The 140,524-nt window shown below is 32.2% G+C and overlaps 10 protein-coding genes and 2 non-coding genes across 14 annotated transcripts; 7 read left to right on the top strand and 5 right to left on the bottom strand.

Moving 5' to 3' along the window:
* Window positions 1-1,314: 1,314 nt before the first annotated feature.
* Window positions 1,315-3,254, top strand: LOC102612201 (NAC domain-containing protein 72). Its single transcript, XM_006464645.4, has 3 exons — window positions 1,315-1,619; window positions 1,740-2,008; window positions 2,106-3,254. The coding sequence occupies exons 1-3, from the start codon at window positions 1,439-1,441 to the stop codon at window positions 2,697-2,699; spliced, it is 1,044 nt and encodes a 347-aa protein (XP_006464708.1). The 5' UTR covers window positions 1,315-1,438; the 3' UTR covers window positions 2,700-3,254.
* A 29,059-nt stretch (window positions 3,255-32,313) lies between these two features.
* On the top strand, window positions 32,314-32,417 carry LOC127900132 (small nucleolar RNA R71). Its single transcript, XR_008052153.1, has one exon. It is a non-coding gene; the product is annotated as a small nucleolar RNA R71 (small nucleolar RNA).
* A 9,562-nt stretch (window positions 32,418-41,979) lies between these two features.
* LOC102611907 (NAC transcription factor 56) lies at window positions 41,980-43,977 on the top strand. The gene is made up of 3 exons (XM_006464644.4): window positions 41,980-42,332; window positions 42,414-42,721; window positions 42,802-43,977. Exons 1-3 carry the CDS (start codon window positions 42,146-42,148, stop codon window positions 43,453-43,455), a joined length of 1,149 nt encoding a protein of 382 aa, XP_006464707.1. The 5' UTR covers window positions 41,980-42,145; the 3' UTR covers window positions 43,456-43,977.
* Window positions 43,978-48,705: 4,728 nt separating this feature from the next.
* Window positions 48,706-52,368, bottom strand: LOC102611604 (hypothetical protein). The gene is made up of 7 exons (XM_006464643.4): window positions 51,811-52,368; window positions 51,173-51,313; window positions 50,962-51,075; window positions 50,692-50,865; window positions 50,014-50,129; window positions 49,512-49,596; window positions 48,706-49,408 (listed from the first exon to the last, which is right to left on the bottom strand). Exons 1-7 carry the CDS (start codon window positions 52,270-52,272, stop codon window positions 49,403-49,405), a joined length of 1,098 nt encoding a protein of 365 aa, XP_006464706.1. The 5' UTR covers window positions 52,273-52,368; the 3' UTR covers window positions 48,706-49,402.
* A 13,663-nt stretch (window positions 52,369-66,031) lies between these two features.
* On the top strand, window positions 66,032-74,032 carry LOC102623669 (probable disease resistance protein At4g27220). Its single transcript, XM_025093498.2, has 4 exons — window positions 66,032-66,190; window positions 66,288-66,366; window positions 70,673-73,626; window positions 73,791-74,032. The coding sequence occupies exon 3, from the start codon at window positions 70,677-70,679 to the stop codon at window positions 73,614-73,616; it is 2,940 nt and encodes a 979-aa protein (XP_024949266.1). The 5' UTR covers window positions 66,032-66,190; window positions 66,288-66,366; window positions 70,673-70,676; the 3' UTR covers window positions 73,617-73,626; window positions 73,791-74,032.
* A 210-nt stretch (window positions 74,033-74,242) lies between these two features.
* On the bottom strand, window positions 74,243-79,064 carry LOC102610807 (peptidyl-prolyl cis-trans isomerase CYP37, chloroplastic). The gene is made up of 12 exons (XM_006464640.4): window positions 78,722-79,064; window positions 77,264-77,524; window positions 77,104-77,193; window positions 76,748-76,843; window positions 76,222-76,329; window positions 76,004-76,053; window positions 75,670-75,772; window positions 75,373-75,426; window positions 74,981-75,139; window positions 74,750-74,872; window positions 74,560-74,609; window positions 74,243-74,445 (listed from the first exon to the last, which is right to left on the bottom strand). The coding sequence occupies exons 1-12, from the start codon at window positions 78,896-78,898 to the stop codon at window positions 74,334-74,336; spliced, it is 1,383 nt and encodes a 460-aa protein (XP_006464703.1). The 5' UTR covers window positions 78,899-79,064; the 3' UTR covers window positions 74,243-74,333.
* Window positions 79,065-79,422: 358 nt separating this feature from the next.
* LOC102610505 (hypothetical protein) lies at window positions 79,423-91,585 on the top strand. The gene is made up of 21 exons (XM_006464639.4): window positions 79,423-79,878; window positions 80,306-80,535; window positions 80,651-80,832; window positions 81,612-81,795; window positions 82,181-82,271; window positions 82,879-83,039; window positions 83,619-83,708; window positions 83,881-84,042; window positions 84,284-84,345; window positions 84,549-84,639; window positions 85,409-85,551; window positions 85,681-85,891; window positions 86,986-87,531; window positions 87,641-87,853; window positions 88,093-88,474; window positions 88,590-88,680; window positions 88,815-88,899; window positions 89,280-89,469; window positions 89,643-89,941; window positions 90,818-90,908; window positions 91,036-91,585. Exons 1-21 carry the CDS (start codon window positions 79,815-79,817, stop codon window positions 91,209-91,211), a joined length of 3,744 nt encoding a protein of 1,247 aa, XP_006464702.1. The 5' UTR covers window positions 79,423-79,814; the 3' UTR covers window positions 91,212-91,585.
* A 404-nt stretch (window positions 91,586-91,989) lies between these two features.
* TRNAQ-CUG (transfer RNA glutamine (anticodon CUG)) lies at window positions 91,990-92,061 on the bottom strand. The gene has a single exon. It is a non-coding gene; the product is annotated as a tRNA-Gln (tRNA).
* Window positions 92,062-96,169: 4,108 nt separating this feature from the next.
* Window positions 96,170-99,120, top strand: LOC107175980 (uncharacterized). 3 transcript variants are annotated; one of them, XR_008051978.1, is made up of 3 exons: window positions 96,170-96,318; window positions 96,429-98,020; window positions 98,146-99,120. XR_008051978.1 is itself a non-coding variant. In XM_052434337.1 (3 exons), the coding sequence occupies exons 2-3, from the start codon at window positions 97,031-97,033 to the stop codon at window positions 97,864-97,866; spliced, it is 567 nt and encodes a 188-aa protein (XP_052290297.1). In that variant the 5' UTR covers window positions 96,171-96,318; window positions 96,429-97,030; the 3' UTR covers window positions 97,867-99,120. The 3 variants fall into 3 exon arrangements, 1 of the variants encoding a protein (XP_052290297.1); XR_008051977.1 differs by having other exon boundaries at window positions 96,171-96,318; window positions 98,917-99,120; XM_052434337.1 differs by having other exon boundaries at window positions 96,171-96,318; window positions 96,429-97,586; window positions 97,856-99,120.
* A 2,105-nt stretch (window positions 99,121-101,225) lies between these two features.
* On the bottom strand, window positions 101,226-103,481 carry LOC102608656 (hypothetical protein). The gene is made up of 2 exons (XM_006464638.4): window positions 102,493-103,481; window positions 101,226-101,921 (listed from the first exon to the last, which is right to left on the bottom strand). The coding sequence occupies exons 1-2, from the start codon at window positions 102,989-102,991 to the stop codon at window positions 101,539-101,541; spliced, it is 882 nt and encodes a 293-aa protein (XP_006464701.1). The 5' UTR covers window positions 102,992-103,481; the 3' UTR covers window positions 101,226-101,538.
* Window positions 103,482-114,267: 10,786 nt separating this feature from the next.
* LOC102608155 (PAP-specific phosphatase HAL2-like) lies at window positions 114,268-118,705 on the bottom strand. The gene is made up of 4 exons (XM_006464636.4): window positions 118,253-118,705; window positions 116,448-117,132; window positions 115,346-115,706; window positions 114,268-114,584 (listed from the first exon to the last, which is right to left on the bottom strand). The coding sequence occupies exons 1-3, from the start codon at window positions 118,407-118,409 to the stop codon at window positions 115,403-115,405; spliced, it is 1,146 nt and encodes a 381-aa protein (XP_006464699.1). The 5' UTR covers window positions 118,410-118,705; the 3' UTR covers window positions 114,268-114,584; window positions 115,346-115,402.
* A 14,899-nt stretch (window positions 118,706-133,604) lies between these two features.
* Window positions 133,605-134,255, top strand: LOC102607862 (uncharacterized). The gene has a single exon (XM_006464635.4). The coding sequence runs from the start codon at window positions 133,732-133,734 to the stop codon at window positions 133,936-133,938; it is 207 nt and encodes a 68-aa protein (XP_006464698.1). The 5' UTR covers window positions 133,605-133,731; the 3' UTR covers window positions 133,939-134,255.
* Window positions 134,256-140,524: the final 6,269 nt, after the last annotated feature.

The raw sequence follows: 140,524 nt of genomic DNA on the forward strand, positions 1-140,524 counted from the left end.
ATAAAGACCACATGTCACGTAGTGTATGTAAAACCATATACAACATCTCTACGTGCCCTTTTGACCAACCCAGAAACTTAAATAATCGAAATTATTTATTGTTAATGTATATACCTGCCCATGACTTACATCTGTCTCACTTATCTGTCCCTCTCCCTTTACGAGAATTCTTCACCATCACAAAATTCTAAAACAAAAATAAAACCCAACCATAAATTATGGAAATAATGTAGCTTTTATATGCAACCGTCTCAACCTTTGACCCACCCAATTACCCAATCATGCCCTCATCGGCCCTATATATTAGTGAATAATATTCTTTTGATTATAATCTATATACTATTCGTTAATCAAAGTCTTTAACTAGAATCTAAACGTTTGAAATTGATACTATATTAACCTAGACCTAGTACAAAACTGCAATAAGTAACTTAAAACGTAATTTACGTGAGAAAATTAGTACTTGTCTTCTAATATAAATACAATTTATTCGAATTTCAAATGTGACATTACTAGTTTAATAAAATTGATTCAATTATAGTGATTAGTATCCAACCTGTAGGATACAATATTTCTTATGAGATTAATGAATTACAAAATTACGTAAATGAAATATCATTGGTTGTCACTAATTTGAAGTTATAGTCTTATAGATAACAATATTCTAACATTTTTCTTCTCTGAAAAAATAAGAAAGCCAAAAGTCCATGAATTGAATTAAAACTTGTAAGCTAGCACAGATGTTCTTGAGTGAAAGAAACCCTAATCTCAAAATAAAAATAGAGAAAAAATAATAATGCTAACGTGTTAATATATTATGCAACCGTTACACAACTTTTTTCTCTCTTTCCCTATCATCCTCCATTCTATTGACAAAATTCCAGCCTAACTTAGGGACACGTGTCCACGTGCCAGCACGTGTCCGACACCCCGAGCAGACGTGGCTCACCTCACGCGTGGAAAACGCAATTCATCGCTTTTTATTTTTTATTTTTTCTGCCAAAAGATTTGGCACGGTGTTTTAAATTCTTTCTAGAAGAATTGTCAAAGGGCCAAATGGGGAGACACGTGTCCACTCCGCCGGTGGTGACTCACTTTTGTTTTTCCTGATGGTTCATGCACCCGAGAGAATACTCTTCACCTAGCATACACTCCCCGGATAAGGTCGGCCGCTTGATGAGGGCACGTGTCCAATTCTAAACGGTGATAAACTGCTGTGGGGCCCATCGAGCCAACAATAAGACAAGGACGACCGTACTTATCCCCCCAATATTTTTCTCTCTATAAATAGCCCCACATCACCAAACTGTTAAAAAAAAAACTAATAATAATATTTCATATTTTCCAATTTCCATTTCTCCCTCTGCTTGTCCCCATAGCTTTAGCTCAGCATCTTCATCTATATCTTTTATTCGCAATTCATTTGAAAGCTTGAAAAATGGGCGTACCGGAGACGGACCCGCTCTCACAATTGAACTTACCTCCGGGTTTTCGGTTTTACCCGACTGATGAGGAACTTCTAGTTCAATATCTCTGTCGCAAAGTTGCAGGGCAACATTTTTCGCTGCAAATTATCGGTGAAATAGATTTGTACAAGTTTGACCCATGGGTTCTACCAAGTGAGTAATCAAATTCAGTAAACGTTTTTTTATTATTTTTTTTCTCTTCCAAATTTTGTATTATGAAGATTTCATCAACTGACTTCTTCGAAATATGGGATTGTTGTGGTGTTGTTGCAGGCAAGGCAATTTTTGGTGAGAAAGAATGGTACTTTTTCAGCCCCAGGGATAGAAAATATCCAAACGGGTCCCGACCCAACAGAGTAGCCGGGTCCGGGTATTGGAAGGCCACAGGCACCGACAAGATTATCACAACTGAAGGTCGTAAGGTTGGTATCAAAAAGGCTCTTGTTTTTTACGTAGGCAAAGCTCCAAAAGGCACCAAAACCAATTGGATCATGCACGAATATCGACTCTTTGAACCTTCTCGCAAAAATGGCAGCTCCAAGGTAAATACAAAATTACCCGTATGCCCTGCTCTTCATATTATTAACTAGCTTAATCACCCTCTTTAACAAGTTAATTGGGTTTTGTTTATTTTTGCAGTTAGATGATTGGGTTCTGTGCAGAATCTATAAGAAGCATTCAGGTTCCCAAAAACCAGTGTCAGCAACAAGTGTTTCTTCAAGCAAAGAACACAGTAATGGTTCTTGTTCATCTTCATCTTCTCATCTTGATGATGTGCTCGAGTCTTTACCTGAAATTGATGACCGATTTTTCGCTTTGCCACGCATGAACTCACTCAAGACTTTACAGCAAGAAGACAACAAGGTTAACAATTTGCAGCATCTGGGGTCGGGTAATTTTGACTGGGCGAGTCTTGCGGGTCTTCATTCGGTCCCCGAATTCGTCTCCGCTGCACAGACACAGACGACGACTCAGAGTCATGGGGTGGCCTGTTATGCGAACAATGACTTTTATGTCCCCTCGATGCCCCAAATGTGCCACGTAAATTCCGGAAGGGTGGGCAACTCGGTGGAAGAGGAGGTTCAGAGTGGGCTTAGGAATCAACGGGTTGATAACTCGGGGCTCTTTCAGCATAATTCGGCCGTATTGACCCAACCGAACTTCTGTAGCCTGGTTGACCCGTATGGATTAAGGCACCCGACCCAATCAAGCGGGTTTGGGTTTAGACATTGAAATATGGGTAAAATGCCCGCGCATTTGAAATGATGCATGATATTATGAAGAAAGGATAAGTGATTGACGAATTGTAAACTCTAGAGGTCTCGCGTTCGAATCTCCTCGAGCATCGAAATGTTGACAAAAGTGTGATCTTGAGTCGGGAGGGATTTTTAACAAAAAATGGAAGTATTGGGGCAGTTGTCTAAATATTGGAATTCTTTGGGCTGACTTTTTGGCTTCAGGTTCCAAAATATGGAAAGTTAGGTGGGGTTTTGTAGTACCGAATGGGCAAAATTGGATTGCTCTTTTTTTGCTGGTTAGGTGCCCAAAAAAAAAAAATTAAGAAAATAATGTAGAAGCACGAATTATTGTACAATTAGATCTCACATTTCAATTAGGATGCAACGTCAAGTAAATTAGGTTTGTGGGGATTTCCACACATTTCATGTTATTATTTACAGTCTCAATTATCGTTGTAGTGCTTCCATTTTTACCTTCTGTAAACAGCAATTTATGTTTGTACTTTGATGTATACAAGGTTGAACATCTCATTGTGGTGATGTAGCATAATACCAATTGTGAGCTAAATAACTGTTTAAAAAAATCAGTTGCTTGAAAATCTTTCCATCAATACGTCAATTGAACACCACTAAAAGTAGAAATAAATATTGTTGAGATAAATATATATATATATATATATATATATAATTGAGTGTAATAATATATTGAAAATAAAGTAGTCTCTTAATTTTTATAATCCTAAGTGAGGTGGCATATTCAATAGAATGAAGTGACAAATAAGTTTGTAAGTTATGAAATTGATTATCCAATAAATAAGTTTGGGACAAAAGTACTGAAATATTAAATGGGAGGTGTGGTATTTTTATTGAAATATATATTTGTGTTATGGTGAAAATTGTCAACATGTGATTGAAAGGGTATATAATATGTAAATTTACTATATCTGTATCTAAATAGTAAAGTGATTATTGTAATGTCGTATATAATAAAAATATGAAAATTTTCTCTTAAGTTATTGGTGGACATTTCATTGTTTTATTCATGAAGATAAGATATGTTCAAATCTGTTGATGCGCCTTATAAATGTTAATTTTCTTTCAAATATTTAAAAGTACCAATTCGAATAATGTTGATTCATATATTTGGATTGCACGTGAAAATGATTATTTAGAATTAGATACAGTTATAAAACCTAGAAGTGGTACACAGTAACTTCAGAAAAATTGACAACTGAAACTGTACTTAATTTTTTAATATGATTTCATATTAATATAATTTATACCATATGTAACTTGACTCGTTCCAATTTGGGTGTGGCTACATGATGAACTTAAAGAAAATTCAAATGGGGTGCGCTTATAATTTTAACCTATAGAAGCGATCTCTAGACTTCAGCCTCGATAATTTTAAAAGCATGATCTCTGGTTCCCCCATGTCTCCTAAATAATTCTATGTAAACTTTGGACAATCAAACTTTAATAGCCTTGCATTTTGACCCCTTTGTTCAACGAGGAAAAGGGGAGCCGTATCTTATCCTTGTTCTCACAGCTTAGTAAACGGAGGGCAATAAACAGAGAACGTGTCCCATAAACAGGCCATTATTGGGAAGATAAGTACGAGGTTTCATTTTCATTCAGATATTAGATTGTACTTTGGGATAATTCCGAGATGCCAAATCAGTGGATTTGTCTACAGAGTTCAAGATATGCATTGACCGTTGATGATTAATGATACGTGTAGTCAACCTGGCTGCTATGCCAAAATCTCTTTGACCAATCATTAATAATCACTACGCGCCCTCTTACCTTACAAGTAAGTGGATGCCACCACGTTTACTTGTGTACAAAAAATACTAATACGTGATGTGCAGGGAGTATAATTCTGTGATATTCATGTGGTATTGTATACCCTATGGTTTGGATACTGTTAAATGAATAAATTATTAATATAAGACAATAAAATCTGATCATTTGATGATGTTCAGGGAATGAGGAGTGGCATAAGTACAATTAGTAATATAATCGAATTTAACAGATTGAAATATTGTTTTGTACTTGAAAAGGAGAAAAATGTGTTCAATTTATTAGAATTATTCTTGAAAAGAATTCTTTTATTTTAATTTTTAATTTCAGAATATTCGATCTTTACTAAAAGACTATGAATTGTCATTTGTCAACAGGGTCTAGGTTCATTGCAATGATAAAAGGGGAATTAAAGGTATTAGGAAAGACTGGAAAGTATTTATTCTTGTGAACAGGACCTTTTTTTTTCTTTGGGAAAAATAAAAAGCCTAAAAATTAAAAAATAAATAAAATAAATAATACCCAAAAGGAAAAGAATAAAGAACCGCCAATCATTAATGTCAAAACTATACTTATGTACATTGCCAGCCTCTTGTGGTCCACATGGAATAAAGTTTCTAGTCCCAATAAACTAGCAAAAATTAGACACTTTGCTTTGATTTTGTATTTATTAGGCGCTGTTCGAGTTTTTCGAATTTTGATTTGGTTCATTCTAAATTATTCTCATAGAAATTCTAGTGCAAATGATGTTATTATGTATGCTTTATTGAGTTTTTTTTTTTAACTTTTTAATTACATGGGAATAACATATTGTCATTTTTAATTCGCTAGTTTTGTGCATGAAACTATCTTTAATTTGAATTATTAGGATATAGGAATTGTGGGCATACATTGTTATCAAGAGAAAGATATTAACATTGTAATTATTCTAATAAGATGAATCTTTTGAAAATAGTTTTATGGAATCACTTATTCAAATTAAATTACTTACTAAAAATAATTATGAATGTGACAAAATGATTTAAGCAACATTCAATTATTCCATATACCATTATTGTTATAAGTTCGTCAATTTTAATACTAAATATAGTCTCTCCTTGTGACCTAAAGTTTCCTCCTCCTTTTTTACTGTAATAATAAGATTTGTTTTTTTTTTACTTTTTGGTGAGATAAAGAAATTTTGGGCGATTAGCAAAACATTTAACACGAATCTCAAAACTTTTCAGCCGCAATTTATCAAACTTTGACTGATTCCCACTTCTCACGCATGCACTTGCGTCATCGGAAATATTAACAAAATATCTGTTGAAAGAAACAGCGAACAAAATACACTTTTGTTTTGGCTGCCGTTTTATTAGATCAAGTTGTTGATCAAATTTTTCTCTTCTTTATTGGATTAACTCGTGGCCACCTCAGCTCATAAGAAGCCATGCATCACACGTGCTTCGTAAATTAAATTTTGCGGATTTATTGTCGTTACGCATAGCTTAAACGTGTATGTTCACTCAAGCTGTTCTCTTCTACCATAACTTATCTATGAGTTTCATATAAGTTAACCACCAAGTTAATGTCATTTATTACCTCTGTTTGAACATCCCAGATGTTTTCATCACATTATGCACTTACTGGGCTAGGATTATGTGCTCTATTAAGTACTCCGAATCAACAATAAAGATATTCTTAACCTGCGTTTTACGTGAATTCTAATAGACTCGTAATCGTTAGTTTAGTGCTCAACTAATCGAACATCAATTCCTTATCTACACACACACACACACACACACATATATATAAATATAAAGTTGGAACTTGAGAAGGTGATGTGGTGTCACCATTTCTCATCTTTATATATTCTCTATTATATAATAAATAAAGAAATTTTCTTTTAGATTTGGCTTTTCATCTTATCATAATTAATTTGATTGTTATTACACAATAACAATTATATAAAGGTTTTAATGAGACATATTCTTTGTAATGAACATCCAAGGGGGAATGTTATAAATTTATTAAAATAAATGTAGATGTTCATAACATATATATCTTAGTCTCACCACTATCTCCCATTAGCAACCTTTAGCTTTCCTATAACTCCCACTATCTCACAAGAAATTATGATCCATAATTTCTTATTAATTTCATGGAGTGATTATATAATTATAAAATGAGAGTTCATCTTTTTATTTTGTACACACATAATTGGAATGAATAAAATCACTCTATAATATATTCTCTTATTTTATTCTTTATCTTGCGTTGCTTCTTTATTTGTATTGCTGGCTAATAGCTTTTTTATTTTTTATAAGGCTGCCTCATCTTAAAAAAAAAAAATCAATTCATATTTTTTTATCAGTTTCATTAAGTGTAAAGTAAGAAAAAATGATAATACTAAATTTTTTTTTCAAAGCCACGTGAAGCTCGATTTTATTTTCTAATTATGAATATATGTAGTACTAGCTATCAATATTTATTATTTAATATTTCTTGTTATATGGTGAAAGGTCAATAAGTTTGTATAAGTTATTTATTGTCTACAATAATATAAGATAATTTTTTATATTTAATTATAAAACTCGTTAGTTATTTTTTTTTAAAAAAAATCAATTGCCTATAATATATATACTCTGAAAAGGACTTGTGTGGGTCTGTCTTACTAGCTTAGCTGAGCTTGTGGGATATCTCAATGGTGCTCTGCCAAGTGATAGAGTAATGAGTGCCACAACAGAATCAATAGCAGAATTTATTAAATTTAATATTAAAAAGTAATAAATATCACTGCTCTGTCATGTGACATAACATCATTGGATTGAACATGTGGGAAGGCCCTTTTTTTCGTCCACATACTCTTAATTGTGAATCACCCATTTACATTAGTTTATTATCTAATCATGGTAATGGAAAGTAATCATTTAAAATTTGAAATGAATGCTAACATAAAAAGAGAACAGAAAAAAATAAAAATCAAAGTAACTTGAATATCCAGTCAAATTCACGGGTATATCAAAGAAGTCATAAAAGTTTTTGCCATTAACGATCCTGATAATTTGCATCATAACAATCCACTCAATGCTTATCTTTCACACGAGAATTGGAGCTCATTCACGTCATAATCCTGAAAAAAAAAATTAAAAAGGAAGAAAAACAACATGTTTGGTTTTACATTGCTTTTCAAATTTTCTTCTCTTTTACCAAAGACGTTAATCAAGTATTTGACTTTCATGGTTCGCATAATTTATTATTTGAAACGGTTATAGTGGATAAGTAGGTGACTATTGATAAGATATTGGTAAAACTTATCTTTAGGTTATATTTCGTGCAGCAATATTATTATTATTATTATTATTATTATTTTAAACTGATTAATTATCATATTACTGCATTATACAGATATTTACAACAACTGCTTATTGTAGCAGAGATATTACACTGATATTTACAATTAGATATACATGATTGGGACTTACATTATTACAATGAATTCTATGAAGTACATGCCCAATACAAATAACCCCTCACAGGAGAGGATGTCCATACTCCACTTGCATTTCGCAAGGGAGAATGATTTTTTAAATATAAAGAACATTTAGCCCCCACAATGCTTTTGTGGGGGCCCTCACAACTTGTGAGGGCAGCAGCCCACCACTTCGGCCAAGGCTGAAGTGGCATTATTATTATTATTATTATATTGATGTAGGACGTTAATTTAAGTTAATTCAGGATTTTAAAATTTTTATTATTTTAGGGTTTTCTATTTTAATTAGAGTCCATTATGGCATGTGATTTAGTATTTTATTTCTATTATAATTGTGATTTTGTGATTTAGTTTCCCTTTTTAAGTTAACTTAGTAAAGTAAGTTTCCTCTATTATAAATATAAAGGTCTTATTATTATAATTTCAGCGTCAGTTATTCAATAAAACTCCCTTTTATAATTTCCTCTAAGATTATCTATCAAAATCTATTTTGTAGAGTTGTTTAAATTAGAACGTCATTTAATCTCGCTTTAAGTGTTACTCAAAATCTTATTGAGTCGTCTGCATTAGAATGTGATCTATTACTCGATTAGAGCATGACCTAATTGCGTTGACTTGGTCCAATGCTAGAACAATATCTAGTGTTTTTTACCCAATCAATTCCACTTTCGCTACGCCCGCTCCATTATCCGGAAATTGATGAAATATGGATTCTTCAAAGTTTCGAGAAAGATTGAAGAGAAAGATGTTGTGCAAATTTTATTGAACTCGTAAGTGCACGAATCTATTGTAGAATATATTAATGGTGACGAGTGTCGATCTCACGAGTATGTGGATTTTAATTATGTGTAGAATTAATATTTCTAAATTGGTGGTTGGATTTGTGGTGAAAGTAACTTAGATTAGCCTAAAATTTGAATTAAAATGACGAGAATAAATTGAAGCGAATTCTATTGAAATGCGACACTTGGGTATCTGGATCCGTATCAACATGCACCTGGGCTAAATATTCCTTATTAATGCCAATTAAATCATGAGGGGGGAATCCACACCTCATGAACCACACTCTAATCAATATGGTGCTAAGGGCTTATCGTGCCAAATAATAATAATCTTATACTAGGGAGCCGGTGAAACCAGGGCGGTATCTAGACAAGATTATTACTATTTATCAACGAAAAGTCAAAACATCCACAAAAACTAGAGGGAAAGAGAAAATAAATTTACCAAATAAAGCCCATGACACATGTTGAGACTTCACCTTCAACCCAAGCTTGAAAGAAAATTAGCTACTCATAATTGAACTATGGGCAAAATAAGAATTTATTAAAATACATAGAAAATACAATATGGAGAAGGAATTACAGAAAATAGAGCCCAAAAATGGATTCAGAAATGCTAAATTAAGGGGGAAGGCCCCTTTTTTATAGATACATTAAGTAAATCATGACCATCGGATTAAAAACAGTTTGGACGCTCAGGATTGCGCCACGTCATCAATCAACAGTACGCGGTTTGAACAGTGACATGGTTTGACCACGCAGTTTGAACAGTCAATTGGCTTGAACAGTAACGCAGTTTGGTTGAAAATAATTATGTGTATATGCATGTACCGTACGTGTAATTTTTGGTCCACTAATATGCTGCCACGTCACCGATCAACAGTGTATATAAATTTTGTCCAATAGAATCGTGACACCTCATCAGTCAATGCCACATCATCGGTCAATGTCACGTCATCATTCCGTATGTGTGAACAGTGGCATGAACCGTATCATGGACAATATCGTACATGTAAATAGTGTCGTACATGTGAACAATGACATTTTTCTTTTTATACTCCTCTTAAGGTTTTCGACTATCCTGAGTTCAAAAGTGATGTCTGTTTTGCCATCTGATTTCTCGTTCATTGTGAAATGACTATGATGCTCCTAAAATACATAAAATACTTAATTAAAATAAAACACACGTAATTAAATCACAAGAAGCTTAAATACATAAAAGTAAGAGTGTTAGTAAGACTTGAAATGTAAAATGATGATTTTCTCCTTTATAAATATACATTTTCTAACACTCAACAAAAGACCACAAGTTCAAATTACAAGATGATTTTGTCTTACACTATAAGTTTCACCCTCCAGACTGTATTAAAACTCAATGACGAGTTTCTTTTAAAAGGAGGGAATAATGTAGGACGTTAATTTAATTCAGGATTTTAGAATTTTTATTATTCTAGGGATTTCTATTTTAATTGGAGATTGTTATGGTGTATGATTTAGTATTTATTTTTATTATAATTGTGATTTAGTTTTTCTTTTTAAGTTATCTTAGGGAAGGAAGTTTCTTCTATTATAAATGGAGAGGTCTTATTATCGTAACTTTAGTGTCAACTATTCAATAAAACCCCTTTTATAATTCCCTCTAGGGTTATCTAACAAAATCTCTCTTGTAGAGTCGTTTAGATTAGAATGTCATCTAATCTCACTTTAAGTCTTATTAAAAATCTCATTGAGTCGTTTGGATTAGAACGAGATCTAATCACCCTTCGATTAGAGGTAATATAATCACGTTGGCTTAGTCCAGTGTTAAAACGATATTTAGTGTCTCTTACCCAATCAATTTCGCTTCCACTACGCTTGCTCCAATAATAATAATAATAATAATAATGTGACATATCAAGTAGCATTTTTATAAATTTTTATGCTTGAAGTGATTAGTTATTATTTTAATGACACATGATAAATTATACAAAGGTCATGCGTACGCCATTTTTATTGGGATACAAAGTTATAAGTGTAGCATATTATTACACAAAAAAAAGAGAATAGAATAGTGTGAAAGATAGATTCAGTTCAATATTGATATGATTTTTATATTGATTTTTGAAAAATTGTGAGTAATATTTATTGGACAAGAAAATATCTAAAGTTAAATATTAATCGTATATTAATTGTTATGACTTATGAGTACACATATGACATAAGATATTTAAAAAATTAGTTTAGACTAACACTGAATCTAAATTCTTGAGATACTACTTTCAACTTTAAAAGGCCAAAACAAGAAGGAAAAAAAAAATGAAAATGATGGTCCTTTGAAACTCCTTGGTGATTTGTGGTGGAAGCATACCTAACATTCTTGGCCATCACCAAATCTTGTTTTATACTTATTTTCAAGTTTGATCTGAAGGGGGGGAAGAATCACACACTTCTTGGTGATTTGTGTTAGGGAACTATTTGATTGACTTGAAATTGAACGTGCTGATAATCCGAGATAAATTATACGTTATTCATCATTCAGAGAAGAAATTAAAAATTAGATTATTAGATCACACGTGTTGCAACAAATGTTAAGTTCAAAGTACAGCAAAGGGGAGCCCAACATTAATTTGGGCTGGTGATGTGCTGTCTAGTGTATGTCTTATTGGATTTGCGATTATTAACCCCCTCCGTGTATCTCATCATCCCCCACTCGTCAATTAAATACTTATAATTACCAAAATTATCCTTACTTTTTAATAATGATAATTAATATTTTTATTTTTTTCCCTCCCGTCAGCTCTCTCTCAACCATCACCATCATCCTCACCACTTTTTTTCATGACCATCAATGCTTCACCACTTACTTTTTAATAAGGATAATCAATCACATTGTAGAATATAATGAGATTTTGTTTTGGATTTATAAACAAGTGATGAATATTATTGTTATTAATTGTATGGATTTTGGTATGTAATGAATAAATTAAAAAAAATATCATATTACTAGTCTATGTTATTTCTTACCTCTTGAAACTCATGATCGTCATAAAAGACAAAAAATACAATTATGGAAATCCATTTTTTACTTAATTTTTATTTTTCTTGTTTTTATTTTTATATTTTATATTTCCTCGAATTTGAATTTCAAAATTGTTGATCATGATACCATAAATATTAGGTTTGGTTCATTAAAGAAGCAAAATAGGTTATTCCAAAAATTAAAAGAAAAAAAATAATAACAGTGCAAACGAGAGGAAATTTTTGATTTTTAATAAGCATTATTTCAGAAATACATTGAATTAATTTAGAAGTGGTGGTTGCTAAGACATACAATGGGGTTGTTGGGATAAATTAAGGGGACATTTTTTTTTTTTGACAAATATTATCACTCATCTTATTGCTTGATCTTGGGCCCAATGTTTGCGAGTGAGACTAGCCCATATTAGCCCAAGAAACAGCAAACCTGGCTCCAATCCTGGACAGTAGCTGGGCTTCTCACTCTTCTAAGAAAAGTGATTAAATTAAGGAAGAATGACACTTGCGTCCTTATTAAAGAAAAGTTTAGTACCAAATCGCCTGTAGATATTTAATAATTCGTTTCGTCCCAAGTTTTAATTAATCATAAGTGGAAAAAAGTAAACTGTTAAAAAGTTAATGTCACGTTTTAATAAATAAATTGATTATCTAATATGTGCATAAATTAAAACTAGCCAATTTTTATATCACATTTACTTTTTCAGTCAATAAAGGAGAAAAAGAAGTATGAATAACTTATAAGAGACTCAAGTGATAAGACAATTTCTATAAGGGTCTGGCTACGATGGAGATTCTCCACCATAGAACACTCCTTTAAAATCACATTATCAAAGTTATAGCATATTTTTTTAGTGTTTATGACTTTTATTGCGTGGTTATGACGGAATATTCCATATTTGATCATCTCCAATATAGCCATTACCTTTTTTGTAAGAGTCTGAATTAAGAGTCATTCACTCTTAAAATTAAATCATAATCACATAATACAGTTCCTTTTCAATGTGTAACAGTTTCTAAGGACATTACAATGTACAATTCCTTTTCATTATATGTGTGAATAAATTTTACTCAATGTTACAACTTTGGTAATGTAGAAAATGCTCAAATCACGAGAAAATCTTAAATCGTATGAGAATGAATTAATACGTAAGCAAATGCCTCAGCATTATTTATATGTCATCTCCTATTCTCCCAACACGATGGATGATTGTGAGTTTTGAGCCGAAGGGCGTTGAATATCAAGCAATATTGAAACTAGGGCTAGATAGAATTGCACAGGATAACATTTGATTTATCATTGAATTTGGTGATGTTATTTTATCTTTTCCAGTTGCTTAGGTAATAAGATAAAGAATTAATTGTTTTGTCATCAAATACAGAAATAGTAACATGTAACTTCGATCGCTCAAATCAGCTAAAAACAATTGCTAGTGATAGAAACACTTCAATCACAATATTGTAATTAATATTCTCCATCAACCAAAGCAAGGCCTGGCCACTTGTTCTATCTTTGTTAAACCATTACACCGTCTATACTTTTTGTTCATGAGTAGTTGTCCTCCATGACAGTGAAATTTTACTGTTATTGCTAGAGTTAAAAGAATGATACTGGCTCCCTCGCTGGTCAGTTTTCAAGATAATGAAAGTAATAGATTAAGTGGAAGGTAATAAAGAGCAGATCCAATTAATCGAATTGGCTTCGGAACTGTCAATTTATTGGAGCTAATACTTAATGTGACATATCTCTTGTGTGAAATGTCAACCTAAAATTTCATATTTAAGTATTCAATTATTCATTGAGGATATATATTGTGCTCAGCACTGAATTAACAGTTGGATTTCAGTGCTCAGGATGTGAATGCTCAGAACTTAAATTCTGATTGTTAATTTAGCATAAAACAATAATAAACAAGAATAACGAGATCATACTAAAGGGCCATTCGTATCCAAATATTTTGAACTTATATATACAAATAAGATTTGTATGATGACGTATACGTAACATGTAAGTATCAATCTGTGGCCTTAATGTTCTTATGAACAACGTGCGTAAAATCCCAGCTATGCTTTTCAGTGTGAATGATGACGACGATGATGATCACATAAGAAACAAATCCCTGATCTCCTCATCATCTAGGGTTTGCAGGTGTGGTGTTCGGCCGCATATATCACACACAAAGACCAAATATCTTTACATCTTTGAATTAAAAACTACCAATTATCTAATTGGAAATATGTGTGTGACGAGCAATCGACAAAGACATATTCATGCACATTGAAGAATGTTTAAGTGACTAACAGCCGCGTGGTCAAAAGAGATTCCATGACGCCATATATTGGATTTTTGCAACTGGGCCAGCTAGCTAGCTATATATGCAGATGCACAGAATCTTGTTTTTATAGATTTAGTTTCACGATCACCAGCTGATGATCGTATAAATATCATATTGTCATCTTAGAAACGCAACCCTAATGGCCGTAAAAGCAGAACTTGAGATGATACAAGAAACTCTTATTACAAGTCTAGGGTTCTTCACACGTGGATTTTCGACTTTTTAAGTACTCACGCTCCCACACACATGCCCGAATTTTGATTAAAGATCGATTCATTTTCACATTTTCACTGTAGTGTTGTTGATGGTTCCGTGAAACATACGTGATAATGATGCATGCCAACTACCTAAAGGAGTCTCAATCACATGTAAAAGAGTCATGCAATTGAGACTTTCTCTAAGCTGTTGGAGGAGGAATGAATTAGGCCTTCTTTCTGGCGTAATCCTGGGGCTTTGTCTTGTAAACTTCACTCATGGCAAGAAAACAGCTGTGGAGAAAGAAAAAAAAAGGTTATGCCAAAAATAATGATCGAAATAATGTAAGAATTCAAATTGGGAAATATAGTGTGTTAGAATTCTAAAATGGCAAAAAGAAAAAAAAATCGTCAGAGATGTCATTGTTCAGTTGTAAATAAGCTATCATGAGAAGACTTAGGGCAAGATAACTTCATCCAATTAGAAGCTAAAAACAGATAAAAAAGTCAACAACTTCGATGCAATCGACACCAACGTATCAGTTTCAGTTCCATTCTCTGAGTTGGGAACATAGTTTGAGCTAATATATTTCTACAGCGGGCTTACGTTGCCGGCACCGACTTACCAAAAATTTTAGAATACAACAAAGATACTACATCAACCATACAATAAATAAATGATGTTATGCAATGCGTTTATTTATTTAGAAAATTAGTATCAAGTGGTAGTTATATTAAATTCAACTACACAATCACACATACAATAGTTGATTGCAAAACCTAGATTTGTACTATGAACATTTTTCTTCGCTGGTGTTGAAAAATGTCTATAGTACAAATCCACACGTTATAAAGTTACGTGCACATAACTTGATAATAATTAAATGTTACTAATAAAAAGTTTTAATTATTTTGAAGCGGCGCAAAATAATTTCAAGATAATATTCTAACTTCTAAGAAGAGTAAAAGGGTGGTTTCACTTTTATTATAAGTTTTTATTCGTAACCATTAATGATTTGATGGCAGATGAATTTGGGAGCCAGACATGAAGCAAGTACACTGTTCACATGCTTCTTAATACAGCTTGGTGCTCAAGGAAAAAAGGATAAAGGACAAGTTAGGCTTACCAAGAGATGGAGAGCTAGAGCTTGACTCATAACAAAATTTGGTAAATTGAATATACATTTGTGGATATAAATTAACTCGAGGCTTATAAGCAACTGATCACATGGAATCATGGATTATACTGAAGAACCACTACCCACGTTCCAAATGCTACCATATCTAATTACATTCTTAAGATAAAAATTATAGTAATCAATATAATTATAACAAACGTAGACTCTCCAAAGAGATAACGACATTAATTACTTGTCAATTGCGACAAGTTTTATTGGTAATCAATGTATGGTAAGTGGTAAAACAGATTTGGATATACAATTTTGTAGCTAATTATACAAATTTTAAGTTGTCCCATTACTAGGTCGAGTTGTTTTCAAATAGTTTTATTTAATTGACCTCTTGAATTTGAATCTTGAACATGTAAGAGATAAAAAAGTTATTTGGATTTTGTCCACTCCTCTACTTCAATATATATATATATATATATATATATATATATATATATATATATATATTGTAGAATCTATAATGAGCAAAGACATGAAAATGTTTTTGTGATCGTCTATAGATTAGAAGCATCAAATATTTTATCTCTTTATATGATCAAATTATATATATTTAATGTGCATACTCATCGGCTTATCCATATTGTAAATTATATATATATTAATATCGAGTGATTAATTATACAATAACGATAGGTCTACAAACTCTTGTACAAGATAATAATGATAAAGTTACAAATTATTTTATAAATTTATTTTCTATAAATTGATCATGCGGCATCAATATATTAGTTGGATGAAATATCTTTTAGTCTACATAATTTATTTTTATTATTTTATATTTTCATCTAACCCGTATAAATATTTATACCATAATAATTTGTACAAAATAAATTTATTCAAAAATTTATAGCTCTGCCATAAATCTTAATTATGCCATAGCTATACATAGGAAGGGGATGCTATGCCAAAGCTCACAGCCATCATGAATCTTAATTATCTATGGCTGTGGGATCCACACATAAGCAAAGAAATAAAGAGGCAATATATAGGAAGGGGTGCTAGAAATCTTATACATATGGGACCTTTGCTAAGCCGCGAGCTTCGAACTATTTGGTGTTATGTTTCAAGTACCGACACGAGTTTTTAAATTTGTTAGTAGAATTTTGTGACAAACAATAGGGACAGAGATATGATGGCTGTGAGGAAATGATTCCACCTATGGAACCCATGCTTCAACATACGAAAAAAAAAATTATGGACCATTCATAAAGCAACAGATTTGGAGTTTTGTAAACTAGTCATGAAAACATGTGACGATCGCTTCATTTCACTCGTTTTCCTTTTTCTTTTTTCTCTTTTTCTTGATCCTACACAACGTTAATTACTCAGATACCACCTAAATTAAGAAATAAGAAGTATAAAAAGCAAAAAAAAAAAAACGAAAATAAGCATTAGCCATGACATGCTTTTGGAGTCCTATCTAGTCTTGAATATAAACAAACACAATAAAATTACTTTTATTTAATAAATGTGGCTCAAATATCTATTATTATTATTTATTCATAATATAATGGTCTTGATTGTTTCTATTTGTGTAAGTCATCGCGATCTTGATATTTGTTATCTGTATATATCATCATGCTTACGGTCCTTATCATGCACCACGTATGGTTTTGATCTTTGTGAGAATGACTTGATTGTGAAGATCCCCTTGTGATTCCTATTAACTAGTTAGGTTCATTTTATAGCTTATGGAAAGAATATACTTAATTAATTATATATGATTTAAAGTACCGTGGCCAGATTTGATAATCTCACATCCGTTAAGTTAATTAGAATATATATATATGTGTGTGTGTGTGTGTGTGTGTATTTATATGTATATGTATATAGTGCTTACCATATTTGAGATTAAAATCTAGGATGGATTATGGTGTCATAAATCAATTTATAACAATACAAAAATAATTTTATAATGTCATAAATCCATCCTAGACTTCAACGCTAGATTGAAAATTTTCACTATGTTCCAAACTTTAATTCTGGATTGAATTATATATGGCTAACACTAAGTTACGTGTAAAGTAACATACATTCAAAAAGAGAACATATCTATTGACACCCCTAAACTTTATGGAAACTACATTAATAGAATTAAAAGAAATACTTTTAAATCTCAAAGAAGAAATAAAGGATATAAAACAAGAAATGAGAAAAATAAAGATAGAAATATCTATAATACAGATGAGTCAAAAGAAAAATAAAAAAGTAGAAAAATTTGAAATATTAAAATCAGGAGTGATTGGAACAAGTTTTAAGAAACCCATACAAAAACCACAAACAGAAAGTTATGATGACTGGTTTACAAAAACTCAATACCCGAGAATATTAGAAAAAACAGAAAAGATAAAAGCAGAATTAAAAAATAAAGAAAAAGGGAAAGAAAAATTGGAGATAAAAGAAGCAACTCCCAGTGATTCAGATTAATGGAAGATACATTAGAAGAATTAACTGAAAAATTTAGTGATATAAACCTTAGTGATCTAGAAGACTTTGAAAAAGAATATTGCATAAAAATGAATACTGCTGGAGGTCCAGAAATGAAACCTAATGTTGGAGAACCAAGTCATAGATATGAAACAAATAAAAAAAAAGACCATTTTTTGAATATTATCCACCCATTAAAAATACTCCTTGGAAAAATGAATATCAACCTAATAATGATAAGCTAACACCAATAAGCAATGCAGGAACATTTTTAGATTTAGACTGCAAAATGGATCCCCGAAAAGCTTTAGTAGAATGGGGAATGCAAATGAAGTTATTTTTTATATTTAATGGTTCTAAAGATTATTGGAATGTAAAATCTGAAGAAGAAAAAATAAATATATTTGCTGATATTTTAATAGCAAGTTTCACAGGGAATGTATTCAACTGGTGGAAAGGACTACGTGAAGATATACAAAAATTAATAAAAGATTCAACTAAAATAGCATTAAGCAGAGATAGAGTATTAGGAATTGAAAGAATAATTGAATATATTGCTAGTGAATTCTTAGGAGAAGATTGGTTACAAAACTCAGAAAATGAAGCAAAAAATGACAAATTAGAAGTGAGGATGAAATTAATAAATCTAACAATCTGTAACATGTGTTTTGTAAAAGAATATACTTGTGAATTTAATAAATATTATTATACTCAATTCATGAGTCATGAAGATCAAAATATTTATAAAAATTTATATTATTCCAAACTACCATATCCCTGGAATGGATATTTTATTAATGAATATGAAAAATACAGTACTATTAAAATAGACTCCCATATACGTTAGGATCTAGAATAAGATTTTTAAATACAAGACTAAGTGAAATATGTATTCAAAGAACTTTAATGAAGAAGAGTAAAAATATAGGAAAAATATGTTGTGAGAAAACAGAAATGCCGACCCAATGGGGTTGTTATACACCTTACAAACGAAAAAGAAAGTTATATAAAAAAGATAAAAGATATAAAAAATACAATAACTTTAAAAGAAAATACAGAAAAACCAGAAAGGAAGTATTATAAAAAAAAGTATAAAAACCAAAGAAAAATATTAGATAAATCCAAATGTAAATGTTGGAATTGTGGAGAAATGGGACATATTAGCACAGATTGTACAAAAAAGAAAATTAGACTCCTAGAAGAAAATTTTGAAAATATAAAAAATGACTTAGAAGAAATAAGTGATTTATCAAATTATGAAGGAAAAGAAGTTTATATGGCAATAGAGTTAGGAGATGAGTCAGAATAAAGAAGACAAAATTATAGAGGTAGAAGATAAAGAAGAAATTGATGAAATAGAAAGAGAAGAAAATAAAAGTGGATACAGTCTTGTTGCCACTTTTAACAAAGAAAAATATAATAAACTTTTGAAAATAAATATGGAAAAACCAGAATATGGAATAATACATCGACTTAGAGATATATTCAAAAGAAAATGAATAGTGTTGCATGAATATTATGAACAAGAAAAAGCTGTAACAATTACACAAGCTGAAGGAAATATTAGATTTAGTTTAATAAATAAAAGGTCTATAGATTTAGCATTAAGGAAAATAAAAAATGAATCAACAAAAGAAAAGATTCAATATATATATCTAGCAGAAATCCAAATCTTAATAAAATCCATTTTCATCCTAGATATTGTGTGCACATAAAGAAGAATTTTTATGAACAATAGAAGGAAATTTATGTTATACCAAATTATTATTTACTTGTCATCCTAGATATTGTGTGCACATAAAAGATAAGAACATAGATGAGACGCTAAGTTTACACTTTAAACTATTAAAAAAGAACCTAATGAAAGAAGGAAATATATTAATGACAATACATTATTCTACATTATATAGTTTTTGTAACTCGAATTACGGAGAAATATATGGAAATAAACCTTATATAGAAATAAATAAAGAATGTGAAGACATAGCACCGTTTATAGAACCTACAATCCAAGACTACAAAATTCCTATAAATTATGAACTAAGTATAGATGATAGAAAACAATTTTTGGATAATAATAACGAAAACTCCATCATCCCTATAAGCTTTGCAGGAAGAACATTAGTTAGAGGAAGTTCATCTAGAAGATTAAGTACTGATAAACAAATAGTTAGATCCATAACAACTAATAATATAATAAAAATACTTGGACAATACTTTAATGGAATAGATTATACAACAAAAATACCTATATTAGTAGACACTGGTACAAGTCATAATTATATGAATCACACTAAAAATAAAGGACTCTTGGTAAAAGAAAAAGAAATTCCATATGAATATACTGATTTCAATGGTAATAAGCATATTTGTAAACAAGAAGTTAAAGTTCCTATAATTATAGAAGGATTTAGAATAATAATATCTTGTTACATAGATTCTTTCATGACCACAGACCCAGAAAAACATATAGTATTAGGAAATAGTTTTTTAAATGATTTAGAATATTACAAAATTGAAAAGCATAAAATAACCCTACAAATAGAAGGTCAAAAAATAGTATGTGAAACATGTTAAAGCAAGCTTATATAAAATACCTTATGTCCGTCTATATACAAATAAATATAACAGAAAAAGATATAGATACGTGTGCCTTAATAGATACCGGTAGTGAGATAACAATTATGAAAACCTTTTTATCAAACCAATGGAAATCAAATGGAAAATTAAAAATTATTGGAATCACAGGAGATAAACAACAAGTAAATCAATCCTTACTAAATTTTGAAATACTTTTAGGAAGTAAAATAGTAAGTATTAATCAAATATTTCAATATGACCAAATGGATTGCGATATACTCCTAGGAAATGATTTTAAACAACAATTCCAATATTATCAACAAACTCCCTATATGATAACCTTGAAAACCCCTTGTAATCATATCCTTCGTATCCCTCGCGAATTTAAACCTTACAGAGTTCAGCCAGCTCCACGTGGTGATAAGTTTATATATGAAAAACATTATTTAATCCAAAAAGGACAGAGTTATAATATACAACTAGAAACAATAAAGTCGCAACTTGAACAAGTTTATAAAGATAACCCATTAGCATTATGGAAACCAGACCACCCTAGATCAAAAATAGAATTGATTGAAAATAGGATAATAAGACTTAAACCTATAATGTACACGGAAGAAGACAGAGAAGAATTTAAAATCCAAATAAAAGAGTTATTAAATATAAACCTAATTAGAACTAGCAACCGTCCACACAATAGCCCAGTCTTTATGGTCAGGAAAAGAGCAGAACAAGTAAGAGGAAAAGTAAGAATGGTAATAAATTATAAGGAACTAAACAAATACACAAAATTTGATGGGTATTTTCTTCCAAATAAAGAAGTATTAATAAATCTTGTAAAAAATAAAACATACTACTCAAAATTTGATTGTAAATCAGGATTTTGGCAAATAAAAATGGAAGAACACAGTATTCCATATACAGCCTTTAGCACCCCACAAGCACATTATGAATGGTTAGTAATGCCCTTTGGACTAAAAAACGCCCCTCAAATCTTTCAAAACCGAATGGATAAAATATTTAGGGATTATAAATATATCATAGTTTATGTTGATGATATATTAATTGCATCAGAAACATTAGAAGACCATAGAAACCATTTAAAAGAATTTGTTAATGTATGTATTAGAGAAGGAATAGTGCTATCAGAAAGAAAAACAGTCATAGAACACAAGAAAATAGAATTTTTAGGAATGATTCTTGATAAAAAAGGAATAAGACTTCAAAGTCATATAGGCAGAAAGATTATAGAATTCCCAAATAAATTGAAAAATAAACAACAAATACAAAATTTTTTAGGATGTTTAAACTATGCAGAAGGATTTATAAGAGACTTAGCAAAAAAGAGAAATATACTTCAAAAGTTATTAAGGAAAAACAATACTAGAGGATAGAGTAAAGAACATACGGAAACTGTAAAAAATCTAAAAGAAGAATGTAAAAACCTTCCAGCATTAAGATTACTAGAAGAAAATGATAGGTTAATAATACAAACTGATGAATCTAATTTATATTGGGGAGCAATACTTAAAACTGATATAAATGAAATCTGCCGATATGCTAGTGGAACATTTAATCAAGCCCAAATTAATTACCCAGTTCATGAAAAAGAACTCTTTGCGATATACAAAGGAATAAAAAAGTTCTTGTTGTGCAAATTTTAATGTACTCGCAAGCGCACGAATCTATTGTAGTATAGATCAATGGTGTTGAGTGTCGATCCCACGAGGAGGTGGATTTTAATTGTGTATCGAATTAATTTTGTAAATGAGTGGTTGGATTTATGGTGGAAATGATTTGGAATATGTTAAGACTTAAATTAAAATGGCGAGAATAAATTCTAAAATTGGAATTGCAATGGAGAGAATAAATTGAAGAGAATTATATTGAAATGACGTACTTGGGTATCTGGATCCGTATCAACATGCATCATGGGCTAAATAATCCGTATTAATGCCAATTAAATCATGAGGGGGGAATCCACACCTCATGAACCACGCTCTAATCAATATGGTGCTAAGGGCTTATCGTGCCAAATAATAATAACCTTGTACTAGGGGGCCGGTGAAACCAAGGCGGTACTAGACAAGAATATTATTATTTGTCGACGAGAAGTCAAAACATCCACAAAAACTAGAGGGGAAGAGAAAATAAATTTACCAAATTAAGCCCATGACACATGTTGAGACTTCACCTTCAACCCAAGCTCGAACGGAAATTAGCTACTCATAATTGAACTAGGGGCAAAATGGAAATTTATTAAAATACGAAGAAAATACAAGATGGAGAGGGAATTACAGAAAATGGATCCCAAAAATGGATTCAGAGATATCAAATTAGGGGGGGGAGGCCCCCTTTTTATAGATACATGGAGTAAATCATGGCCATCGGATTAAAAACAGTTTGGACGCTCAGGATTGCGCCACGTCATCAGTCAACAGTCCACGGTTTGACCACGCGGATGAACAGTAACACGGTTTGACCCGACTTTGAACAGTAACGCGGTTTGACCCGGATGAACAGTAACGCGGTTTGGTTGAAAATAATCCTGTGTGATGCATGCACCGTACACGAGATTTTTCGTCCACTGATATGCTGCCACGTCACCATCAACAGTACATAAGAATTTTAGCCCAACAGGATCGTGACACCTCATCAGTCAATGCCACATCATCGGTCAATGCCACGTCATCATCCGTCTATGTGAACAGTGTCGTGAACAGTAACGTATACAGTACCGTACACGTGAATAGTACCGTACATGTGAATAGTGCCATTTTTCCTTTTATGCTCCTCCTAAGGTTTTCGACCGTCCTGAGTTCAAAAGTGATGTCCGTTTTGCCGTCTGATCTCTCCTTTATTGTGAAATGACTATAATGCCCCTAAAATACATAAAATACTTAATTAAAATAAAACACATGTAATTAAATCACAAGAAGGTTAAATATATAAAAGTAAGGGTTGTTAGTAAGACTTAAAATGTAAAATGACGGTTTTCTCCTTTATAAATATGCATTTTCTAACACTCAACACACCCCCCAACCAGCTTATTGCTAGTCCCTAGCAAATAAAGCGAAAACAAAATTCAAATTCAAAATAATTTTTTTTTGTTTTAATAGAAACACTCGTATTTATTCCATCAGATTAATGATAGCAATCAAATAAAAGTATAAGCATTATCTCCAGTCTAAAGCAACATCACACCCACATCAACCATCCACATGAATTAGCCCAGTAGACTTTGTTTTAGCTACTCTCAAGAATGACATGTCAAACCCCAAAATCTCACTGGAAGTAGTGACACTCTCACAAATAAATTAATCCCAATAAAAATAGTCACTCCAATGAATGGTAATTGAGAGAGAAAATAATAAAGAAGTGATATCACATGCTCTCACCAAGATGAAATAAATATGCCCTCAGCTTAGAAATAATACGATCTCAAATCAAATAAAATGTTAGTCAACCCACTTTATTTATCTTTTTTTTTTTTTAATTATGCATCACTACATCTTTTTAGCCCATATAACTAGCTTCTACTTCAAACTATAGTTCCCTAAAATCAAGAAGGACTTTTATTAGGACGAAACGTAGGCTAGGGACATGGCTAACAAAGAAGGAAAATAAAGAAAACAAAGTGTATGTTTGAGAAAAATGCAGAGAATTTTTTTTTTTTGGAAGTTGCAAGGTGGATTTCACCTATTTTTATTCTTTTGAAACAACAACTTTTGTTTTTGTTTTTGTTTTTTTTTTGTTTTTTTTTGCTTTTATTTGGCATAACTTCACTGAACAAAATAATTATTTACATTTTCTCAAACATAAATAGGTGATGGAACTTATAAGATATCGGGTAATACTCCAAATCGGAGTGGGTCAAGATGATAAGTTGACAAAGAAAAGGTTTTTTTTTTTTTTTAAAGGCTCAAAAGGGTTAACTATGGATATTAAATAAAAGGGATGGCTTGAAAGGCTCAAACGGATCAAAGATGGCCTCTCCATCGTCTTTTAGGGCTCTAAATAATCTTCCATATCTACTAGTTAGATGGGCCTCCAAATGTAGCAACACACTCTTTTTTCTTTTTTTTTTCTCTTTTTTTTTATTTTACAATTTTTTTTTAAGGGTTAACTCAAAAGTAATTTAGAGATCGTGTATAAAATAATAAACTGCTAAGCTGTATAAAGAGTGGGCAAAAGGGTTATTCTCCAAGAAAAATAATAGGCTCAAAAACTCACTTGGTACTTATTATGACATGTTCATTCCTTCAAGCAACTCACATTTGTCTCCGACATCAACATGTAAAGTAGCAAACATAGCGTAACATCACTTAAGACCAAAGATAATACAAATACTAAAATTTGAAATTAATCATGTCATCCAATGTTAAAACAAATCACACATTTTTTTTTTTTAAACATCATTCTACCCCCCAACTTATTCTAAACATGAAAGGAAAATATGCATGCAGAAATGTGAAAATGATGTATAAAAACTAATTAGAAAAGTTACACGTAAAATGATAGAAAACGAAAATGATTTTTTTTTTTTTAAAAGAAGATGCGTTTCTAGAGGAACTACACTCCATATTCAGCCATCTTCGACTCAAAAGTTGGAAAATGTATATTTATAGAGGAGAAATTAAAGAAGAAAAATAAACATAAACACATAATAAAGAAAAAGAAAATGTCTGAATTTTTTTTTTTTTGAATTTTTTTTTTCAAACAATGAAGATGCGTTTCTAGAGTAACTACACTCCATATTCAGCCATCTTCAACACAAAAAGTTAGCAACAGTTAGTTTCTACAACAAAAAATTAGTAAAAACTTAACCAAAATTTCACAATTGTCGACTATTCCCTCCCCCCAACCAGAACGAAACATTGTCCTCAATGTTTGAAATGAAAGAAGTAGAGTTTAGAAGACATCACCTGGGTGGTGCAACACAGAAGAAAATATTTACAGGCGGAGAGTTAAATCTAATTTGTACTTCTTACTGCGGCTACTGTTACCATCATTATTTGGACGCTCCAACACAAAGGTCCAGGGGTCTGGCTCCGGTTTATACGCTTGTAACAGATCAAGTAGCTCATTAGCAGTGTGAGCACAAATAAAGAGTTTTTTCACATTAGCGGGAATGAAATAGTTTTTTTATTGCATGGTTAAGAAATGCGATAAAGCCATCATAAAAGTTATTGACATTTAACAAACCGATGGGTTTTTGGTGGATGTGCAGATGGGCCCAAGATGCTAGCGTGATAAGTGCCTCTAGTGTTGCAAGATCTCCTGGAAGGAAAATAAAAGCATCAGCATGATTAAGCATTTCAGTTATTCTTTCTTGCATACCTGAGACGACTAACTCTTCTCCAGTTGATGAGTCAGACGAACTGCCCAATGGTTTTAAGACTCTTGGGATGATGCCTAACACTTGACTTCCTCTGATAAAAGCTGCTTCTGAGACCATTTTTGATAACCCTCGATTACCTCCTCCATACACCAAGTGTAATTTTCTCGCTGCTATGCTTCGACCAAGATCTATGGCTGCCTCAACGAACTCTTTATGTTTGCCATAGGTAAATCCAGAAAGCACACAAATGTTCTTGAATTGTCTATTGGGAGTAGCTGCCATTGTGATACTTCTCGAAAACAATTTGTGAGTGCTTGACAAAAAAGAAATCACATTTAAGAGTCTTGGTGATAGTGGGTCATGGTTGTGTATGAGGTAATATGTCAGTGTCAAATAACGCGTAAAGCACGTGGCTCGCAAGTCAAAAAGAAAACAGTAAAAAGGAAAAAGCAAACAGTAATAAAATTATTAAAGACAATAATGCAAACAATAAGACAATAGTGAAATAAAATAACAATAAAGTAAAAGGATATTTACAGGTAGTTGCGACTGTGGCTCACATCTTCCTCTGGTTTTACGTCCAGAAACGGCTTGAACGCCCTCTATGGGTCGAGGATAGGCTTCCTATCCAGTTTTCTTATAAACTGGCAAACAGGGTCGTTTATAGTCAGATTCCCGAGACTATATCGTGCATGCTCTTTCTGGAATAACGGCCATAACTGGAGAATCGCTCCTTGCACATATCCACTGGGATGCGTTTCAAGAGACAAAAGGATATCATCCAATGACTCCTTATTCAAGCCATCCCTAATGAATTGAATCTTATCTTCCCTGTTATCAGACACCATTCCTAAAGAACATGGGTTTTTATTGCAACTCATTCTGGCACACTTATGACAAGCAACAGAAATTCTTCGAGCTCGTCGTTTTCTTGCATAATTTCCTTTACCACAACCAGGCATGTATGCAATAAATTTTGGAGGTAACTCACCTGCCGATCGTACTTTAGCCTCGATTAACCAACGGATGTCAGCAGGTATGTTATTCCTCATGAGTAATCGCATGCGTTCGGACCGAGCTTTATAGATCGTAAGGAGGGCATTCTGAGGAAGTGAAGGGAATCGCTTGTGAAGCTTCGCTAGAATCTCGTTTCTGTCCATACCTTCGCCTCAGAATATCAGTTATTATGGGAAACTGAAGTAACCGACTTGATTGTCACGGAGTACCGTTATCCGCCATTTCACCGGGGTAACAAACTAAAGCACACAAACAGAAAAACAAATTAAAACACACAAAGAAAATTAAAATCGTCCTCTTATTGAATTTACCTCAAGCTCCAACTGGATGTCGTAAACACTTCTCTCAATGTCTCTGAGTTGGCTTTCTAAACCCTCAACATAGGCTACTAACTCTGGTGGTTGTAGAGCCCAAATGCGTTGTGTTTTACAAAATTGAATCTGCCTTTTGAGATGAGTTTTGACACGTTGAAGTGGTTTAAGAATGTTCAGGAGGAACGGTCTAAGTATGAGACTCATGATTAACAATGATAAGAGAAAACTTAATAGTAAAATAAACACACTTATGCAAAAACAATTTCAATTAGCAAAAGAATAATATAAAGAACGAAAACAAAATCAAATCAACGAAAAGAAAGAAAAAAAATCAATTCAAATCTGGTGGGTCACTCAAATTTATTTCGGTGTCTTCTCCACGTGGTTGGTATTCTAGATATGGCTTTAATCTTTGACCATTAACTTTAAACGTGACACCGTTCTTTGGGTCCTTAATTTCAATTGCCCCATGTGGAAAAACAGTATGAACAATAAAGGGACCAGACCAACGAGAGCGTAACTTACCTGGGAATAGGTGCAAGCGAGAATTGAATAAAAGCACTTTCTGACCTGGAGTGAACGATTTTCTCATAACGTGCTTGTCATGGAAGACTTTCATTCGTTGCTTGTAAATCTTGGCATTTTCGTATGCATCATTGCGAATTTCTTCAAGTTCTGCCAGTTGTAATCTTCTTTCTGAGTTGGCTTGCTGCATGTCAAAATTGAATTTCTTGATGGCCCAATACGCACGATTCTCGAGTTCCACAGGTAGGTGGCAAGCTTTTCCATACACTAGCCTGTAGGGTGACATCCCAATCGGGGTCTTGAAAGCCGTTCTATATGCCCATAATGCATCATCAAGTCTTAATGACCAATCTTTCCTGTCTGGCCTCACCGTTTTTTCTAATATGTGCTTTATTTCTCGATTGGATATCTCAACTTGGCCACTGGTTTGCGGATGATACGGGGTCGCCACTTTGTGTGTGATTGAATACTTTGTCAAAAGAGCTTTGAATGCTTTGTTACAAAAGTGGGCACCACCATCACTGATTATCGCTCGAGGGAATCCAAAGCGCGAGACAATGTTGCTTTTCAAAAATCCTATCACCACCTTGTGATCATTGGTCCTACATGGAATAGCTTCTACCCATTTTGATACATAGTCAACAGCAACCAATATGTATTGATGACCAAAAGACGGGGGAAAAGGTCCCATGAAGTCGATACCCCATACGTCAAAAATCTCAACCACTAAAATTGGATTTAGTGGCATCATGTTCCTTCGCGTAATGCTCCCCATTCGTTGACACCTATCACATGAAGAACAAAAAGTGTAAGCGTCTCGAAATAGTGTTGGCCAATAGAAACCACATTGTAAAACTTTAGTCGCTGTTTTCTTAGCACTGAAATGGCCTCCACAAGCTTGTTCATGGCAGAATGAAAGGATATTCTGAATTTCATTTTCTGGGACACATCGTCTAACAATTTGGTCTGCACAATACTTGAACAAATACGGGTCATCCCAAAAGAAATTCTTTATTTCCGCAAAGAATTTGATCTTGTCTTGCTTGGTCCAATGCTCTGGAAGTTTACCTGTAACAAGATAATTAACTATATCAGCATACCAAGGTAATACTTCCACACTCATTAATTGTTCATCTGGAAATGACTCATTTAATGGTAATTGTTCTATTATTGTGTCAAAATGGAGACGAGAGAGATGGTCCGCCACAACATTTTCTGACCCTTTCTTATCTTTGAATTCCAAGTCAAATTCCTGCAAAAGTAACACCCAACGAATTAGTCTAGCTTTTGCATCTTTCTTTGTGAGAAGATATTTAAGAGCAGCATGATCTGTGAACACAATTATTTTACAACCAATGAGATAAGATCGAAATTTTTCTAATGCAAACACTACTGCTAGCATTTCTTTTTCAGTAGTTGAATAGTTCAACTGTGCATCATTTAATGTCATACTAGCATAGTAAATAACATGGGGAATTCGATCAACTCTTTGTCCTAATACTGCTCCTACTGCATAATCAGATGCATCACACATGAGCTCAAATGGTAATTTCCAGTTCGGGGCCTGAATGATGGGTGATGATGTCAACAACTGTTTTAATTTTTCAAACGCCATAAGACATGAATCATTAAAGATAAAAGGTACATCCTTAGCAAGTAAATTGCATAAGGGTCTAGAAACTTTGCTAAAATCTTTAATGAAACGTCTATAGAAACCAGCATGCCCAAGGAAAGATCTTACTTCTCTGACTGTTTTGGGTGGAGGAAGATTAGAAATGAGATCCACCTTGGCTTTGTCAACCTCAATACCTTTACTCGAAATGATGTGACCGAGAACAATACTTTGTTTTACCATAAAATGGCATTTCTCCCAATTTAAGACCAAGTTCTTCTCGATACATCTCTGCAGAACTAGTGTTAGATGATGTAAACATTGATCAAATGAATCACCAAAGACAGAAAAGTCATCCATAAAGACTTCAAGAAATCGTTCAACCATATCAGAAAAAATGCTTAGCATGCATCGTTGAAATGTAGCAGGTGCATTACATAATCCAAATGGCATTCTCCTATATGCAAATGTGCCAAAAGGGCAAGTGAAAGTAGTTTTCTCTTGATCTTTTGGTGCTATGGGAATCTGATTATATCCTGAGTAGCCATCTAGAAAGCAATAAAATTCATGGCCTGCTAATCTATCAAGCATTTGATCAATAAATGGTAAAGGAAAATGGTCTTTACGTGTGACAGAATTCAACTTTCTATAATCAATGCATACACGCCATCCTGTAGTTACTCTAGTGGGTATCAATTCATTATCAGCATTCGTAACTACTGTGACTCCTGACTTTTTGGGGACAACTTGTACAGGACTGACCCATGAACTATCAGAAATTGGATAAATGATACCTGCATCTAATAGCTTAAGGACTTCAGTTCTAACAACTTCTTTCATGTTAGGATTTAACCGACGTTGCATCTCCCTAGTAGTTTTAGCATTTTCATCAAGGTGAATGTAATGCATGCAGTCTACTGGGTTTATACCTTTAATGTCTGCTATGGTCCATCCTAATGCCCCTTTGTGCTCTTTCAAAACATCCAACAACTTACCTTTTTGTTCGTCATTGAGGGATGCTGAGATGATTACCGGTAGAGTACTTTCTTCTCCCAAAAACGCATATTCCAAAGTGTTGGGCAATGGTTTGAGCTCGAGTTTCGGTGGTGATTCTGATGATGGAATGAGTTGCTTCTCTGATGGTGCTAGTTGCTCAACTCTTGATTTCCATTTATTAGTGTCCATGGATGGTGTTGAGTCAAGCAGGGCGTTGACCTCATCGACTGATCTGTCAATATCAAAATCCAAACCAAAGTGAGTTAAACATGTTTGTAAAGGATCATCACTAAGGTTTGAAAGAAAAGTGTCATCAACTAATGCTTCGATTAAATCCACATCAACAATTCCATCATCTGCACTGTGAGGTTGTTTGGCAATGTTGAAGATGTTCAGCTCCATAGTCATGTTGCCGAAGGACAACTGCATATTTCCAGTTCTACATTGAATGTGAGCATCCGCAGTTGCCAAGAAAGGTCGGCCTAGAATAATGGGGATGTGCTTCCTTGAATCCTGTATTGGTTGAGTGTCAATTACAATGAAGTCAACAGGAAAATAAAATTTGTCTACCTGGATAAGCACGTCCTCCACAATACCACGAGGTATTTTTGTGGACCGATCTGCAAGTTGTAACACCACTGGAGTTGGGTGTAATTCTCCCAGTCCAAGTTTCACAAACACTGAATAAGGTAACAGATTTACACTAGCTCCTAAATCCAACAAAGCATTCTCAATTGTGTGGTTCCCTATACTACATGAGATAGTGGGGGAGCCTGGGTCTTTGCATTTTAAAGGAATTTTATGTTGGAGTATAGAACTAACGTTTTCTGTTAAAAATGCCTTCTTTTGAACATGCATATTTCTCTTTTTAGTACAAAGGTCTTTAAGAAACTTGGCATAAGATGGAACTTGTTTAATAGCATCAAGCAAAGGGATGTTAACACTTACCTGTTTGAAGATTTCAAGAATCTCACCTGTGGATTTTCCCTTTTTTCCTTTAGCTAACCTCTGAGGAAATGGAGCTTTCGGAACATATTCTCGTGGGTTAGTTTCTTCTTTCTCCTCCGGTGATGAGTCCTCAACATTCACAGGTACAATTTGATTTTCTTTTGTCACCGGCATCTCCACTTTGTTGTCGACTTCCTTTCCTTTTCGCAAGGTCATTACTGCTTTGACCTCTCCATGTTGCTGTGGTGAACTAGTACTTGCTTCATGTACTCCTTTAGGATTAGGCACTGGTTGACTTGGAAATTTACCTTTCTCAACAGTCATTGCCAAGGTCTGAACTGAAGAAGCAAGTTGTCCTACCATCTTCTCGAGGCTTGAAACTGATTGGGCTTGTGAGTTGAAGCCCGCTCTCAACTCATTTCGTAGTCCATCAATGGTGCGATTCTGTTGCTCAATCGTAGAGTGAGTAAGATTCTTGAAATTCTGGAATGAATCCTCCCATGGTCTGGGTTGAGAGTAATTCTGATTCTGATTGTATGGTCTGAATGGTGGCTGAGAGGCTTGAGGATTTTGTGGAATTGGTTGCATTGGTGGAGCTGGAGCTGCTGGTCCATTCTGTTGGAATCCTTGAGACCATGAAAAATTAGGGTGGTCTCTCCATCCAGGGTTATATGTGTTGGAGTATGGGTTGTAATTTGATGGCTTTCTCATTACACCTATGGCATTGGCTTGATCTGAGTATGAGTCATGGTCATGTGGTTCTGTTGATTTAGCAATCGATAATGATGCTATTTGTCGAGCAAGACCTTCAACCATCTCCTTGACTTCTTTGATTCCCGAAGTTGACTCGCCAATGTGAACCTCATTCACTCCTTTAATCCTTCTAGTATTCCTGAGTGATCGACTTCGTTGTTGGGAATTATCCGCTTGTCGCTGGAAGAATTCCCAAATTTCTGATGCACTTTTTGACATTAGCTCTCCTCCACTTGTTGCCATTAGCCATTCTTGCACATTTGGTAGTAATCCCTCCAAAAAGTATTGACATTGGTGCCATTTTTCGTACCCATGATGTGGACACTTCAAGAGTAGCCCATTAAATCGCTCCCATGTTTCAAAAAATTGCTCGTCCTCTCTCTGGGTAAACTCCGAGATTTCCCTGCGAATAGCATTGGTTTTATGCACTGGAAAATATTTATTTAAAAATTTTGTAACCATTTGTTCCCATGATGAAATGCTATTGGCAGGTAAAGTATTTAACCATGAACGAGCTCTATCCTTTAAAGAAAATGGGAATAATCTGAGTTTAACATCATCGTCTGAAAAATTTTCATATTTAAAAGTTTGACAAATGGCATGAAAATCATTCAGATGATTATATGGATCCTCATTTTCTAAGCCATAAAATGTGGGGAGACAATTTAGCACACTAGGTTTTAATTCAAAACTCCTAGCAGCTACATTTGGGTATCTTATGCATGATGTGCTCAAATTAGCTAAGGGACTAAAATAGTCCTTAAATGGCCTCTCCTGTGGTGCTTGTAAATCCATTTTATTTTTAACGTGTTTGTGTGTGCGAAGTGTTTTTTCTAATTCAAGGTCTATAGGTTCAAGATTAGGTAATAATGACCTACGACCATGCATACAAAACAAATAAAATAAAAATAAAGATGCAAACAAAACAAAAAATAAAGATGGGAACAAAACAAATAAAAATAAAGAAGAGGGAGAAATTACGATACTAACCTTATTGCGCTATTACAACCTTTCTATAAAAATACACAAAAATAAATACGTGAAAGAAATTAACTAAAAATTAAATTAATAAGATAAACAAAAAAAAAATTACAAAGAAAAATAAATGGAAAATTAAATTACAAAATTTTAAAGAAGAGAAAAAGAAAAGAAATACTAACCTTTAAATGTATATTCACTTTTTTTTTCTTTTTTTTAATAATAATAAAAAAAATACAAGAAAACAAATAAAAGAAATTATTCACAAAAATTAATTCTATGAATTAAAATTACTTACCTCCCCGGCAACGGCGCCAAAAACTTGTTGTGCAAATTTTAATGTACTCGCAAGCGCACGAATCTATTGTAGTATAGATCAATGGTGTTGAGTGTCGATCCCACGAGGAGGTGGATTTTAATTGTGTATCGAATTAATTTTGTAAATGAGTGGTTGGATTTATGGTGGAAATGATTTGGAATATGTTAAGACTTAAATTAAAATGGCGAGAATAAATTCTAAAATTGGAATTGCAATGGAGAGAATAAATTGAAGAGAATTATATTGAAATGACGTACTTGGGTATCTGGATCCGTATCAACATGCATCATGGGCTAAATAATCCGTATTAATGCCAATTAAATCATGAGGGGGGAATCCACACCTCATGAACCACGCTCTAATCAATATGGTGCTAAGGGCTTATCGTGCCAAATAATAATAACCTTGTACTAGGGGGCCGGTGAAACCAAGGCGGTACTAGACAAGAATATTATTATTTGTCGACGAGAAGTCAAAACATCCACAAAAACTAGAGGGGAAGAGAAAATAAATTTACCAAATTAAGCCCATGACACATGTTGAGACTTCACCTTCAACCCAAGCTCGAACGGAAATTAGCTACTCATAATTGAACTAGGGGCAAAATGGAAATTTATTAAAATACGAAGAAAATACAAGATGGAGAGGGAATTACAGAAAATGGATCCCAAAAATGGATTCAGAGATATCAAATTAGGGGGGGGGGAGGCCCCCTTTTTATAGATACATGGAGTAAATCATGGCCATCGGATTAAAAACAGTTTGGACGCTCAGGATTGCGCCACGTCATCAGTCAACAGTCCACGGTTTGACCACGCGGATGAACAGTAACACGGTTTGACCCGACTTTGAACAGTAACGCGGTTTGACCCGGATGAACAGTAACGCGGTTTGGTTGAAAATAATCCTGTGTGATGCATGCACCGTACACGAGATTTTTCGTCCACTGATATGCTGCCACGTCACCATCAACAGTACATAAGAATTTTAGTCCAACAGGATCGTGACACCTCATCAGTCAATGCCACATCATCGGTCAATGCCACGTCATCATCCGTCTATGTGAACAGTGTCGTGAACAGTAACGTATACAGTACCGTACACGTGAATAGTACCGTACATGTGAATAGTGCCATTTTTCCTTTTATGCTCCTCCTAAGGTTTTCGACCGTCCTGAGTTCAAAAGTGATGTCCGTTTTGCCGTCTGATCTCTCCTTTATTGTGAAATGACTATAATGCCCCTAAAATACATAAAATACTTAATTAAAATAAAACACATGTAATTAAATCACAAGAAGGTTAAATATATAAAAGTAAGGGTTGTTAGTAAGACTTAAAATGTAAAATGACGGTTTTCTCCTTTATAAATATGCATTTTCTAACACTCAACAGTTCTCATTATTCTTACTTCAGAAACAATTTATCGTAGAAACAGACAATTCTCAAGTAAGTTCACTTATTAGCAGAATTTTGCCAAATGAACCCCAATACAGAAGACTACATAGATGGCAAGCTTATTTATCCTATTATAATTTTAAAATTATACATATAAAAGGAACTAATAATTTCCTTGCAGATTTCTTAAGCAGGAACATAGAATTCGGAGCATGAATGCAGAAGTAAATAAAACCATGTCTGTGATAAACACAGAAATACAAAGGCTCAAAGCCGAGGCATCTGACATGCTCGATGCCATAAATTACATGAAAGAAGCCGCAGAGGCTCATGAGAAGGGAATACATTTGTTAGAGTCATACATAAACGACCTAACAAAAGGGCTTTCAATAGACACTAGCCCAATAAAAATAGGAAGCAGTAGTGGACCACTCCCATAACAGGAACCAATCTCTGACCCATCTTCCAGCCAAACCATATCCATAGAAATTGAATCACCAAAAGCAACTTCTTCAAAAAAAGTTTATCAAAATAAACAATACTCCCTCAGAAGAAGAAGCGAAACCTTCTCCTCTAAATCCAAAAGAAGAATAATATAAACAGTTTTCTACGTGGGTATATTCTACTTGTTCCCACAACAATACCATTTTTAAAGCCTCAGGAAAAAATATATACCCCAGAATGATAGTCATAAAAGGAGCAGATCCTCTCCTTGTTGGGAAAATAGCAAAATACAGATATCTAGATTTAATATATCGAGGCACAGACTTAAGAGAAATAGCCAGTTTAGATGAGCTATTAGTCAAAGAAGTCTCTAAATTTGCCCAAAAAATGTCCATATACCTAAAATTCTACACCATTAACCTAGAATACCATCAGAATATTGAATACCAAGCATTTTATATGATTTCAGTAGGACAGATCACAAAAAATTTTCAATTGGAAGTAGGAACTGAATACACAAATGTTCCTTAAATAACCAGAGCATGGATCAGAACCCGTAGGGCTCGGGGAATAAAAGCAATATGGAGCATTGCCAAAGACCTTTATAAAAGAAATTATAAAACAATTATATGTTTTCAAAATTACATCCTTGTAACTTCAGAAGATAGTCATACACCCTCAAACATCCTTTTAGAATTTATCAACGAAATAAGCACCATGAGATTCCCAAGCAGCAGTGAAACCCTACAACAATCTTGTCAGCTTATGAAAATAAAGATGCCCGATAGATAAAGGCTCGTGGCAAACAAGATAAGAAGAAAGATGCTCGACAGATAAAGGCTCGTGGAAAACAAGATAAAAAGGAGATGCCCGACAGATAAAAGCTCGTGGCAGACAAAAAGAAGGGACGCATGGCTGGCAACAGAGAAAAGAGAACCGGTATTAAACACTTTGAAATTATGAAAATGATGTAAGCAATAACGTTAATGTAGTAAATTATGTAAGCAATGACGTCATAGACCAATAATGTAAACCTTTTCTCATATAAATAAGAAAAAGAAAAAGAAAGAGAGGCAGAGCTCGCAGATGTTCCACATAATTCTCAAAACCTCTCAATGAAGAATCACTAAACACTTCTTTGCTCAAAATCCTAAATCAAAACATCATCGATCTAAAACAAAACCATCATAGAAAAAGAAGAGGAACCTAAAACTATCTAACACTTCTTTAACAAAACGATCGAAATCCACACAGTAAAGCCATCTGAGTCCACAGATCCCGCTGAGGCAGGAGACCGTTAAGGGAACAGGACAACTAGGCTGCAGGTCACTGGAAGGAGATCGGGAGGGAAAGAAGAAAAGATAATTTAGGTAATAATACTCAACTTTTATCTCTTGGTGGAAGTTGTTGATGGAGAGATTTATGGAGAAAGAGCAAACACTCAATCAGAAACAAATCTTTAATTACTTTTTATAACATGAATCACAGATTTTATTTAGGAGAATCTAAAGAATACATGATAAATCCAACTACAAAAATAACATATAATGAATACATGATGATAATAGATTTTAATTTAGGATCATTTAAACAGAGCTCGTATCTGTTCAGTAAACGGGAGCTTGTTAGAACAGAAGATTTATTAGCAGTAGACTCACTTAAATTACCCCAAGAAATAAAAAGCAAAATTATAAACGACATCGAAATAGATAACCTAAAACATAATATAATTATGTTAACAATAGAAGAAGGATTAGATATAGCAAAAGCCTATTTAGAACAAAAAATTTATAAAGCTGAACCTTCATATATCTATGATTCTGATAACGAAGAATTTGAAATATAACTTGAATATAAAAAGTATATAGGCTGGAAACCTCTTCGGGTTGCGGGCTACTGGTCCAAAGTGCTATCTTAATAGCTGTAGCTAGAGGTATAACAACGCCACGTACTTTTTATCCTTAATAAAAGACTGAAGATGATAAATAATTCTCTATGTGTGTAGACATACATTAATCTGTTAATTTATGTATATTTAACAATAAAATCAGTATATATTTAATCATATTTTCTTAATCAATTGGTGTTATGTAATTTTCGATTTATTTTTTTAATTTCATTATAAGTTATGATTTATTTTATCATAATTCTGTTTTAATCTGCTTTTATTTCTTATTTTTTTTTGTTTTTTTTTTGTAATTTGTTTTAATCTGTTTTATAAAGCAAAGGCAAAAAGTGCTGTCAGAGCCATAACCATGGATCCTATAGAGGGAATAGTTAATAGTTAATATATACTAAAGGTATATAATAAAGAAGAAATAAAAAATTTAATAAAAGCGTTAAAGCCTGATAAAAATAACATAAGAAATATAGAGCTTGAATTAACCGAGGAACTCAGAGAAAGATTTATAGACACAACAGGTGGTGAAATTTTAATAGAAAAGAAAATGAAATTTATAGACAAACTTATAAACTTTCTAATATATTGGTATAAAACAGAGACATTATGAATCAGCAGGCTGTTAATACAATACAAGGATTAATAAGCTATACTGATCATTTACTTTTAGGATGGAAAAATACAGTAAATGCATATATAAATTTGATAAACCAGAAAATAGATTTGTTAGAAGATGAAAGGATATGATTGATAAATTTAGGACCAAATATCTATTCTGAATTTATGGATTTATATGAATTTGATAATCATTTATTGTTACTTAAGGAAATAAATAAAACTCTAGAAAGAATAAAAAATAGATGTATAAGAGATGGAAGAAGACAAATGCATCCATAACTAAAAAATTTAGAAATAGAAGAAATTAAAAGGATCTATATGAAATTAGCCAAGAATAATAAAGCAAAAGCCGTAAGATACATGTAACTTAGGCGTTCCCATTATATATATATGCCAAACATCTCGCTCCCAACACAAAAGATTTTACCATCTTAACTAGATGGTACCTACTTCTAGCTTATCAACTTTATTTAGCCTATCAACTTTAACTAGTCCTAAAGCGTGATGTAATTGTATTATATGGTTAGCGTATTTTAGATTGTTAAGATTTTTTTAATATTATTACTGGGTTCTTACCTTTAGTTAAGTTTTGAGTTCAATTTTTCATCTAACACGATATTATATGCAATATCTGATCAAGTTTCATCTCTTATACATGCAAACCCTTTTTCAAGTTTTATTTATGTCTTCACTTTTCTTATCTTATATATTGAGTACGTCTCAAGTTTTAGTGCACATTTCACGTGAAATCTATAAAAACTTATTTTTAATAGTATTAGTAAATTCTTACCTATCAACCCAAGTTTTTAGATCAAATGACTCTAAAATGTTCCTTAAAAAAATATTTTGGCGCATAGTCTTAATCATTTCAGCCACTAGAATCATTCATCTGATGATTCAATGCATGAACAATATCAAACTTAATTGATTCCTCCCAATTCTTTCAAACAATTCGTCCAGAAAGAGACATCCTAGCTAGTTAATTTAATTATCTCTCACTGTCTACATAAGGTCAGACCAACCTTGTTGGAGATTAGTTTGAAATGATGTCAACGCATTAGTATAGTCATTTCATGCCATATGGATTCAATGGAGCGATTGGCTTAGTCTTGTGTAATAGTAGGAGCCTCTCTTTTCCCATTTATGCCTCTGAAGAGAGAGAGAGAGAGAGGAAAAAAATATATTTATATCAAAGGTCAAGTACATGATGATGATGGGGATGAGTAGATCTGCTTCAACTGAATCATTCCGTAAATTGAAAGCCACAGTCTCAACAAGGTCATTCTTATTTGCTAAATTTTCTCTTTCATTATTACAGTTGCTTGATTTTTATTCGAATACGTACGTACATCCCTCCAACCCAAAATTTTCTCATTGATTAATTGGATCAGTTCTTTTACGTCAAAGTCCAATTCGGTGGTTGAGATCAATCAAAGATGTACTACAAACAAAGATCAGGTGAGCCATTCATGCCCAATTAAAACTATTAAGAAAAAATAGAAATTGAAAGAAAAAAAAAATTAATTAAAGGGAGGCTGAGGAGTTGAGGTTGAGATATATATATTGGTGACATGATATGGATGTGTGGGGCATGAACATGATGATAAGAAAATGGACTAACGAGAAGTGACAAAAATTGGGACCCTTCGGTCGATGATGCAAGAAGCATCAAGACCCCACAAAGCATAGGTCTCTCCATCAACATTTTGGCCACGTCCAACGGTTGTTTGTTGGGTCATTTGATCAATTTGAATGATCATTCTCTTCTATGACCATCTATCACTACTCAAAGCACCTTGAGACTTGGTGGTCATTAAAAGGCAAACCCACTTGAGACTTGAGCCCTTCGTTCACCCAACAAAGCATCCCAACACCAATTATTTGTTTTGCTATGCAAATTGCCTTTAATATCTCGCTCCGTGCAGAAATTTTAGAATACATTAAAATTATTATATTATTTATATAACAAGTAAATTATATTATGATATGTGCATATTTATTTTGGAAAACCACCATAAAATAGTAGTTATATTAAATTCAATTACACATGACATACATAAATTAGTTGATTGTATTTAGTTGATTGTATTACCTTCAATGTATTTTTAAATTTCTTATATATGGTCAACTGAGGGAGCATTTCAAAATCTTTTGTGACGGTTAAAATTCTTTCATTAATTATATAATTGTTTTCTTTTTTTTTTAATACATATGAAGATATTAAGAAAAAAAAGTTTCAAATAAGTTTAACTAATGTTTAAAATAAAAAAAGAAAAAAGTGTAATATTTGCACATGAAATTTCACATATAATTGGAAAAAACAAATAAAATAGGCGGATAAGAAAAGTCAAAATTAATCAAGTAAATGAGTTTGACTTGCAGTGATTCTTTTTTTTCTTTTTTCTGTGTGTATCTTTAGCGAATTTGTGCAATTTTATTTGAAATTTTTTGTGTAAATATAATTACAAAATGCAACCTAATTTTGGATGCGCTTCTTTTAGATAAATTTTATGGCTTTGACTACTATACTGTAGGGGTACCATACTCCAAAGTCTATACACATCAAACGATTAGATTTTGTTGATTTTTTTACCATCTAACTTGAGATGAAATCCTGAAGTATCATAGTCACATCTAAATTTTAGGAAATGTAAAATCTCCCTTTCCATTGTGAAGAATATAATAGTTCTATTAAAAATGATTTCTACATAGTAATGTTGAATAGGGCTTTTAAGTAACTAAATTTCATTAATTATATTAATAAACAAGGTCCAGCTAACATGCACCTGCTGCATGGTACCCCTAATTTTGTCCATATATGAGTTGCCCATTAGATTTAACTCAAAAATTATTTCAACGGCATGGATTTATTCTCTTTGGTTTTTAGCATTCACATCCTTATTGTTTTTCAAAAAAGCAAAATAGTCAAAGGTTTGATATATAATTTTGGATTATTCTTAAATTTTATATTTTGATCAATTGATTTAATTTACTATTAAAATTAATGACAGTATAAGGGCAATAACTTGAAAAAATTTTAACATAAAATCTTTTTTTATTTTTTGAAAATAATATAATATCAATTTAATCTATAATAAATAATTTAAATATATAATAAATTTATCAATAATTATCAACATAATAGATTTTATATTGTTTCTAAAAATATATTAATTTATCAATAATATTAAATAATTTTTAGAAACAATATAAAATTTATTTAATCAATAATAAATAATATAAATATATAATTAAATTTTAATTTATCAATAATAATATGATCAAATGACAATGTTAAAAAATTTCATAATAATCAACTATGGTTTAGCATTCAAATATAAATAATAGAAATATACTCTTAAGTGTAAATGGTAGAAATCTATTGGACTTATATGTTCAAATTTCAAAACTTCTAATTGCTTCACTTTTCTGCAAACAAGAGGGACTGCAAAGTAATTTACCAAAAACAAGGGTATCGTGTACTCGGGGCACCGTAGCTTCGTCCTAATAAACAAATCAATTTGAATTACAGAATAAGATCCATCTGAACTGTACTGAGTTTTTAAAGATCTATTGCCATGTGTCTTTTAGTGGTAGTGTATGAGTAATATTTAACTTCTTTTATTTTTTTATTTATTAACTACTAATCAATAATTAAATTATTTATTCAGGACATGATCAGATCAAAAGAGAATCTTGATCCCTGAATTACACTATTAATTAGACATACATTAAGGAGAATTTATATGCAATAGAAAGTTAGAAGTTAAGATTTGATAGTGAGATGCTACGCAACAAAAGCAAGACAAGCCAAGAGCACTTCTAGTCTATCACTGGTTGATCGATTTTCGGTCTCCAAAATGACCTTTTTTTTTCTTTTTTTAAATGATGGTTGGCTTTTTGGATCGGTGGGATTTGCATAACAAAAGCATGACATCTGATAGCGTAAAGCTTGTTCCCACCCCACACTTATCCTTCTGATAATATCTTTTTGTAACCTTGTGTGCTTTGTGGTGCCCACCACTGTCCCCACTGACGTGTCACCCTCTCATTTCTTTCGGAATTACACGTGTCGTCTTCTAAACGGCACCACGGGCCGTCAAAGCTCCCCTCACCTCCATTTCACTCGTTCCTTATGCTAAACACTGCATGAATTTGTCAAGCTTTGCATGGGGATACAACATTTTTAATTACTAATTAACCCTTATTTCCATTACGTGTCGACACAACATTGGTCAATAAACAAAACAGACCTTTTACATTATCGCACTAAATTCCACCCTGCCACCACATATCCTATAAGCCTTTTAATTTATTCTCTTTTCTCATTTTAAAAGAATGGCCATGGCTCCTATATGCAATCTTTGAACAAACCTCTATTAAAAAAAAAATATCAATAGATTCTTCTATTACTGAAGATATATTTTGATTATAAAACCCTCACTAAGATCTTGGGTTAATTGCAGCTAGCTAGCATTAATATATATGGAGAGTGCAGACTCATCGACGGGCGGCTCACCTCAGCCGAACCTGCCCCCGGGGTTCCGGTTCCATCCCACAGATGAAGAGCTGGTGGTTCACTACCTCAAGAAGAAAGCAAGCTCAGCTCCTCTCCCAGTTTCAATTATTGCGGAAGTTGATTTGTACAAGTTTGATCCATGGGAGCTTCCAGGTAATTAACCTATTTATATGCTGTTACTAATTAGTAGTAATAAATAAAATAATCATGGGTTTCAATTAATATTATATTCAGCTAAGGCAACATTTGGAGAGCAAGAATGGTACTTCTTTAGCCCTAGGGACAGGAAGTATCCGAACGGGGCGAGGCCAAACAGAGCAGCAACTTCAGGATATTGGAAGGCTACCGGAACAGATAAGCCAGTGATGAGTTCAGGGAGTAATCAAAAAGTTGGTGTGAAAAAAGCACTTGTATTCTATGGAGGCAAGCCTCCTAAAGGTATCAAGACCAATTGGATCATGCATGAATATCGCCTTACCGATAACAAAGTCAGTAACAAGCCCCCTGGTTGTGATTTGGGCAACAAAAAGAACTCCCTGAGGGTAAATTTTTATTCCTATTACATGTATGTTTAATATTATGGAAAATTGGTTAAAGGGTTTTTTGATTTCTGTTATGGTAGCTTGATGACTGGGTGCTATGTCGAATATACAAAAAAAACAACTTGCATAGGCCATTAATGGATCATGATAAAGATGATTCGATGGATGATATGCTTGGAGTACACATACCGCCTTCGCTGATGATTAGTAGCCAGCAACAGAATACAAATTTGAAGCTGCATATGCCGACAAGGGGAGCAAATTTAAATAGTTTTGGAGCTTTGTTAGTTAATGAACCAAATTTTTTTGAAGGGTTAACGAGTCATGATGGTATTAACAACAACAGCAGCAACAACAACAATGGATCCATTTCATCTCATCATCATCATCAGTTTGCTGCCTCAAGCTCATCAAAACTACAGGTTCAAGCAATGGATTCTCTTAAGAGAACACTGCCATCTAGTAGTTGGACTGATCATGAGGATGTGCCAAGTGGCGGCGCATTGGTGAACAAGAGATTTCATGGGGAAAATAATGTTAATGATGATCAAAGCATCGAGGGGAGAACTGACCATCATGGAAATGGTTCATCATCAATTGCCACTCTGCTTAGCCAGCTTCCACAGACGCCGCCACCTCCTTCAATACACCAACAAGCAATATTGGGGTCTCTTGGAGATGGGATTTTTCGGCAGCCTTATCATCAACTTCCGGGAATGAATTGGTACTCTTAGTTGGTCAATTTCTAGAAGTTGATATCTTATATATACATAATTTTTTTTTCATGAGTAAACAAAAAATCAAAAAAAAAAAAAAGAAAAAGAAAAAGAAAAAAAATATATATACATGTTGATTCATACATTAAAGGCAATTAGCTTGTTTGGATATGGAGCGTATTGAGATTTTGGTTGATATAAGCGAAGATAAACTATTAGGGACTCATTAGATTAATCATTGCCTCAAGTTCCAATAAGTGTAACAAGATAGAGCCGGTTTTAAATGAGGTCATGTATAATATATAAAAATTTTAGATAATCAAGTTATATATATTTGCAATTTGCTTATGTAGAGATATGTAAACATGTATAATCATGATATATAAGAGAGGTATATGGTCTTATTTGGCATTAGGATACCAGTCTAAAGACATTTTATAGCAATTAAATCTCCGCTGTAGAGAAGTACTTTTTTATTATTGATACTGTAACACATTTTTAAGAATAAATGTTGCTAATATATAGTTTGCTTTTCACGTCTGTTAATTTGAGCAGCTATTTGAAGTTTCTGTTTTAGTATTTGTAGATCACCTGGACTTATTTTTTATTAGCCCTTTATATGATGGTGAGAATTAAAAGATTTTATTGCTTTTAAATTCGATATATAAACCTGAAATGAGGCAGTGATATTTACGAATCAAACACAAAAAACAACAAAGCAAAAAAAAAATTATTTTGCATGTTTCGAAAGTGAAATGATTAAACTGGAAGGAAATGATTGGAAATTTTTGAATTCATCATCTTTTACTTGGACTAAATGTATCTTGATGATTTTAAGGTTGAATGTTGTTTTCAATTTGATGGTTATCTTTCAATAACATGATATATAGTTTGTTGACATTTGCATATTTGGATGATGTGATATGATTAATATTTCTTACACCATTTAGCATAGATAGGAGTGATCTTTCAAATTCACTAACATCCGTGTACCAATTTCGGGCCATTACTATCCATGAAATCCCCTTATTAATTAGTGTAAAAACTATTATAATTATTGTTGGATAGTAGCAAAAATATATAGATAAAGCGACTTTATTTAATACATGATCAGAGCTTAATTTTCAGTTGTCGATCTGCAAATATGAAAAATATGATAATTTTAGATTTTTGTTTTGTTTTTTTCACTTTTGGCAACTTTTATTCGATTAAAAAAAATGGTCGCATTTCAACCATTCAATGAACTGGAGCTTTTTAGCGTTCAAGTCTCCCAACAAAGAAAATAAAGTTTCGACTTTCTTTTACAAACCTTTTCAGAAGATAACTATTTGGAATTACATTGCAAATAATGACTTACAGGCTAAGATTTTAAAATGGGAGAATATTGACACTTTTTCGCTTACAGTTCTTTTGGGTTTTTATCACTTTTTGTTTTTTAATAATTTGTATAATATCTCGTCACTTTTTTTTTTCCTTTACAGTTTTCATACATAATACCTCATTACCATCTTGACGTAAAAAATAATGTAATAAAAAAAAATGGTTGTTTTATAGCTGGAGTAAATTTTTCTGTTACAATTTTGCTATCAAAGAATAATGAAATATTATGAAAATTATAAAAGAGTAAGTGTGAAAATTATAGGGAGAAAGTCTCATTTTTTTCTTTTTCAAATTCAAAAAATTGAGAATTGAGAGAGAAAGAGAGAGCTCAATGTATAAATTTCAAAGTAGTAACCAATTGCCTAGGGGTATATACGTCTGCCATGAAAAGATACCCACATGCTGATCTCTTAAGACTTCTCCAAAAGCATTTCTTTGGTAAGTTAGAAGAGGGCTTGAAGAAGAGATATTATACATGCTTCTAGAATAAGCACTTGTGGAGTTTTAAGCTGAAAGATGATTTTCCTTTTATCCATTTCACACACAACCACCTTGAATAAAAACTGATTTAGTCACAAAAATATTATTGGTTTAATCACCAAAATCAGGCAGGCATTTGAGTTTGGGTGTCATTTTCTTTCAAAGGATGAGAAGACATAGGTCAGCATATTCCATGAGCTAAGGTCACATAAATTGACAACAAGAGGCTACCTCACAAATGGCTTTTCTCTTTGCTGACTAAGGGACCATTTCACTTTCATCAAAAGGAATCATTATCTTAAACCACACAAAATTAAAAACTCTTTAATCACATTCCTTTTCAAGGAAAGTGTACAAAACAACTTTTATAAAATTTCGCATTATTAGTGCTCAATTTTGGAACACAATTGAATGGTGAAATGAGATATTATCCTAATCTCCTTTGTGGACTATGCTTGCACATGGGTCTAGAAATCTCTACCCTCAATATCATTTTTTTTTATGTGTTGTTTCATTATCACATTTAAGTGTATTCACATGCTTACTTAGTTAATTACCTATTTGTGCATGTATGTATCAATAAAAAATAATGAAAAAAATCCACCTAAAGTAAGATCGATATATATCCTAGAATTGTTTCATACTTAGAATTATTTAAATTTAGATATCACTCAAATTTGGATGATAAATCACTTTTCTCCTCATAAAGGATTCGAATTCTCATGTGAATTGTGAAGAGATTTTCTTTTAATTATTTAGCTATTAATCAAGTTCACTTTAGGTTTAAACATTTAGATTGAACCATAACAAAATTCTCTTAGAGAGAGTATTATAAAATAAAAAATAACAATAGCTTATAACATAAGAGTAATATTCAAAAAGAAAAATTGCCATGATTTTACTAAATCTAAGATCGATAAAATAAACCTTAGCCACTTAGGCTAATGTAGTCCACGGCCTCATTGACAATCCAACTTATCCTTGTGAAACAAACGATATATAATTATAAATAAGTGAGCTTAATTATTAATCATGAGCTGAAGGGATTATGCATGGTTGTTGCATATTAATAATTGGGTGACAACATTTTCAAAGGCTTCTTCTATCTGCCATAAGATGATCCTGTTTGCCAATAAAGGGTCTGAAAAAAATAATGGGATTTCCATTTTCATCGATGAAGGTGATAGAAAAAAGAAACTGGGTTGTATAATTTATTGAAGAAGCTGCATTCAGCACCGGCCACCCACCTAAATTCTTTGCCAAATCTAGGCCCATTATTGACCTGGAAAGCAAGTAGGCATTTAATCTTCAAATTTGTTCACTGACCCACAACAAATTGACAGATGATTCCTGAGCTGTTCCACCCCCCCAAAAAAAAGAAAAAGAACAACAGCCTGGACCATTGAGGATAAGCCCAAGATTGCCAAATAGTCCATTTTTATGGCATAAAAATTTTGTAAATTGTTACGATGCTTGAAAATTAAGCAAAACCGTTTGTGATATTACAGCTGCCTGTAAGCAAGTTGGCAATGAGACGGGCATTGTACAGTGTAGCTGGACTTTATTATTATCAGCCAACTGACTTGAACTGAACTGACAACCCATTCGTTAGTATAAACTAATAAAAGTAATTTTCATATTTTGTTCTTAAAAGCACCTAAAATAACTATAATAAGTTCAACAAAATCAAGTCCTCGCTGATTTATATTAATTAGCCTCAGTGATTCATTAACTTTTTTTATTGAAAAGGAAAGTTGAAGAAATGGAGGAGGACACAACTCAAATCTCCACACTTTCTCCAACCAACTATATATAGGGTCTGTTTCCGAAAACTTGCCAATTTTGTTTTATCATTGTAAGCTGGTGGTGCCAACTTAGCTTCAGTTGTTTCCAGTTCTCTCTGTTTTAACACATTAGATTTAAAGATTATGCTCATCATCAGAGCAGATTTACCATTACCCTTTCGTGTATTCTAGAAAAAAATTCACGACCCCACGAAAATTTCTAAGGTATTCAATTTTTAAAATTCATAGCTATATTTCTTCTTCTTCATAGACCACATCAAGTTCAAATACAACATTTAATTTCCTTGCAGGAAAACTTAAGACTCAAGTCTCCAATTAGGACAACGCCGACCGCCAGCAATATCTCATTCTTAAGAAACACGTTAAAAATGGAGGCAATGAGCTTGTGAATTGTGATCATGCGCGGCTTTGAACAGTAAGGAACCCATAGAAAATTTAGGCAAGCATAGTCAAAATTTACGGCTCATTCCCACGAACATTCCACTTAAATCTTATAGGAATATTAAATGCGTACCGAGTCTTGGTCAAAGTCTCCAATTCCAAGTCCAACGTGTTGGAAACTAAACCAAGTCAACAAGTCGAACACAGAAGGGGGCCTACGTATATATATCTAAAAAAATCAAAGCCAAGCTCAATGACCATCTCCATTCATCTCAAAAACAAAGCAAGATCAAGAATTCAAAGCATCCCACAAAGAGAAACCAGACGGAGGCTTCAAATTCCTGCAACAAGACCTTCTATGGCTGCCAGAGACACCGTGGCCAGCGTAGCGAGGAGTCGTAGAAGCAGTTGTAGCTCTGTAGCATCATCATCTCCTAGGCCCTGGCCAGCTGGATGCACATGCTCAAACCATCCTGGTTCAACAAGGTGCAGCCGCCACGGTTACTTAGTGCCTAAGGAAAGATCAAAGAATGGAAACAAAGAGATTATAAGGAGGGCATTAGCGCCGACGAATCGCAGGTTAAGCCTTAGGTGGTGGAATTTCCGGCCAACGCCTAGCAGGCTTTCTAACATGTCAAAGGCTTAAGTCGTTTAGCTTCCTTTTTTTCAGTTTGGCTAAGCAGCTGCAGAACAGATTGTGTTATTCATAGAGTATGTAAAGCAAAGGTGTTAATCATTTTGTTTTGCGTCTAAAATTTTGAACCATATGTAATTAATTTCAAAGAGTATGTAAACAAAATAGGTTTTCGATTATCATGTTTCCTTTCGTAGCAAGCAATAACAAGAATTGCAGTATATTCCCTTTCCTAGATCTGATTCCATATCATATGCAGCTTTATGTATATTTTTAGCTCTGTGCTTACCAAATTGGGTCATTAATTTTGAGTTCTTGAATTAAAGGGTGACAAGGCCACTGTGTCTATTAAATCTGCCCCCGGCAACTCTTTCTTTTAAGCCTTTTACGTACTTCACCTTGCACCCGAACCATTTCCAAAATAAATCCAGGTGCCTAGCATACAACAAAAGCATCACAGAACAATTCTTTAGTTCTTGTTTCCCAGAACTTCTTTTTTCCGTTGAATCTTCTACATTACTTGCCAACAACTAATCTTGAAGATGGTGATCATTTTGCACTGACTCTATATAATGTACACGTGTACAATGTTTTCAATTTTTTTTACCCTGAATGTTAATTTATTTAATTCTGTGGCACTAAAGTAACGTAAGTCACAACATATTTGGCAAGAATGTTTTATCATATGGTTCTGCAAACCAACCATGCTTAGGCAATGCTGCTGCCGTCCCAAGTGATCAGCTGCTCCAACCTCGCTACTGAAGCTGGTTCCTAGGTAAGAAACCATTGTCCCTCGAGTTTGGCTCGTGCTCAAACGTCAACATTCCATGAGAAGCTGTTTCTACTCATCATAGAATTCCTGCCCCATATAACGCTAAGCAAAAATTTGATAAGCTCCATAGGCATATATGCTGTGGCTAATTCAGCTATCTCATCGAGAATTTGGAAAATTCTTGCTGGGGGAAACCCACATAAATATCTCTCGCATCTTGCCGCTAATGAGGCCAGGCCGATCTTTGGAAACTTTTGAATGGGAATTTCTATATTCCATCGATAATTTTCAGAACTACCATGTCCGTTATTTTACAGTTAGCAGTGCACTGTATCAAGAATATAGATATTTTTATACGTACATGCATACACATGCAACCGGCCAAGATTTGCAAAGTGTATATGATAATCATCCTCTGCACCCAAATTCCCCATTACTGTATTCCATACGATAATCAGCCTCCGCACTCAACTGTTTCTCTCCTCCCTCTGCTTCTGATTTCTTTCTATTTACTCACTCCTGTCAAGGAATTAATGGGAAAAAATAAAATCAAAGAAATTATAAGTATATTGTGCAAATCTTAATTCCATAGAGACCAGTGTAAATCAATTACATGAATTACCTCGGGAGGACTTATATCAGGCAAACAGGGTTTTACTTCTGCTGGTGCCTCAGCAATCCTTGCTTCTGATTTCTCATTCGAATATCTAGAAATGAGAGAACGATATAAATGTCAAAGACAGAACTAGGCAGAACATGACTAAGTTATGTCGAAGCAAACATAAACTTAAGATGTTTTAGGCTAACGAGCATAAAATAGATTTTTTGCCTTCTACAAGGTGCAGACGCAGAAAGTTTTGAGTGTTGTAAAAACCCTCCCCAACATTTCTTTAACCTCTTGGTCCCACCCCACAAGTACTTTAAAAAAAAAAAATCATTATCAAATTTACAAAAGAAAGGACAAATGAACCAAAAGAAGGGGACAGAAGGAGAAGAAACAATCTTTATGACAAAGTTCATAAGCCTTGACCTCCTAATATATGAATATTCAGATTAATCCATACTTCATCACCCTTAAGCTCTCATTATATAAATATTCAGTATAGCCCATGCTAGATACTTACGTTGAAAGTATTGTCACCCAAATAAGTTCTACACAGTCCACCCAAAGAAGCCTTTGTTCTACTGGGACCAGACCATAGGTAACAAGATGAGCAAATGGCCAAAGCTTCCACCCTGCCTGTAATTAAACCATACAATTAGTCAATAATGCAGTTAAATGCAAGGCAAACTGCAACAATATATCAACTTGAACAAAAAGTTAATAGAGAGAAAATTACTATAACTAGATGAAATTGTCTTGAGAAGAAACAAGAGAAAGCGTAAAATTTATATAAAACTTTCAAATTTTATGTAATCAAGGCCAGAAATGTACTTCACCTCCAATAAAAGCATAAACAAGTGAAACAGCTGTAAACATACTCCATTAACCACATTAAGGTTTGAGACCTTATTTAAGAAACAAATTAATGGATATATGGAGGTGAAAATAATCTTACAAATAGAACATGCACTTGAGAAGTTTTTTATTGAAAAAAACTTAGTTTGAAACATGGAAACATATTGAAATTGCAAAACTGGAAACGGGTGAAAGTACAGACATATAATTATCTTTCAGTTTCCAATTTTTATATAATCCAGAGTATCTCAACTCCACTGGGATAAAAGCCTAGTAAGAGCAGTCAGTTAGGCTCAAAGATTTGGCTCTCAACATTCTGAGAATAAGGAAAGGGTTCACTTACTGTCAGCATTGGCCAGAATGTTGCCTTCAACTCACTAAAAATACTGAATGGAGATTCAAGTCGCAATAATCCCAAAACCATATAATAGATACTGTTCCAAGCTGCTGCCCAAGCAGTTTGGTCAAAGGCTACTTTGGCAGGAACCACCCACCAATCTTGAAAAGGAAATAATTCCTGCAAAACAAGAACAAGTGTTTGAGCAAAACACAGATAAGTAAAATATTTGGTGAGACTAACTTGCTAAATACATATTTAAAGCACAATGATCACCTCACAAAACTGGTAATAGTAATGAGAAAGGGAACCATGCAGAGTGAAACCCACAAGGCCTGATCTAAACATTCGAGTACGGTCAAACTCAAATAAAGGTTTTCCTTGGAAGCACTGCAAATCACATGACATAAATGAAACAAAGTATCAAATAAAAATCTTACAGCTGAAAACAGGTTTCAAATATTTCTATTTTGCATAATTCACTGACCTGCGCAATCCAGTCTCCTAGAGAATAGACCACGCCACTGATCACCATTTTCGCTAAAACCGGGTTCGTCTTCAGGGCTTCCTCATAAGCAGTCCAGTTGTGTAGAGGTGCATATCTTACTATTTCAAAAATTGTCCAACCCTAAAAGGAAAAATAAAAATGAACATTAGAAGATCAAAATGGTTAATGACTATTAATTATGCAACCAATAAAGATATACAAACGGCTGTTATGCTAATCAAAATAGTAAGCTGAAATTACCAAGACACCATCTCTTAAATTTGAAATACAAAGCAAGAAGGTTTCAGGAGACAAAAATTATGTGTGCTAATCAAAATAGTGAGCTGAAATTAACCAGACACCACCTCTTAGATTTGAAATACAAAGCAAGAAGGTTTCACGAAACAAAAATTATGTTACCACATACAAATTATAAACTACAGTGAATTTCTCTAAAATCCTTCATGCCAGAGGTTGCAAATGCAGTTTACTAACTTAATCTCCTTAACCCCTGGGCTTTTTCTCATCAGCACAAAGAAATAAAAAAATCAAAAGAAGAGAATAGCAAGCCAAATTCCAAAAGAGCATAAAACATAAAAACAAATAAAATAAAATAAAAATTGTTAAAGAAGACTTACATGCCAGTAATCTTGATCAATAGTGAGCAACTTGGTGATTGCAAAAGTTCCAACAGCAAGCACAATAGTAGCATTAATAGTTCTATCAATCAATCTCTCCATTTCTTCATTCCCTCTTCTTTCATCAGCAGAAGCAGAAGAGAATCCGTCAAACGACAACGTTCCATCACTGAACCCGCTAACTTGACTCACCTGACTCGCCAACTCGCCATCCTCCTCTCGCCCCACCACTACACCCTCTTGCATGTCCGTAAGGTCCTGGCTCTGTACCGGAAGCACGTCAAGCTCTTCATTTACCACCGAGTTTACCACCCAGCTGTTCAACTTTCTCTGTTTGTTTCTAGAGAAATTGGGGTTCTGGGAAAGTTTTGAGAGGAGGCAAGCGTGGCTTGGCAGCTGTTTTGAGTTGGGTTTGTTTGGTTTTGAGATAGAGAGGAGTGTCTGAGGAGAAAGAGAGGCCATGGCTGAGTTTTGGGAGGAACTGAGTTCAGTTGACCGACTTAACTCACCGAATCGATCCTGAAACTAAACCGTCTCTGTTTCTCCGACTTGGAAATGTCAGAGGATTAGGCTTATATAGGGTGATAATTTGGCTATAATCCAGTATTTTATAGTGTATGATAGAGTTTTATTTTTTGATCCAAATCACGAAATGGACGGTTAAGATGATGTTTTAGATTCTCTCATTTGACGTTGACTTAGATGTTGAATGAGTACCGTATATTGGTTGTGGATTATTATTTTGCGTATGAAACATGAGATCATTGTCTCTGTGGTATTCGATGATGATTTCAGATAACAAATGCAGTCCGCATAAGGAAAGCCAATGACTTGCTTCATAAAACAAAATTCTTTTATTAAATCACGTGCCGGGGGACACGACGCCGGTTCGGTAACTTTCTCAAGTTTTATTTATTTGATTTTATACAATTTTTTTAATATTACATTTAATTTTATATAATTGAAAGAAAAGAAGTGAGAGAAATTTATTCGGAATATTACAAATTGTGATTTTTATATTTCAAATTTTCCTACTAATAATACTGTTTATATTAATAATCATATATATCCTTGAATGACGGTAAAAGGTTTAAAAAGCTTATATTCATTTTTTATTTAATTTTTAATACAGACGAAAAGGTAAACAACTTAATCAATTATAACTTAATTGCATGTTTAATAACTACTTTTAAAAAGACAATAATTTTGTGTGTAAGAAGAAAAACTATCATTGGTGCAAATATGCGAATACATTTCATATTATATAACAAAATATTTAAGCACACATTATGCTTATTATCAACCGAATTATTGGTAGCTCAATTGGTTTTATTCTAAAGAACTAATATGATTAAAAAAATGAGATTAATTTATTTAAATATAAATTTGAAATTCTTAAAATAATTAAAAATAGTAAATATTTGTTACTCGCTAGATATACTTACAATTATGTCTAATGAATTAAATTATTAATGTAGAATTTACCCAAATATATAATTTAGACCATTTATTTATTTATGGTTGAAAGTATGAAAGAAAATAAAAAAAATAATTAAAAAAATCGTGTCAATGATTCATTGTCTGAAATTGGAATGCCCATCAGGCTCTTCAGTGGAGAGAACAAGCCCACCTCATCGGCTACCGGGTTCCACTTATTCAAGAATTGGACATTTCTAGCCCATAGAGCGAGTCCACATGTTTAATGCTTGTGGGGCCCATCGTGGCCCACAAACTGTGGGCAAGAAACCTACATTTCTAAAATATCTCCTTATTGGTCAATTAAAAGATAATCTAGTAACTTGTAGATGTGAATGTGAGAGCTGACTCAAAATTTTGTAAACCACTCAAAATTTCATGGCCGTGCTTGAAAATGCAGATCACAGAGTTCCTATTTTTGTTTGCTTATGGAAATATTGTACGTGAAATTTATTTTGGATTTTCTTTGAATTTTGTGGCTAATGTAAAAGAAAACTGTCTTTCTTATAATAATCTTATTATTGTCTATTATCTCATGGCGGTGCGACTTGTGGAAAATTTTTATTAACTTTGGATAAAACTTACTTATAAGTTATTATAATTGTCTATTTTCAATTTTCCAACTTTCAATACCGGCAAAAATTAAGAAAAAGAACTTGAAAATGATTCTTGCCTTCAGGGTTTTGATTTTGATCGGTGAAAATTGGGTATAAAAATATTATTATAGAATACTTTGATGCTCAAGTTAAGAAATACTCTTAATTTGTAGAGTCTTGATTGTAACATTTCATCGAACTCAAAATAGTATCCTTCACTCAATTTTGTCTATCAGTATCAGAGTTCAAAATCTATTTTTAGGACACATGACATGCTAGAGGATTTTAATGTCAAACCTCTAGACAGATTAATGTTATTAGACAAACATAATTATCTCAAAATCCTTCTGTATAATAGCTTCGATAGAACTCATGGACATGCATGAGCCATTACGTACACAAGTCATTGGTTTTAAAAATTCTATATTATATGTCATTGATTTTAAAGATTTTATACTAAATGAATTAGTCTCTAATGCGAAAGTCAGCAAAGCTTTGAAATGTGGATTCAATATTTTATGATTACATAAAAAGTTATGTGTCAGCATAAAGCTGTTTTAATTAAAAATTTTATTTAATAAAATTTTTGCTAACTTTTTTTTTTCTTTTATGTTTATCTTTAATTATATTTATTAGTCGAGAAAGTTTGATTGTTTTTTAATAGTATTCATAAGTTCAAATTTAAGAAAGGTAAAGGGGCGAAAAATATTTTAGACTCCACCTATCTTTAATTTTGGAAAAAAAAAAGACCTATCATTACATCAAAATATAATATCTTTTGGTTTTGAGAAATTATCTCCTAATTACCTAAGAAGATTGAAAGTGTAAGTAACTGCCACAGAATTTTTGATAATATTTTAAAACCACCTCCGGTTTTAATTTTATTTCAACTAACTAATTTTTTGTTAATTTCATTAACCACCATTAAAGAATATAAGAGAAAATCTTATTTTACTCTTAAACTCATTTATAAAGGTATAACAATGTTTTTGAGCGACAATTCATTTCCACGCTAGCCAAAAAGGCACCAGCGGGGAACGGCAGAAACGCCCGAAGCCCGATCATGTTTCCATTATTCCATATTCCATGATGGGCAAGGGGTTACAATTTTTCAGGTAACCAGTACATTAACTTTGGAGTCCCTAGTCTTTTCTAATTTCACAAGTAATAGCATGATTATGCATTTGTTTCAAATAGCCGCGTAACCGCACCGGAAATTTAATCGAGCAAGAGCACCCGTTCCTGACATTGCATGCAGCGTAGGGTATCTGTATAATTCTTAACTTCCATACACGCGGAGGTATTTTCTTTACGGATTCTTAACTTGACCATGCACCTGCCTCGGATTATACCCTTCTCATTATATAAGATTAGCATTCCCTTCAATAAAATTGTGATAAAGAATTTGTAATATAGTATTACATTTCTCTGTTTCTCAATTATAAGTTCAAGTTTTTTTTTTTAAATTAATAGACATGTTTTGAAATGCAAAGTCCAATAACAAAATAAATTTGTCTTAGATTAACTTATGTACTTAAAATTAACAAGATTGACTTGGTCATTAGATACATGGTGATATATGACCAAAATCTTTTAATTAACCCCATAAATCCGACTAAAGTGATATTCATCAATTGAATAATAAAATAGAATAATAATAAATTTTACGAGTTATGAAACTTATTGAATTTTGTGTGAATTAAACACATAAAATTATATAAAAGAAGTACGTGGACTTTTTGTTTTGAACATTTCATGCAGTGTAGGGTATCCATATAATTAGTTCTTTGCTTCATTCTTAGCCGACATGACAATACACTTGGTTTGAATTCAATACCCAAATGCAAGATTAGCCTTTTCTTCAACAAAACCTATGAAGAGATTTGAGAATTTGCATTCTGATATTACAATTCTCTGTAGTTCTCATCTTTGGTTTCTCACTTCATCCAAGAAAGGTAAAAAAGGAATTAGCCAGCCCTGCCCGGTTACTCCAGCAAATTGAAGTAATTTTGGTGTAATATTTAGTATCTGCTCTCTCTCTGCTCATTGTTTTAATTAATTTATTAACAACATTATCTGTGTAATCTCTTTGTCAGAATCATTGATCAAAAAGCCTAAGACATGGAGGCCATTTGGATTAATTCTCTTTAAAGTCGATCTAGAAATCAGCCCAGGTACCTTATATTATTATTATTATTATTATTTTCATGTTAGTTTTTTAGACTGAACGCATGTACACTAGTACAATAAAATTGCGAATTTTATGAATTTTTATATACAAAGCATGACTTAATATATATATATATATATATAGTAATTGGCATTCTATCTTGGACACAATTTAGTTAGTGTTTATATTTTAGATTGGAGTGGGAATCTTAGATTGGGAGTGTGAAGTGAGAGTAAAAGTATGTTGTTTACTTACACTAGAATTAGTTATGGAATCAAAATCACAATCCAATTTATATGTTTATTTTGTTTTGGATTGGGAGTAAATGATTTCAAATTATAATCTTACCCTTATTTAAATAATTATAATTTTTAATTACAGTATCAATAAAAAATATATTCAAAAAACAAAGTATTCATTTTATTATATTTTTAAATTAATAATAATTTTTTATATTCTTAATTATGTAAATCATTATTTTTTATTAATTTTAATTTTGTAAATTAAAAATTATTAATAAAAGCAACACAAATGAAACATTATTATTAATGATATAGTACAAAAAGTTTCTTGGAATAAACTATTTATTACTATTAATTACTAATATTAAATAAATATAATACTATTATTTTTAAATAAATATAGTAATATTATTTTTTAAATAAAAATTATATATAGTTATATTATTAATTCTTTATGAATATAATAATATTAGTTTTAATTAATTTTAACTTAGAACCAGTGTAAATTATTATTTTTAACTAATAATAGTAATAGTATATTTAAATAAGATTATTTTTTTAATAAATGTAATTTATTAAATAATAATATAATATTGTTGAAATAAATATTTATTTTATTTTATTAAATATAATTATATTAAATTTAATAAAATAAGAATGAAAAAAAGAAGAGGTGGGGTGGATTCTCACTCCCACCTCCCCCCATTCCCACTCCCTACTCCAAAAATAATTTATTAAAAAAATCTTATTTAAACAAAATTTTATTTTATTTTATTAAATTTAATAAAAATAAATATAATTATATTAAATTTAATAAAATAAGAATGAAAAAAAAGGGGTGGGGTGGATTCTCACTCCCACCTCCCCCATTCCCACTCCCTACTCCAAAAATGATTTATTAAAAAAATAATAATAATCTTATTTAAATAATTTTTTATTTTATTTTATTAAATATAATTAAAATGGGTGGGGTCAATGGAATGAGATTCTCACTTCTCCCTTAAAATATATAAATAAATGCTAAAGTAGGAGGAATCTACACTCCTCACTCCCAATCCAGTAAGTAAATATAGTATTAGTTCAGCCAACATTTTTCATAAGTTTTATAATTCCTGTTGCACATAAAAGTAATAACAAAAAAAATTGGTTTATATTAAAATAATTTTTCCCAAAAAAATGTGAAAAGATTTTTTTATTATTAAAAGAGATTGTCACTTCAATTAAAACATTTATCTCATGCTCAGATCTAACTATATAATATAGGGAAATGGAGCCAGGGACAGTCATCGAAATCATAAACTTTGTAAGAGGGTCCAATTTGAAAATACTCGAACTATCACGGAAAACTAGAGATGGCAAAAGTCCGGGTCGGGTCCGGGTTTGGGGCTGCCCGGGACCGACCCGGATGTCAAACGTAGCTACCCGGACCCGCACCGTGCCCGGAATTTTTCTATGCGGGCCAGGCACATGCCCGGCACTATCCGGGCACGGATTTTTTTCTGGGTTTTCTCTGCCCAAATTTGAGTGATGATGACAGAATCAGAAAAATTGTTTCAACTGTGACCCCAATGCCCCTTTCAATCAATCCCATGTCCCTTCACTCTCTAACCTCCCCTTTTTATTGTTATCATCACACTAGCTACATCCCTGTTACCTATGTAAAAGTAGATTCTGTTAACTAATTTATATTTGTTATATGTTTTTTTATTTGTTATATTTTGTTTTTTTTTTCAATTATGATATATAGATATCAGACCTGCGAAGCAGCATGCAAAAGAACTGGCCAACACTGGCTTGCCCAAGCGGGAATGGCATAACATTTTAGAATGCTTACATCACTCACCTCCACATAACAAATGTCGAACATTATTCATTAAAAAATTAAATTCAACGAATACCACCTGAAGAGCACGATCAAGAGCATCGGAGCCAACGGGATGAGGGCCCAGTTCAGTCAACGCTTTGACGTGCTTGATAGCCTCAAACTCGGAGAATCCTCTTTTGCCGGCCTGGTCAGCGGTGAGAGGAGGAGGCATATGCTCGTACTGATAGTAGTAAACGCCGTAAGTGGCGTAGACGAAGGCCGCAAACGCAACCGTCCATGCGAGCCCCGATCGCTTGGCGCTTCTCACGTCAACTGTCAATACTGCATCGCCATCGGTGAAGGATGGATGGTGGCTGTTGGTGGAGAGACGGAGGGAGGAGGTGCCGATTCTGAGACTTGTCGCGAATTCGCGATTTAGGGTTGGCCGGTTGGGTTTGGGGGAAATTGGGCAAAGGAAAATGTAATTTTTGTTTTTATATTTTCCTTTTTTTTTTTACTTAATAAAAAAGCGGGCACGGGTCCGGGTTCCGGGTTCTTGGTGTTGTGACCGGACCCGTGCCCAGAAACAGCCGGGTATTGAAAATCAATGCCCGGAACCGCTTTTTTTATGCATCCAGTCCAGGTCCGGTCCGGGCGGGCTTTTCTGCCATCTCTACGGAAAACTTAGGATATTTTTGGAAATTCTTAAAAGCAAGAATGAAAACCCAAATTGCCGTATGAAGATGTCAAGTTAAAATTTAGCGCTGAGTGTCATTCTGGGAAAACACCAAAGAAAAAAGTTGAAAAATGGTTTGATTAGATGGTCCCAGTAAATGCATATATGTATTTGTGCTTGTGTGGGGAAACTTATTGACGAGAAGATCAAGTGGTAGTGTCGTTAAGGTGCACCAAATTTAAAACCTTACCACTAATATAAATAATTAGTACAGAACGAGTAAGGATCGATCCCACAGAGACTATGCTAGTTATATTTATTATTAACTCCAAAGCAAGATTTAAAATAAAATAATAGTAATAGTAATAATAATATAAATTAGTCTAACTAAAGAAAATATCAATTAAAAATAAAAGAGGGGTTTATGAATTTTTAACTAAATAGTAAGAAATAGAGAAATTAAAATTACGAACAAGAATTTAATAAAAACTCTAATTAAAGGAGAAAGAAATAATAATGATGAAAACTTTGGTTAAAGGATCATTCGCCACCACCAAACATGCACATAATATATCAATTCTATTATCAATTTATATTGAAACTATCAACCATAGACAACAATAAGCTCTGTTAGTCTCAATCTTTCCTTAGTGTGTCGTTAGGTAAAACAAGCTCTTCACCTAATCTCTAACCATTAAATAATTTAAAATAAGCTCTTTAAATTTAAGATAATGGAAGCATTAAACAAATAAAGATATTAGGTTGATCTAGGCAATAAACACACAAGCTCGGATTATTTAACCTAGGTTATGTTCTCCAATTGAAATCATTAATTCCAACCTGCTACTAATGATTAAAATATCAAGACAATTACGGATCAAGAATTTTAATCTAGCAATAATATTTATTCAAGTCCTATCTAATTGGCCACTCAAATAAAACAAGAATAAACCATGAACATTAATTATAGAAGAACATAAACAATCTCAATTAAATAAATTAAATGATAGAATTTAAATTTAATTGCATAGCATGTTTAGGGTTTTGAATTCACCCTCAACCAAATAAAAATTTAGCCTAACATAATTAAATTGGGAATAAGAGAATTGACAAAACCAATCATGGAGATTAATTCAAGCGGTTGCCTTTTTCTTCAATTTAATTCCAGCTGCTGATTTTTCTCTTGCTACCCGAATTCTTCTTCTTGCTGAATTGGATCAGTTTTGCTCCAAACCTGCAACTGCTGCTCTTCTCTTCTCCTGATTCTCCTCTTTTGCTCTCTGGCAGCTCTCCTTTTATAATGCTCTAAATCCTCTCACGAAAAGGATTAAAAACAAAAGTAAAGCCGCCACTTTCCAAAACCAAAGTTTGGCTTTTATATTTAGTCTTCAAATGGGCCCCACCGACTTTTCCAACTCTTAAGCCAAAGGCCAAGCCTTTTAATTTGCTTTGGCTTCCCTCACGTGCACTCTTTAATTTGGCTAATATTTCTCATGTCCTTTAGCTAATAATTCAGCCAATCAATTTAATTGTTTCTTCTTCTCCTTTCGACTTTATCACCACGGCAGCGAGCATTAACAATCTTCAACTCTCTCTAGCTTTGATCCCTTTAAGCACAAATTATTCCCAAAATGCACCTAAAATAACAAATTATAAAAATTAACATAATAAAATATAATTTACTAAATTAAAAATTAACTAAAATATCTAGAATATTTAAGACCAAAACAAGAAAAAGATAGAGAAATTAATAGCAAAATATATGAAAAATATGCACTTATCATCAAGGAACTAATTGAAATTTACGATCAAGATAATTTTGCTACTAGTTTGGCAATTGATCCTTCTTCAAATGTTGGGTCAAATGTTGGGCAGCTGATCAAGAACTGGTAGGTGAAGCTACTATCAAAGAAAAAGTTTGGGGACACTCGACGGGTAATAGATGATTTAGTTGGATTTTAGGTAAGCCCAATTAAAATAATAAAGAGGGGGACAAATGTTAGAGGCTGCCTTGTTATGTTTGAAGTGTTCTCTTGCAAGATGGAGGATGTTAGCTGGGTGAGGTGAGTGTTTGATAAATAGGGGAAGGAGATGAGATGAAAATGAAGACGAAGGTCATTAAACTCAAGCTGAATGAGTCCTATAACAGAGAGTCAAAATTGGCATTAGAAGTGGAGCCGGCGGTGACCGGCGACTATACTTTAACACTTAAGTTAGATTTTAAGTGATAAGACGTGGCCTCAAAGTCAAATTGACTTTGAAGTTATCAATAATGGTGAATATATTATCAGAAAAAAAATCAATGAAAATTTTTTTGAGTGAGTGGAAGTTGGTAATAACTAGGAGAAAAATTCTGAAGCTTTTGTGGAATGTACCTGAGGTTTTTTTTTTTTTGTGGTAATTTTAGACACTTGGCGCTTAGTTAATGGTCGCCCTCCTTTAGATGAGGGTGTTTGTGTAATTTTCCATGTAGTCCCAAGACGGTAACATGCTCAGTTTTGGGAGGCAAAGAAACCACCAGCCACCCTTTTGCTTCTAATATTATGCACCTGCCAATGGCCAACCTCTCTAGTTTATGGTCCCGTTGCTTTTTGGGGCACTACATAGGGTAGCTGACCTAGCATTTTACCATTGCTCAACAAACTAATCTCTTTTGCCATTGACTTGTTACTTTTAGCAAAAAAGGAGATATTTTTTTATTTCTCTCGTGATAGCGTGCATTATTCATGTGTAGCCTCTAATCATTAAAATATTTAGGTTATAAGAGCATCACCAAAAGACTATTTAAATAAGATTTTATTGTTTATTTGAAGAGTCACATCAACATTTAAAGGAGATATTTTTTTATTTCTCTCGTGATAGCGTGCATTATTCATGTGTAGCCTCTAATCATTAAAAAATTTAGGTTATAAGAGCATCACCAAAAGACTATTTAAATAAGATTTTATTACTTATTTGAAGAGTCACATCAACATTTAAAGCTCAAAAGACACTCTAATTAAGATTTTTAAAATAAGAAATGATCCTCTTTTTTCAAATTTGGAGAATTACTTTCTCCCTCTTCAATTTATATTTTATTGCTTTTTATTGGAGAAAGAGAGAGAGGTACTTTAATTACTATTGACTTTTTCTTTAAAAAAATAATTATTTAATTAAAATAATATTAACTCATTTATATTTGAAGAGTTTTTTTTAGAATAATATATTTTTTTATTCTTTTATTTGCCACATAGGTAAATAAATAAATATTTATAAAGTAAAATTTATAAAGTCTTTTGGAGAATAATGCACTTTGATGTTGTGTGTTTTGACGAAATTACCCTTTCTATCGGGGAGCTCGTCTCCGAATCCCTACGAGCTACCCTAATGATCCGGTCAAACGAAATAATTTTACTTGGTTGACTCCTCTTGACACATGTCACTGTGTTATTAGTCCATGTTTGCACCTATATTTGCTCCCAAACAATAGAGTATTTATCGTTGTAATAAAAAGGATGCATGTCTTGCTTCCCCATCTTCTGAACGGCCAACCATTAAATCCCAGCTCCTTTACGATCAAAGCTGACTGGGAATGCTGGGCTGCACTGCAGTGGGGTGATCCCAACACTAAGAGCCTCCTCTCGCCCTTCTATAAAGAAAAGCTCTATTTCCTTATTGGATGAGTTATGAGCAACTCCAGTAAGTTCTTCCATACTTCATTTGTTTAAGAATTTCTTTGTTTTTTTTTTAATTTCTCCCTTTTTTATGTTACAGAAACAAAAAAATAAATAAATAAAGTAACGCTTCTTGCACTCTTGTTCATCTTGTTCTTATGATCAGCGAAATGTCGCCATGCCAAAGCAATTTGCAAAAGTTAGTTCATGGAAGGAACAACAATGCAGAAGCAAATGAAACGAATCGAGGTTTTGATTTCTAAAGTGAAGTTTGCATTAGGGAAGTGATTTGCTTTATAATGATTTGTATAATACTCTAAGCAAGCTAATTGCTTTCTGTTTCTTATTTCTCACAATAAAGCTGCATAGTAATTCGTTAATTATCTAGTTATTGTGTAATAATAATACATGTAAACTTCCTCTATACATTACACGGAAATATGTATAATCTTTTCAGCCACCGGTCACACTCTCTTACTCGCATAAATAAATGGTTTTTATGGCATCCATTTTTTTTTTTGCTGTAAATTGTGCCTTATTTGGCAAAACTAGTGGCTTTAAAATGTTAGTTCTTGACGGCATACAAAAACCATGAAACAGGCCTACGGCAATGGAAATGTTAAATGATATTTATTCTTTCAATATGTAACTGAGAAGGGGCAGAGTACTCCTCCGAGTGTTCACCACTTCACCTGTGTGTCACAGCAACAGATCCACGTACTGATAGAGGAGGAACCGGCAATATATGCAATTAATGAATCAGAATAGTTAAGATATTGTATTTTTTACTGCCTTCAATTTATGCAATATGCACCTGCTCCTTTAAGGCTGTTCTGTTCTGTACATTGGCTCAAAAATTGCCTTGATGGAGGAAGAATGACTGTTGAGACTTTTCATTTGTTTAAATAAAAGCCACTGCAGTCTTCTGTATGAAGCACTACCTGAAACTGGGAGTGATATTCAGTTAATGGTGCTGCTGAACATCCATCTGGAAAAACCTGAATCAATGGACTGAGAATTGGGATTAATAGAATCAATTAGCAGTCAAGTAGTAACAAACAATATTACAGTAACACAATGAGAAGAGTAGTAATTATGAAATCAGAGCAGCACCAGCACTATGTTAAATCCTTGTTTCAACTCCATAAAACCTACGACATCAATTCTTTTACAATAAGAATTGACAATTTGTGGATATAGAAAGATATCAAACGAACCACTAGGATGGTCTTAACATTAGAATAAAACATTTAAGCTCAAATAACTATTATTGTCAACCTAATCATTTGTCGCTCGAGTAATTCTATTCTTGTGTCCTAATTTGAGCACAAAAATTGAGATTAATTAAATTAAATTTAAATTTGAAATTATTAAATAATGACACGTCATTTTTTTAAATATAAATGCATTGTATTTTTTAGGTAGACTTGAAATCACATCGAACGAATTAGATTATTTATGTAAACTTTACCTCCAGTAAATAATTTAGAATAGGGGTGACAATCTGGGTTAGAATTCGTTTATTCGATTTGATTCAATGCAAATTAAATGGGTTTGCGTTTGAAAAAAAAAATTATTTGTTTTATAAATGGATGAATTCAATTCGATTTGCTAATTAAACAAATCAAATTTGAGTTTGAGGATATTGATTCATTTATTCGTTTAGGATTCATTTAATAAATAGGTCATAAACAAGTTGAATATGAACCATTCATTTAAATTTAGTTTAATTAAATTATTTATTTATATTAAATATGTATGAAAAAATTTTAAACTTTGAAGTTTAATATAGCAGTCATTATGTTTTGTAGGATGTTAAATTTACAATCTTTTTATATTTTATTTTGCTTATTTTTTGTTCATTATAAATAAATTGTAAATGGATCGAGATTTGATTTGATTCGTTTATTAATTTTACTAAACGAATTTTACGAATCAAATCGAATATTCATTTAATAAACGAATCGAATCCAAATCAACATAATTTTAAATCAATTTATTTATGGTTCGATTCAAATACGATTCATTTATTCATTCTGCTATTCCTAATTTAGAACATATTTTTAGCGAAATAGTATAATAACGATGGACTCCCTAATCTTTCATGATTTCACAAGTAAGGACATAACTATCTATTTGTCTCAAATATGCTCATTACCCATACAGAAATATAATTGAACTTGCTCTTTGTGTTCGTGACATATAATATAATTCTTTGCTTCATTCCCACGGATACCTTTTCTTTCGTGATTATTAGCTTCACAATGCACTTTGTTTGGATTCTATCCTTTTTTTTTTTTAATTCAAGATTAGCCTTCCCTTCAACAAAATTTTCATAGAGAATTTACATTTTGGTACTACACTTATTTATTGCTCTCATCTGACAAGTCTTGAGTTTTTCTAATTAAGCAAATGTGTTTGACTTGTGAAGTATCATAATAAAAGTACGATGAACAAAATTAACAACATTCATTTACTTGTTGAATATTTAATAATAATGATCGTGGACTACTCTCTTAAAGTAATATTATTAGCGGCCCTCTAAAAATCTCTTAAAACCTTTTATTTTTTTCACTATACTTACATACTTTAAAATAATATAAATATCTAATAACACCTCTTTTAATGATAAAAATAACCTTAAATACAATAACTTCAGATGAAACCCAAAATTTCAATTCTTCCTTGTTCAAACCCAATGTTTAAATTCAGTTTCCTATTTTTCAAATCCACAATTGAAATATTGTTCCTTGGGTTGTGGAATTTATTTAATGCTAGCCGTTGAGTCTGGTCTTCTCCCATTGTTAAATTCAATTTATGATTTTCAATTCCCAATTATTTTCAGCACATAAGCAGATCATTCAAAAATCTGTTTGTCGAGTATGCCATTAGTCGTTCTTAGCATTAATTACATTGATGACTGGACGTAGGCCATAGCCTCTATTCCATATTTGATCTAGAAAAAGAATCATAAGGCTTTCAATTATTATTATTTTTTGGTTTAAAAATTTTAAAAAAGGTTAGTTCAAGAGAAAAAAAGAAAAGAAAAAAAAAGGGTTTTTTTTTTTTAATAATAGAAGTGTTCAAAAAAATAAAAAAATTTTAAATAACATATAACACATATATATGACATGTGGGTGCATATAGTTTTTCAAAAAAGAAAATTAGTGGTGTTTAAATGTAGGTTTAATTATGTATATGTTTTGTCTTTTAATATAATTCAGTGAAGATTAAAGATGTAGATCATTAAAAAGGATTATCAAAGAATTTTATAATGGTGCAAATAGTTCAGCTCTTCATCTAAATATTGATTCGTGGGTTGATTTTTTAAACCCACAAACTCAGGTAATGTGAGATTAATTAATTGAATGGTAGAAGTGAGTAATAAATTATAAAATTTATTGATTTTTACGTGACCTAGACGCATAAATTATACAAAAAGGTAATTGGACATTTGGACTGGAACAAGTTATTCCTAACATTACATGCAGGGTAGGGTATCAATATAATTAATTCTTTGCTTCATTCTCATGTATACCTTTTCTTCACCGAATAATTCTTGGCTGACATTACAACACACTTGGTTTGGACTCAATCCCAGAATGAAAGATTAGCCTTTCCTTCTACAAAACTGTGACAGAGATTAGAGAATTTGCATTCTGGTTTAACGCAATTCTCTGCAGTTCTCATCTTTTAATTTGTCTTTTCAATTCACCCAAGAACACTTCGACAAGGAATTGGCCAATCCTGCCCATTTATTCAGGCAAGTGAAATAATTTTGGTGGAATTAATAAATGCTCTCTCCTCTCATTGTTTTAATTAATTTCTTAACAACATTATCCACACAATCTCTTTGTCAGAGTCATCGTTCAAGAAGCCTAAAACATGAAGGCCGTTTGGATTGCCTGCCTTTAAAGTAGAACTGGAAAGCAGCCCCAGGTACCTTTTATTATTATTGTTATTATTTATTTTCATGTTAGTTCTTGGACTGAACGTTTGTACAATGTAGAAAGCATGATACTCTATTATACACATTAGCATTCTATCTTGGAAACAATTTATTTAAGCCAACCTTCTTTATAAGTTTTTCTTTATATCTTATTGCACATTAAGGGCATGTTTTATATATTGCATCGAATTAGATTAGACTGAATTAGATTTCACTTGATTGAATATGATAGATATATTGGATTGGATTATATAGGATTACAGATCCGTTTTGATACTATAGTTGGACAGTTGTAACTTCTAAACAACAGCTCTAAAGTATTGACAAATACTTGTAGCTATAACTTAGAAGCTGAGGTGATTATCTCTCACTATATATGGTAAAATATTTATATTGTCCCAAAAAATTATCAAAAATATATTTACACCACCCATTTTTTAATATTTAATAAATATATAAATTTTATTTCCACCTTTAAAAAAAAACTAATGGTGGTCATAGTCATCCAAAGTTGCTAAAAAAACAAAATAAAATAAATGTTAATGTATATAATAGAGCAATTATTGCCCAAAGCCGTGGCTTCACATTGACCTGTCGTTTAATGCAGTGAGTCATAGTGCAACACCACCTTCACACACTAAAGCGTGTAACACTCTTTCAGACTATGATGGTGGTATGATGCCCAACCGCTAAAAGGCCGCTCACAGCGAAATCGCAGCTTTGGATGGTGATTTCACCGTCTCTAATGACTTTTTAAGTCTAGTAATTGCGCTGTTAAGCAGCTAGCAAAAAAGAAAGTCCAATAGTACCTAATTTTGGGGGTGGACACGAGTCGAATTGGTCGGGTGGAATATTAACCCAATCCAATCCGCATATAGAACGAGTTGAAAAAATTCAATCCCCAAAACTGCGGATTGGGTCGGCTTGGGTTGATTAGGTTGAGTTTTTAAAAAAGTCTATTTTTTAATTAACAATCAAATTATTAGTCCATAATTAATGAAAGTTGATTAGGTTGAGTTTTTAAAAAAGTCTATTTTTTAATTAACAATCAAATTATTAGTCCATAATTAATGAAAAAAATAAGTCTATAATTTAAAATTCTTATTTAATACCAAACACTAAATATCAAAATTTCTATAATAACACACATACATAAATGGGTTGACGGGTTGAGTTGGGTTAAGAATTTTCAACCCAACTTGCAAAAAATCATATGGATTAGGTCGGTTTCACGGGTTGGACGGGTTGGTGTCCACCCCTACCTAATTTATTGCACAACTTAAAAGTTTGCTAGTGACAAAGGATATTTTCAATATACATTATAATTACCGAATAGTTGATTTAATATAATTTAGATAATAACTATTTAAGTAATAGTATATTTGATTTAGTAATTATATAATTTATTAAGTTTTAAACTTTATTTTGGGTGGGGATATTTCCACCATATTATTGTAGTAAATCCACCCCACTTCTAAAAAATAATTATAGTGAGTTCACAATATTTTTTACAAATACAAATTAATAAAAGTATTGTATAGCCTATCAATTAAATTCTTCTAATAATTTTTTTCTTAGGTTTCATTGACCATGTTTGATTATAAACCGTAATTTAAGTTTTATTTTACTATTTTATTATTATGATATAAAATGACCAAATTACCTCAATAAACTTGACTTATTGTATCTAATAATTTAGGTATTTAATTTTGTGACTTATAATCAAATATTTTTAAATAAAATTTCATTATTATTTTCACTATCCTTACATGTAAACAACATAAATTAGATAGCCCAATAATTTACATGAATATTGTGCCATAAAGACCCTATGGTAGTGTAATTAAAGTTTAATAATCATACTAATAAAGTAGTATTAATTATAAAAAATGATTTTAGTATAAAATTATAAAACTATTGAAGTTAAAGTAAATTCTTGATGGTTTTACCTTATAAAAATAAAATAATAAAAAATTTATGCCCAAAAAACTTTTGTAATCAAATGTAATAAGAAATCTAAGTCATAAAAAGAGTAAATTAAGATAAATTTAATAAATTAATTCTCCAAAATTCTTCTTTATTTGAAATTTCTTGAAAATATTAAGTATTTTTTGAAACGAGGTGGATTTATAAAAACTATGAGGTGAAGATTTCATCACCCTTTTATTTTAGGATTAATTGCGCCCTACTCTCAAATCTTCCAAAATTTTCTATTTTGCCCACAACTGTTTCAACTTCTTCTACCGCACACCCAAAATCATTGGTTTGGTTGTTATCTTTAACGTTTAAGGTGTGAAATGTGAAAATTCAATTATAAAAATTAATAAACCCGATATATTTCTTTTTTTTTCCCTGTAGGGTGGAATTAACCCTTTATTTTAATACAAATTTTAATTAAAAAAAACTTTTAGATCACAACTAATGTATTTACCAAATATCTACCAGCTTTTATTTCATACCTGTAACTTCTATCTCAATAAAGATATTATATAACTTTTAATTCAATGCCAAGCAGTGTACATTTAGCATTCTCTTGTCTTTTGTTTGGCAAGCATAAGATCGGACTAGATTATAAATTTTGTTAGTAGTAATAATAATAATAACTAATAACCATTATTAAGAATATTTAACTATTACATTCTTTCGCTATTGAAAATAATTATACTTTTTATTAGATATTTCAATTACATTGTTATTTCATTCAATAATTATTAAACTAATTTATTAATAAGAAAGGGAAATATTTTTATTGAGTAAATTTTAAAAAGTCTCTTTTAAATATTTGAGTTACCCTAAGTTATTTATATCATGGGAAACTATGGGATAAATTTTTCTCTCAATAAGAGATGGGCAAATATCCACCAACGACTCGATGTTTAGCATTTTATCAAAACTACATCAATTTTTTTCTTTTACAACTATCTAATAGAATTTTATAAAGTGTATGACTTTTTTGCTTCATTAATACCTTTAGAAGATTTAACAAAGTATTAACAAAATGACCGTTTTCCTCCTAATTGTAAAAAGTCTATTTAATGCTAGCTAAATAACAAAAAATAGATTTCATTTTGTAGTTGTTAGACCAATAACCCTACGAATTAAATTAAATTAGCTTTATAAATTCATGAAACCTATTAATTTGTATATATATAATCACCTAAGTAATTAGCCTAGCTAATTTGTAACTCATTTGCAACATAAATTAAGAACCACTTCTCATACATTCTATCTTGAGTAACATATCTTCGACAATGATAACAAAAAAGCAATTGTGGGAAACTTTGAACATTACATTGTGTTCTTTATCAATAAAAAATTACAACGTAAAATAAGTTATGGGGAAATTTAGAGTTTGCATTTTGTTCTTATCAATCCAAAATAACGATACATTTCAAAAGCATCTAAAATAAAGATCGATAAATAGTCTTTTTACATTTAATAGCAAAATGATCATTTTATAATTTTTTTTTTATTTTTAGGGTTAAATTGGTAATTTAATTATTTTCTTTTTATTAATATCCAAACAAAAAATTATTATAAAAGGATAATATTGTAAAAATAAGCCAAAAGAAATAAAAAGTAACGGTAGGGGTATCAATACTTTAATGGCAGGGATGTTTCGAAACATTTTTAAAAATATAGAGATTAAATGAATACTAATTTTAAAATATAGGGACTAAATAGAATTTTACCCAAAGTGAAGTGTGATACACTTCGTAAATTTTAAGTGGAAAGTTGCAAAAGAAAAAAAATTTTGAGGTAATTTTGATGAAGTTTGAAACATTAAGAAGTACGTGATATTTGCCTATAAGGTATTAAACGGAGAATCCTTCAAAATATATGATTAGATAAAGAGTAATGATACAGCCACAAACTCTTGTACAAACTTATTTTGTACAAACTGATGTGGCATGATAAGATTAGTTGAATGAAAATATAAATTAATAAAAACAAATCATGTGGGCCAAGTGATATTTAATTCAACCAATCTTATTATGCCACATCAGTTTGTACAAAATAAGTTTGTACAAGAGTTTGTGGCTGTATCATTACTCTTAGATAAAATATAATCCAATTAAATGTTCTTATCCTGTAACCAAAGACGCTATAAACGCAAGAACACGCAAATTGGTTCATATTGGAGTAATTATTTATCCTCTAAAAAAAGTGAAGTTCTTTGTTTTGATTTTAAAGATGTCTGAAACAATGAGAATGTGTTAGGAATTCTTACCATTTAAAAGTTTTCACGGCAGATAGAATAACAATCTCATGCTCAAATCTATCTATATAATACAGGGAAATGGAGCCAGGGGCAGTCATTGAAATCATAAACTTTGTAGGACCTCCAATTTGTAAATACTGGAAATATCACAGAAACCTTAAGATATTTTTGGATACTCTTAGAAGCAAGAAGGAAGATCTGAATTGCCGCAAGGAAGATGTGGAGTTAAGATTGAGTGCAGAGTGTCATTCTGGAAAAACACCAAAGAAAGAAGTCGAAAAATGGTTAAAGAAAGCAGAGAAAGTGAGTAATGAGGCACAAAGTCTAGAAGATAAAGCCGGTAAATGCAGATATGTATCTCGTGCTTGTCTGGGGAAACTTATTGACGAGAAGAGCAAGGAACTAATTGAAGTTTATGATCAAGGTAGTTTTCCTACTAGTTTGGTAATTGATCCTCCTTCAAATGTTGGGTCAAATGTTGGGCAGCTGATACCAACGCAAGAACTGGTCGGTGAAGCTACTGTCAAAGAAAAAGTTCGGGGACACTTGATGGGTAGCACAGTATGCAAGATTGGAGTTTGTGGGATGGGCGGGATAGGAAAGACAACGATCATGAAGCATGTCCACAACGAGCTCTTGAAGGAAACCAAGTTTGATACAGTAATTTGGGTGACTGTGTCCCAAGAATTTGATGTCAAGGAGATACAGGAAGACATTGCATCTGCCTTGAAAAAAAGTCTATCAGCTACGGATAAAATCATGCGGGCGGCACAGTTGTCAAAAATGTTGAAAGAAAGAAAGAGGTATGCATTGATTTTAGATGATGTGTGGGAGATGTTTTCCCTCGATGAGGTTGGAATCCCTGAGCCAACTGTAGACAATGGGTGCAAATTAGTTTTAACAACACGTTCAAAAGAAGTGGCTCGATCTATGGGTTGTGAGGAGATCCCAGTTGATTTGCTTTCAGAAGACGAGGCATTGCGTTTGTTCTCGAAGCATGTTGGAGATCGCCTTTTGCACATTCCGACTATAGAACCAATTTTAAAACAAGTCCTGGAGCAGTGTGCTGGTCTGCCTCTCGCAATTGTTACAGTAGCTAGCAGTATGAGGGATGTGAAAGATGTTGACTTGTGGAAGAATGCATTAAACGAATTAAAAAAGCACTCAAGCAGTGTTGAGGGTATCCGAGATAAGGTAATTCCAAGATTGAAGTTTAGTTATGATCGTTTGATGGATTCGAAAATAAAGCATTGCTTTTTATATTGCGCATTGTATCCTGAAGACTTCGATATTCCTAAAGAGGAGCTCATAGAATATTGGATTGTCGAGGGGCTCATAGATGTAATGGAGACTAGACAAGCAATGCATTACAAGGGTCTTGCAATTTTACATAAGCTAAAAGAGAATTGTTTGTTAGAAAGTGCCGAAGATGGGAAATGTGTAAAGATGCATGATCTTGTAAGAGAGATGGCATTGGATATTACTACTGGGAGTCCTCGGTATTTAGTAGAAGCTGGAAAATTCGGAGCGCTACTTCTTGAGGAAGAATGGAAAGATGATGTCGAGAAGGTTTCTTTAATGCGGTGCCGTATAACCAGAATTCCCTCCAACTTCCCATCTTCAGGGTGTAGATCACTCTCAACGTTGTTGTTGCAGCATAATTACATAGAAGAGATTCCTGAATCCTTCTTTGAACACTTGACTGGGCTAAAGATTCTCGATCTGTCTGGAAATAGTAATCTTCTGCGTCTGCCAGATTCCATATCCGGTTTAATAAACCTCACAGCATTGATGGTTCATGGTTGCTTTAGGCTAAGGCATGTGCCTTCTTTGGCCAAACTTAGCGCTTTAAAGAAGTTGGATCTTGGAGGCACGGAAATTGACGTCGTTCCTCAAGGATTGGAAATGTTGGCACATCTCACGTACCTTGATTTGAATTGGACACGAATTCTACAAATTCCTGATGGTATGTTATCGAATCTCTCCCGTATTCAGCACTTGCGGTTGGATCGCGTTGCCTTTGAAAACGCAGAAGACATTTTGAGATTGATGAAATTGGAAATTTTTGGAGTGCGATTCGATCATCTGCAAGACTATCATCGGTACTTATCTCTGCAATCCCGAAGAAGACTCAGCAAGTATTATTTTACTGTGGAGAAGAACGCTTATACATATGCACGCGGGGAGTGGGATAAATATGTTTCACTTGTTGAGTTACGTATTTGTGAAAATTCTGTTGTGCTCCCTCGTGACATTCAGCAATTGCATTTTAATGTGTGTGGTGGTATGAGAAGCTTAAGGGATGTTCCTTCTTTGAAAGATACAACTGACTTGAGGGAATGCGTGATTTACAGGTGCTACGAGATGGAGTTTGTGTTTTGTTTGTCCTCCTGTTACGGCATCCTCGAGACCCTTGAGTACTTGTTGCTTCAACGGTTGGTCGACTTGAAGGCCATTTTTCAAATTGCAGAAGACGAAGTTAATGCTTCCTCACTACGAACACAAACACCATCACCGCCAAACATTGTTTTTCGTCTCAAGAGGTTAATCATGTCTGATTGTGGTAAAATACGAAAGCTGTTCTCGCCTGAGTTGCTACCATCGCTCCAAAACTTGGAAGAGATTCAAGTTAAGTATTGTGGAGGACTTGAGGAAATAATAGCCGCGTCAGATGATGATGAAGAAGGAGAAAACAATGAAGCAGCAGGAAATAATTCCATCAAATCATTGGCTCTTCCCAAATTAAGAGTTCTCTATTTGAAAGAACTACCAAATTTAATGAGCATTTGTAGCCGTCGTTCGACATTAGTTTGTAATTCTCTGGAAACCATTGTTGTGTTGCGATGTCCAGAGATAAAGAGGTTGCCTGTCTTGCTTCCCCATCTTGTAAATGGCCAACCATTAAATCCCCGCTCTCTTAGGATCGACATTGACAAAGATTGCTGGGATGCACTGGAGTGGGATGATCCCAACACTAAAAGCCTCCTCGCACTCGTCCGTGGATACTGGTGGAGTTAAGAGTACCTCTGTAAGTTCTTCAATACTTCACTCCATTCGTTTAAGACATCTTTTTCTTTTTTATTTCTGTCATCATCTTCAATTCTTCCCTTTTTATGTTAAAAACAAAAATAAATAAATAGATAAATAAATAAATAAAGCAAAGCTTATTGGAATCTTGTTTCTTATGATCAGCGAAACGTCACGAGGCCAAAGCAATTTGCAAATGCTAGTTCTTCGAAGGAACGACTGTGCAGAAGCAAATGAAATGAATCGAGGTATGATTTCTCAAGTGAAGTTTGCTTTAGGGAAGTGGTTTGATTTATGATGATTTGTACAGAACTCTTAAGCAAAGCTAATTGCTTTCTGTTTCATATTTCTCACAATAAAGATGCATTGTAATTCGTTAATTATCGAGTTATTGTGTAATAATAATACATGCAAACTTCCTCTCATATTACTAGGAAGCTTGTATAATATTTTCAGCTGCCTGTCACACTCTCTCCTTCATGTAAATATATGGTTTTCATGACATCCATTTTTTATTTTGCCGTAAATTGTGCTTTCTTTGGCAAAACTGGGGGCTTTAAAGATTTTAGTTCTTGATGGCATACGAACTATGAGCCGTTCCTACAGGAATAGAAAGGTCGACTAAAAAGCTGTTTATTCTTTAAAAATGCAACTCTCATTTGGGAATACAGCAAAAAGTCAGGAAAGGAGATGAAGATAATCCGCAAATCAACTCTCATTTGGCAATACAAGGCGATCTTGACCTTCGATAAGCTTCGCAGATTGAATGACATCCCCAGTTTTGATCTGTGGCAGAATGTCTCTCCCCACCGTTGTGTACCTGCAAATTAGAAGAAAAGTATAATCAGTTCAAGCACCAAACGGTCTCTAGCTTGCTTACAGCCGCTAGCCAAGATAAAAAAGAAAATAACATGATAGAGGTTTAATAATTTACCCAAAAACGGAAAATTGCCCTTCATCGAAAGATAACCCCCCTAAGCCAGCCTACAGAACAAGTACATGTGAGAATATATCAGTCTAGATAAATCAAAAGCAAAGTAGAGACCATACGGAAAAGGAATAGGGACATGTTGAACAAAAGCCTGTTATGTCTCGGTTCTAATGATGTGATGTAATTTGCTCACATTTCTTTTGTCATAAAGGTAGAAGAAAAACTGATACGGGGCAGAGTATTCCTCTGAGTCTTCACTATGTGCCATTGCAACAGCTCCATATACTGATAAAGGAAGAACCGGCAATTCTCCATCCTTCCAAGTGAAAATTAAAGAATGAAGACGTAAGATAACGTTTTTTTTTTTTAATTTTAAGAAGTAAGATAACGTATTGTTAAGTGCATCAAAACATGCAATGTTTACCTGCACGTTTAAGGCTGTCCTGTACAATGGCTCAAATTGCCCTGATGGCATTATTTCCAAGGGCAAATTGTAATCACTGCCCTTATCTAGACCTTTTTCTGTCAGAACAGCTTGGTTCGTACAATTTAGCCTTGTCCCATCATATGCTCCATCAATCACCTGAAAGTTTATTGAATGGTTTAATGTATTTTATCAGGAGAGTACACGTACTCCTGTAATTCTAAGTTTTCCATACAAGGAAAAGAATGTTTATTGAGTCTTTAGATTTGTTTAAAAACCACTGCAGTCATCAAACCTGAAAGTAGACAGTGAAAAATAACAGGAAAAATCCAGATTATATGATGACTGTACAAAGTACATCACAAGGCTGAGGTGAGATTCAACTACCTTACCAGCTTTGCGACATTCCCAGCTGTTAATGGTGCTGAATATCCATCTAGAACAACCTGAATCAATTAACAGTAAATTACTAGCAGAAAACACAATAACACACTAAGAAGAATAGAAGCAATGTAATAGCTCATTTTGATGAAAGGAAATTCATAAGTTTGCAGAAATTAATACACCTAAGACTTCTAGAAAATTAACAAGAACTAATGCATGCAGCTTACCATAGTTATCCTTTTCTAAAAATGAAAAATAAAAAAGGAAAACACATAATGATGCTTAATTAAGTTAAATTCATCTACCTGAATTGTGGCAGTTTTCCTTGGTTCACCACCAGCTTCGGGAGAAAATGATGAACCATCTCCCTTCTCAATGGTAAGTTCGACAATTCCTCTCCCTGTTAACCTAAAAATAAAAGAGTACCACATTCTAATTCAGAATCATACAATACCAATAAAAATACTTGCATTTCTACAACAAGATTTGACTCATTGTGGATATGGAAATAGAAACAACCATAAGGACAGACACTAGAATAACTTGTTTGAGTAACATCACTTTCTATGATACCCATATAACCACCGTCACTAAAATAGAGAATTAGAAGTTATAAGACAATCAACAGAAAATACTGACCTCGGATATTTCTTGTATTGCTCTGGCAACAAAAAGGATAACCCAGGAGCCTGTTGCAAACAATAATATTAACTTGAGATTTTTACACGTTCTCATATGATCCAAGTTGCATAACTACCAATTTAAAATTACTGGAAACTGAAGAAAGTCAAGTCATTTGTCGAATAGATATGCGGATCATAGAAGGATCATCTAAAATTACAAAGGAACCGCAAAACCTGTAGCAACTCCAGTTCTGCAACTGTATCCAGTGAAGATGCAAGGCCAACAGATACTTTATCTGGGTCCTGATCCTTGATACACTTTAGAAGTGCTTGCAGTCCACCCTACAGAAAAGAAAACTATAATATCATTTAAGTGTGTTCAGCAATGGACCATGCAAGCAGATTTTGTAATCAATTACATGAGCATTTTATAGATAAATTATTCCTTTGAAGACTGCTGTCGTGTAAACAAAATAACTGTAGCTTATAAAACATAAAGAGCTTTCTTTACATTTTCGGTTTCTTGAAAGCATGTAATTCTGCAGACATGTAATTGTGGCTCTTTGTAGACATGTAAACAAGTGGGAGAAATTAAAATGCTTATAGCACTTCATAGGTCATTATACATTGTAAATGTTCTTAATCAACCCAACATTGGGCGTAGTAGTTAGTCAATATGAGTGAAAGATATATAAAGATTCTAAGTGTTTTCTCACATTAAATTAAGCTGTACTTCTTATTTCCAAGTAAATTCTTATACCTTCCCGTCAATGAGAGATGCATACAGTGTAGAACCCTTTTCCTTTAGATCCGCTGGAATACTTGCCAGTATAGAGTCCTTTTCGTCCATTGCTATCTAAAGTCAGGAAAGAAAAACAATAATCCAAATTTCCGGAAACTGAATCATAATAGATGACTTGGATAACGAGAGAAGAAAAGAAGTTAATGGCTGAAGGTTTACAAAGTGAAATAAGTCTCTGTTAGTTGATTTTTTTAACACTCGCTGGGCTGCAAAATATATATTAAGACCACTCGTAGATAGAAGGTTATTCTCATTCTTAATACATTGTTTCTTAAGAAAAGAGAGAGAGAGGGAGAAAATTGGACAAATAATACCTTTAGTGCTTTCTTCACATTACCATCCATGGTTCCGTAAGGTTTTCTCTGTGGAATCCTTAGCAAAAATGATATATCCTCCAAAGAAGCCTTAAAAGAAAAAGCTACTGATTACAAAGTAAGTTAGAGAAATGGAAAAAAATTATGTTACTAGTACCACCTGTATTGCCTTCATGTTTGCATTTGCAGGGATAGCCCTTCTCAAAGCAAGTTCTCCAGTTCTTGGGACCTTTGTGTCAGGAGAATAAAGCACTGCATTTGCGGGGAAAACTGACCAAAAGTCCCAGCCAACCAAGCATAGTGGAGTAGAAATTTGGACAAAAATAAGAATTGTTGCAATCAAAGTCTTGACTGTTTTCATTCCATGTTGAAAAGTTGATATGAATAATTTGGTAGGAAGATCATGCTGGTGCACTGGTTCCTGCATAATCGGAAATCCATTTAAAAGCAAGGAGGAGCTCAATAGAGAAATATAGTTTCATCTTTCTTCTGGTCCAAAAGTATAGCTATAATCATTCAGTAAGAAGATAAGAACTGAATCGGGCAAATCAGAGCAGATTTTAACTATACTAGACACAAAATTGGCTGCAACAGTATAGGATAGTTGTTATGTTACTGAAACGTGACATTATAACATTTGTAATTTGCTAAACTTGGTTCCTGTGTTTAAGCAGTGGAAGGGGTTATAAATAAAGGGTAACTCGCTATTCGAAAAAACTTATATTGAATGAACAGAATAGCCATCACTAGATGGAAAGGGACACATCTGCTAGACAACTATGGCACTTTACTAGTTCAAACATGACACCAATAGTAATTCTGTAGCTATTTCTACTATCCCTTTAAGCACCCGGCCACAGACAGCTTTTGTGATAAACCACACTCCAAATCCCTTCCTATTCATCTCTATGATTACCTCCACCACCACCATGACTGCCATGCGCACTGATGAAGGTAGTAAAGGAGAAAGCAATCTACAAGAATCTTAAGAAGTATAAGTAAAAGGAATGGATGGATTACAAATTCAAATAGACTAACATGCCTATTCCATGACATAGGCCAGATAGGACCTGTGGTCCTCAATACAAACCCCAACCTCGGGTCTCTAATATAGTTACCAGGCAACATTACCAACTAGGCCAAATTGACACCTTTTCCACCCACCATTAGTTTGCAATCATCTGACCACTATTTCATAAATTTAGTATCTAATGCATATAGTCAGAGAAATAAATAACAAAACCTACAGCAATGCCTCAAGTCGAATGATCACAGTCATTTTTATGAGTAAGTAGCTCTCAACTAATTAATTTTTCGTCAAAATGGGGTTTACATATAAACCAAAGATACTTTAATAAGTTTCACACCATTCGAAAACAAACAATATGCATTTCAAAATTAAACTAATCACCATATAACATTTGTTCTAGAAAGCAATTTTCCATAATTTCATAAAGAATTGCATAGCATTGATTAATAAGAAGAGCTCAGATGGTGTAATCACAAATCTCCTAGACTCCTACATTAACATTATCGCGCCCCCGAAATTTTGAAACCATTTACAACTAAATACACGAAATTATCAATTCCACAAAAAAAGAAAAAGAAGAAGACTTACCCTTGTATCATTAATGTTTGTACGCTTGCAGTGAATCTTGAAATGGCCAAATCTTGTAGCTTCATTCCTGTTGAGTAGAAATGTGAACTGGGATGAGAGAAAAGAGCGCTTTGGAGCGGCGGAGAAACTGAAAGAGAGCTTGTGAGGGAGAATGGGAGAGGATAAAGTGAAGGCCATGAACGGAAAGGAAGGTTGGTACTTTTGCTGATAGAGCGGGGATTTTGGCGGGTTTAATCCACTGCTTGCGACTAAAAGCTTATCTGGTAGTCTTCGATTGGTTTTCGTATGGTTTTGGTTTCGGTTTCATAATGACTAGATTGCCCCTGCAGGTTTAGTTTTAGGAGCGAGAGAGGGTAGCTAGAATCATGAGTGAATGCTTTATAAGGTTTTTTTAAAAAAAAAATTTAAATGAAATATTAAAAATTTAGTTTAGAAAGGCTTATTTAGATTCTGCACACTTGATATATAAATTTTACATATGCAATAAAAACATAATTTTATATTTTGTGAAATAAAAATTGTAGTAGTCAGTTGTTTGATTTTTATTTTATTAACTTCTTTTTCATTCTAATAAAATGACAAACAGTCTTTAAAACTTTAGACAAAGTTTGAGCCTAAATCTTAGATTTTTGTTTTGTTAGTAGCTTTTTATTTTATTTTATTTTTGCTTGTATTAAACAAAATTCCCCAAATTAAAATCTCTGCAACCACAAGCAAAATTCTAAAATTTCTAGTGACTACGCCATATTTATAAATGTGAAAACCATTTAAAATTAATCTCCTACTAAATTTACTCTGAAATCCACCCATGGCCGTACCAACCAGCCAAATGGTTTGTAATTAAAAGCAATCTCAACCCCTTTTTTTCCCCCCTCTCCTTTAGATATTAAATTACATTTGTATAATTCATTTTGATTAACAAATATATAACAAAAATCCTCTCAAGGTTTGAAGTATAGTCTAATTACAACACGTAGTAAAACGAGAGCTCTCTCACTCTCGCTCGCTCGCTGCCGGCGCATACACATTCATCTGTAAATGTGTTTCTAATTGATCCATGGATTGCATGCGGTGTTTGTAGATCGACAAAGGAATGGCGAATTATTTAGCTCAGTTTCAGTCGATCAAGAGCACGTGCGATCGCATCGTAATTGCAGGTAAATCTCATCTCATTATTACTAACAATTTTCAAATTTCTCTTTTTAACGTTGTCGTTTTATCCGATTGCGCTTGGATCAAGTTTTGTTAACTGTACGTGTGCATCTCAGTATTGTCCGTCAATTGTCTTCTTCTTTTCGCTTTTCAGTGTTCGATTAGTTACTTAAAATTAGTATAAAGACTAAGTTGAGTTTAATTTTTTATATCGTTAGTCATTTGCGTTAATATTGAAACAACAACAAAAAATATATAGTTTTGGAAATTGGAATAGGAATTTTTTTTATATAAAATTAATTCATGCAAAAAAAAGGGGAAATGTTACTATTGATGTTATGAAAAGTGATATGATGGTGAGATTATAGTGATGAAGCAATGATTGCTTTCTTGTATTTATTGTTGATGATTTTACCATGAACTGATTTGCAGTTGAAGATGTGAGCGATTTGTGGCCAACTATTCAGAGTGGATTTGAGGAGCAGTTGCCATTTAAAAGAGCTTGTTTGAACAACAAGACGCGTAATCCTGTGTTTGTGGAGAAATTGCCTGCTGAATTTATATTGACAACAGATGCAAGACTTCGCAGCAGATTTCCGCAAGAGCAGCTGCTATTTTGGTTTCGAGAACCGTATGCAACTGTGGTTCTCGTGACATGTGAGGTAACTTGGACTTAATTGGTAGCTGAAATTTTACGCTTTTCACCTGCTTTTTTGTTTTATTGCACGGTTGGCAAACTTTGTGTGCTGTACTTCCTTATTATTATTTTTTCTCCAGGATCTTGATGAGTTCAAAACCATCCTTAAACCACGACTGAAATTAATTACCCAGAATGATGAGAGGGAATGGTTTATCGTATTTGTGTCAAAAGCTCACCCAAACAATGATCAAGCTAACAAAATGGCGAAAAAAGTATTTGCCAAACTTGAAGTTGATTTTAACTCCAAGAAGAGAGAAAGGTAAAATTTCAGTTCTTAGCATTGTCTTTATACTTGAATTAATGAATCTGACCACTATTCTATTTAACGGCTAACCTACTGATCATGTTCATGTATTGTACTTTGTTTAGTACATGGTGCACTTTATGGCTTAAGCTGCTTAGAGATTGACATTCACAAAGTGAACAATCTCACATCAGGGTATTGTATTAGGCTGATATTAATTTCTTTATATACATGGGAAAGTATAAATGCTGTACTTAAGAAAAGGAGAGATTCAAAAAAATGGGAACAAGCAATCCCCCAAAATCAGATCAGTCTGGAACATCAAAAACAAAATACCTACACGAAATGAGTGTTGAGATCAATCTAACCTAAAACAAGCCATATGTACCTGCCCGACCCTCTAAAACAACAGTATATGGTAAATTCAGACCCTCCCTGTCTAGATTATGAAGAAAAAGGATGACTGCAATCCCTTAATATAGCAAAAAATATGTCACCGTGGAATAGCACTCATGAATTTCTGTTTCCTTGAATATGTTCATTATTGTCAATGATTGTGATTGCTTTAACGTGTAAGAAGCAAATTCCAATTAATTGATGAAAATATTGGTTCCTAATAATTGCAAAGTTGTCAATGACAATGATTCAAAAGCATCATCTATTTGGCTACTCATGATATGACAATATGCCTATTTATAAATCCTTTCTTGTCAAACATGTGTTGGTAGATTGCAATGGGGTATTTATCAAGTTTCTATTATTTCCCTTTTTAATACTCTAAACAAATGCTTCAGGTGTTGTAAATTCGATATACATGGCCCTGAACCAAACTTTTGGGAAGATTTAGAATCCAAGGTTATGGAGTCTATTCGGAATACGTTGGATAGGCGAGTGCAATTTTTTGAGGATGAGATACGCAAGCTAAGTGAGCTACGATTTATGCCAGTCTGGAACTTCTGTAACTTTTTCATCTTGAAGGTTTTTTCTCTTCTCAAACTTGTGAACCATGAAAATGTGGAAAGAGTGTTGTGGCTGTAAGGAGATGATATCCTAATTGTTAATTACAATAGTTTTGCTTTTGTGCCTTTGTTTCTCATGTAAAATATCTATTTTGTTGAAGCACTTTTTTTTTTTTGGTGGGGGGGGGGGGGGGGGGGCTCATCTGGTTGTTTTGTTCTAGAAATGTATGAAAGAATTTTTATTTTTTATTTTTTTAGATGTATGAAATATTAATAATTCACAGTTGATGCAGAAAATCTGCCTTGGCTCTCAGGACTTGTTTTATCCTTTTAGCCGCATAACCCTTGTTACTTATTACATTCTTGAAGTTTCTCTGCTTGTCTTAACATTTGCTTTGTTCCAGGAAAGCCTAGCATTCATGTTTGAGATGGCTCATCTCCACGAAGATGCATTGCGCGAATATGATGAATTAGAGTTGTGCTACCTGGAAACAGGTGCCCAATGCATATGTTTACTCTTTTGTTACTATAAAACACTTTTTCTTAATCTTTTTGATGATACTTGTTTTGAAGGTATGTGTCTATATGTTAGCCACCACTTCTGAATATTTACGGTGTTTCTGTGAATTTAATGAACCCATAATTGTCTTTAAGAGAGATTTTGAATGAAATTAAAATCTAATATTTTGATCTGATTAAATATGATTGGGGAAAAAACTATTAAAATTATCCCAAGGACATATTGGGAACTTGAATTGTTAGCTTCCCATAATTATTAAAATTGCCTCTTGAATCCTTCAGTTTCAGCAGCTTATATTTTTCTGAGGCATTGTGAATAATCTTGAAACTATCCTAGTTTTGTTTCTACATTTGACAATTGCTAAAATGACCTCCATCAGGGAGTTATTGAATGTGTCAGATTCTTGTATATAACTTAAGAAATATGGATCATACTGTTGATGATTTTAGAATGTCCCGGATTGCTGTAGCAGTGTCTTGCCAATAACTTTTTATGCTCCCTGTTTTTGTTTAAGCTTTGTGTGCTTTTTCCCAACATCTTCTTCAGTAGTAATGGATCACGAATTATTTCAATATTATGCAGTTAATATGAATGGGAAACATAAAGAATTTGGAGGCGTTGAACGTGGTGATGATGAAGCTGCACTGCTCAATCCTGGAAATAAAGCATTGACGGAAATTGTTCAAGACGACTCATTCAGAGAGTTTGAATTTAGACAGTATCTGTTTGCTTGTCAATCAAAGGTTTGCAAGACTGGGATCTACTAATTAAACCTTAATTAGTTGTCCATTGGATGAACTGAATTAAATAGTCTCAAGTAATCTCTATGCTTGGTTGACTTTGACTGTTCAGTTGTGCCCACCTAATCAACCATAGCAATAATCAATTCCCTTGATGTTTAACTCTGATTTTGTGGGTAATCATTTAATTGACAGTTTGATAAATTATGTGTTAACCTATTACAACCAAATTCGTAATATAGACATGCTCGGATATGAACAAAAATTCACATGTAGTATGAACAATTCTTTTGCTTAATTTGATGTGAAATTTTGTAGATAAATTTTAGTATCAATTATTAATTAATATCTGAATTTCATAGAATGTTTACTTGGGCAGCATTCTTATTTATGTGTGTGCATGTGTGAAAGAGAGAGAATCACTAAGTGCTTTAAGTTTTCAAACTTCTAATACATTCATATAATTTAACTTGCTAGTCAATGTGTATTTATCTGTACTTGATTCAACTTTTTGAGTCTCTTATAGGAATTTCTCTGTATATATTGTTGAACCATATCTCGGTGATATATGGTAATTTGCAGCTCTTATTCAAGTTGAATCGCCCCTTCGAGGTTGCATCTAGGGGTTATCCATTTATAATTAGCTTCTCAAAGGCCCTGGCACAACATGAGGTATCCGATATCTTTTTGTTCATGTAATTACCTTTTTTCTCTCTATTATTACTTACTCTTTGTATTGAGGAGTATTAGTTCTGATCTTGTTTTGTGTTTTCTCTTCCTTCCCACCCCACCCCTTGTTCCCCTGGCCTCCTTCTCTCTTTCTATTCACCTGGAGTTTTTCTAGGATATATTACCTTTTTGTATGCGAGAAGTGTGGGTAATTACTGCATGTTTGGCTTTAATCGATGCAACCTCTTCTCAATATAATGATGGACTTGCAGCACCTGATATAGAAAAGGAGTTCTATCGACTTCTGGGTGATCTTTACTCATTATGTAGGATTAAGGTAACCCCTATCATTTTTTATGTGGGATAATTTTATATGATATTTGCTATTGTTGAATGGTTTTCTATGTAAGAATTCAAGTTGTACAAGAAAAGAAACTTTTTTTCTCACATGCTGACATTTGTCTGAATGCATTATTGTAGCATTTCACACCAATCTTGAGTGTTCAAACTTGTTTTCTATCTATTTCGAACTTGATATAGAAATGCTTTTCGGTTAAATAGGTTTGTATTTATGGCAGTTCATGCGGCTTGCCTATCTAATTGGACATGGAACAGATATAGAAAGAAGTCCTGTCAACAGGTACAATCTGAATTGTTTATGACCAATTTCATTGAGCCTTTTATGATTTGGCTGACTTTTATGTTATTCTAAAAGCAACTTACTTTGGTGTGTGTTGACTTTGGTGAATTACTTCTGCTTACTGCAAATATTTACCTTCTTGTTGCTTTGTGAATTTTGTGGCTTTTTGCTCTGTTGTTAATGTGTTCATTTCCTTTGAGCAGTGCATCTCTCAGTATGCTACCTTGGCCAAAGCCACCGGTTTGGCCTTTAGTTCCCGCCGATGCCTCTGCTGAAGTTCTTGCAAAAGAAAAGGCAAGTTCTCAATTTGAATAGCAAAGGATTAGCTTTACTATGTCGATTTTCTAATCTCGTAAAAGCATCACATTATTGTGCTGTTTTATGTGTATTTTCAGCCCAATGAGTGTCTTGCTTTTGTTTATTTTCATCCCACATTATTCGTTCATTACTAAGTTAAACATGATTTTTTTTTAATTGTCGCTTACTAGTAGCAATCATACATTTTAATTATGTGAATCTAGGATTCATTGTTTAGATTTATCAGTTAGTCGTCAGGGAGAGTAATGACTTCTTTTAAAACAAAATGGTCTTCACGGAACCGCTAGCTTTGTCTTTTGTAGTTGTATTATAGAGTATAGATAGTGAACTCTGTAGCTGTCTTTATACTAATCAAACATATTTTCGCCTTGTAAGAGGTAGAAGAAAGAGTTGGAACAATTTCACAGCATCATGATTACGGTGCTGATGCTGTTTCTATATTGGAAAATTGCATTTACATTTCTAGAATTTATTTCTTATAAATTCTGCCTACATAGCAAAGACAGATATAGCAGCTTAATATCCACGCGCACGTGTGCATACACATACAGCAGCTTAATATGTGTGTGTGTGCGTGAATATATTACGAGGCTGTGTGTGTTTCGCTTGTAGATTCTGGTCCACTCTTGCTACTTCTTTTTTATTGATAAAAATATATGTAATCTCTCTGCTCTATCTCTTTTGGCATGTTTCGTCACTTTAATTCATAAGACATGAAAGACTTGGCCATATTTATGCTTTGCAGTTGATTCTTCAAGCAACTCCCAGGGTCAAGCACTTTGGTATCCATAGGAAACCTTTGCCTCTTGAGCCTTCAGTACTTCTGCGTGAGGCTAACCGTCGAAGGGCTTCTCTTAGTGCTGGAAATATGTTTGAAATATTTGATGGGTAACACAAATTTGTGATATGAAGAAAATGAATTGCAATTTTTTTTTCCTTTTTTTAACTTTTCTTCTTCTTTTTTATACTTTTGAGATTTGTAGGTTCTTATTTAAGTGGCATGTTGTTAATTGGCAGATCAGGTCCAGATGTATCGTTGAGGATGTCCCCATCAAATAAAGTGCAGGCAGTTTCTATGTCGCGTACTAACTCTTCTCCTGGATTTGAAAGCTCGATCGATCGACCTATGAGACTTGCAGAGATTTTTGTTGCCTCAGAGCATGCTTTACGGCAGACAATCTCGAATCCCAATCTATTGAAATCTTTGTCATCTGTGGAGGAGTTTGAGGTATATTAAAGTAATGCTGCGCAGATCATGCAGTTTCTTCTTAAAGATAAGACTATTTCATTTTGTGTAGTTCTTAGCCCAGAGGAACTTAGCCAGTTTTTTGTTTATTAGAACTACAGCAGTTTTATTAAAAAGTTTCCCATGCTCAACTTATAATCAGGGTGTATCTGATCGATTTCCTTTGATGGCCCAAGTCTAGTTCAGAAAAATTTTCAGGGTGTTTGAAAGGGTTAATTTCCACAATAGTTGACAATCTTCAAGTCCCCAACCTTTTGAAAACACTAATATGGCCCCATTTTCCATCAAACTACCATTTGATTTTACTGATAAAAGGCATTTTTGTCTTTTTACAATTAAAAATTATTGAAACATGTTATATATATTTAAAATTCTTAGATATTTGTAAAATAAAATAAATATTCCTAGCAAAGGAAAAGGGGGGGGGGGGGGGGTGAATGGCTTCGTAGGCTTGGCCGCGCATGGCCAAGGGGTTTGACTAGTTTGGGTTGTTAAATTTAAGTGGGTTTGCTTGTAAAGGTGGTCAGTTGTTGTTTCTGATTTTTCTTGTGGATTTTATTTTAATGCGTGCATATATGAACTTTAATAACTAATCAATTAGTATATAACTATTTAAAATTTTTGGATCTTGATTATTGAGGTCTAATGAATTGTATTTGTTTTTATTTATTGGGTTTTAAATTTATTTATTTATGAGTTTATTTTAAATTTTTTATTATGTACTTTATAGTACTTTCAAAGGTCAATGTTAGTCTACAGGTAAAACTAACAGAAAATGGGGGATGCATTGAATTTTTTGATTGGCTGGGGGCAGACTTGAAGATTGTCAAAACATATATTTTTTTTTTAATAGCTTCTTGTTTTGGTGTGGGGGTGGGGGGACGGGGGGGTTGTTTAAACTAAAATTAACCAGTCTAAAATAAAATAGCTTAGTGTAAATTAAAATTTGAACGAACTTTAACAAAAGTTGGCAGTATCTTATATCCAGGATATGGTTCATTTCTGAGAGGATTTTGCTGCATTCATTTCGTGTCTCCCATTTTTCTTTTTCTGATTTAATTTGTTTTCCATGGCAGCAAAAGTATTTGGAGCTAACCAAAGGTGCTGCTAACAATTATCATTGTTCGTGGTGGAAACGACATGGAGTGGTCCTTGATGGGGAAATTGCGGCTGTCTGTTTCAAGCATGGAAACTATGATCAAGCTGCAAAATCTTATGAAAAGGTTTGTGCCCTTTATTCAGGAGAAGGATGGCAGGATTTATTGGCTGAAGTCCTACCCAATTTAGCTGAGTGTCAGAAGATTCTAAATGACGAAGCTGGCTACCTATTATCTTGTGTGAGACTGCTTTCTCTTGATAAAGGATTATTCTCTACAAAGGAGCGTCAAGCTTTCCAGTCAGAGGTTATTAGTCTTGCTTATGGTGAAATGAAGGATCCTGTACCTTTAGATGTATCATCTCTAATAACTTTTTCTGGTAATCCTGGGCCACCATTGGAGTTATGTGATGGTGACCCTGGTACTCTATCTGTAACTGTTTGGAGTGGTTTTCCTGATGATATAACCGTTGATACACTTAGTCTCACTTTGATGGCTACGTATAATGCTGATGAAGGTGCTAAGGTATGTATTTGTACGCATAAGGGTATTCATTTCCAGTGCAGTACAGATGAGTCAATGAGTCATATGTTGTTGCACCTTGATGATTCAATAATTATATCTGATGTTTCAGGCATTAAACACATCTACTGCAACTGTACTAAAGCCAGGTAGAAATACAATCACAGTTGATTTACCACCACAAAAACCAGGTTCATATGTCTTGGGGGCTCTTACTGGGCACATTGGGCGCTTGAGATTTAGATCTCATAGTTTTTCCAAGGTTGGCCCTGCAGACAGTGATGATTTTATGAGCTATGAAAAGCCAACCAGGCCTATCTTGAAGGTAGTTTCTCTTGTTCAACAAAAGTATCAAATTGGGATTTGAAGAGTTTAAAAGCAGTCTGCATCCCATTTCTATAACCATTCTGATAATAGGACCTTTCTTTCCATAAGATTTTCCACTGCCATCTTTCATATTTTTAAGCAGAACATGACTTGGGATCAAGTTGTCAGTCTTTCATTCAAGTTGGGAAAATTATATGTACTATTTTAGCTGTCTAACAAATCCTTTTTTTTCCATAGGTTTTCAATCCAAGACCTCTTGTTGATCTTGCTGCAGCTATATCATCCCCTTTGCTGATAAATGAAGCTCAGTGGGTGGGGATAATAGTACAGCCTATTGACTACTCCTTAAAAGGTGCCATCTTGCAAATTGATACTGGTCCAGGTTTGACAATTGAGGAGTCACATTTCGTTGAGATGGAGAGTCACATTAAATTATCTAACTTGGAAAATTGTCATAATATTCAAAAAGACTGCTCTTTGGATATTAATAAAGACTTTGAGCGGCTGCATCTCCATGATGGTAGAATACAACTTCCAGATTGGGCCAGTAACTTGACGTCTATTCTGTGGATACCAATTCGTGCCATCAACAATAGTCTCGCAAGAGGATCATCTTCAGGTTAGGAATAAGGATGACTATCGAATGTTTAGTGTTGTGTGCGTGTTGCATATAGTTCTTTTGTTGTTTTCAATTGTATTGGCAATAATATATGTGATGCATTTTTATTGGGCAGTCACCCCTCAGAGACAGAGCATTGTGGATGGAATGAGGACAATTGCTCTAAAACTTCAATTTGGAGTATGCCACAACCAAATATTTGAGAGGCAATCACTTTTTCCATTATTCTTTTGATTGCAATTTAATATTTGTTTTTTGTGTCCTCTCTCTGCGTGTTTACATTTCAAATTTGTTTTTCAGTTGTCTAAATTTTATTGAATTACCTGACACTGATGTGCAGAACGATAGCTGTACATTTCACTGACCCTTTCCATGTGAGCACACGCATTGCTGACAAATGCAGTGATGGTACTTTACTTCTACAGGTATTTACCCGAGAGTCTAAGTGTGGTTCAAACTGTTTGGAGCTTGTATCAAATAATTATAATTTTGTGATATTAATGTATGGTAATTGAGTTTGTTGTCTTTCAGTTTGCTTAGGGCTAGTGGTTGGTGTAGCTAGCAAGAGGTTTTTCAGCCATACTGAGCACTTGTCTAATCTCATAGCTGCTTTGTCTGAACTAGATATTAGAAAGACTAAGAGACGGAGTTGTGCCTTTTATGCTATTAGAGTCTTGTCATATAGATCTTACTTTCCACTAGAAGTTGGATGGAGTCCTTACTTTATTGGTCTGATTGGAAAAATTATGAATTTTCTTATCATTCTTTTATTTATTTTGAGATGAACTCCATCTGTTACTTTAAGGTGATACTTCACTCGCAAGTGAATGCCTCATTGACCATCTACGACGCTTGGCTTGATCTTCAAGATGGATTTGTTCATACTAGACAAGGTGATGGGAGACCAACTTCAGGCTTCTTTCCACTTGTCATTTCTTCAAGTTCTAAAGCCGGAATTCTGTTCAGTATATGCTTGGGGAAGACAACCCCTGAAGGTATAGACTTTTAATCGTGGATAAGTATTGGCCTATTTACATGCATTCAAACTGATAAAAAAAATATCTGCCAGGAATTTTGGCTTCATTTTTCCCTGTTTAATGGTGCTTTGTTCCATATTTAAAAATGCCTGACTGTTATAACTGGTAACTGAGCTTGTTTGCTTTAACAGCTGAAGTTGAGGCAGTACGACGGGATAGTTTATTAAATATCCAATATGGAATTTCTGGTAAAAGAACTATTGGAGCACATCCTCCTGTGACTGCAGAAGCCACAGGAGCAGAGGATGCTAGGGAGGGTCTGATCTTCCGGAGTGCTCTTGTCTTGCAGCGTCCTGTTCTTGATCCTACCCTGGCTATTGGTTTTCTTGCTCTTCCTTCTGATGGCCTTAGAGTTGGGCAACTTGTTAGCATGAAATGGAGGGTTGAAAGGTTGAAGGATTTTGAAGAAAATGAAGCTTCCCAACGCAATGTAAGTCATTGAATATCTCATTCTTGGCAGATGTTAAAATAGCTTGCTAAATTAGAGAATTCAATGTGTCACTGTAGAGAAGGTTCAATTTTTTCTTAGTGTTATTGCTCGTAAAATTTTCCCATATATTTAAAAACTGTGGTGATACTCTTTGCCTTTCTAGTGAAACAGGAAACTAGTCTCATTTATATTGACTTCTTTGGTGTGCTTTCAGATGTATCAAATAGCTCAGTCATTAGCATTACAGCACAAATGTTTAACCTTCTACAATAGTTTTCTTTTCTTCTCCCTTCTCCCACATTTAAGTCTGGTTGGTTACCTTGATAAGAGAATTTTTTTTTTAAAAAAAAAAAGTAATTTCAACGTAATTTCAACTAATGTTTGTGAGTTTTATAATTGATTTGGAGTTAGGACTTTAAATTTGAGAATCTCCTTCTGTGCCTGATGCAATCATTTGGTGGAGTTGAGATGAGATTTCATCTTTTTAGAGACCAAGACAGTGAAAAATAGGAGACCTAGACTTCTTTTTCTTCGTTTTTGCCAGGGGAAGAAGAAATGAAGTTAAGTGAATTTACTACTTAAATTTATAGCTGGTTGAATTTTGTCTTTTTGGAGATCAGGGCCGTTTAACAGGAGGATAGAACATCTTTTCCCCTTTTAAAAAATAAAAAATAAAAATTTAATTGAAGTGAAGTGAAACTTTTTCTAAATCACCTTGCTATCTTTATTCTCAATTCTACCCTCACCTTGGTTGGCCAGATAGTTGAAGACAGAGTCAGGTGCTAAAATGATCAAATCTGAGTGCTGCCATGGAAGTTAAAAATTCTGGGCTCATGTTTCAGATGCTTGTATTTATACTTATTATTTGTAAAACAGGATGAGGTGTTATATGAAGTGAATGCTAATGCTGACAATTGGATGATTGCTGGGAGGAAGAGAGGCTACGTATCTCTCCCCACAAAACAAGGTTCCTGAACTACTTTATTTGACTTTAAGTTTCATTAGAGGAATTGTCCATTAGCTTTCGGCTGCCAGAAAATGTTTCTGTTTATTTCATTTCAGTGGCATCTTAACCATCTTGCATATCACGACAGGTTCAAGGATCGTTATCTCTATATTATGTGTGCCACTACTTGCTGGTTATGTCCGTCCCCCTCAACTTGGACTCCCAGGAGTCGAAGAGGCAAATATAAGCTGCAATCCCCCTGGACCTCATCTCATTTGCGTCTTGCCTCCCACATTAAGCTCCTCATTTTGCATTGCAGCATGATTGCTCTCAGCTTCTACATTCCATTGATCTCAGGTTTCGTTTTCCACTCAAAATCATTGGTAATTTGAGGTTTTTCCATTTATCGAATTTGACGATTACAAAGCTCAAACTAGGTATCCAGTTTTGATTGTGCTTGATACTTGTAAATTGTATTTCTCCGATTCTTGGAAAATTGAGAGAAAGTAGATGAACACAGTTGAGTTAGGTAGTTTTTTGGGAGTTTTACAACATCAGCTGTTATTTAGCACCCTGGTTTTGTGTACAGGAAAACTTTGTACTCGATCTTGTATCGCACACAATATAGACTGAAGTCTGAAAGTGATGTGATTTACGTGTTTCACTAATTAATGTTCGTATAGAAACAATTCCAGAGATGCAAATGTGTTTTGACTGTTGCATAGAGCATTCTGTACAAATCATGTCGAAATGGTTGATTTGGGCTGCGAAACTGTCACAGCGACACAAATTTCTGGGAAAATAAATCAATAAAATAACTTGTTGATTGTTCCAACCTCCCTAAATTCAGGGCTTCACTTCAGGATGGCATACTACGGTTAAGGTTTTGCCAGTTACTGAGCTGGTGGAGACAAGGAAGCGCTCTTATGGTACCAAATGTATGTAAAATTGGGAGGTGATGGATACTTATACAGATTGAAATAAAACCATTTATAAGCCATGCGATACATGCACAATTAAGTTTTTTAGTGACCCAAAAAAATTTTGGCTCAAAATATTAGCCATTGTGTTAAGGAAGAGAACAAACGAAAAACAGAAAGTCAGGTCCCACCGAGATTTGAACTCGGGTTACTGGATTCAGAGTCCAATGTCCTAACCACTAGACCATGGGACCAGTCTTGAGATGCGTAAAATTCATTTATATATATCTCAAATCAACTGAAGAGAGCAAACCATTCTTATGACCATGCCGATAGAAGAAGACGACGACGATCGATAACAACAATCTACATGAAATACGACAGACAAACTTTAGGGTTTGCATGCTTAGTAATTTTAACTTTTATACATGTTAATCATACTATTCATTAGGGGTGTTCGCGGATCGAATTTTACGGATTGGACATCAATCCATATCCGATCCATGATTTTACGGATTATAATTTTTCAATCCAATTCAATCCACGGATTGATAAAATTCAATCCAAATCAAATCCATATATTTGCGGATCGGATGCGGATTTGACTCAATTCATATCCAATCCATACGTTTGCGGATTAGATGTGGATTTGACTCAATCCATATGCAATCCACCATTTTGCGCATTAGTTTTCGAATTAAAAATTTTTAGTTCTCTCCAACTAATGAAATAAAAAAATCTAATATAAAAATAATTTTGGTACCAATTAAATTTAAAATTGAATAAAATTTAAATAAATTAATTGTTTAAATAAAGCTAAAATAATACATTTAAAGTTTCAAAATAAAACACATCAAGACTAATTATTCAAATAAAGATACAATAATACGTTCAAAGTTTCAAAATATAACACACCAAGCTTAATTGTTCAACTAAAGTTACAATAATACGTTAATATAACACCGAAATTAATTGTTCAAATAAAGCCACAATTAATTGAAATGGCGAAGTTTCGGAAACCAAACACAGTCTGATCCTTCACCAAAGCTGTTGTGCCTGTCGAAAAGTGGTGATTACGGAGCCATCCACGATAGGAACCAGGAGAAGTCGTATGGGTGGCGATCTTGAAGGTTGTGATAGTAAAATTGTTCAGCTAGAACCAATGAATGTGAAGTGGCTCGATGGACTTAGAAAAGAAGATAGCTTGCTCTTGCCGAAATCGCGCGGTTCCAACCAGTATTGGGTGTTGCTAGTGTGTGTGACAGCAGAGAAGCTTAGGATTTTTTGTTTGCAAATTGTTGATGACTTGGCGTTATGTTACTTTGCTTTTCCTAGTGCGTGTGACTTTGCTTTTATTTTGTTTTACAATTTTTACAAGTTATATTTGTATATTTGATTATTTAATTATTTTTCATTTTATATTATTATTGGGTAATGGCTAAGATATGTTGTAGTGCTTAGTAACTATGCAATGTCACATTTATAATTTTTTAATTAAATTTATAATAATTTTTTTAATTAATATATATATATTTTTTTTTTATTTTTTATTTTTTTTTTTTTGCGGATTCACGGATTTCTGTGGATTTGTAGAAGTAAATCCATATCTAATCCATCGACTGCGGATTTTTAAAATTTCAATTCATATCCAATCTATCAATCCACGGATCGGATTTATACGGATCAGATTCAGCGGATCGGATTGGATTCTGAGCTAACCTATTGTTCATATGCCGAAACGAGAAGGATACTAATTTGGCCTACCTTAAAAACGTTGCCATGCATGCATCTTTACTAAAATTTGAATCATATTTGATTCATCTTTACATGAATCTCAACAAATCATACATTGAAATTTATAGAAACTAGTTATTTTCTCATTGAAAAGCTGTTTTATTTTTTTTTTAAAATCATTTTAGCCTGCACTTTTCATAAATCTTTCAAGTAATGCATTTCAAAATTATTATTAGCCAACATTTTATTTAAGACATATGAAATTAACCTAAACCCTTGCTTGCAAAATGCCTACACTGATATTGGGTTGGCAAATATTTAATGTTGCGATTCGATTTGAAAATTAGGTTGATTTTATCTCAAATTATTAATAATATTTATTGACATTATTATTTAAAAATCATATTTATCATACTATTTTCTATCTTGTAACTATAATTTTTTTTTTCTCTACAATACACAAGATTTTTTAAATTTATCTCACTCAATATTAAACATGGCATAAACCTCAAAACGAGCAGTCTCATTTATTTACCTCATTTAAACTTTTTTTTTTTAAATTTAAAAAATAAAAATAAAAGTCAAGCGATCAAATTCTTCTATCACAAACTAAAAACTTAAAATCTTGCCTTGTTGATCCCTCTCTCTCAATCTCTCGAGTTTATGTTTTTAACTTTTTACTTCAATTTTTTTTTTTTTTTTTACTTAAGATCACTGAGATTTATCTTTTAATTTCTTTTATTTGACAGTATTTCAAGTATCTGTGGAAAAAAAAAATGCATACCCGTTGTTGATTTTCATTCTTTATAGATGAAGGACAAAAACCCAAATTCAAATTCCGATAATACCCCTTCTAAAGCTGTTCCGAAGATGTATTGAGCACGAGAAAAGTGAGCCTAAAGGTTTTGTAGTTATTCAGATTGTGGCAAATGGATGGGATTCCTCTTATTTTAATGTTTGCAACTGCTTCAAAGTATCAGCAAGCGTTTGAGCGGATGAAAGAGGAGGATGGATCGCATTCAGTTCTCTCCTCAGTGGTCATCTCTGTATGTAAAATAATTCTTTATTCTATTGGGCTCAAACCAAAGTTGTGCCACAACCCTAATTTTGGGCTCCGTATAAGGGTCCTCAATTCTAATATAAAACCTTAGTTTCTTGATTCAACCATTCATATCAATTATTTTCAGACTTCTTTTTGGACTTCAATACAAACTTTCATCACCCCCAGTAAGTATGCTACTTGCAATTTGACATTATTATTTCTTCTTTGGTTGGCAATGACTTGAGTTCACCATGGATTATTCAAAAATGGTAAGCATAACATTCAATGTTATTACCTAGCTCTCAATGCTATATAAAATGGAGAACCTATAAAATAAAAATAAAAATAAAAAAAAATGTTTCACAACCTTATATGCATACACACACATTTATACTTTCTGTTTTGACCTAACCTAACAAAAACAGTCAATTGTATGTTTTTTTCCTGCCACTGGTTTTAAGCAAATAGTGTCTTTTGCTCAATTTTAATTATCGCTCTTAACTGCTTTGATTGCAGCATCGTCAATATTCTCCATCCGCATTTTGTTACCAATGTTTTGCTGATCTTATTAGATGCAGATGATACGGTTCTTTCACTCGCTGCTGGATTTAATTGATGAAAGTCGCATTTCACTTGAAAATTTGTCTACTTCACCTTTTTAGAGACCACCCTAATCAATGGTGCATTGAATTCTACAGCAAAATTGACTGTATATATATATGATTCCTACATAGCTGGTAATTGTGTTTCAGAATTTATTTAACCTCTTAAGATTTTAATAGTATATTTAGACGTCTTCCCTCGGTTACATTCCTGATGGTGCAATTGAACAACTTGAAGATTAATTTCCGTACTACTCTATGATAATTTTAGAGGATTCATTTTTCAACCGGAAATAAGAATAATGATATTTGATTATTCCAAATAATTTGTCTTCCCTTAATGCAAATTGCCCAATGAGTCCTCACGGCCTAGAAAGAAAGAATAATGATATATTTAAACCTCTAATTATATTTCACCAACCCCCACTTTTCAGTTAATTCCATTAAAAATTTTAAACTAATCTTTATCTCTTAACACACCCCACCTAATTACCCTTATTATAATTTTTATCTCTTTTTTTCGACCATGTACCATATAAAACTTATAAAATCTATTTTAAAAATGGAAAAAAAAACTCTCATAATCACTATAAGCTCTCTCTTTCTTTTTAAATGTTCTATCCATTATTGTCATAACCATAAAAAAAAAAAAAAACGAATTCACGCCTCTTCATTCCCATGATTACAAAAGTAAAGTATACAATATTTGAGAAAAGATAATAATTTAAAAATTCAAAAGAAATTAAGATTTAAGAAATTAGATTAGCTAAATTAGATATTAATAAAAATTATCACTTTGGTGCACTTAAAAGCTATTTGTTCTTTTAAATCATTTCATATAAGAGTGATTAATGAAGGCTCGTGAGATATAACAAAGGGAAAACAAAAATATCACAATTCGCTTACAAATGGCCGAAAAGCTCAGGCCCAGACCTGTGGAGAGAGTGCTGGGCCTTGGCTTTAACTTCGAAGGCCTGGACCCAGCAGCCCAAGCGTAATATTACTAAATCAGTATTTTTTTTAAGACGAGCAAAGTTGAACTCGAATCCGCGCGCGCAAATACGTACACACACACATGTACATGAAAAACCCTAGACATTGAATCCAACATTCTAATAATTCATTTGTCTCATGTAAGATTAAAAAAAAAAAATCGTTTAAATTTTTTTTTTGACAGTATTTCTATTACCTGTTGAAAATATTCCGTTTTTGTTGTTGATTTTCATTCTTTGGAATTTACAAGGCGGAGGAGGAAAATTGGAATTCCCATAATACCCCCGGTTGAAGCAGCTAATGAATCTCTTACAACTGATTGTGAAAAAAGGAAAACTTTCGGAGGAGGCATCGTCAGATGATGAGTTGAGTGAAGCAGCGAAACCGAGTGATTTAGCATGTAATTTTGATGTGCTGAAGTTTGATGGAGAAAATTGCAGAAAGGCAATTGCTAGGAAGGTAATGGTAAAACATTTACTTTTTAATGTTCTGTAACTGCACTTTGTCATAGTTTTAGTCTGCACTTTGCGCTAGTTTTAATCTCCCAGATTCGATAACTGTTGGTATATTAGAGGCAGCAATTGAAAACACTGTTTAGGGAGGATCCCCAAAGGGTACCTATGTCTCAATTAAATGGCTAGTGAATGGCAGTTGCATAGGAAGATGCTGAATTTTCTTTTTTACTTCCGGATAAGGGCCGGGGAGACCATTGGGAAGCTAATTGAGAGTTCTTTGCTTGACTTGGGATATTAAACAGGTATTGGCAATTACGGTTGATAATTCAATTCAAGTGTTTATGGTGATGCTATTAGTTATGTCAAGAGGTAGTTGAACGATTGGAGTGGAAATGCGATGTTGTTGGATGGTGAGCGGAGGTTTTCTTATGATAACCCTAAGGTTGAAGAGATGATCAAAGAGGTTAAAGAGCCCTTGTCGCGTCTTTATGAGTTGTACGGTGCATTGAACACTTCCGGTGACTCCAAAGCTCCTATCGATGCTCAAGCAAGTGGAACAGATATGGAAAATGGAAAAGACAAAGATGATTCTGAGTGGAGGTCTCCTTATAAGAAGTATTTGAAAGGAAAATATGGCACTAAGCTGACAATTCAAGATGATAGGTACTTGTCGGGAACTAATGAGTTTTTTCGAATGGCAACTTCAAACAATCTAAAATGGTGGAAAGTATGTTCTCAGAAGTACCCTATTTTAATAGCGAGGGATCTATTTTTTATTAGAGTATCTGAGTTTTCATTTAACACTGATGGGCGGATTCTTGATTTGTTTCAAAGTTCATTGGGCCTGGAGACAGTTCAGGCAGTAATATGTTTACATAATTGGTTACAATCCTCTGCTGCTCCTGTAGATAATTTCACCCAGGAGATGGAGATTAATGATTTAATTGAATCTGGTAACAATTTAAAGGCTTGTTACAATTTGTCTTTATTTATTCAGTACTTTTTTAATTAGTTCCTATGATTTTTTCTCTTTTTGCCTCGTCTGTTTCAAGTAGAGCTTTGAGGATCATGACAAGGAATGGAGCATCTGGCATATGGCTATGAATTAATATGATATTCTTGCTAATTGTTTTAATAAGGCACTTATTGACTTCTTAAGATTTAAGTATTCTGTTTATCTTATCTTATGCCTAACATATATTGCTTTCATTTTGTTTTTTAGTTGGCGGGTAATGTTTTAAGGATTGGAAACTATGAGGTTCTGAATTTCAAATTTTGAAACGGGATCATGCATGCTTGGGGGCTTAGAAGTGATGTTGGAGTGTGGATTGAGGAAACAAATACATCTGGATTGGAATGCTTGGCTTTGATGCATCGAAGTCAATAGGTATGTATCTATAGTGTTCTTCATCTGGTCTACTCTGATTCTCATTCTATATATTATAAAACCACTCGTAGTGATATAACAATGACATATTGATTTGGTCGAGTTTTCATCTTTAATTTTCCCAGATATTTGATCTCAAGTGAGAAATGAATGGTAAAACACCTTATCACCTGTTCTTTCAAATACAAGTCAGTAAGGATCATCTCAGTATCAAAAATATATATATTCACATTTTATTTGGTTGAAACAGAAGTTGTATAATAAGCATAATTTTTTTAAAAAATATATAAGAATTTGATCCTGAACTTATAACCAATCCCTGAACTGCGTTGGTTTGGATCAACTCTGTTTGAGCTTCAAATTTGGGTTGGTTTGGTTTGAACTCTCAGACAGCCCAAACAGCTGAGATGCCATAGGTTTCTAACTCCAACCAAACCTAATTCATGCTTACTCTTGGTAAGTCCCAGATATACGTTACGAATACAACAATATCAAAAAGTTTTAGTGGAAGTATAAATGCAGTTGATAAACAGATTGTCCCTACAAGTTTGTTTCTAGCTCTAACCAGCCTAATTCATGGTTACTTTTACAAAAACACAATGTTTGGTGTACACATATACTTCCTGTTCCATCATCGACTAACTAAAAGAATTCTTTGCGCATGTTTTACTGCTTGATTTTAAACTATTTAGTCGTCCGCCGCCTTATGTTATTGAAGGATAATTGAATTACTTATCCTCACTCCCACAAAAACTTGTCTAGAGCAAGAGAATAGCTCAATTTTCATTGTTGCTTAACTGCTTTTATTGGATCATCATTTATATTCTCGGTCTGTATCCTTTTTGTGAAGTCTTAAATTATTGCTGGTACAAATGTGTTGCTGATCTTAACCACAGATCCAGCTCTTTCACTTTTGTTGGAGAAGCTGGATTGAATCAACAAAGCTTAGGTCCAGCCATTTCGCATGTTTCCAGTTGCTTTCACTTCAAATTTTATGTACTTAAACCTTTTGAAAGACCCTGATCAGTGTACATTGTACAACAAAATTGACAACTCTCTTTAATTCTAATTAATTAAGGAGTTCTAATTGAGTATGGCTAGTTCTGGTCACTGGGTTCTGAATTCATTTAACCTCAAGATTTCTATGGTATATTTATTTGTTTGGCCATCTATTGTTGATGTGCAACTGAACGTAAAAGATTTCTGTAATCTTACACAATGATAATGATCTAGAGGACTCATTTTCCAACTAACAGATTCCACTCTCTATCTTTGGCTAGAATTTCCTCTCCATTATTTGGATGGTGATTTGACAACTACCTGGGGGGGGGGGAAAATATCACTGATCCTTTCAAGATGAAAGGACTGAGAACCCGCAACCACCATTAATTGCTAGTAATTTGATTGATTAATCATCCAGATTGAATTCAAGATGAAGCTAGGTTGAAAACAATTAGGCACTGTATGTTAAAAAAATCCAGCTGGTGTGGCTTAAAATTTGGGCTTAATTTTGAATTATTTTCCTCATGAAATCGCAATTTTTAAAATATCTTAAGTTATTGTAAACATATTTATTTCTCATTTTTTTTAAGGAAATTTAAATTTTTATCAACAGGTCATTATTTTTTTTTCTTATTTTTTAAATAAAAAATAAAGAGTAAATTGAGATTTACAATCTTTTAAAAAAGATATTTTAATAATTATTATTTCCTAAGGGAATAATTCGAAATTTGTAACCACAATGATCAGGATCTTTAACCAATATCGGCACAAATAAATGAGAGAGCTGAGTTATGGAACATAAAGGTTCAATGCAAAAGAGGGATGCTTTCTTAAAATTGGTTAAATAAATGGTGTTGCATGAGCCGAAAAAGGAGAGGCACACCGCACATGGTGCAATTAATTAAAATGCTTGAAGACAACCGGAGCTTACGAGAAGGATCTCATTTTCAGGACCTTTTGCCTTAACATAATTTCATTGGATCACATTTTTTTCTCTCATTGCAGGGGAGAATTCCAATGCCAAATTAGAAAAAAAAGGTTAGGCTTTGTTATTAATAATTCCAATTAGAAAGCAATCCATTAACCAAAGTGACACGCAAATTAAACACACTCATTTGCTTCATCATTCAGTGTCATGAAACTAGAGTGGATGCAAGAATAATAAAAACTTGAGATGGGTAAAATAAAGACTCCTTTCGAAAGGAGTTACTTTTACTCTTCGGTTATTTAATTATTTTATGTGTCATCAGATCTAAGTAATATATGCAGGGAGAAAAAGACACTTGGATTTATAAATGTTGTTGATCAAATAGACAGTTACAGCATATCAGTATTTAGGAAATGAATATTTAGATCCATTTTCCGTTAGTGAATTCATTCATTTGGATGGAAATAAGGAATTAATTTTACTGTAATACCCATTAAGATTGATGCAACATCAATAGTGCTACGCATCTTAAATATTTATTTTGAAAAATTCATCTCGAATGAGGTGTCATTCATTAATTACATATTAAAATAATGTAATTAATTTACTTAAATTTTATAAGCAAAAAAAAATCACATCCCATGTAATTTGAGATTAAATTTAAGATAAAAATTTTAAGATATCTATCATTATTTATTTTTGAATGAGTAAAAATTAATTATCTATTCTTAGTAATAAGGTCTAAATCTTTATTTAAGTAAACCTTAGGAATCTAAGTGTAATTCCTCAATATCAATTAAGAAATTCTCTTTTTTGAAAAATAACTTTTCATAAAGTTATCAATTGCTTATCATTTGAGAGCAATTTGACAAAAACCCAATGCCCAAAATTTCAGTCCACTTGCCAACAATAAAAATTAATTCGCAACCTAACTCAGTCCCACTCAACATACTATGCAGCGCCATCAAAAATCAAAGAAAATGACATGAGAATTCCCCCCAACCCCACACCAATCCCATCAACTCACAGCCTCCACAAAGTGGCATGGCATCATCCAACCACAATTATCAGTGTCTTTTCTAATACCATCACCATTGTTTTCATCACTCCCTGCTGCAGCCAAAGGTCACATGAACAAATGAACAGCCACAACAATTTTCAAGAGAAGCTGAGATAGTGATGAGCCTGATGACCATTTTTGCTGAGATTCAGTAGTTGATCATTCTGATATTCTTCTCAAATTTTGGGTGCTTTTTTTTTTTTGGCTAAAAGGTACATAAAGACGTTATGTACATAAATATGTAAATATATCAACCAATTACAAAAGACCAGCTTGAGCTACCAAAGGCCAGTCCGTAAAGTCCATCTAATACTGAAAGGAACTAGGCATCAATCTCAAATTGATAACCCATATGATCATAACTTACATTCTAGCTATATATCATACTCATCTGGATCGGCTTCGTCTCCCCAGATATTTTTCTCTTTGGGAAATATGTTATAAAAAAGAAAAAAAAAACTAATTATATGTATACAATTTTGTTTTCCCTTTTTGGAAATTCATTTTTCTAGTAGTATAATTGCCAAATCAGCATCTCCAGTCCAAGCGGACTTCTCCTGGGCCCGCGTAATGCTGACTGGGCTTCCGAAATGATACAATGTGGCTGCTGACCATGAAGGCGGTTACACGCTCGGAAACCCTTATATCTTCCATCTTCAGCTCCTGTAACCGCCGGACGTACTCCGGTACGTGTAGTAGGTCCCACACGACACCGACCCCACCGGGCTTCAAGACCCTAACCATCTCTCCCAACACCCTCATCCTCTCGGCCGCCGCTTCCACCGTCCGGTGGCCGTACTCCTTTCCCACCGTGTGGAAGAAGGCAGCGGATACCACCACGTCAAAGTAATTATCCCCAAATGGTAAACTCCTGACGTCACCTTCCCTGGCTGTGACATACTCTTGTACACCTATATGCACAAAGAAGGAAAATTCATTTCACTTGTTAGTAATCTTTCATGTAATTATTCAATGACCTTTGCTTACTACATCCAGAATCAAACCAAAAGAAGCAAAGGATTCCCATTTTGTCTGTGCTTGGATATTAATTCCTAGATGTTTCAGATGAGTAATAAAGTAGAGAAATGACAAAGCTTCAAAAGCAAAAGTTCAGAATAATTCTGATTCTTATGGAAAAAAAAAAAAATAAATACCCATCACAAATTGATAGCCAAATCTCCCAAGTTTTGATACGTCAGTCCCTTCAAGGCTTCAATGATGGCAGGTTTATCATTTATGCTTACGAAATTACCCAAAAGAAAAGGTAAAATTACTAAATAAAAAATTACTTTTTTATATGGGAAGTCCATAAATTAGAAGTAAACTATCCCCAAAAAAAAAAAAATTAAAATCGGAAATAAATTAACAAATCTTCATATAACCAATTTTTAAATAAAAATACACCTCATATTAGAGCTGTTTCATTTATTTCTAATTATGTATGATGGGTCAGCTTAAATCATAAAGAATTGAGTTAATTACCTTCCATTTTAGCGGTTCGGAGAGTGGAAAGGGTGGTCCGTTTTTTGCAGTCCAACCCGACGACCCGACCCAAGCTACCGGTCTTCTTAAACTGGGTCGCCACCGCGTTAAGCAGGATCCCCCGACCGCAGCCGATATCAAGCGCCGTCTTCACCGTCGACCAGTCGTTGACCGAGCCGACCATCCGCTGGGCCATGTCGTAGTGCAGCGGCACGGCGGAGTAGAAGAAGTTCCCCGCGGCGAAGAACAGGCACACCGACGACAGGGCGAGGACGGCGCCGCTGAATCCGGCGGCGAAGCGGGCGGCCTCGAGGGTGAGGTACGAGTGGAAGAAGAAGCAGACGGGCTCGAAGTAAACGAGGAAGAGAATCGACGAAATCGAAAAGAAGATCGCGTGGCACAACAAAAATATCAACGTCTGCCACTGCTCCACTCCGTATATCGCGTAGATCTGCCTCCACTCCCTGGTCGTTGTCGCCGCTGCCGTTTTGCTTCCCATTTTTTTTTTTAATTCTCTTCTGCCAGAAAATAAAATAAAACAGACACTCACTGTGTAAATGTTTCAGAACTGAGTAAGAATGATTAGATCTAAGATCCGAACACGTGACAGAATGTCTCGGCCTTTTGCAGTTATAAAGCCGATGGGTGGTGGGCAGATAGCAGGAACTCGGCAAAACGAGAGTATCGGTAGTAATGAATATTGCAGATGTCAGAAGTCTGTTACTGAACAAGAGGAAGATGAGATGATGACGATGAATAATAATACGATGATCTCATTTTGCACTAACAATTTGACGCGCTTTTAAACCACTTCGTCGTTTTGTGTCGGCCTTTTTTTTTTTTTTTTTTTTTGAATTTTTACGGAGCTTAATAAAATGGATAACGAGCTGAGCTCTTGTTAACGAACTTTACACTCGTAAGAGTGAGGCTTTTGTGTCTGTGCGCGTGTACGGAGGTGAGAAATAAATTTGGTGAGTGGGGGACAACCGAAGGGGGTGGGGGCAAAATGGGGATGGAATATATATAAGCCGGTGAAAGTCTAAAAGTGGGGATTGCGACTGGTTACCTGTTCAGTAGGTTGCTTTGGCTTTTTTTCGGATGAAAAAGTCGATAATGTTGAGACTTGATAGAGATTTGTGAAATCTGTCACCAAAAGTTTTTTTTTTTGTAAACATTTTTCAGTTTAATTCATTCTATCGTTATACTTTTCAAAAGAAAATTTATTGCGCATTCTAAAATTGTATCTTAAATGGTATAATATTCATTCACCATGGGTGAAATTATAAATTAATTTATATATAATTTATAAAAGAATGGCACTAAATATCTCAAATTTTTTTATTTGAAAAACTATTCTAATTATGTGACATTCATCATTCGTCAATTAGTTAATAATTAATATAATTGACTCAATTAGATTTTGTAAAGAATTATCAACCGCATGTCATTTGAGATAAAAATTTTAGGATATGTATTATTATTCTTTATAAAAAAAAACATTAAGCACTTAATAAATAACATATCAGATGGCATATTATTTAAAATAAAATTTAAGATAAAATTAAAAAATATAATTAGTCCAATCAATAGGTGAATAAATTTTAATAGAAACTCTTTTTTTGAAATTTTATATAAAATTAATACTAATACATTTTCTTAACTTTTTTCTTTTTTAAAAAAGGAGGTGGTTGATGAAGAATATTTCAATCGATACTCTTTAATAAAGTTAAATTTAAAAGATTATAGAAAATAGTTTGCCCAATAACATTGTGCGAATGAATGATTATTTCTAAACTCTCTGTTCGGTTGGAGAGTGATTCTTGGGCAGCATTATTATGCACTTGGCAATCTTTTGATAATCCACCATGGTGTTTGAGTGAGTACTCGTTGGATATGAACTCCACGTGATTTCACTTTTACCGTAAGACAACTCTAATTATTGATCATCTGGCTGCTAATTTGGGATTACAGCATGCTTATTGTACATGACGAAATCACCTCCTACTATTTATTATAAAGTGAAGATGTTTGAGATTTCCCCGTTCGATTAATATCGATCCTACATGAATTTGTTTAAGGATGACCATCCTTTGTTTGACATTTTTATTTTTCCCTTCAAGAGTAAATTTTGCCATTTATGTGAAAAACAAATTAAGTACTAAAATATGAGTGTTCGCATTTACGTAGTGATAGAGTCATAAATTATTGTACAAATTTATTTAGTAAAAAAATTATAGTGGTATAATTACAGTTAGTTTGACAAAAAATTCTTTAATCTCTTTTAACCAATATATTTATACGTCATCAATTTATACAAAATAAATTTATAATTCTATCCATATTTATTGTATTTTTCAATTTATCTATTATATTTTGTATTGTATATTTAAATGTAGATAACTATTCCACAAGAAGCTTTGACAAAGATGGAAGTATTATGAAAAACAGCCGGCACCGTCAAAATAACTTTACAAAACAACATGCAAAAAATAATAAATAATTCTACAGGAATTGATTCCAGTCTACATCTTTCGTTTCGATGTGGTAAAAGTATTTTCTTTTGCTATAAAAGTGATGAAAAAGAAATAGGGTACCGCTATGCACGATACTTGACAAAAATTTTGAGTTGCAATATTTCGGCCTCCCATTATAGTTCAACCGATTCTTGCTAATTATTTTTATACTAATATCTATTTTATTCTTTCATGAAATGAATTAAAAGAGTAAATAGTTTTTAAGTATATTCATATGATAATTTCTATTAATGTCTAATTTAACTAATCAAATTTTTTAAAGCGTAATTTCTTTTAACTTTGTAAATTATTATCTCTCCTCAAATCATACTCTATTTTTGTAATTATGGAAGAAATTAATTTATAATACTCAATAGAGGATGATGAAGAAGTATCAAATCTTTTTTTTTAATGATTATGGTAATGATGGACAAAACCTTTAAAAAGAAAGAGATAAATTATAGTGATTTTTATTTTTTTAAAATAAATTTTATATGGTGGGTGCTTAGAAAATAAAAATAAAAATTATAATAAAGATAAATTCGGGATTAGATGGGGCACGTTGAGAGATAAAGATTAGTTTAAAACTTTTAATGAGGTTAACTGAAAAGTGTGAGCTGGTGAGATATAATAAGAGGGTCAAATATCACTACTCAAAATTTTTTAGACATCAAATTCATTTTCAAACAGTTGACTTGAATTGCATTGCCACTTTATATATAATTGAATCTACTTCAATTATAATTTACTATCCCTCAAACGTTTAAAACTCATTCAACACTAAGGGCTATATTATGACTGTGATGGCTGATGAAATAAATTGTTATTATTGTGTGGATGAAATAATTTAGTAATAAAAAATTGTAAAGTATATGTGTTTGATAAATTTTATTACGATAATATTGTTTTACTATATAATAACTAAAATAAATATAATACTTTCTATTTATTTATTAGGATATATGAAAAAATATGACATACTTATTTTTTTATTAAAATTATAATAGAAACTTTGCAAAAAATATATGGTAACTTATTTAAACTGTTTATGAAAACAACCTCTAATCTGCCTTTAAAAGCTACTATAAAAATAAAGAAACTTAAAAAATAATTAGATTTAAAAAATCTACCAAATATTATTTTTGTCGAAACTTATATTAAATATGAATATCAAATCAACCTAAATCGAATTAAATCTAAACAAAAAGGATCTATCTTGAATCAAAACGATGAAATTATAAAAAAATCAAAAAAAAAAAGGATGAGAATACCAACAAAATTGAAATTTGATCTTGAATTTAATCACTTTCAACCGGCTAAAAGCAACTGAAAAAAATCAAGCTCCAAAATTAAAAAAAAGAAAAAAAAAAAGTTTGGTAAATATTGAGAATTAATTAACCTCCGCAAATTATGGAGGGAGATCATCATGCCGTACAGTAGGGGGGGTGGACCCCGCGGAATTGATGCGATTGAATGCTTTAAATTTGGCAAAGAGATTTTTTTTTTTTTTTTTTTGACCAGGGCATGCACTGCTGCCTCATCTTTCACCGGTCGCTTGCCGGTCTCATGCTTCAAATCAAAGCCACATTAAAGAAATTAGAATTTGCCAGTCTGTGGGGCCCTTATTTCTCCGTAGTGACCGAATTGTCCTTGACGTAGAATTAAAAAATGTGGGTTCAAAAGTTTTACAAACATTATAAATTGATTTTTCTGTATTGCAAAGGTTTCACTCACAGTAGTGTAAAAGTCCTTCTACGACGTTATAAAATATCGAATTTGTATATGAAAAAGTACCGATAGAAATGATTATCATATATATGCATTAATCTGATTAAAATATAAAATAATATAACTAATTGTAAAGGTCATATGGCGGTATTTTTATTCAGCTACTGTTATTATGTTATATCAATTTGTATAACATAATTTGTACAAAGAGTTTGTGTTTTTGTCATTGTTGATTTAAAAATAATCATATATTTCTTTTTAAAATTGCACTTATTTTTACCCATAAATCATAAAATAGGTAAGAAATTGAAGCTTATAAAATAATAACAAATTCCAAATATTCTTTCACTATCAAAAAAATACGAACCGATATTTAAAAAGAAGATTTCCATAAAATATGACAAACTCTCTTTGGTAATATCTAATAAGGTTACTTTTGTCACATAGGGGCAAAAACTACAGCTGAATAATTCATTAATTTTTCACTTTAGAATTTAGATATAAATAATAGGATGGACCAAAACAATTCCATATCCAAGTGACTTTTATTTTATTTTATTTTTTTTAAGACTTTGAAAATAAAATAAAAATAATGACAAAGGGTGGTAGAGTCCAAAATTCTGAAAGAAAAGAAAGAAAATGACCGGTTGAGGAAGGCAGGCACGATGCTCAGCTTTCTTTCTTTGACAAAAATCTCTCGAATTCTTATCAAAACGACATCACCGACTTTTAAATAAACGAGTTTCTCAACGCACATTTTTTTTTCTAATTTTAATGGATGAATTGGTCAATTTAATTCAGTTATGTAATTGAATTAATATATGTTCATACTCATTGGCACCCACCCATTGTATAAGCTTATGGATTTGCATAAGGGAATTAACTCAATTGTTTTACTAAACTTTCTGAATTTTTGTCATTAGACTGCATCGAATTAATGAAACAAATCCTAATGTGTACTCAAATATTTCATCAAAATTAAAATATCCCCGCTAGGTCAGGTCATCAAACACACATCTATTTAATTTTTTTTCTTTCATCAACCAGGTTATATTATATTACATTCGTATGTACCTTTGAGTTGTCACTGAAAATTAATAAATTACAACATATAAAATAATTGAATTATTGTTCATTTCAATGATTCAATCCATGAGTTTGTTGTAACATATTCTAATAATCCTCAGCTTGCACTCTATTTGAAATTATACATGCCACTTAATTTGCACTTAATCCTGAATCTCTTATTTTCAGAACAAAAAATCAAATTAATTAAAACTGTCATTCGAGGATAAATAAGTTATTTACCAAACTTAAAAAAAATATTTATTTTATCTAAACTTAAAAGAATTAAAAATTTTCTTTGGATTGTTCCTGAAACGCAGAGGAAGTTAAAAACTCCATTAAACTTCGAAAGGATTTAAAATGAGAGAGGAAGTTAAAAGAGTAGAAATCTTGATGTGGAAAATTTGAAAATAATTAAAATTCTCACATCATGATGCAATATACTAATAAATTCGACACGTACCATTGCTTTTAAAGATCATGAAAACAAGAAAATACCATTATTGTTCGCAATCAATGCTTCCAAAAAAAACTCACATGTAGATCAAATGCACAGCCATTATGTAACTTAATGATGGAACAATAATGATCATAATAGGACAATGTACGGGACCATAAAATTCAACTAATATAAGCTACATTTATAGAGGAGGTAGTGCAATTTTTGTGCATAATTTTAAGTCTAGGACCATAAAATGTTGTCCCTATTAACTAAAAATGCATAGAGTCAGTCAATTACTCAGTCCTAGCTATTCAAATTTTTTTTTTTTTTTGGCTTATTTATGTGGCAAATTGTTCTAATGGGATTTTGTCATTCAAAGCAATTGCGTATAGCATCAAAATTGCAGCAAATAATTAAAGATTGGCCTTTTCTTGCAAGGTGGTGGTTTTGGTTCTCATTTAAGATTTAAAAAAACAAAAATGTGTTCTTTGATTTAAAGGGGAAGCACAATTATTGAAAATTCAAAATTGCTTGTCACTTTATATAAAGTTATTGCCCTTTGTTGAATTAGCTGCTAAACCTTTTATGAATCTCGAGTCTATAGTTTCGCATTAGAGGGAACAAGAACATGGACCATGATATGACGAACCTTATTCTATTATTTTTCTCTTCCTTTTTATTTATTGTTCGATGTATTTCATGACTTTATTCTTGTATTTAAAGAATAATCAATGACGAGTGAATGATAATATATATATATATATATATATATATATATGGCAAGTAGGGTAGTGCGTTATTAATTTTCAAAAAAGGAAAAAAATGGAATACATTAATATTTTTCAAAGAGGTTATGAAAAGTATGAATAGCAGGTGAAAAAATATACAATATGACAAGAATTTATTCAATAATTTGTGCATACGATAGTACTCTTTAAATGAAAAATCATATTAAAATAATTGAGTTTCGATTTATTTTTTATAGTCTTACAATTAGATTTTGTGTGTGTGTGCGCGTGCATTGATCCAATTGATAGTTACGTTGTATTTGTGAAAATCATCATAACAAAAGTTAAATAATTATTTAGTTTTAAATTTGAATAATTTAAAATTTTATTTAACATGTCCTACAAGATTAATTTAAATTTTGTTTATAAGTACTTATTAATTCAATTGGTAAAATCTCTTGAAGTGTAAACCCTATAAGTGTAAACCCTATACTTATTGCTCATATTATATTTAATTTCAAACGCTCACATAGCTTTATTCATTTATTAAGTGGAATTTTGCTCAAATTGCATAATTAGAGTGGCTTAATATCGTGTTCAAGAAGCAAGCTTGTTCTATTTTCATTAATTCGAAGATAAAGCCATTCTTGTTGGATGCATTTGGCGTTTGAAGAAACAATGGCCATAAACATGGGTAAGTGTCGGCACAAGTCTCAAATCCATGGTCATTAATTAAAATTATGTAATTAATTAATCCAACTTGGCAAGTCATTGTATATTCATTATATTTTAATTTATTAATTCTCATGTGCAGCACTGGATATTATCATTAATATCCCTTGACAAACATATAGAATCTTTTTATTTTAATCAAATTTAGCGTATAAATTAATATCAATATAATATTTAACAGTTTAATGATTAAATGAACTTCAATTAAATAAAAGTATCTACCATTGACTAGAAATCATTCAATAGTACAAAACCTACACACATGAAACTATTTAGTCATTTGTTAGTTTGTACTTTATACTTTGTCCACAGTTTTATTTTTATCAATATTTAGTGGGAAAATGACACTTACACCTTTAAGGTTTGGGAAAATGGTCATAAAAATTCTTAAATTTTCAAAAAGAGACAACAAGACATCTTTTTTACGATAGTATCATTTGAACAAAATAATTAAAAAATTGACTCTAAATTTTTTTAATAATATAAATGTAATATAGATAATATAATATATCTAATAGACCAATAATATTAAATTATTTTTAACATTTAAAATAATATTAAAATTTTAAATTATTATATTTATTTTAATAATATATTAGTATTTGTTATAGAGACTTTTAATAAATCTTTGAGTTAAATAGATTTTATAATTAACAAAATTGTTTCCCTATTAATAATATTAAAATTATTTTTTTACATGATGTTCAAAATTATTTTAATTTTAATATTTTGTTTTTATTTATTATTAAAAATTACTTTAGTGTGGTAAAATAGATCTAATAGATTGTAAAATATAAAAATATTTTTTAAATATTAAAATTATTTTAAAATGTATATATTATTAACATTTATTTTAATGTCATATTTCTATTTATTATAAAGTTTTAGGGTCAATTTTTTAATTTTATAAAGTTAAAGGATATTATGATCAAAAGAGGGTTTTTGTGTCCCTAATTAAAAACTTGGGGGTATTTGTGACTATTTTTCTAAATTTTAGAGATGTAGGTGTCCTTTTTCTATTTTTAGTACTAAAAGTTTAACTTTTATATAAATTATATAAAAATATTAATAATAATAATTAACTCAATGGGTTTTCTTTCTTTCTTTTTTTTTTTTTTTTCACCTAGTGATAAAAAGAAAGAATTTGATATTTATTCATGATGTGGACATGAATGGCTAAAAAATCTCCCAAGTGGAGAAGAACCAAATTTTAAATTCTAAATTCAATTTAATGTAAGATCACTATCATGTACAAGAAATTAAAGCTCGCTATGTGAGTATTGTCACAATTCACATGTTGAAAACCAATGGGGGCATTTTTATTTTTTATTTAAAAAAAAAAAGATTTTGTGTGATTGGTCTTGGTCGATGTTTTTAGCTACCTAATCCAATTGATAAAATTATAGGGGTTAACCTAACGTTGACTTGTGACAACTATTGCTTCTTAATTGAGTGGAAAATTCCCCATTTTGAAATTTCAGTTTAGAAATTATTAAATGCAGGTGGTGTGGGAATTTGTCAAACAAGAATATTATGGCATGAATAAAAACTGAGATTGTTTAAAGATATATTGTTTAATTAATCTAAGAAAGATATGAATTAGGCAGCGTATAATTTTTGAAATCCATCTCTGGCTGTGGACTAAAAAGGTCAGAAAAAACAGGAGATGCCAAATGGAGGTTTTTGGTTCTCTGGTCACAGCCTTCTATTTTATTATTGTTATTTTTATGGTTTTAGTATACAAGTTGCGGAGCCTTACAGCTGTATTAACGAAGGTATGCATCTTTTGTTTATGTAAAGATACCATACATTTAATTTCGTCTAGGTGACATAAAATGAGATATTAATGTGCATTGAGCCATTGACTCTTTTTTTTTTTTTTTTTTTTTTCTGGCGTTGGGGATAAAAAAAGAAAATAAAAGGTGGTCATGAAATTGCAGGCCAGGCCTGGTTGATCATTAGTTAGGGCTACTAGGTCAAAGTAGGCCCAACTCAATACAATGTTCCTATTTTCCAGTTGCACTATTGGCACCCCCTCCAAAATCCTCTCAAAACCCTCTTTTTAGAAATTTACAATTTCAACCCTTATTCAACCCCGCGATGCCTCGTGTTTTTTTTTTTTGGGGTTGACTATTTCATCATTGAAACTCAAAATGAGGTAAAAAAATAAATTTATCTAAAAAATTAACGTAAATTTTCAATACACAATTTTTTTATTTTTTTATTAACAATACATTTTTTGATTAAAAAATAAATTATTAATGGTACATAATATTAGCAATTATCCATAAAAAATATCCATATTATACCATAAAAAATTATTAACAACATATTATTTATAATTATACATATTATACCAAAAAAAATTCCAATTGGTGCTTGAAGGAGTAGATCTTAAAAAATTTAAGTTAAATTTTGGAGGAGTAGATTCGGTTGTAAAGTTTTTTTTAGCAATTATTAACAATTATCTAATAAATGGGATGACATGTCATGTTTATTAATATATATCATATGACATGTCATTTTTTAATAGATAAATGGGATGACATGTCGTTTTTGTTAGTCAAAGTTTCATTCATCTTAAAAGACTAAATTACCCTTATGATGTCAGCACTTGCAAACGAAGGTTAACAGATTGGTGGACGGCATAAGTGTTTTGTCAACTTAGGGTATACGAGTGATACACTTGAAAAGTGTTTTGTCAACTTAGGGTATACGAGTGATACACTTGAAAAGTATTCACACACGTTTGATACGGATGTCATTTAAGGGTATATGACTGATAATTTCCCAAAAATTTATTACAGTACATGAAGCAAATATAGCATTGAACAAGCGCTATTGTAATCTAAACCAAAATGAAAGGAAAATACCCATCATGTATAAATAAAAAGTAACAGTTTATGTACCACTTTGAATCTATATATATATATATATTTTTTTTTTGGTCAAATTTTAGAAGCACAAACTTTAAATGACAATAATAAGTAAGAATTGATAATGTTATAGTGAAAAGTAAGAGAAAAATAAAGTTGCAAAAAGGAATAAAAAAGAAAAATTAAGAGAGAGAATTAATTTAGGTTTTGACCATAGTTACAGTAGAGAGAGAAAGTAGTTAATCAAGGATAATTTTTATGATTTTTGAGAATTAGTAAACTAAAATAATAAGTTATAATTTGATAATTATTTTAATTAAAAAAGTAAGTGTTGAAATGAAATTAGTAAGTACAAATAGCCCCGCTTAATTTTTAGTATTGTATTTTCATAAGAGGGGTTTTATCAAGAGTTACAGGGGTGCCAATACTTCGATTTTTTTTTTTAATCCAATTTGCTAAAGGAAGATGTTTATGTTATGGGGACCAAAACTTTGTAATGTCATTTTAAATAGGATCGGGATTAGTAGAATTTATGTAGGTGATTGGTATAAAAATATTTAAATTTTAACAATATAAAGTGAAATCTTGATAAATTCTTGAAGTATTAATTTATGAAGATATTTCTTATTTAAAAAATTATAATAATTTAATTGATTTTATGTATGATCAAGTTTATAATATTGATTTACCTTAATATGATACATATTATGTTTCATGTGAATATTAATTAGTTGCATTACATTGATTGATTGATAGTAATAAGATTATAGAGTTTTATTTTTTGTATGTAAAAGATTGATATATAGAGCCCATCTTGCGCAAAGTATTCAAATTATACTGTTATTCTGATATTGAATAATTTTTTGTTGTAAAATGATAATATCAATTGAAACATTGCATAGCCAAAAATTAGAGAAAAGATTAAAGTCGAAATCAATTTCAAGAAGTAAACATCATTGAAAACATATTCATAGAAAAGTCATGTAAATATATCATATAAATTTAGTTTCAAATTAGGTAACTATTAATTTATATAGTAAGTGGGTCTTATAATAAAATACAAATTTTCAAAAAAGTTATCATTGGATAAATTTATTGAATTATTAATTATCAAGTTAGCCTTAATTCGATACGAACAAAAATTGTTATTCAATCAAGATTATCATTTAATTGAATATTAATTTATCAATATTTTACTTTATCATTACTAAAACTCGTGACACAAAATTTTTAAAAGTTCAAGAGAGTAAGATGAGAGATGATAAATGATAGGTTCTTTAAATAATATCTCTGTTTTTCACAGACCACTCCAGTTCAAGTCTGTGTGTGTGGCACATATTTTCTTCCATTATTTGGGATCAAATTTAAGTAGATTTTCAAACTAGAGTTTCAAACTTTGGTATATCTTGAGGACAATTTGTAAATCAATAAAGAGGGTCTTAAAATGAGATTTGTTGAAAAAAAAATATTAAATCTGAAAAATGAGATTATTGACAAAACCAAGACTACTTGTCACCTGCAAAATGTCTCGACTCTAAAGAGCGTTGATGCAAATAAAGAATCACTTAAGCGGCGAAAGTAACAGCATATGCATTTTCCTATTCTGTGTGAGAATAAATTTCCAAGAATTATCTTATATTCTTATTATCCTGTATTTTTCAACAAATAAAAAATCGTTAAACATAAGCCAGGACAGAAAATCATGCGCCGGTAGTTAATCTCGTGTATAACCAAGGTCATTATTACACCAGCCTGAAGCCGATTCCCAGTGATCAGTAAGCATCATTGATGTGGGAACTATATTTATAAATGCAATTATTTCATAGAAGAGTCATCATTGTAGAGAAATTGTTTGTGAGAGATTGACAAAACTATGCAAGTAAGGACTAAGTAAGCAGCAAGAAGCTTGTATGTTTGTAACCTCAGATTATCATCACCATTTTATGGACCACAGCAGTCCATATTCAGTAACCTTGCTACACAATTATTCTCCCAAAATTTGGTTTCCCTGAAAAGATTTGAAGAGTTCGAAGTAAGTAAAAGGATGAACAAGAAAATTAAGCTAGCTATGACATTTTAAACTATGTTTGCCTAAAACTCAGATTTTAACTAGAATGTGTTCTAATATTTTTTCAATGTAACAGAGAGTCAAAACCAAGAATCTACTTAAATAGCCAAGATTCTCCTATAAAAAGGAGGAAATAACTTAAAACTTCAGAGTTAGAACAAAAAGCAGTGTCTGAGAGTGAAAAATCGTCAATTATAAAGGGTTCCGCAATGCCAAAACCATATGGGGCAAAGTAATGGCAAAACATGAATAGAAGTTGAATAGCTAGATATAAATATAACTTGAACTCATGAATTCATGAGCCTCATTACCTTTACACTGCAAAACTACCATTCTAGCAATTTGGCATACGGTAACCAAAAAATGTGCAGTTTAGAATAATATGTCTAATTTTTATTTTTTAATGACATCATTAGATTATCATGCAATAATCTTGCAATTAAATCATGAAAAAATAACCTTGCATATTCTCTCGTTAAGATCCAAGCATGGTAAGATAGTACATTACAATGTTATAATCATGCGGCTAAATCATGAAGAAACTAACTCTACCACATAAAGCCATGTTGTGAGGCTCGCTTAATTAGAAGACACTACGAATCAATAAATTAATCAAATTGGTTCAATGAATCTAAAGCTAAGAGACATCAAAAATTTAAATTAGATGTGAAAGAAACAATATATTGCTGCAGAACACTTACCCAGTCAAAAGTATGACGATAATTGCCTGTCAGTGTATCAGCATGATATAGAAAGCCTCATAGATTAGAAGAGTCCCAACTAGCATAAACAGCATCAACTATTTTCTCATGAAGTATGGCATTAGAGCAAGCAATTATGCCCCGGTCAAGATTTTCTAAGAACACTCCCCTTGAGAAGTCTAGAGGACGGCCCCCTGCATCAGTTACCACACCACCTGCCTCTTCTATGATTATGACCCCAGCAGCATGATCCCATATCTTCTCTTTGTAGCCTGCCCTAGCAAACTTCATAAAAATCTCAGCATCTCCACGAGCAATGGCTGCATATTTGACCATGCTATGGACCCGCATAGGTTGGGTCCTGCCATTTCGATGTAAAAGAAGATCAATCAGGATCAAAGTAGAACACAGCTTTGGCAAACTAGAAAAATACCAGAGTCCTACCACAGTCGTAAAGGTCCCTAAAAGGAAGCATCATACATGATCTAACCTTACTATTAACTTTAAACGCATGAAAACAATTATCAATAACATAGCAAGTGGAGACAGAAACATTAAACAGATAATATGCAAATCTCCATCTATCCATGAAAGTATCTCTACAGGCAATCCAAAGCAATGGAAGGTAATTTAGTTCTTCATCATAAACTTCATTATGTAAATATTCTAACCCCAGAATCTACAAGGCCAACTCCCTCCATAACGCAAGTTACTCGTGACATTGATTTCACCCTCTTCTTGCTACAATTAAGACAAGCAATATTCATAACCTTCTAATGTTTAGTCAGGTTTGCTGTTTATTTATACTCATGGATCTCTTCTAATACTTCATCAAGTAAAATAGGCAGAAGCTTTCTTCTGTTTTACCCTCCCAAATCAGTGTTCTATAATTAAGTAAACTTGCAAGCCGCAGGTCAAATACCATTCTTGAATAATATATCATTTATTTTCTCCTCCCTCAGACCCAGTCAAGCTCTCACAGAAACCTGCTTTCATCTGTCAGTCAAAATTTATTTCTCATGCCATCATTCAACCATACAAAATAGAAGAATTAAATTTGAACTTTAAATTTTTAATTGCTGTGATAAGAATTTTAACAAACCTAAGCCCCACGGTCTCAGCAAGTCCCGATGTGAACGAGTGGTTTGAATTTGCCCTCTCCACAGGCTCACAAACTGTTGCCAGGGCTGGATCCACAATGGGAGAAACCCATATCTGTGTTGCAGAATTTGGCCACTCAAGCATCCGGTCTCCATGGATTAATGGTTGCATCCATGCTCCACCACCATCTCTCCTCGCATACATCACGCATCCTTTTTCCCATGTTGCAGTAGTTGACAGAGATGTTTTTGATTTGGTTTGATTGTAATTTTGAGGATAATTTAGCAGCTCCTTCTTCAATGGGTAATTGGGGCATCCAAGGACTCCAAGAACAACTTTACCATCTTCAATCAAGGCTAAAGCTACAGCATATTGATCCCCACGAACAAAACCCAATGTTCCGTCAACAGGATCAAGCACCCAGTATCTTCCCGCAGGCCCACCATTTGAACTGCATCTACTTATGGCCTCAAGAATTTGTGAAGTCCCAAGGGCTCCGGGAGGACTTTGAAGGCCAAACTTTGGTGCTTCAGCTAAGCATTCATTTACAGTGTTCACCACAGCCGCCAACAAGCCTTCTGAATCGGCTTTGGTGAGAGTTTGGACATCTTCTTCAGCAACAATAGACAAATTTTCAACCAAGGTTTCTGAAAGCATCAAACTGACAGTTGCTTGGACACTCCAATCTGGCCAATCAATGACATCAAGGAAATTACCTAATTAGCAGGATGACAACAATAGACAGTACTCAAATTAAATTACCTTAATGAAGTTTATAAATTGTCAAGTTCTTACTTGTTATCGGGTATGCATACATCATTTTGCAGCAGCTAAAAGAATGACAACAAGGACAGTCTAATGCAAATGGGTTCATATTGCCCAAATCAGAGGCAAAATATAGATGAATTTTTCAATATAAATCACGGTAAATATTTCGGAGGATACTCAACCTTTGTAAATGCTAATTATAACAGAGAAATACACAAGAATGAACAAAACAGCACAAATTACAACCTAGTTCCTTGTAGTATCAATCACAAAAATTTGAAACAATTGGAAATAAAAAGTCAGGAGATTAAATACTTCACATTAACTAAATTTAGCACACTGACAGAATGCAGAACAGGTTGCCTAAACCTATTCGCCCACAAGTTCCAAATCAGACAATTTTCAACCCTCCATGCTACACACCACATTCCCCTACATTGGACACATAACGAACTAGTATTACAATGCACTTGAAAAGTCCTAAAATATTTAAAGTATGAATCAAATTTTAACTATCATGATATGCTAACATCACTACTTCTAGGGATCTCAGCATGAATTCAAATACGTCCTTTCAAAAAATGCTCTTTGGCAAATACCAACTCTCACACCAGTAGAGCATGAAGATGATAAATCACGACCAGACTTATACCTACAATATTTCACAACAGTTTCATTTTGAGCCGAATCTGGCTATTTTTCTCGAGAACAGATATAATCCCAAATGTCACAGATATTGGTTCAAGAATCGCATATCCAATATATTATTTCTGCATTGTGTTAAGTCAATAACCAGCCCCTTGTATTGAAGAATCAACTAATTACATAAGAATGAGAGTGTTAAATGCATAAGCCAAAGGTAAAACAAATGTCCTTTCAGCTAATCAAGTGTTGAATGTGGTCCAAATTACTGCAGTTCCCATTCAAATCTTACTTTTATAAACATCTAAACAGAACAAAGGGTAAATAAAACAGATGCAATCCAAAAATCAAAACGAAGCCATCATCACCAAATTGAAACAAGTTCAATGCACACACCGGCAACAGTAACAGGAGAGTCATCGTCCTTAGACTTAACATGACCATCATCACTTGACGAAACTAACTTCTGTTGCACTCTTTGGCACAATGAACACGCCATGTGCACAACTCTAACCGCCACATCTAATTCTTTAGCGTACTTGCCTTCTTCCATTAACAAAACAAAACAAGCCCAGATGCAGAAACCTCCTTTTCTTCAATGCCCCAACCTCAGGGATTTGTCAAAAGAAAATAACAAGACAGACTCCTACATCGTCGGAATCAAACGAAGTTTTGACGTTTTTGTTTTTCAACAGTTTTGGCAATAAGTGGTTTATACTCAAATCTGCAAGCGTTAAAATAACAAATGTGGGTTGATGGATATTATTGTTCGCTTGACGAGAGTTGGCAGAATAAAGTGGCAAAGCCGAAGAATAAGAAAATTGAAAGGAAGGTGCTATTACTGTATAACTTTAGAATTTTCAATGGAGTGTGAAGTTTTGATTTTGGTGTACTTTTTGTCGGAGGTGGACAATTTTGACCCTTCATTTTGAAAGTACTTATTTTTGTCCATTTACGGTCTACCACGTGGCACTCAGATGATCTCTAACTTTCTTTTTGTACGCATGTATTATTGCTATAAAAAATTTACGTCGACACCACCTTTTATTTTATGATATGTATATTTAATTGGGTAATTTTTAAAAATCTGTTCTGAGGTTTGGGTTTGTTGTACGTAGATGGTAAAAATTGATTTATTTGTAAAAAATTTCATACCGTCAGTTAATTTTAACATTGACCGTTAGTTGACTGTGCAAAGACAATGTTACACTTAACAATAGCTTGTAGACAAAAATAACTAAAAAAAAAAACTAAAATTGTTAGTTATTTTACCCTCTTTAAATTATTGATATTTTCTTAAAGTTCTTACAAAAAAAATAAAATTAAAAACTTGAAAAATCCTCTTTAAATTATTGATATTTCCTTAAAGTTCTTACAAGAAAGATAAAATTAAAAACTTAAAAATGAAATAGTCATAATCTTTACCTATGATATTGTAAATTTTTGGAATTGACAAGGATAAAATTATCAAAAAATAGGGTTTGTGTTTTTCACGCCAACAATTTTAGTTTTTTTTTTTAGTTATGTCAGTCTACAAACTATTGTTAAGGGCAATATTGTCTTTGCACAGTCAACTAACGGTCAATGTTAAAATTAACTGACGGTAGGGGGTTTTTTACAAATAAACAGATTCTCACCATCTACTTACAACAAGCCCAAACCTCATGGGAAGTTTTTAAAAATTACCCATATTTAATTATCAAAAAGTTCACGTATATTCTGTGTTCTACTTATATTTTTAAATTTATGTCAATCAACAATTTTACCGCTAATAACATTAGAAGCTATTAAATAATTTAAACAAAATGACCATTTGAAATTTTGACAAATAACAAAATTTATAATTATATAAGAAGTACAACTGTAAACAGACAAAAAAAATCAGTTAGACGGTCTTTTAATTTTTTTTTGTGAATAATGGTCTTTTAATTATATTTATAAATTTTATAATTTTTAAAAGTTCCATAATGTAAAATGAAATAGTACTTTTAATATACTTAAAGATAAAATAATAATTCTTAAGACTGGACAATTTTGAATTCAGATCAAGCTTGTTTAAATCTGATCGAATTTTAGATAATTTGGATTCGGAAAAAAATTCCATCCGATTCCAATCCAAACATCAAATTCAATTCAATCCTATCCAAAATAATTCAGATCGAATTCAAATTGAATGAATATTTCGGATAAGTTCGGATTCGACTTAGTTCGGCTGAATTCAAATTTCAGATAAAAGTCATCTCTCTCATCTTCGACCTGATCTCTTTTCACTTCTCTTGGAGTAACTAGCCCTTCAAAACTCATTGAAGCCACTGGAATGTCTAGCTTCATCTCCTTCTCTTGCTTTGTTTTTCCTTCGATTGTGTTCTTCAGCTTCTCTTTTGGTTTCTTTAACTTCTTTTTTACATTGACTTCTATGTCCTTCGGCTTCTTTAATTTATATGCTCTTCGGCTTCTTTATTGCTTAGTCTTCTCTCTTGCTTTATTCCTTCAATTTCTTGTTTAGCTTCTCTCTATTTTCGCTATTACTGTTGTTTTTTTTGTTTTTAGCTATTGTTGTTGTTGGTTTTTTGCCACTGCTGCTCTTTGATTTCTGTCGTTATTCTCTAGTTTGCTGGCTTCTTTCTCTTCAATATGGTCTGCTATTGAGACAGTGTCCCCGAACTAGTTGCCAAGACCGAAGGTGACGAGGAGGTGGACAAAGAACAAGAGCATAGAAAGAAGAGGAGAGCCCAGTCGGTGGCTTTTGACATGACTCACAAGTGTTATTACTCTCAAGTATAAAAGTGTTTAATTATAATATAATCCGGTGAATTCGGAGTCGAACTATAAAAAATTTAAAATTAAGTAATCAATTTAAAATAAATAAAATTAATTGCGGAAAAAGAAATTATTAGGAATCAATTTAAAAATATGTTAAGGTTACGAGATCTACTCTCAGTATTCAAACTATAATTTTAATATTTTTCATTTTTTTTATATTTTGTCCCACTCTTACCAATTAATTATTATATCATTTAATTCTCAACTAACTATGTGTGTGGATAAATATAAAATCAAGTACCTAATGTACCACAACTATATTAATGTGTCAATATTATGTCAAAATACCATACAAATCTAAGAAATTTTATAAATTAATATGACATAAAAATGACTAGAAAAAAATAAAATAAACTTAAAATTCGCTTGAGAAAGTAATTAATTTTATGATTTGAAACTTTGAGCTTCACTCTTCACCTCAACTTAGTAAAAATTAGTATTGAAAGAAAACAAAATATTCTTTTTTTATTTAAAAAACTTCTGAAATATATTACAAAAAAATTGATACAGAAGAAAACAAAAAAAAAAAGAAAGAAATAAAAAAATTCTTCAGCTCCTCACTCTATTCCCTCTCGGCTACAACTCTCTCTCTCTCGGCTTGTCTTTTCAGCTCCTGCACCACCCCCTTTTTATAGGCAATGAATGCCTTTAACTTCTTTTATTATTATTTATTTATTATTTTATTATTATTATTTATATTATTTATTTATTATTATTATTTATATTATTTATATTATTACCTAGAGGAGTGTGATAGTTATGGTGACAACTTTCACCCATGACTATCACACTTTGTCATTTATTATTTTTTTGAAATATTTTTTTATTAATTACATCTCCTTAATAATATATTCCAAGTAACTCCAGTACTTTCTTTTTGTTCCCGCTTCTAGTTCCAACTCCATCTTTATTTCTGAAAAATATTTTCAAGATAAAATTAACATATTACGAATTAATTTAATATAAAAATTTATTAGGGAGCATTAATATAATTTATAAGTTATGAGCGCATTAATCAACACTTTAAGTGAAAAACTAATAATTTTATCTTTATTACATGTACACTTTTTAGTGTTAATCAACTTTTAAAGGCAAAAACGAAACGGAGAAGAAGGTGAAGTGAAGTGGGTGATAATGATGAAGAAGGTGAAAACGTTTACATGGTTAAACTAGCTACTACTGGTATGGAATTATGGGAGAAATTCTACAATATATTAGAGGTAATATACCCAATTGATGTATGCATGACATGTGTAATTGAATTTAATGTAATTACCACTTGCACGATGATATTTCAAAATAAATGCACACATATTATAATATCATTTGCTTCTTATATGGCTGGCATTAGTGGTGTGCAAATCGGATTTCAGTTCGGGTTGTTCGGATTTCAGTTTAGGTTTCAACTTGTTCAGTTTGGGAAACTCAACCTAATTGAGTTGAAACTATAAACCCAAACCAAATTGAACCGAATTAAATTTGGTTCGGCTTGGTTCAAATTATAAATTCAAGTTCGTTTATATTAAAAATCCTAATTTATCTCCATCCAAAAAAGAATAATTAACTAAATATCAAACAAATTTCTCATAATCTTATTCACAAATTAACTAATTAACATAAATAATTCTATATTTATTAATTAACAAAAAAATTAACAACAATTAACAAAAGAAAATTAAGAAACAATTAAACAAATAAATTACTAAACGTTTAATTAATGGGAGATCAAAAAAATAAGAAGAAACATTTGGTGGTGGAGGAAGAAAGGAAGAAGAAGAAGATGTTTGGTAGCAGCGGAAGGAAAGAAGAAGAAGAAAAGAAGATAAGAAGACTTGAAAAAGAAGAAGAAGAAGAAGTTGTTCGGCCGTGGCAGAAGGAAAGAAGATGAAGAAAAAGAAAAGAAGAAGAACATCATGATATTTGGTAGTGGTGGAAGAAAAGGAGGAGGAGAAGGAATGAGGAAAGAAACAAGTAAAAGAAGAAGAAAAAAAAGAAGTGGAGGAGTGTGGCAACTAAGAAGTATATGTTTGGGAATTGGAAGTTGTGATGTGTTAGGGTTAGGAATATGTTTTTAAGTTGGTTGTTTTTTAACCTGAATCGAAATACAACCTATCGGGTTTGAATTTTCAACCAAATAGGTTGTAAACTTCGACCCAAATTGAATCGAACTCGAAATAAATTTTGAGTTCGGTTCGGTTTGGGTCAACCCGATCTGAACGTCCACCCCTAACTGACATGATATCTCTGATATATTGTAAAATTTTTCGGAATTAGGGATTTTTACATTTGTGGCTTTGTGATTTTATATTTTCTTTTTCTTTTTCTTTTTTTTTTAAGTAGCAATACTGTAGCTGTGAATCCAATTGGATTATTCAAATAGACTCGAATCCGATTTGATTCGAATCAAATTCGATCAGATAACACAAATCATATTCGATCAATTTCAAAGCCAAATTCAAATTTAATTTGAATTTGTAGAGACCCAAATCATTTTACTTAGATTCTTGAATAGATTCTAACAATGTTAGTGCCAAAGTTATTGATTAATATGAACTTGATAATATAGGTGGTGTATAGAACAAGTAAAATTTTTTTTATGTGATTAGATATACATATGAGAAAATAGAAGCATTGAAGAGATAATTTCCCATAAAACATCATATATGTATGTCATGCAACTGTTTAGATCGCATCATTGCTCATTACGATTGTGATCTTTTATTAGAGTTCACGTGGAATTTTAATAAATGATACTTAAATCTTTTTTAAAATATAGGTGGTATAGAACAAGTGAAGATTGTTTGGTAGTTAGATATACATATGATGAAACATTTGTATTACAGAGCTAATTTCCCATGAAAATATCATGTAAAGTATGCCATGCAACTGTTTATGATTACGTCATTATGATTGCGATCTTTTATTAGAATTCACATGGAATTATAATAAATAATATTTATTTTTTTTGTATTATTAAAAATTTTGTTTTTTTTAGTGACCATGTCCCTGTGCCTCCATCTCATCCACCTTAAATTAAATTAATCATGAATGTGATTTGAAAAATTTAGAGTAATTTTAGGATATTTAGGATTAGTCGACTGTAACGTTTGCTTAACAAGAGTTGCTCTAATCATGTGCCATACAAATTAAGATTTATGGCCTCAATGTTTCTGTCCAACCTCATATTTAATGGGCCCACAGATGGAAGCCCAACAGTCCTATCCAGGCCCACGTGTTTACCAAAGCTCACGCAGTTCATAAAGACAAATTGGACAGCGCGACAACTAACAAGCTCCCAATCTCGGAGTGACGACTGGATAAAGGTCATATCATGATTTAATTATGATCATTGTTTTGAATTAGAGTGATGGAACTAAAAAATTCTTCTAAAATTTGACGTGGTTTAAATTTATTGATTGAATGTAAAAAAGAAGAAGTTATTTAATTTAAATAATTAAATAATATCATATCTATTGATACAAAATAAATGTGTATAAGAATCTATAACTTTATTCTTACTGTTTCAATGAATTGTTGAGCCGCATCATATGAACTACATGTCTTTTATAAGACTTCAACCAATATCAAATGATGCTTGAGATATATTTGTGCAGCCAGTTTTATCGAGTTAGATCATTAATGAGTCAATTTGTTAAAATCCATTCCATAAGGGTCAGGGTCTAAGATACAAAAACCTATTTCACCCATTACCCGTTAATATTAAATATTAATAATTTAATAAAATTTATTACTTAAATGATAAATTTTTAAAGAAAAAATCAATTGACTTTAAATTGATTACTTATGTAAAGTTATGACAACTAAAATTCTTTAAGTATTTATTATAAAGTTTGTAGCTATCATTGTACATTGGCATCTTTTCATGTCACACAATTCTCTTTTTATAATTTTTTTAATTCCAAAATTTTAATCAATGATATCGGTGCCTAGAACTAAATTGTCAAATTTTTTTTGGTACATTATTTGATTATGTTAAACATGAAGAATATTAATATTCTCTTTTGTTTAATATTATATTCTTATAGAGTTTTGTTTTACAAATTGTTATTTTTATTTTAAACTAAAGATATGATATTAAAAATAGCTAGTTAAATGAGTTGGTTTGGATAATACGATATTGATAACGAACGGGTTTAAGTTCTCATTAACTAATGGATGATGAAATAAGAATACGATAGAAAATCACTTAAACACTAGCTATTGCCAAGTCTAATTTTGATAGAATTTGACTGAATTGCTTTTCCACACTTCATTAACAATATTAGCAGTACAATGATATACATAAAACATCGAATATACAAAAAAGGAAAGTGACAAAATGAAAGAATGTTAACTAACATTACTTTTTAAATATGCCAGTTAATACATGGCTCTTATTTATAATAAATAAAGTTCGGAAAGTGAAATTGATATTTGCGCTTAATGACAAATTCTACTTCTTGAATACAATATGTAGGCTCCGCCTATGTTGCAACAGTTACGAGGTACCACTTATTTTTGTCTTTTGTGTTGTCAAATTTCATTTAACCCATTATCTTCCTTTTTATTTACAGTTTATTTATAGCATTATGTGTTTTGGCAGGTGACTTTTTAAAATGTAATTTTATTTTATTTAATTTTATTTATAAGTTTATGTGGTTTGGCTGGTAATATATTAAAATGTAATTTTATTTCATTTAATATTATTTAACTTCTAAAAGAAAAAATATAACAATAAGCCTATGAGTAGATAATATTAACTAATATTTTTAATAAAATAAAATATTAAAAATATATTCTATTTAATTTAATATTATTTAGTGAAATTCAACTATGACCCCTTTAAAGCTTCTACTTCCAAAACTTGTAATAGTAAGTGTTCTTCGAAACCGTATAAGAAACATTACAAGTCTAAGAGCCATAGGAAACCCTTTCATGATTTTAGGAAACTTCCTTATAAGAAACCTTCAAGGTCTTATAAGAAACCTTCAAGGTCTTATAAGAAACATAGTTTTTCTAAAAAGAAAGAGTTTAAAGCCAAACCTAAAACCCCATTCAATTTCAAAGATGCTACATGTTTTAAATGTGGCATGAAAGGTCATACTGTAAAGTTTTGCAGAATGAACAAAAGACTCCAAGAGCTTGACCTCAATGAGGACATCCTTTCCAAAATAGCCCCCCTCCTTATAGAATCTTCAGACTCTGAGTCTTCCATGTCGGGAGATAGTGACCCCCTCCAAGTAGATGAGTTATTTGGTTCAGACACCTCTGCATCTAACAGCAGCGATTCTGATTCTGATTCCTATCTAAAGAAAATCAATGTTTTGACTAAAGACCAAGAGATTTTTCTTGAACTTGTAAAACATATTTCTGATCCAAATCTTCAAAATGATTATCTTGATAAACTTTTGAAAACTATGGATTCCGACAAAGCCGGAACCTCTGCTGAGATTTCTAAAGTTCCAATTATCAAAAAGAATTCGTATGATCTTACTCAAATTTTGGATAAAAAGAAAACAAAAAAGATGGTTCCTAATATCCAGGATCTCCAGAAAGAGATAAAAGAAATTAAATGTGAAATCAGAGATTTAAAAGAAAAACAAAAAAGTGATTCTGAGACTATCCAACTTCTTTTACAAAAACATTTGCAGGATAATTCAGATAATGAATCTAATCCTGATGATGGTGATGAAATTAAAGTGGAAAACATTGAGTCAGTACCCAATGATTTCCTATTTGTTTTAAAACAAATCACCACAAGAAAGTATTTGATTAAAGTCACTTTAATCTTTTCTGATGATTTTGCAATGGACGCCATTGCCCTTTTTGATACTGGCGCCGATTTAAATTGCATCAGAGAAGAGATCGTCCCCAAAAGATTTCATGAAAAAACAAAAGAAAGACTTTCTGCCGCTAACAATTCAAAATTAAATGTTAGTTCCAAAGTTGAAGCCTCGATTTATAATAATAAAATTGAATTTAAAACTTCTTTTGTTCTTACAAATGATATACACCATGCTATCATTTTAGGAACCCCTTTTATAAATCTTATAACCCCATATGCTGTCAATTATGATGGTATATATTTCAAAGCAAAATCCAGAGACCTTGTTTTCTCGTTTATTGAAAAGCCAAAAACTAGGAATCTAAACATTGTCAAAGCTTGTTCTGTTTACCAAAACAAAATCAATGCCATTCTTAAATCCAAACAAGATGATTTATTTTGTTTACAAAAGGATTTAAATTTCCAAAGAGTTGAAAGTCAACTACAAAGTGATTTTATACAAAGAAAAATTCTCGATTTCAAAAGCCTTATTGAAAAAGAAATATGTGTTGATTTACCATCTGCTTTTTGGAACAAGAAACAACATTTGGTAGATTTGCCTTATGAAAATTCTTTTGATGAAAAACAAATACCCACCAAAGCACGTCCAATCCAAATGAACATGGAATTGGAACAACATTGTAAAGATGAGATTAATGATCTTGAAAATAAAGGACTCATTGTAAAATCCAGATCACCATGGTCTTGTGCCGCTTTTTATGTCAACAAAAATTCTGAAATTGAAAGAGGCGTTCCTAGACTTGTGATAAATTACAAACCTTTGAATAAAGCTTTAAAATGGATTAGGTACCCAATACCTAATAAAAAAGATTTGCTCCAAAAACTCTGTTCAGCTCTCATTTTTTCTAAATTTGATATGAAGTCTGGTTTTTGGCAAATACAAATCCATCCTAAAGATCGTTATAAAACAACTTTTACTATTCCCTTTGGACAATACGAATGGACAGTAATGCTTTTTGGTTTGAAAAATACACCCTCAGAATTTCAAAGAATCATGAACGATATCTATAATCCCTATTCTGAGTTTTGCATTGTTTACATTGATGATGTATTGATTTTTTCTCAAAGTATTGACCAACATTTCAAACATTTAAAGACTTTTCACCTTGTTACTAAAAAGGCTGGGTTAGCCCTTTCTAGTTCAAAAATTTCTTTATTTCAAACAAAAGTCCGGTTCCTATGTCATCATATTTCCAAAGGAACTATCACCCCAATTGAAAGATCTCTTTTGTTTGCAGATAAATTCCCAGACAAGATTCTGGACAAAACCCAATTACAAAGATTTCTTGGTAGTCTAAATTATGTTCTCGATTTTTGCCCTAATATCAATAGGATGTCTAAACCTTTGCATGATAGGTTGAAAAAGAATCCTGTTGTATGGTCAGAAGAACATACCAGAGTTGTTAGATTAATAAAGCAATCTGTAAAAAATATTCCATGTTTATTTCTTGCAAATCCTGCATTACCTAAAATTGTTGAAACTGATGCATCTGACATAGGCTATGGAGGCATATTGAAACAAAAAGAAAATGATAAAGAACAGATAGTACAATATGTTTCTGCTCATTGGAATGATTGCCAGAGAAATTATTCTACTATCAAAAAAGAAATTCTTTCTATTGTTTTATGCATATCTAAATTCCAAAGTGATTTACTAAATCAAAAATTTTTACTTAGAATTGATTGCAAAGCTGCAAAACATGTTTTAGAAAAAGATGTTCAAAACATTGCATCAAAACAGATTTTTGCACGATGGCAAGTTATTTTAAGTGTTTTTGATTTTGATATTGAATTTATTAAAGGTGACAAAAATTATGTTCCTGATTTTCTAACCAGAGAATTTCTTCAAAACAGATAATGCCGCCAAAGAAGAAAGACAAAGGTAAAGCAGTTCTCAAAGTTACTGGTCCTCAAGAACCTTCTAAAGAACCTCAGTCTACCCCTTTTAAAGAAAAACTACTTTCTTCTGCCATGCCCATTAAATCTTGGATTGAAATGGTTGAAGAACATGGAGCCCAATACAAATCTATTTCTTCTGATGACCAAGTAAAGCAATGGATGAGTTCCATTACAAAATCACCTGAGCTCATGCTCGCCCTCCAAAACCTTTCTCAAAGCCAAATTTCTCCCCAAAAGGAAATTGAAATTACAAAACCCTCTTCCCAAAATGTTGTTGTCTCTGCTGAAAGCTCATCCTCCCAAATTGTGCTTTCTCAGCCAACACCTTCAAAGAAAACCTCCGATTGGTTTGATAAAACCCATTTTCAAAACATTCTTTCTCTAGAAGATGGATTTTACCATTCTGATCCTTTTCAAAGCATTTCAAAGTTTTTTCCCAAAGGCTGGTTTTTCAAACCATGGGATTTAACAAAACCCCAGTCTTATTATCAAAGCATTTTGGAAATAACTGAATCAGTTAAATTCAAACATTTCTTTCTTGACAAAGCCCATCCAGAACCGGCTTATTCCACGGCCACAATCCTAAAGGTATTAAGCCCAAATAAGTGGGGTGACCTACTCCACAATTTTAAAACCTTCCCTCTAAATTTTGAAACCCGTTTACCACATTGTCGGACTTTTTCCTATTGGGATTACCAACAAGCATGGTATAACACTTTTTTTATCCAAAACCCTAAAAAATCCCATTGTTGGTTATTTTTCTTCAACACAAAGATAACCGTTCAAAGCCTTCCAAATTGGTTTCAGCATTGGTGGAATCTTTTTGGCCAAATTCCACAAATCCTAACACCAAACGCTACAAATTGCCTAAACCTCTTCAAAGCCCATTATTTACCCTCTATCTCAGAGAAAAGATTTCCCCCCTTTCTTTGCTTTTGTGCAAATTTCTTCCTACCATGGGTCTGTTCGTGGAACCTCCATTTCCACACCCAAGAATCCCAAGTCATCCTTCAAAGAATCTTTAAAGTCAAATGGTGGTCAAAATTTGATGAACAGTCCAAATTGACTGTTAACATGATCAAAGATTGGCTCTCCTCTAAAAACCTCTTACAACCAACCCTCGAAGCCTCTAAAGCCCAACAGACCTTCCTAACCCAAAAATCCAAAGCCCAGTCTCTTTTGGCAAGCGCCAAAACTGAAGATGAGTATTTCAAAGCCATGGAACAGCTCCTCGCCTCACGATCAAAGTCCTCAGCTGCAGATTCCTCTGAAGATGAAGATGAAGATTTTGATGATGATGAAGAGCCTTTCATTTCTCTCGGAGACGATAATGAAGATGATTGTTTCGGCATTTTCTCTCCGATAAAGCATTGTAAATAATTATTTGATTATTTACTTAAAAAAAAAAGAAGTATAAAAGAAAAAAGAAAAGAAGTTTTTTTTTCGGGTGGTCCCCTGGACACAAGTGAGAGCCCACATGTCTCTTCACCCGTATTGTACGTCAGTCTGTATTTATGTATATGTACAAAGCATCTACTATTCAAAGATACGATCCAATTGTTACTGTGCACTTAAAATCCCGCTACAGTGAACAGTGCAGAGTTCCAGATGTTACTGTGCACTTAAAGTCCCGCTACAGTGAACAGTTTAAAGATTTTTGTATATAAACCGAGAGGAAGACTCAGACTCCTCAGGTTTTTCATTTCTCATTTTCAGAGCTTCTCTCTCTACTTCTCCCCCTTCTCTCTAAAAACCTCTCTCTCCGAAGGGTTCCAAAGAAATTTTCTGTTTACACAATAGTTCTATCACAGAGCTTTGGGTGATCAGACTAGTTCTTTACCTTCAATCTTCCCGTTTTTCAATCTTCCCTTCTGGAAAGATTTGAAAATTTGTAAAAGCCAGAAAGCAAAAATGTATGTTTAAATTCAGTTCTTTAAATTTCAATGTAATTTAAATTTTTGCAATTTACTTTAAAGCATTTACTTTTCTGCAATTTAATTTTATGCACATTTAAATTCCAGCAATTTATTTTAAAGCATTTTTCTTTTCAAAGCATGCTTGCAGACTGATCTGTATCAGATCTGCCATATAAATTCTACATTCCTCTGAGGCAAAGAGACCGGATCTCGATCCTCAGTTGTAAATCTTCTCTTCTTCCTCCATTCCTTCAGAGCACCATTTCCGGGATCCGGATCTGGTACTGTGTATGTACCCAAACCTTTAAAAGAACCTAATCTAAATCTGATAAAAGCCCAATAAAACGAATCAACCACGTTTAAAGTAACTTAACTTTATTTGGTAAAATAAAACTAAGTTGGTATATCGGCTAGAAACCCGAACGTGCGGACTATTGATCTGTTCTAAGTCAGATCTGGGTCCAAAGGCTTCACTTTGTGTAGCATCGATCTGGTTTAACAACGCCACGTACCAATTAGTTATTAAAAATTTGACTAACCGCGTTCAAATTTGTTTGATCACTGTATGACCCAAAGAACTCCATAATCAAAGCTGGTAATTTATTATTTTAAAATTTGGAAAAGCCGATCCATTAATTGTTTAATTTGAGTTTTTAATATTGAAATCCTACGAAAGCACATCCATCCGAAAAATAAATAATATTAAATAAAATAAAATAAAAATTATTAAAAATAATATTACTTTTTTGAGACTCATTACTGATTATTTCATTTTATTTAACATAATTTAGTTTCATGAAGGAATAAATATAATAATAAGCCTATGACTATATAACGTTAAATAAAATCAAATAAATAATATTAAAATTTTATTTTAATAAAACAAAAAATATTAAAAATTTATTTTAATAAAATAAATAATATTAAAATTTTATTTTAATAAAATAAATAATATTAAAATTTTATTTTTAATAAAATACATAATATTAAAATTTTATCCTTTTGAATAAAATAAATAATATTAATTAAAAATTATATTTTTTTAAAACTCACGACTGATTATTTATTTTATTTAATATTATTTAGTTGTTTAAAGAATAAATATAATAATAAGTCTATAACTAAATAACATTAAATAAAACAAAAATAAATACTATAAATATTATTAAATAAAAAATAATTAATATTAAAAATTATATTTATTTTTTAATGCTCACTACTGATTATTTTATTTAATTTAAAAAATTTTAATTTTTTGAAATATTAAATACAACAATAAGCTTGTAACTAAATAATATTAAATGAAATGAGAATAAATAATATTAAATAATATTTTTAATAAATAAATGATATTCAAAATTAATTTTTTAAATAAAATATATAATATTAAAAAAATATTTTTTAAGACTCACTACTAATTAAACAACACAAAATTTTAAATAATTTGGACTTATATGCTAAAAGTTTTAATTCGTTAGCTCTTTTGCGTTTTTGATAAATAGCAAGGAGTATAATGTTAATATTCGAATAAACAAATATCTACCATTGAATCTATTTTTTCATTGAATCGAATGATCAAGAATTGAAATAATAAAAAAGAAAATCAGGTGGTACTTTGTAACTGATGCAAGGTAGTTAAGTCCCAATATATAACCAATTTTTATGTGCCCTTTTCTTATTTTGACAATGTCTGCAAAGAAATTTTTGTTTTTCGAATAAGTATACAAAGAAAAATTTAAAAGATGAGATAATTAATGAGCTTTGTTCATCGGATGAAGACTTTTTGTTTTTTGAATTAATATACGAAGAAAAATTTAAAAGATAAGATAATTAATGAGCATTGTTCGTCGGATGAAGACTTGGAAACTTTTATTTTTTTGGATTGGTTTGCTCGGCAGGCCACAGACAATCAAGACTTAGAATCTTCCATTAAAAGAGAAAAAAAACTTAGAAACATAAAACAAATTAATTTTTTTTAAAGAGTTGAAATAGATTAATTTCAATCACATTTAATGGGGTTTTGATGGCACCCAATTATCTTATTGGCAACTAATTAATCCTATTAGTACTTCTTATTACCCTTTGATTAAAACAATGATACATGACTTTGGCATGGCTGCATATCTTGTCAAATGTCCCTACTCAAAATGCCTAAAGTTTGGAAATTTTTTATAAATAATGAAGCTTTGAAAATAATGAGGCACCGCTGATTTTGAATTTGAATTGATACATTGTTTCTATAATAAGGAGATGGCGAATGGATGGATCGCTGTATTGAATAATTCTTTTTCAGTGGTCAGGAAGAAGGTTCAATGGACACACATATGTATAGATTGCGGTATATTTACAATAAATAATACTTGATGGTATCATTTAATTCGCTCAAACTAAATACGGGAAAACTTAAAATAATACTAATAATAATAAATATGGCCAGTAAATTAACCTCAGATACTTGTTCTCACAAAGGTGACAGTTCTGACGCAAGAATAAATACAACACGCACAGAACATTTATAAACCAATTAATTACCCGACCTCACAAATTGAAAATTCGGAGCAGAACAAATCAAACAATTGACAGCTCAAAATTTTGTCCTTCCAAGTCACTCTAACCTGCGTTTCGAGTTGCTACAAAATATTTTTGTATCGTGAGAGTTTAATTTAGTGAAATAAATGTTTTTTTAATATTAAATTTTATGGAGTTTAATTTAGTGGAGCAAACATCTCTTTTACATAAGAGAAAATAAAATTTATTCTAATAATTATGTGATAACAATTTAATCATCTCATGTAATTTAAAAAAAAAATTTCATTCAGATCAGGATCCTTTCTTGGTTTGATCTTTATATGAGTAAATTCTCTTAATATAATTAGTGTTTAATAAATTAAAAAAATAATTATATTTTAATTATCTACTAATATTAAAATATAGGTGGCACAAAATTTATAAAATACTCGTATCAAAAGAAGATCTTGATCCTCGCCGTTCACCCCACTTCTCGTTGGAAAGCAAACACATTCTCCGGTCAGTCTTCACCGCTTGACAAATTACAACATGCCAAAGTTGACACGTGGCGATACCAGCCGCACATTTACTGTGACAAACTAGTAACTAAGCAGGTTTCCTACAACCATTACATGAAAAAAAAAAAAAAAAAAAGTAAAAGGAAAAGAAAAAACCCAAGCACTCAATCTTTTAAAACCAAACACGTGTCAAATACCAATTGGTTGATGTCACAATAACCTAAGAGTAAACTGCGCGACCTATAGCATTAGTCCTAACGCTATCATCTGGAGTCGGTAATAAGCTTGCAATCAGCAAAAGGATCTTAAAATTGTCCCTCTTGCGTCTCTCCGGATTCCGATCAAATCAACAATCAACATCTCTCAATGGTTTGTTTCTGCTTCTTGGTAGACCAGAAGAGGAAGATTAGCAGCAGCAAGCCCGTGGCCGGGACGTGTTCGCGATGCCGCCGTGGCGCCAGCGTGGCGGACATGAAAACGGTGACGAGATTTTGTTACGTTCCATTTTACTGCAAATCTTGGAAAGCTATTATATGTACGTTTTGTGGAGCTTTGCTTAAGTCTTACAGATGACTTCATCTTTTACTTCGAAGCTATACTTTTACATGTCTGTTTTACTTGCTAGCTAGCTAGCTAGCTTTTTTCTTTCGACGACGATGAGAATTTCCGATGAGATTAAAAAAAAAACATTGCACATTATTTTTGCTTTAAATTTAATTGTGGCTGGGTAGGTACGTGGTTTTGGTGCTCATTAATATGAAAAGTAGTAAACATCTTTTTGTACGCTTTGAGGTCTGAAATGATGTCAGAATATAATGCAATCTAATCGAGGATGATGATTCATGATGATGATGATTCATGATGCTCCTTCGACGGTGGAAGTTTATTCATTCATTAGAACAACATGAGGTTGGTAAATAGTTTTATGTTTCACAGTTTCAGCATTTATGTGTGTGTGTGTGTGTGTATTCAGAGTATTTTTCCTGTGAGAGAATTTTTTCTTTATTAAATTGAGAATATCATTAAAATATAATAAAGAATATAGATTTCGATACATTAAAAATTATATTTTTTATTTTTTAATAAAAATGAGGATGCTCTAATCGGATAACATATATATATATATATATATGTATGTATGTATACTAAATAAAATTAAATTATTTTATGTCTCAGCATGCATAGTTGCAGTCTGAATTACATGCTCTTTGTAAAGATCAGTTCATCTTTCTCCTTTCTGCGACACTAAATGGTAATGCTCTAATGGAGTTGTCAGTATTTTAATGCTTAGTTAAAAGGATTTACTTGTAGAAATGATTTCCATAAGAACATTATCATATTATTCTCCGGAAAAAGAAAAAAAAAAAAGGTCACAAGAAAAACATGTTTATTTTAGATGGATTGGTGAGGCAATAAATCTTTTATTAACAAATGTTTATTTTTTTTAATTTTTTTTCCTAGAATAATCACTAACGCCTTAGCATCATGCCAGTATGAGGTTGGTAAATACGTTGGTGATAGTTTAATGAAATTAATAGAATTGTTACCGAACACTCGAGCCATTTATATGATGTTTTGGATTAGATATGATATGTATGGGACTATAACTTCCTGCTATATTTTGTTTTAGTTTTTTTTTTTTATAGATATATTTTTATTTTTATTTTATTATATTGATAATTTCATTAGACAACTAATATTACATTAGATATTCACAACTGCTATTTCAATAAAGAATTATAATTAAACATACTAGGCCAACAACTTTACATATATTAAATTCTACGAAGTACTTGCTCAGATTGTTTCTCTTTACAAATATTTGACAGTTGTCCACTCTACTCACATATCATAAGGGAGAAAAACTGAAGCTAGTTCTAATCAATCATTTTTAATTGAGAAAGAGTGAGTTCCTAAAAACATATTTGTAAGAGCTAGCGGTCTACCAAAGACAGAGTGGCAGAAATATTCTTAGTTGAGTTTTAATTTTTCACTTTGTTTTTTTTTTTTTTTTATAACATATCTATGACTATCCTTGTACGAAAGCGGATATTACCAATTAATTGAGCAACAAATCATTCTTTCTCGTCATGTATAGAAAAAGAATCGAGTTTCTCGTGTGTATATGTGGAGCTAGATTTCTCCCCCCCAAAGTAATTGGGAGAAAGCTTTAACTTGTTTCAAACTCAAATATTTGGTTTCCACACCATATAGCTATTTTCTCATATATGTGTATGGATATATATATTTTTTATTATGATCGACATTATTATATTATTGTTTTATATAATATTTAACAAAAACATAATGCCAAAGCATTTTTTTAATTTCAAGAAACGACAATGGATTTTTTTTTATTATTTGAAAAAACTGGCATCATTTATTTCAGTTTCAATTTTATTGTATCTTAAAAAAAAACCAGTTTTATTAATCTCAATATCTTTAGTTATTAGTTAACAAGTACCAAAATCATTCTCAAATAGCATATTTGACTTTTCGGAGGGTTTTTACTTTTACTTTTTATAAATCACTCGTATTCGAATATTAGGAGAACTAGATGGAAAAAAAAAAACAATTAAATTAAATTTTCCCACCCCCAACCTTTGAAAAAGATTTTAAAGAAAAATCCACGCCTACCATTTCTCTTTCAAGTCTCAACTCCCAACTCTCCAGGCATAATTAATTAAAAGGCTTATTTTTCTAATTTTTGGGTAAGACCTATCAATTATTAGTTAGGACATCATGCTATTAAGTATTAATATTCCAACCACACTGTGAAAGGCTTTGTTCTAGATTGTTCTGTCGTGAGCAAGTTGAACACGATCATTCTCATTTCTATCTTTAATTGTATATGCCAGGCATATTCATTGGTAATGTTATTTATATATAAAAAAAAAACACATTTTCCATAATTCTATACAAATTGAGGTGTTAATACGTGTATGTTTTAGCAAAATATAGAAGACTAGCTATCATATTCTTATAGGGATGGATTCTCTTGACTTAGTTTTAGCTTAACGTTTAAATGGTCGTCTATTTACCATTAGGTTAGATAAATCAAATGAATAAGAATTTAAGTTATGATGTAAAAAATAAGTTAAGGTTAATTAACCTATTATCAGCACGAGTCTCTAATTAATAAAGGTTTGAATATTCCCCCACCCATTAAAAATGTGATAAATATATATCTCTTTTATTGTCCGTAGAAAAGTATGGAATATTTTTATCTCTTATATTACATATTTTATTCACCAACAATGGTATTGGCTTCATGCTACTATTATATCGATTTGATATATTCATTCACCTTGAAGTGTGAACGTTTAAAATCCTTGAGGTGTGAACATAAAAATCAGGCATTTTGCCTCCCCGAAGGATCGTACTTTGGTGAACAGAAATTCTTTCGCTAATATGTCGCTGAGGGACGACGATACACGGAGTTATTATTTATTCTCCCTCGTATGTCTCAGAAGGACTACGAAATTAATAAATTATAATTTCTTTTATCATTCCTTAAGACTTATATAAATTAAAATATGATGATGATTTTCCTTTAGCTGGCATCATCTCCCTGAAGAAGTTGGAATTAAAAAATATTATCACAAGCAAATATGACTTTTCAAGTTATATTAATGGTTATAGATCTTATTATTTGAGATAATAAATCGTGTGAATATTATACCATCGAAGTGGAATTAATAAAAAATGAATCCATATGGGTGATGGACCACATGTTCAAACATATTCTCTAATTCAGCTTAATAAGGCTGAATGTATGAAATAACTAAAATTTCACATGAATCTGAATCCAGGGGTCATGAGATTCTTTTCATTATTAATTATTGTATCGTTAAAAAAAATTAAAATGAATTTCAATTTTTTGCAGAAGGTATCCTAGATTAGGGGGAGCAACGTGATCCATATTTGATGGACAACATAAATGGTATATGTATCATCTTTATCCCATTTTGACATTTCTATTAACTAAATTATTTAAACTTGAAGTTCAAAAGAATTTTTAACAATGCCATCATAAACATTATTAGGTAAATTTGATGTTATGTGAAAGTGAGTAAAGCACATTAGAATATGGTTGTGGACTGATGAGATGTCTTCGAAAGATGATACGGTGGTACAAATGAATATATGAACACTTGAAGCAAGTGATAGATCAATTGGTACAAATATTTTAATTTCCAAGAAGATGAAATAATATGTTGCTCTTGAAGAGACTATGTTTGCATGTATAACAAATATATTTGATCGATAATTAAATGATAAAATATGTTGCTCTTAGAGAAATATAATGTCCCAACTAGCAAATGAATCTCAAATACCCTTAAGAGTCATGTACTGAGAAATAAAGAGATTCATATTGTCCTATAAAAAATAAGAGTACAAATTAAGAAAGAGTTGCATAGGCAAATGTAAAAACTTCAAAAGATTTTTTTTTGCGCATATATATTGAAAAAAAAAATAAATTGACTAATAGTATATGTTGATGCAAGAAACTTGGCATTAGATCATTACTAATTAGAATTTAATTGTTATGATAAAAATTTTAGGTTCTTGAATCACAAAATATAAAGATCATTAAATTTATTAATTGGACAAAATAAAAATATTTGCACCTGCAGTCCATATGTTAGAAGATGTAAAACTAATTAACAAAATATAAGAAATTTTGGACTTGCAATCTATATACCTGAAATCTTAAATTTTCATTAGAAAATGTGAATTGGAACTATATTTTAGACATCCGAAGATGTTAATATAAAAATAGAAGATTTTGTACACTTATTCTTGAAGAATAAAATACCTGAAGCAAGTGATTGAAATAGTAAATTAAAAGGTGTAGCTTTTGTGTTCTATGACAAGTATAGATGAGAGCAACATAGACATATAAAGTATAATTACTTTAGCGAAAGTTTATTATAAGTGAAATGTGGCATTATCCACTTTGAGGAGGATCTTTTATTGAAAGGAATGGGTTTTGGATTTGCTATCTCAACAGTTACATTGAGATGACTTGATTCTTATGATAACTCTTGAACAGTGTATGAATTACTATTTTAAGAAGAAATTCAAGATCGGATGTCTTGGTATGAAAAATTTTTGTTATTAGTCTATGAATTGTTTTTTATATGATAAATTACCATTTTCTTCCCCTAATGCCAAAATGTTGTTTTTGGTCTTTAAGTATTGTATTATATTGCAAAGTTTCTTGTACCAGATTGCTTATTTGTATTCTTGCAATTGCTCTGTATGAAATTGAAGACATGGAAAATAATATGAAATATAAAGCTTCTCTAAATGTTTTTTTTATGAATAGAAGTTTCGAAAGGATGGGGTTGATCATGCAGACTATTTTAGTAAGGGAGAGTATGCTTATCAAGGGAGTTACTGATATGAAAGACTAAATATATTATACTCTTTTTTCTTTATTAGATTTTCTTATTTTCCTTATCAGATTTTCCTACAAAGTTTTTAATGATGTAGTTTTGCACCTCTTTAATATATATAGATGAACAGTAAACTCTTTTTCTTTCACTAATCTTTTTTTCATAGGATTTTTACTAGCAAAGGTGTTAATGAGGCTGAGACTTATGTTTTGTAGAATGAATATTCAATGAAGAATGTTAAGAAATAGTTCTAATTATGTGGACGTTCATCAAATCAATCTTATATTTCCATACCAAATAACTCTTCATCTTCTATAATTTTCATAAAAACTTATGACTGATAAAAAAAAAATTATTTTTTATCCATTTACTTCATTTTTATGGTTATGTAATTATAAAAGAAATGCTTACCTCCTTATTTGTATATACTTAAAAATTGAATAAAATTTCTCTCAAGATTATTGTGTCTCTTATTTACTTTCTCTCTTTCTCTTGCTATGTTGTTTGCTCTCCATTAATAAATATTTTAAGATATATATTTTTTTGTTTTTGTTTTAATGAAAAATAATTTTATTATTTTAAAATAAAAAGGGGATAGTTGTGGTATTTACAAGCCCAATCATAAATCATTCAATATTAATATTTGAAGGCTTTTTGGGCTGATTGGGGCATTTAGTAGCCCAAATTCGTCTTTTTTTTTCAAACGTTTTGTGAAAGCATATGATCAGCTGGAGGTCAGCTTAGACTCATTGAAGAAAAAGCGGCGGCCCATGCATTATTACAAAAGTGATTCCGTGTCATCCGCAAGATACTAAATCGGGAAGCTGACGTCACCCACGTGGCCTTTCTCATGACAGTTCATGCATCTTTTTGTCGTATCTCCTTTGTCCACGTCTCGAGATAACACTTAAAACTTTCATTCAAAATTTTTCGTCCAGAGCCACGATGAAATTGTACGATCAGAAACTCATTGATGTTTATATAAAGGCTAACTTTATGTTACGTTGAACATACATTCAAGGAAAATAATATCATTTGATACCCCTAAACTTTATGGAAACTACATTAATAGAATTAAAAGAGATCTTTTTAAATCTTAAAGAGGAAATGAATGAAATCAAACAAGAAATAGGAAAAATAAAGATAGAACTGGCTGCAATACAAATAACCAAAAAGAAAAAAATAAAAGAGTAGAAAAATTTGACATATTAAAATCAGGAATAATTAGAACAAGTTTTAAAAAACTCGTGATAAAACCACAAGCAAGAAACTATGATGATTGGTTTATAAAAACTCAATACCCAAAAATATTAGAGGAATCAGAAAAACTAAAAACAGAATTAAAAAGTAAAGAAAAAGGTAAAGAAAAGTTAGAAATAAAAGAAGCTACACCAAGTGATTCAGAATGATGGAGAATACAGTAGAAGAATTAACAGAAAAATTTAGTGATATTAACTTTAGTGATTTAGAAGAATTTGAAAAAGAATATTGCATAAAAATGAATGTTGCTGGAGGTTCAGAACTAAAACCTGATATTGGAGAACCAAGCCATAGGTATGAAACAAATAGAAAGAAAAATAGACCATTTTTTGAGTATTATCCACCCGTTAAAAATACCCCTTGGGAAAAAGAATACCAACCTAATAATGACCATCTGATACCAATAAGCAATGCAGGCACATTTCTAGACTTAGACTGCAAGGCAGATCCTCGAAAAGCTTTAGTAGAATGGGGAATGCAAATGAAATTATTTTTTA

The sequence above is a fragment of the Citrus sinensis genome, chromosome 9 (genome assembly GCF_022201045.2).
Source record: "Citrus sinensis cultivar Valencia sweet orange chromosome 9, DVS_A1.0, whole genome shotgun sequence".
Lineage (NCBI taxonomy): Eukaryota > Viridiplantae > Streptophyta > Magnoliopsida > Sapindales > Rutaceae > Citrus > Citrus sinensis.

Excerpts from the sequence above, each read along its gene's own strand:
- LOC102612201 (XM_006464645.4), top strand. The coding sequence starts at position 1,439 with ATGGGCGTACCGGAGACGGACCCGCTCTCACAATTGAACTTACCTCCG. Across the intron at positions 1,620-1,739 it reads TGACCCATGGGTTCTACCAA|GCAAGGCAATTTTTGGTGAG; the intron begins GTGAGTAATCAA and ends GTGTTGTTGCAG. Across the intron at positions 2,009-2,105 it reads GCAAAAATGGCAGCTCCAAG|TTAGATGATTGGGTTCTGTG; the intron begins GTAAATACAAAA and ends TTATTTTTGCAG.
- LOC102611907 (XM_006464644.4), top strand. The coding sequence starts at position 42,146 with ATGGAGAGTGCAGACTCATCGACGGGCGGCTCACCTCAGCCGAACCTG. Across the intron at positions 42,333-42,413 it reads TGATCCATGGGAGCTTCCAG|CTAAGGCAACATTTGGAGAG; the intron begins GTAATTAACCTA and ends TATTATATTCAG. Across the intron at positions 42,722-42,801 it reads ACAAAAAGAACTCCCTGAGG|CTTGATGACTGGGTGCTATG; the intron begins GTAAATTTTTAT and ends CTGTTATGGTAG.
- LOC102611604 (XM_006464643.4), bottom strand. The coding sequence starts at position 52,272 with ATGGCCTCTCTTTCTCCTCAGACACTCCTCTCTATCTCAAAACCAAAC. Across the intron at positions 51,314-51,810 it reads TTGATCAAGATTACTGGCAT|GGTTGGACAATTTTTGAAAT; the intron begins GTAAGTCTTCTT and ends TTTTCCTTTTAG. Across the intron at positions 49,597-50,013 it reads TGGGTGACAATACTTTCAAC|ATATTCGAATGAGAAATCAG; the intron begins GTAAGTATCTAG and ends TCTCATTTCTAG.
- LOC102623669 (XM_025093498.2), top strand. The coding sequence starts at position 70,677 with ATGGAGCCAGGGGCAGTCATTGAAATCATAAACTTTGTAGGACCTCCA.
- LOC102610807 (XM_006464640.4), bottom strand. The coding sequence starts at position 78,898 with ATGGCCTTCACTTTATCCTCTCCCATTCTCCCTCACAAGCTCTCTTTC. Across the intron at positions 77,525-78,721 it reads CAAACATTAATGATACAAGG|GAACCAGTGCACCAGCATGA; the intron begins GTAAGTCTTCTT and ends CCGATTATGCAG. Across the intron at positions 75,773-76,003 it reads CAATACAAGAAATATCCGAG|GTTAACAGGGAGAGGAATTG; the intron begins GTCAGTATTTTC and ends TTTTATTTTTAG.
- LOC102610505 (XM_006464639.4), top strand. The coding sequence starts at position 79,815 with ATGGCGAATTATTTAGCTCAGTTTCAGTCGATCAAGAGCACGTGCGAT. Across the intron at positions 84,640-85,408 it reads AAGTTCTTGCAAAAGAAAAG|TTGATTCTTCAAGCAACTCC; the intron begins GCAAGTTCTCAA and ends TATGCTTTGCAG. Across the intron at positions 87,532-87,640 it reads ATGCTGATGAAGGTGCTAAG|GCATTAAACACATCTACTGC; the intron begins GTATGTATTTGT and ends CTGATGTTTCAG.
- LOC107175980 (XM_052434337.1), top strand. The coding sequence starts at position 97,031 with ATGTTGTTGGATGGTGAGCGGAGGTTTTCTTATGATAACCCTAAGGTT.
- LOC102608656 (XM_006464638.4), bottom strand. The coding sequence starts at position 102,991 with ATGGGAAGCAAAACGGCAGCGGCGACAACGACCAGGGAGTGGAGGCAG. Across the intron at positions 101,922-102,492 it reads CCGAACCGCTAAAATGGAAG|GTGTACAAGAGTATGTCACA; the intron begins GTAATTAACTCA and ends TTGTGCATATAG.
- LOC102608155 (XM_006464636.4), bottom strand. The coding sequence starts at position 118,409 with ATGGAAGAAGGCAAGTACGCTAAAGAATTAGATGTGGCGGTTAGAGTT. Across the intron at positions 117,133-118,252 it reads CTCTCCTGTTACTGTTGCCG|ATTGGAGTGTCCAAGCAACT; the intron begins GTGTGTGCATTG and ends TTGATTGGCCAG. Across the intron at positions 115,707-116,447 it reads GCTGAGACCGTGGGGCTTAG|GACCCAACCTATGCGGGTCC; the intron begins GTTTGTTAAAAT and ends TCGAAATGGCAG.
- LOC102607862 (XM_006464635.4), top strand. The coding sequence starts at position 133,732 with ATGGTTTGTTTCTGCTTCTTGGTAGACCAGAAGAGGAAGATTAGCAGC.